At 58.5% G+C, this 125,334-nt stretch overlaps 11 protein-coding genes and 1 non-coding gene across 13 annotated transcripts; 4 read left to right on the top strand and 8 right to left on the bottom strand.

The window, feature by feature from the left end:
• Nucleotides 1-11,063: 11,063 nt before the first annotated feature.
• Nucleotides 11,064-16,588, bottom strand: NACC1 (nucleus accumbens associated 1). Of its 2 annotated transcripts, none has more exons than XM_086478863.1 (5): nt 15,724-16,588; nt 14,677-14,853; nt 14,485-14,590; nt 14,269-14,366; nt 11,064-11,323 (listed from the first exon to the last, which is right to left on the bottom strand). In XM_086478863.1, exons 1-5 carry the CDS (start codon nt 16,586-16,588, stop codon nt 11,064-11,066), a joined length of 1,506 nt encoding a protein of 501 aa, XP_086334989.1. The 2 variants fall into 2 exon arrangements, with proteins under 2 accessions (XP_086334989.1, XP_086334990.1); XM_086478864.1 differs by having other exon boundaries at nt 14,677-14,845; nt 15,719-16,588.
• A 2,637-nt stretch (nt 16,589-19,225) lies between these two features.
• On the top strand, nt 19,226-23,342 carry TRMT1 (tRNA methyltransferase 1). The gene is made up of 16 exons (XM_086478843.1): nt 19,226-19,395; nt 19,634-19,689; nt 19,790-19,920; nt 20,032-20,219; nt 20,603-20,718; nt 20,826-20,938; nt 21,038-21,186; nt 21,270-21,353; nt 21,463-21,532; nt 21,616-21,750; nt 21,878-21,963; nt 22,276-22,384; nt 22,477-22,553; nt 22,645-22,764; nt 23,014-23,128; nt 23,271-23,342. The coding sequence occupies exons 1-16, from the start codon at nt 19,226-19,228 to the stop codon at nt 23,340-23,342; spliced, it is 1,791 nt and encodes a 596-aa protein (XP_086334969.1).
• A 35-nt stretch (nt 23,343-23,377) lies between these two features.
• Nucleotides 23,378-30,619, bottom strand: MAN2B1 (mannosidase alpha class 2B member 1). Its single transcript, XM_086478926.1, has 24 exons — nt 30,542-30,619; nt 29,769-29,871; nt 28,974-29,147; nt 28,285-28,478; nt 28,073-28,205; nt 27,476-27,618; nt 27,265-27,381; nt 27,091-27,173; nt 26,889-27,009; nt 26,712-26,790; nt 26,523-26,632; nt 26,128-26,235; nt 25,934-26,050; nt 25,665-25,859; nt 25,359-25,456; nt 25,151-25,274; nt 24,953-25,071; nt 24,772-24,873; nt 24,601-24,688; nt 24,437-24,517; nt 24,126-24,362; nt 23,903-24,052; nt 23,654-23,756; nt 23,378-23,581 (listed from the first exon to the last, which is right to left on the bottom strand). Exons 1-24 carry the CDS (start codon nt 30,617-30,619, stop codon nt 23,454-23,456), a joined length of 2,985 nt encoding a protein of 994 aa, XP_086335052.1. The 3' UTR covers nt 23,378-23,453.
• Nucleotides 30,620-31,711: 1,092 nt separating this feature from the next.
• Nucleotides 31,712-32,875, bottom strand: WDR83OS (WD repeat domain 83 opposite strand). The gene is made up of 4 exons (XM_086478903.1): nt 32,841-32,875; nt 32,518-32,623; nt 31,997-32,094; nt 31,712-31,869 (listed from the first exon to the last, which is right to left on the bottom strand). Exons 1-4 carry the CDS (start codon nt 32,873-32,875, stop codon nt 31,803-31,805), a joined length of 306 nt encoding a protein of 101 aa, XP_086335029.1. The 3' UTR covers nt 31,712-31,802.
• A 78-nt stretch (nt 32,876-32,953) lies between these two features.
• WDR83 (WD repeat domain 83) lies at nt 32,954-34,873 on the top strand. Its single transcript, XM_086478844.1, has 9 exons — nt 32,954-33,056; nt 33,381-33,501; nt 33,587-33,692; nt 33,781-33,829; nt 33,954-34,080; nt 34,171-34,238; nt 34,338-34,446; nt 34,524-34,638; nt 34,712-34,873. The coding sequence occupies exons 1-9, from the start codon at nt 32,954-32,956 to the stop codon at nt 34,871-34,873; spliced, it is 960 nt and encodes a 319-aa protein (XP_086334970.1).
• Nucleotides 34,874-34,950: 77 nt separating this feature from the next.
• On the bottom strand, nt 34,951-37,385 carry DHPS (deoxyhypusine synthase). Its single transcript, XM_086478856.1, has 9 exons — nt 37,185-37,385; nt 36,926-37,087; nt 36,496-36,617; nt 36,329-36,425; nt 36,132-36,218; nt 35,933-36,038; nt 35,735-35,838; nt 35,491-35,616; nt 34,951-35,406 (listed from the first exon to the last, which is right to left on the bottom strand). Exons 1-9 carry the CDS (start codon nt 37,383-37,385, stop codon nt 35,311-35,313), a joined length of 1,101 nt encoding a protein of 366 aa, XP_086334982.1. The 3' UTR covers nt 34,951-35,310.
• A 2,465-nt stretch (nt 37,386-39,850) lies between these two features.
• On the bottom strand, nt 39,851-42,558 carry FBXW9 (F-box and WD repeat domain containing 9). The gene is made up of 10 exons (XM_086478845.1): nt 42,168-42,558; nt 41,611-41,750; nt 41,402-41,530; nt 41,185-41,297; nt 41,021-41,112; nt 40,794-40,942; nt 40,531-40,644; nt 40,353-40,442; nt 40,147-40,212; nt 39,851-39,938 (listed from the first exon to the last, which is right to left on the bottom strand). Exons 1-10 carry the CDS (start codon nt 42,556-42,558, stop codon nt 39,864-39,866), a joined length of 1,359 nt encoding a protein of 452 aa, XP_086334971.1. The 3' UTR covers nt 39,851-39,863.
• A 1,425-nt stretch (nt 42,559-43,983) lies between these two features.
• Nucleotides 43,984-50,316, bottom strand: TNPO2 (transportin 2). The gene is made up of 24 exons (XM_086478911.1): nt 50,218-50,316; nt 49,892-49,967; nt 49,480-49,629; nt 49,263-49,369; nt 49,059-49,192; nt 48,475-48,556; nt 48,253-48,375; nt 48,036-48,154; nt 47,884-47,944; nt 47,457-47,622; nt 47,180-47,332; nt 46,855-47,080; nt 46,462-46,633; nt 46,106-46,192; nt 45,913-46,020; nt 45,663-45,821; nt 45,498-45,585; nt 45,271-45,369; nt 45,086-45,181; nt 44,900-44,975; nt 44,694-44,793; nt 44,373-44,447; nt 44,127-44,260; nt 43,984-44,020 (listed from the first exon to the last, which is right to left on the bottom strand). Exons 1-23 carry the CDS (start codon nt 50,314-50,316, stop codon nt 44,153-44,155), a joined length of 2,664 nt encoding a protein of 887 aa, XP_086335037.1. The 3' UTR covers nt 43,984-44,020; nt 44,127-44,152.
• On the bottom strand, nt 47,698-47,764 carry LOC147413422 (small nucleolar RNA SNORD41). Its single transcript, XR_015184045.1, has one exon. It is a non-coding gene; the product is annotated as a small nucleolar RNA SNORD41 (small nucleolar RNA).
• Nucleotides 50,317-52,503: 2,187 nt separating the features above from the next.
• Nucleotides 52,504-54,828, bottom strand: TRIR (telomerase RNA component interacting RNase). Its single transcript, XM_086478904.1, has 3 exons — nt 54,589-54,828; nt 53,924-54,001; nt 52,504-52,788 (listed from the first exon to the last, which is right to left on the bottom strand). The coding sequence occupies exons 1-3, from the start codon at nt 54,826-54,828 to the stop codon at nt 52,681-52,683; spliced, it is 426 nt and encodes a 141-aa protein (XP_086335030.1). The 3' UTR covers nt 52,504-52,680.
• Nucleotides 54,829-55,074: 246 nt separating this feature from the next.
• On the top strand, nt 55,075-57,754 carry GET3 (guided entry of tail-anchored proteins factor 3, ATPase). Its single transcript, XM_086478859.1, has 7 exons — nt 55,075-55,247; nt 55,770-55,917; nt 56,007-56,155; nt 56,233-56,383; nt 56,482-56,589; nt 57,159-57,356; nt 57,621-57,754. Exons 1-7 carry the CDS (start codon nt 55,075-55,077, stop codon nt 57,750-57,752), a joined length of 1,059 nt encoding a protein of 352 aa, XP_086334985.1. The 3' UTR covers nt 57,753-57,754.
• A 1,923-nt stretch (nt 57,755-59,677) lies between these two features.
• Nucleotides 59,678-64,065, top strand: BEST2 (bestrophin 2). Its single transcript, XM_086478847.1, has 11 exons — nt 59,678-59,829; nt 60,104-60,198; nt 60,671-60,690; nt 60,774-61,017; nt 61,546-61,700; nt 61,788-61,865; nt 62,708-62,860; nt 62,950-63,030; nt 63,135-63,286; nt 63,756-63,806; nt 63,933-64,065. The coding sequence occupies exons 1-11, from the start codon at nt 59,678-59,680 to the stop codon at nt 64,063-64,065; spliced, it is 1,314 nt and encodes a 437-aa protein (XP_086334973.1).
• Nucleotides 64,066-125,334: the final 61,269 nt, after the last annotated feature.

Genomic DNA, 125,334 nt, shown 5'->3' on the forward strand with positions numbered 1-125,334 from the left:
TTCTTCCCGTCTGTCTGTCCATCCATCCCCAGTCCCTGTCTCCATCCCCCCACTCCTCTGCCCCCCCCCCCTCCCCCCCCCCGTGACCCCCTCTCATCCCTTCGTTCTGTGTCCCATCCCCTGGACCACCTCGGGCCACCTCAGGCCACCCAGCCCCTGGGTTCCAGCACCAGCGAGGCCAGCAACGAGCAGCGTCCCTGTCCCCCTCTCCCTGTCCCCATCCCTGTCCCCCTGTACTTGTCCCCCAGTCCACATCCTCCCCCCCCCCCCGGTGGCCGGCGACGCTCAGGGGTCCCCAGCAGCGGTGGCGCAGCTCAATGGTTAGAGCAGCAAGCAGGGGGTTGTGAGTGTCCCAGGGGGGGGCTGCACCAGAGCGTGTCTGTCCCCAGGGCCGTGTGGACACCGTGACACGGGGTGCCGTGTCCCTCCCAGCCCAGCTGTGGGACCCCCAGCACAGGCACCCACCGAGGCTGGGGGCTGTGGGGACAGCAGGTTGCCCGGCAGGGCACAACTCGGAGGGGAGGCGTGGGGACACGGTGCCGGTGGCGGGAGCAACTCCTGCACCCCGGGACGAGTGGAGAGGGGCCGGGGGGGGATGGAGCTGGGGGGGGGGGGGGGCGGTGGATGGGGGTTGGGGCAGGATGGGAGGGAGGGGAGGATGGAGGGAGGCTGGGATAGATGGAGGGAGGGAGGGAGGGAGGGAGGGAGGGAGGGAGGGAGGGAGGAGGGAGGGAGGGAGGGAGGGAGGGAGGGAGGGAGGGAGGGAGGGAGGGAAGGACAGGCAGATGGGTGCATGGATGGATGGACGGGTGGAGGGATAGATGAAGGATGGATGGCTGGAGAAGTGGAGGGATGGAGGGATGGATGGGCAGGCAGATGGGTGCATAGATGGATGGACAGCTGGAGAAGTGGATGGATGGATGGATGGAGGAGTGGATGGATGGAAGGAGGGATGGGTGAATGGAGGGATGAAGACCTACAAGTGGCTCAGCGCAGGCAGGTAACTTCCCTCGAGCCCCCCCTGCCCACCACAGGAGCCGGCCCCTGGCCCCCCCCGGCCCATCCCCACTCTGCTCTTTCCCGCAGACCATCTCGGACGCCAGCCCCATGAAGCGCTCAGCCTCCATGCTGGGCCACCCGCGCGCCCGCGGCATCCGCCTGGACGACTACTCGCTGGAGCGCGTCATCCCCGAGGACAGCCAGCGGCACCACCAGCGCCGGCGGGAACGGAGCCACCGCGCCTCCGAGCGCTCCCTCAGCCGCTACACCGACGTGGACACAGGTGGGACCCCCCCCCAGAGCGTGGGTGTGTGTGTCCCCCGCCTCTGCCATCCCCTGGGCCACCCCGCGCTTCCTACCTGGGCATCCTGTGGGTCTCCACCATCTCCTCCTGCCCCAGGTGTCCCCCAGGGCCACTCCATCCCTCTGGTGGGTCCCCTTCGCTCCTGACCCAGCTGTCCCAAGGCCATCACCTCTTCTCCTACCCTCGGTGTCCCCTGGGTGTCCCAGCTCCTCCACTGGGTCCCCACCTTTCTCCTGCCCTTGGTGTCCCCTGGGTCACCCCATCTTGGCCACCAGGTCCCCATTTCCCCCTGCACCCTGCGTCCCATCTCCTCCACTGGGTCCCCACATTCCCCTACACCCCACGTCCCCTGGGCCACCCCACCTTGGCCACCAGGTCCCCATTTCCCCCTACGTCCCATCTCCTCCACTGGGTCCCCACCTCTTCTCCTGCCCTGGGTGTCCCCTGGGCCACCCCATCTCGGCCACTGGGTCCCCACCTCCCCCCCCACCCTGGCTGCCCCCCGTCACCCCCTGTCCCCTGCAGGGCTGGGCACGGACCTCAGCGTCACGACGCAGTCGGGCGACCTCCCGCCCAAGGAGCGGGACCCGGAGCGAGGTCGCGCCAAGGACCGCAAGCACCGGCACCACCACCACCACCACCACCACCACCACCACGGCCCTGGGGACAAGGACCGTTGTCCCCCCGAGCGCCATGACTACGGGCGGCCCCGCTCCCGCGACCGACGCTGGTCCCGCTCCCCCAGCGAGGGCCGGGAGCACGCGGCCCCCCGGCAGGTGGGTGCCACCCTCCGCTCCCCCCTCCGCCTCTAGACACCTCCCAAACCCATGGGGGGGACAAGGGCTTCTTCCCCCCCTCCCCCCCAACCAGGTGCCCGGCGGCCTGTGGCTTGGGGTTCAACCAAAGACCCCCGCCTGAAAATCCCCAGGATGCCACCAGTGCTGGCCAGGCTGCTGGGAGCATTGGGACACCCCCCCTCCCCCCCCTCCCCCCCTCCCCAGGATCCATGGCTGCTTGGGTGGGGTCCCCCCAGCTCCCACCCGCCTCCATTCTGCCCACCCGATTTTATACTGGTGGCAGCCAGCATTCCAGTTACACCAGTGCAGCCCTCCCAATACCCTGCTTGGGTGTGAAGGGGTGTGTGTGTGTCTAGCCCCCCCCCCCCTCCTTCCCCCAGGAGGGGCAGCATCCAGAGGGAGGGCGATGGAGGACACACACACACACACACACACACAACGGCCACCCCTTGAGGGGGAGGGGGGGGGGGGAATCTGGGGGTGCAAGGGGGGTGGGGGTGGGGGTGGTCGGCTGTGGCAACTCTTCGACCCCCTCCGGCTGCCCCCCCCCCCCCCCCCTCCCTTTCCGCTCTTGGCCCCCCCCGCCCATCCCTGCCCGCACAGAGCCACCTCGCTTGCCCCCCCCCCCCCCCCCGGTGCCCCCCCAGCTGCTTTTTTTGGGGGGGGGCCCTGCCTTGATTCACCTCTCTGTTTCCCCATCGCTGTGCTTTGGCTGCGCTGTCACGGCGAGGGTGGCCCAGGTAAGCGGTTTGGGGGCCCCCCACCGTCTGCTCCGGCCCCCCCCCCCCCAGGCTCCAGCGACCCCTCCCCAGCCACACTGGAAAGTTTGGAATGAAGCTGCCCACCCCCCCCCCCACCCCCCCCTCCCCAAACCCCCAACCGGACCCAGCTGGTCCTTGCGTGGGGACATGGCCCCAAAAGGAGCCTCTTTGCTGCCCCGGGCTGTTTTGGGGTGACTCCCCCCCCCATCTCCAGCCCCGCTGCACCCCCTTAGTCCTGGAGGGGACGTGCCTCCAGATGGGGCAGGAGCATGACCACAGAGCTCCCCCCCCTCCCCAGCCCAGGGTTGGGTTGCTGGGACACCCCCAGTGCTGCTTTGGGGTGCGCAGCCCCACATGCCCAGGGTTGGGGTGTTGGGAACCCCCCCCCCTTCCAGCCCTGCTTTGGGGTTCACAGCTGCATTAACTGCATCAGGGGGATCTCAGCCCTCCCAGCTGGGTTTGGGGGCACCACACTAGTCGGCGGGGGGGGGGCTATGCTGAGGTTTGGGGGTGCACAGGCCCCCCCCCTCCAGGCCTGGCTTGGGGCATGCAGCCCTGCACCCCGGGATAGGTGCTGGGGCCCTCACCACCTCCGACTGGGGTGCACAGACACGACACGCCCCAGCACCCCTTGATAGACAGGGGGTGCCCAGACCCCAAGGGCCTGATTTGGGGTAACCATCCCTTGCACCCTCTGGTTGGGTGTTGGGGTGCACTGTCCCTGCAGCCCCGGATCGGGGTGCAGAGTCCTTGCAGCGTCGGGTCCCCACACTCCAGGATTGGGGTGCAGGGTCCCTACTGGTCCCAGACTGGAACCCCGAACCCCGAGTCCTGCAGGTAACGGATCAGGGTTCACGGCGTGTGTGTCCCCCCACCCAGGACCCCCCCCCCCAGATAACAGGCTGGCACGGTGCCCACCCCGCAGGTCCCACGTTGGGGTGCACGGTCCCCAAACTCCAGGTCCCCCTCCGGTTCCAGTTTGGGGTGCAGGGTCCCCACCCACGGGCCGACTCTTCCAAACTTCTCCAGCCCTTGCTCGCCGCCCCCCCCCCATCTCTCCCGGCTGAACCCCGACACCCCCTCCCTCGAGCTTTGGTTTCTTTTGCCTTGCGAGTGGCTTTGGGGGGACCCGGCAGCTCCCCCCCCCCCCCGCCCCTCTCCCTCCCTTCCTGCACCCCTGGCCCCCTCAGCCCGCAGCCGTCTCCGGCCCGCCCCCCCCGCCTTTTCTCACTTTTCTTCCCCTCTGCTCTCTCGTTTTTCTCCCCCCCCTCCCGCCCGCTCCTCGCTGCTTTTCTCTGGCCCGTCCCCCCCCAATACCCTCCTGGACACCCCCCGTGTCTGCATGGCCCGTGGCTGTGACACCCTCCTCCCCGTGGCTGCGACCCCCCCCCCCCCCCCCCCCCCGTCTGTGACCCCTTATGGCTGTGACACACCCCCCCCATGTTTCTGCTTGTCCTTCACCCTCATGTCTGTGACGCCCCCATGTCCATGATGCCCCCCCCGTGTCCATGTCCGTGTCCTTTCCACTGTATCCCCCACATCCACGCCCCTCCCCGTGTCCCCTGTGTCGCCCCCCCGTCCATGCCCCCCATGTCCACGTCCACCTCATGTCCGTGTCCCCCCCGTGTCCCCCCCCGTCCATGAATCCCCGTCCCTGCCCCCCGTGTCCCTACCCCCCCATGTCCATGTCCCCCCACGTCCGCCGCCGTGTCCCCCACGTCCATTTCCCCCGTCCACGCCCTCCGTGTCCCTGCCCCCCCATGTCCCCACTCCCCATCCTCCGCCGTGCCCCCCATATCCATTTCCCCCGTGTCCCCCCCGCCGTGTCGTTCCCCATGTCCCCCCACGGCCGTGCCTCCCGTGTCCCCCATGCCTCCCTTCCCCCACGCCGTGCCCCCCGCCCCCCCTTTGCCCCCCCCCCCCGCCGTGATCCCCGGTGTCTCGGTGTTGCTGTAGGGCAGTAGTTCGGTGAGCGGCAGCCCGGTGCTCTCCACCTCGGGGACCAGCACGCCGCGCCGCGCCCGCCGCCAGCTCCCGCCGACCCCCGCCACGCCGCGGCCGCACGTCTCCTACTCCCCCGCCGCCCGCCGCCCCCCGCCCGCCGCACCGCCCCCCGCCCGTGGGCCCCGCCGCCCGCCACCGCCCGCTGCCGCCGCCCCCGCCTCGCCCCGCACCGCCCGCCCCGCCGCCCGCTGGACCGACGCCCCCCGCGGACCCCGCGACCCGGAGCCGCCGCTCGACGGACGCCCCCCGCGGGCCCCCCGACCCGGTGCCGGTGGCGGCGGCGGGGGGGTCCAGGGCCCGTCCCCGCCCCGGCCCGGCCGGCGGTTGCCCAACGGCTACTACCCGGGGCACGGCGCCGGGAAGGGGCGACCCGGCCTCCGCGACCCCTACAGCGAGACGGACGATGACTGCTGCTAGCGCCGCCTCCGACCGACTATCGCGACAGGGCGCCGTCGCGACCGGCGCCGCGACATACCGCGGCGGGAGGGGAGGGACACGCCACACGCAACCCCCCCCCACCCCCCACCCCCCGCCCGCTCCCGGGGCTATGGATGAGTTTTATCATCTGGAGGAGCCGCCGCCGCGGGGGGCGGTCCCGGGGACACCCCCCCACCCCCCCCCCAGCCCCGCACGGGCGCGGAGCCCCGGGCCGGGAGGAGCCGCCGGGGCGGGAACGGGCCGTGGGCAGCGGGAAGCGGAGCCCGGGGAGGCTCCGGGGCGGGCACCGGGCACCGGAGCCGCCGGACACCCCCCTATCCACCCCGCCCGAGGCACGGAGGCGGCGGGGCCGGGGCTGCCGCCATTGCATGAACCGAGTTACCGAAACCAGAAATAAAGATAAAAAAAAGATTAAAAAAAAAACCCAACCAAACAAAAAAACAACCCCAAAAACCCCCAGAACAAACGAAACCATTAAAAAAAGAGGATTTTGGATCGAGCCCTTCTCACTCCTTCTCGGGATCGGGCACCGGAGGGGGTTGGGGGGGGGGGTGGGCACCGAGTGGGTCCCAGCACAGCTCGCCCGGCCCTCCCAGCCCCCGGTGGTCCCCGCCGTGCCGGCGCCCGACCCCCCTCCCCCCGCCGCAGGAACGAGGAAGCAGCGGAGCCAGGAAACGGCGCAGCCCCGCCCGGAGCACCGGAGGACACAGCGGGGCGGGACACACACACACACAGAGACACGGGGCCCCCCGGGAGCCAGCAGCACCCCTGTCCCTGCGCCGCCCCCCATCCCATCCCAGCTCAGCCCCGACGCCCCGGGGATAGGCGGTGGCACCGCCCCGCTAAGCAGGAAGGCGGGCGGGGGCGGGCGGGGGCGGGCCCCCCCCGGGAACCGGAAGGCATCCGGGGGCCCACCCTGCCCCCCCCCCCACCCCCGGCTCAACCCCCGCGCGGGCACCACGTGAAGCTTCCCGGAACTGGGGGGGAGGGGGTTTCCCCCGCCCGTGTCCGCTCCCCGCGGGGTTGAGGTCCCCCCGCTCCCGTATCCTGGCGCTTGGGGAGGGGGGGGGGGAAAGAGGGGCCCAAATCCCCTCGAAACCCCCGTGTTCCGTCCCCCCCCCCGCCAAGTTTGGGCCAAGCCCGGGGACAGACACCCCGAGGGGCTGCGACCCCCCCCGAGACATCAAAAAACTCCCCGGAAGCTTCCCCAAATTGAGGTGGGGGGGGGGGGGCAGCGAGGTTGATGGCACAGGGACACAGAGCGTTCCCCCCCCCCTATGACACACACACCCCCCCCCCCGACACCTCGACGCAGCAGCTGCACAAAACGCACTTTTATTTCATTAACAAAATCATAATTAAACAAAATTGGGGGGGAAGGGGGGGGCAGGGCCAGCCTGGAGCCCCCCCAGCACGACACAAAGTGACCGAGGAGAGTCCACCAGTCCACCATGGCGGAGGGGGGGGGGCCCACCGGGGGCCCCCAGAGTCTGTATGTCCCGGAGGGGTCCCCGTACCCACTCCGCGTGTCCCAGGGTGGCGGGGGGACTGTCCCCGTGTCCCCCGCCCCGTACCAGTTCCACGTGTCCCGGGGGGGTGTCTCCGTGCCCCGACCCGTGTCCCGAGGGGGTCTCCGTGTGCCCGGGGGTCTCGGGTGGCTCAGCACGCCCCGACGGCGCGGACAAGGAAGGCGAAGGCGGCGGCGGGCGGCCCCGAGCAGCGACCGGGCGGCCCCGGGGCCAGCGGTGGCTCCTCAGCCTCCAGCCGCGCCCGTTTGCTCGGTACCGGCACCGATCCGGGCCTGGCCGAGGCCGCTGCTCCGCCGCTTGCGCCCGGCCCGTGCTGCCGGGGGGGCTCCGACGGCTCGCCGCTCAGGCGGCAGCGCTGCGAGGGGAGCTCCCGGGGGGTCCTGGGGGGGCGGCAGCCTCGGAGGATCGCGGCACCGGCTCGGGGCGTCCTGGGGGCAGTCCCGGTTCGCGGGGTCCGGGGTCGGTGGGTCCCCACGGTCCGGGGCGCTGCGGGGGTCCGGGGTCGGTCGGCTGCTGGAGTCCCCGGTCGGGGGGGTCCCCCGGTCCTGGGCGCTCGGTGTGTCCGGTGTCGGCTGGCTTCGGGGGTCCCCTCGGTCCTGAGCGCTGCGGGGGTCCGGGGTCGGTGGGTTCCGAGGGTCCCCAGTCGGGTCGCTCGAGGGGTGCCCCCGGTCTGGGGTCGGTGCGCACGGCGGGTCCCCGGGTGCCGGCGCCGGGGGGCTCCCCGCGTCCGGTCCCGGCTCGGCGGCGGCGCGGGCGGTCAAGTACCTGTGCCGGGCGGCGCGAACGAGCAGCGAGAGCTGGAGGCTCCGGTGGAGGCGGAGGCCGCCCCGCTGCAACCGGCAGTGGTAGAGCTTCCACACCGACACGGTCAACAGCCGCTGCGCCTCCTCCATGGCAGCACGAGCAGCGGAGTGCGGCGGGGCCGCCCCCAGCGCGGGACTCTTATACCGCCGCTCCCCGTCCCCCACCCCCCACCCCCGGTCCGCCCCCGCCCTCGGACACCCCTCCCCGCCGCATCCGGCCTCGGGGGAGCTCGGCCTGGCTCAGCGGCGCCGGGGGGGGCGGAAATGCCGCGGGAGGGGGGGGGGCTCTGTCACCCGGGGTGGGGGGTCCCTCGGTCCCCATGGGGTGGGGGTCCCCGTGCCCCTCCCGGGATCGGGTCCCTGTGCCCCCATGGCGTGGCAGGTACCAGTAGCCCCTGATGGGGGTCCCTGTGCCCCCATGGGCTGGGGGTCCCTGTGACCCCCCGGGATCGGGTTCCTGTGCCCCCCCCAGGGTGTCGTGCCACGCGGGCAGCACGGGGGGGGGGGCGAGGATGTGTGTGGGTTCCACGCCCCCCTCCTCCCGCCCCCCCCCGTGAGGTCACGCCGCGCCGTTTCCATGACTAAATAAGGGCCCCGTGACGACAGGAAGGGGAAGGGGGCGGGGCCCCCCGCGGGGTGGGGGGAGCCGCTTCCGCCTGCCCAAATAAGGGCAAGGGGCGGGGCGGGAGGCGCCTCCGTGGCTGCGCGTGCAGCGGCCTTGCACGGGCCTTGCACGAGCACCGGGCCTTGCACGAGTGCCAGCCCCGCGCGTGCGCCGGCCTTGCACGAGCCCTGTGCATTGCACGAGCTCCATCCCTGCACGCGTGCCGGCCTTGCTCAAGCCTTGTGCCTTGTACAAGAGCCAGCCCTGCGCACACACTGGCCTTGCACAACCACTGGGCCTTGCACAAGCATCAGGCCTTGCACGAGCCCTGGGCCTTGCACAAGCGCCACGCCGCACATGTGCCGAGCCTTGCACGAGCACTGGGCCTTGCACGAGCCCTGTGCATTGCATGAGCACCATCCCTGGACGTGTGCTGGCCTTGCACGAGCACCGGGCCTCGCATGAGCCCTGCGCCTTGCACAAGAGCCAGCCCTGCGCGCACCAGCCTTGCACAACCACCATCCCTACGCCCCCCCAACCCCCTTTTGACGCCCCCCCCGTTGCACACGCGTGTGCAAGCCCCCCCCCGCAGGCGGAGGCGGGGGCTGTTACAAACCTCTGTTTATTTATCACTATTCACATCTCCACCCCCGCCCCTACAGCAGTTCATGTGCAAGTCTCCAGCGATGGGGGGGCGGGGGGGCACTGGGAACGGGCGTCTTGGCACTTCATAACACAGGACAGACAATGGCGGCCCCGGGGGGGGGGGGGGGGCATGTGGGAGGGGGTCGCGCAAGCCCGGGGGGATGGGGTGGGGGTCCATGCTGCCGAGATGACGCCGCGCGCTCCCCTCTTCTGTACAGCTTTTGGGTGGGGAAAGAAGAAAAAAAGGGGGAAAGAAACAGCCCGACCCCCCCCCCCCCCACCGGGGTGAAGGAGGGTGGGGTGGGGCACAGCTGACACCTCCTCGCAGGGCTGAGACCGGTGCAACTCATCACACAGGGAAAGCAGAGGGAAAACTGAGGCACAGGGAAAAGAAGAGGGAAAGGGTGGGCAGGGAGAGAACCCAGGCATCCGGGGTGGGGTGGGGGTGGGTGAGAGGAGGTGGAGGGGGGGGGGGGTGTCCCCATCCTGTCGCCCCCCCTTTCCCCAAGCTGGGGGGGCCGGGTGAAGGGGGGGTGGCCAGGGGGGTTTTGGCACGGAGTGGTGAGATAGTGGAGACGCGATCGGAGCCCGGGGGGCCCGGGCAGCGGGTAAGGCACTTGACCGAACGTCAGGAGACCTGTTGGGGGGCTGCCGGGGTGGGGGGTCGGGGGGGGGGGGGGGGGTTGATGCCTGGGTTGCCTCCCAGCCCTCCCCCAAAGTCGGGGGGGGGGGGGGGCGGGGGAGCCGCCAAACTGTGCCTCAGTTTCCCCCTTCGGGGCCTGAAATCGGTGCAAAGCCCTGGTGCGGGGGGGGGGGGGGGGGCGGGAACAGAGAGCCGGGGGTCCCTGTGTCGCGTGTGTGTGTGTCCCCCCCGACCCACCCTGTGCCCCCCATTCCATACTGCACACCCCTCCCCCCTCCCCAAATCACCCTGGCCAGGACTCTGGGGGGACCCCTGCCCCCTGCTCGAGGGGTGTCCCTGTGTGTGTGTGTCTCCGCCCCGGGGTAGCACGTGTCCACATCGCCCCCCCCCCCCCTCCCCCAGCGACCGCACAAGGAAGCGCTCCTGGAAGGGGAGGTTTGACCTTTAACCCGGGGGGGGGGAGGTCCCAGCTCTGCCACCCCCTGCCCACGTCAGGGGACACACGACACACAGACAGGGGTCACCCCACTTTCTGCCAGGGTGGGGGGAGCCAGGGACAAGGGGAGGGGGGCACCTGGGACACATGCCATGGCCTGGGGACAAACACAGACCCCCGGGGAGATGCCACCCCTGGGGGGGGGGGGGGGGGGAAGGGACGGGAAGGGGAAGGGGGGGACACAACCCGGAGACACACGTGGTCACCTGGAGAGGCTCTGGCCCCAGAGGGGGGGACACAGGGGACCTGGGGGACACATGCAGGCGCCTAGGGAGACGCTGGGATGGGGGGGGACACTGGGGCGAACGCGGGGGGTTGCCCAAAAAGATGTCGGTCCCCAGCGAGGGGGGGACACGGGAGGGGACATAGGAGGGGACACACACACACACATGCGGTTGCCTGCAGAGACAGTGGCCCCCGGGGAGGGGACATGGGGGGACCCACGCAGGTGCCTGGAGAAACGTCAGCCCTGGGGAGGGGACCTGCGGGGAGAACTGGGAGGGGGGCCCCCAGAGGCGACACGGGGCACCCAGGGTGGGTGGGGCTCCAGGAGAGACGCTGGCCCCGGGGAGGGGGACACGGGACCTCGTCAACTCGTGCGGAGCAGGAGGCGGCGCGGAGGGAAAGCCTGAGCTGAGCAGTGCCCTGCCCCCCCTGCCCCGGGCTCCCCAAAACCACTGCGGGGGGGCAGCCAGGCTGAGCTGAGCCCAGCCCCTACCAGCCCCCCCAAACCCCATGGGAAGGGATTGGACCCCATGCCCGGGGGCCCCACAGTGGCACGGGGCCCTCTGCCATGTGTGTGGGGGGGGGCCCTGCCCTATGGGGGTGCACACCTCGGGGTTGGGGGGGGGTGTCCCTACACCCACACGGGGTCCCTTCACCATCCCAGGGCCCTACCCAGTGCAGGTGCCCACCACGCGGGGGGGGTGTCCTTCCCCCAACGGGCATCCCCACCTGGCCGCAGGGCTCTACTGGAGGGGGGTCCCAACCCAGCGGGGGTCCCCACACCATCGGGGGTCCCCAGGGGGGGCCGGGGGGGGTCACTGCAGGCCCTCCCCCGGGGTGCCTGCCTCGCCCTCATGGCCGCCGGCCTCAAAGGGGGGCTCGGGGCCCATGATGTCGGGCTCCAGCTTGCCGGCGTCATTGATGAAGGAGGTGTAAGAGTCGCCCTCGGCCGTCAGCAGCTTCAGTTTCGGCATCCAGCTCTTGCGCACGACGCGCCGGGCGTTGGTGCACATGTCGGCGGCGATGGCGTTCATCTCGCTCTCCTTGAAGTTGGGGGCGAAGTTCTGGCAGTAAACTGGGGGCACGGGGTCACAACACCGTCACACGCAGCCTTTGGGGTCCTGCCCCCCCCCCCCCCCCCAAGCCCTACGGGGTGTCTCACAGCAACATTTTGCTCAGAAACCCAAATCTGAGTCTCTCAGGCCCGGTTTACCAACGGGTCGCTGAGCCCCACAGGCCCCCCCAGCCCCAGGGTCTGCCCTGCCCCCTCTCTGTGCAGTCCCCCTGCCAGAAATACGGACGTTTATGTCCGTACAAACAGAGTGGGCACGACTTTATTCCCTCAGATGTTGGAGCTGTGCCTCGAGCTGCAACTCCTTTTGGCACAGAAGAAACCAGGAGCCCACCAGAGAACCTGGAAGAACCCACCAGGCTCTGGAAAAACGGAGAATTCAACCAAACTGCCCAAGTTTGTGGCAAAAGCAAGGATAGTCTGAACTTTGGGAAGGACCACGGAGGCTTAACAGGCGCGTGGATATTAAGTTCTCCGCCCTGGGTGGTGTAAAGTTAGGGGTAACGGCAGAGGTGAGGGGCACTGCGGGGGGTGCATGTTAAGGGGAAGGTGTAACAGCGGGTGGGGAAGTCTGGACCCCCGTCGTGCCTCAGCCGGTGGGGAGGGGAGAGGGTCTGCGGGTGGGAAATGGGGCTGTGAGGGGCTGCATCCCCTTTAATTAGAGTGATCAAGATGGTGGTTCTCCCAACTACCACTGTGTCAAAGGCTGATTTTGGGCCAGGAAGACGACGCAAGTCCTTCCCCCCGCCCCCTGGCTGGAAAGGACCGGGGATGCCTCAAGAAAACAAGGAGGGTTGGACCTGAAGGACCAGCCCTTGAGACGTGGATGAAGGCACTTTTTTTGTCACCAAATCCTGGCCCCGCCATGAAGAGGACACAAAAAGGGGAGGAGGGGCAGAACTGAGCCCTGGAGGAGTTGGTTGGGATGGCGCAGGCCGTGTGTGCGAGGAAGGCTGAGGAAAAGGCGAGAGCAAAGGTGACGGCACCATTCTTACAGCCCCCTGAGGGAAAGAGGGGGACCCCCAGGGCCAAAAGGGAGAGGGGGACCCCTGGGATTTAACCAAAACACGTCCTCCTGAGCAGGATGGGGCCAACTGGGAAGGGATCGGCGTGCCAGCTGCAAGAAAGAAGGGCACTGGAAGAGGGGCCAACTGGGAAGAGATCCCAGCTGCAAAAAAGAAGGGTACTGGAAGAAGAAATGTCCACAGAAACAGCTCGGTCCTCGTGAGGAAAAAGTCCACCAGCCGATGGAAAGGGACTGTTGGGGTGTTGGGGGCTCCCGTTACAGCAGGGACCCACCCCCTGGAGCCTTGATAACCTGTAGGGTGGGTCCAAACTTCTGCAGAGGTACCGGAGCCTCTTGATGCCCTCTGAGGGGGACAGTTGTCGAAAGGATCTTTAATTATTCAAGGGGTAGGTGGAAAAGATGAGCGAGGACGTCTCACCCAGCCACTAGTAATAGATGGGGGCGAGAAATCTGAAAGGCATCGATTTGGATTTGTCCCCAGTTGCAACCATAACCTAAGGACTGAACGGCTCAAATGGGAGTGCAAATTAACATCACAAAGGGTGAAGGAGCAGGTGAGCGCCCAAATCCTGTGACAAAAGCTTGTGCCAGAGGGCGGGCGGTCCAGGGAGGGAGGGAAGGCTCGAGCCCCGTACCGTGAACCAGATGGGTCAAACATCTCAAAAAGCAGCCCCCCAGTTCAAGAGGGGGGGAAAACGGACCACAGCCCGTTATTGAGCCTCCACTAGACACCTGTGTCTCCCTGTAATGCTCTGATCCCACCAGTCCAGAAACCCAGCGGGACCTACAGGACGGCACGAGGCTTAAGAACAATAAATGATGTTGTCAAACCCAGGCATCCCACGGTCCCAGGTCCTTATCCCCTCTCAAACCAAATTCCTTCCTCTCACCGCTATTCAGAGGATGCTTTCTGGGGTGCCCACTCAGAGGGCAGCAAATAATATCCTGGGAAGGAGAGGAAAAAAGGGGAAACAGTAAAAGAACAATTGATGTGGATGGTCCTTCCTCAGGGAGACGTACCGGTCCTGTCGGGGCAAGCTTTACGTGAGATATCAAAGAATTTATTCCGTCCCGGGAGAATAAGGTTCCTGCAAGATGTGGATGATTTGCTCCTGAGAGGAGAACAAGAGGAGGTGGCAGAAGAAACCACTGTGGAACTGCTTCATTTTCGAGTTAAAAAAGGGCTTAGAGTATCTGAAAAGGCGGCACAAATGGTGGAAAAGAAGGTAAAATATTTGGGATGTATTTTAACTGAAGGCTTACGATACATTGATGCAGAGAGGGTCCAAGCAGTTTTAGAAATACCACTACCTAAACCTAAAGAGAGAGCTACGACAATATTTAGGACTAACAGGGTATGGCAGGAGCTGGGTTAGGATTTTTCCAGACCTCCACAGGATCTCCCAGCACCAGCTTGCCCTAACGCTGCCCTTCCCAGAAGGGAAACAAAGCTCCAAGGTGTTAAAAAACCCAAATTAGCCTTCACTCTGGCCCTCCTAAAGCGGGAAAAAGAACTGGGATTACACGGGGATGTCAAGTAGGGCTGCGCTAAAGGTGTTCGAACGCAAGAACACGGGGGCAGTCGAGGACCAGTTTGCTAAACTGGTCATTCCAGCAGCCAGAGGGCAGCCCCACTGCCTGCAAAGTTGGGCAGCCACGGCCTCAGGGGTAGCTGAGACCCCAAAACCGCAGCAGGAGGGTCTCTCGCTGCTACAGGTCTGCGTTTAATTAAGGCTTTGTTAACGGAGGATCGTTAACATGACTTTCCGTACACCCCCAGGGTCTGCCCTGTTCCCTCTTCTCTGGGTCCCTCCCAGCCCCGGGGTCTGCCCTATCCCTACAGTTCCTCTGATCCTCTTTCCCTGGCATTTCCCCCCCTCCCTCTGCCCCGGGGTGCCCCCTCGTGTCCTCCCCCACTCACACTTGACGGCGTGCAGGACCCGGCTGTCCAGCGGCTTCCGTCGGGGGTCATTGGTGGACGAGCGGATGCCGGTGCCGCAGCTGTTGGCCAAGGTGTTGCTGGCGGGGTGTGGGGGGGAAACGGGGTGAGCACCTGCATGTCTGACCCCCACCCACACCCCGTGGGACCCCAAAACCAGGTCAGGGGAGAAGCTGGGTGCCCCAGCCCCCCACTCACCGGTCAAAGAAGGAGGCGAGGAGCCGCCGGAGGAGGACTTTGTGCCGTGTCCCTGCGCTGACATGGCAGTTCATGAGCTGCGCCCGCGTGATGTAGACGTTGGTGCCTGGGGATGACATGAGGGGGGCGGTGAGCGGGGCCAGGTGTCCCGCAGGGACCCCCCCCCACGGACCCCCCCCCCCCAGGGCGTACCCGTGACGAGCTCCAGCTTCTCAGCGGGGTCCCCCTCGTCGTAGAGCTTGGGGTGGCAGCGGTTGCCTATCTGGTTGATGAGCTCAGCTGGCAGCGAAGCCAGGTCCTGCCGCACCCGCACCCGGTTGCGGGACTCCGAGGTGGCCTGGTCCGGCAGCGCCTCCACCTTCTCTGCAGCTGGGGGGCAATACACAGGGGGGTCAGTGGGGTGGGGGACACACAGGGGTTCCCCCCCCCTCCTGTCCTGCCTCTGGAGGAGCCCCCAAGGGGACATGGGGCAGAGCAGGGGGCATTTGGAGGGGGGACGGGGACACGGGGATAGCTCAGTGCATGGCTGTGTAGCCCCCATAGCTGTTGCCTGGGGGGTGGAGCCCTGACAGGCCATGCCCCTACACAAAAGCCCCACCCACGGGGGGGTGGAGCACAGCCAGGCCACACCCAACAGCCTTCCCAGTGGTGGAGCTTCATCTGGCTCATCCCCACTTGCAGCCCCACCCAGAGGTGGGAGAGAAACCACACCCACGTGTAGACACACCCAGGGGTGGAGCCTCCTCCACCACCCCCATCCCCCCCCAGCATGGGAGCCCCCACCGGCTTCCAGCCATGCCCACAAGGAGGTGGAGCCTCAGGTGACCCCACACACTTGCCCCAAACCACACCCCAGAGATGGAGCCTCCTGTGGCCACACACTCTCCTAGACCACAGACCACCCCCCCCCGACCACACCCCCTCCTAGACCACACCCCGACATCTCAGCTGGCCATGCCCCTGTGGGTGGAGCCTTGTCTGACCACACCCCTCTCCCAGCCACGCCTGAGGTTGTGCATTGGTTGCCTGTCCCCCCACATGGGCAGAGCCCCGGTTGACCACACCCCCTCAGGGGTAAGGCCTTATCTGACCACACCCCTGCAGGCAGAGACCCCCTTCCTCAAACCCCACCCTGGGCTGGAGCCTCATTTGACCACACCCCATGGGTGGGGCCTCATTATGCTACACCCGGGGGGGCAATGCCCTACAGACCACACCCCCTGGTGGGCAAAGCCTCACCTGCCTGCCCTACATTCATCATGCTGTACATGGTGTACATGTTGCAGATCTGGCGGTACTGCTCGTCGGAGCCTTCCTCGCCCCCGTCCTCCTCCTCGTCTTCCTCATTGTGGAAGGAACCGGGGCTGTCGCTCGTGTAGGCGCTGGACGTGCCCCCGGGGCTGGTCTGGTCGGCCGTGCTTGGGCCCGGCCCCGCCGCTGCTGCCGCGGTGGCGGGGGGTTGCGGCTGGCGGCCCGTTTCCGGTGCCGAGAACTTGGCCATCTTCCGGCTCCCGTTGCCGCCGCCGCTGGCACCGCCATCCCAGAGGCGCTTGACCACGAAGGTGCACTGCACCCCGTCGGGCTCGCCCTGCTCCGTCTTCACTCGCGAGACCAAGGGCAGGGCAGCGGCGGCGCCCCCCGAGGGCCACCCCGAGGTTTGGGCCACGGGGCTCTGGGGCTCGGAGGAAGGCGCCTCCTCGCCGTGCAGCCCTTGTGAGTCGCAGCTGGGCGAGCTGACCTTGAGGAAGAACTCAGTCCCTTTCTCCATGATCTCCTGGATCTGCAGGAAGCCGGCGGTGTACATCAGCAGGAACTGGTCGCCCACATTCATGCTGAGCCGCCCTGTGTAGCAGAAGCTGAGGATCTGCTGGAAGGACTGGGGCTGGACGGCGGCCGGTAGCTCCACCACCGCGCTCTTGCTGCTGTTGAAAAGGTCCCGGAAGTAGGAGCTGCTTGCGGCCAGCACGGCCCGGTGAGCCTTGAACGCATGGCCCTTCACCACCACCGAAACGTCGCAGTACAGCCCCTGCAGCCGCTGCTCGTTCAGGCACTCCAGGATGCTGTTCCCGAAGTTGGGGATCTCCATCTGCAGCGTCTGAGCCATGGTGGGAGCCAACGGGGGCCTGCGGGGACAGCGAATGGGGGGGGGGACACACAGGCAGGACACAGAGGAGGGGGGCCCAGGGAGCAGGATGGATGTGTAGGGAGGAGGGGGACACAGGGATGATGGATGAGGATTTGTGAGGAGCGAGGCAGATATGGGGGACACATGGGGACAGGGATACAGGGTGTGGGGATGACATGGGGGACACATGGGGGTGGGAAGCAGTGTAGGAGCACATGGGACGTGGGTGGGGGGATGCAGTGGTGACAGGGAACAGAGCGGGGACAGACAGACAGCAAGATGTAAACAGGACAGGGACAGACAGACAGCAAGACACAGGGGGAAGGGCAGAGACATGAGGGGGACAGGGATGGGGTGGGGGCAGGACACAGGGGGGACGAGGACAGATGGAGAGGTACAGGGAGGGGGAGGGACAGAGGAGGGACGAGGAACAGACCAGGCACAGGAGTCAGACACGGCCCCACAGGCATCCAGCGACCCCCAGCAGAGCCCACCCAAGCACCCACCCAGTGTGGGGGGGAACCCCAGATCCACCCCCCCAGTCTGGGGCTGCTCCAGAGCCCCAGAAACAGCACCCCGGGCTGGGGAGGGGCTGAAAAATGGGGCTGGTGAAACCCTCAAATGGGGTATTAAGGGGTGGGGGTGCCCCAAGAGTTGGGGGGGTCCCGGGGTGGGTGGTCTGAACCCCCCAAGATTGGGGAAGTGGGACCCCGGCTGGGAGAGGGGAGTGGCGAGGCCAGACGGACACACAGACACAGGGTGGGCAAAGTTGTGGTTTTCCTCTTTAGGGGTGGTATTTGGGGGGGGTCCCTGCCTTGGTCTTGGGGACTCTCAGGTGTCCCCAAGCCTGAGGACACGGTGGTGCTCAAGCCAATGGGCTCCCCAGGCCCAGCAGTGTCCCAGCCCAGGGTGGGGGCAGGCCCAGTAAATATGGGGGACCCCCACTCCCGGGGTTGCTGATAGGGCAGGGTGATCCCCTGGCCTGGGGGTAACGACAGGGTCCCCAACATTTGGGGGTGGCGGGGCGGGGGGGACACACGACATCACAGTTTAAACAGGTGCTTAAGGGAACCCTATTCCTTGAAGGGGGTGAGGGGTCGCCAGCACACGGGGGGGGGGGGCACAGCGAGACCCCCATTGCGGGGAGAACGAGGCTTCCCCATCTCCTGGCGGGGGGGGTATTGGGCAGGGGGGACCCCACTCCCAGAATTGGGGTCAGGGGGGACGCGCAGTCCTCGGGGGTGGGAGGGAGCGGGGAAACCCAGAAGCCCTCAGAAAGGGCAGCGTGGGGATCCCCCAGCCTCGGGGAGGCAACGGGGAGACCCCAGACTTCGGGGAGGGGGCGGGAATCAGGAAATCCCGAGCGGGGAGCGGGAGGACCCCAAACCACGGGGCAGGAGGGGACAGAGGAAATCCCCCGGTACTGCGAGGGGGTGGGAAACCGCATTCCCTCGGGAATGGTGCGGGGCACAGGGGGGTCCCTCAGCCCGGAGGGCGAGAAGATACCGCAGGCCCGGGGAAACGGGAGGAGGCGAGGGGGAGGGGGGGCAGGCCCAGGGCGGGGGGCGAAGGCCTGGGGGGGGGTGGGGGGGGTGTCCAGGCCCGAGAAAGCGGGAGGCGGAGCAGCGGCGGGGGCGGAGATGGGGGGGGGAGGTCCCCGCCTTACCGGAGGCCGGGGGGGCGCTGCGCTGCGGCTCCGGCCGCTCCCGGTACCGCTGCCGGTACCCGTCCCCGTCCCCGCCGCGCTCAGCGGCCATTCATTGTGCGGCAGGCACGATCAGCCGAGCGCCGAACCGCCCGGCGCGCCACCCGCGCACGCGCACCCGCCGCAGGCGCGGCCAGCCGAGCGCCGAGCGCCCGTTCACCTCCCCCCCCCCCCCCCCCGAGACCCCCTCAGGGACAGGGCTTGGAGAGGGGACACGCGGAGCTACGGGTATCCCTGACTCGCCCTAAGGGATCAGCTGGGCCCCCCGCGGGCGGATCCCTGAGGGATCACTCTCCTGGGATCCCACCCCCGGGGTCAGGTTTCGCGGCCGCGTTTCGGGGAGGGCGGAGCTTTCCTGACCCTCGCGGTGCGCCGTCCGCCGCGGGTCACATGACAGCGCCCCGCCGGCCGCAACATGGCCGCGCCCATGTGAGGGGCGGCGCGGAGGATGCGCGCGGCGGCGCGGGCGGGTGAGCGGGAGGGGAGGCGGGATACCGGCGGCGGCGGGGGGGGTGTGCACGGCGGCGTGGGCGGGGCCTGAAGGGGCGTGGCACGGAGGGGGCAGGGCCGGGCGGGGCGCGTGCAGCGTTTCGGGGCGCCCGGCCTTGTCCTGCGCCACGTGTTGGGGGGAGAGTGGGGTTTCCTCCCCCTCCTCGGTGCCGCCTGCCCTCGCGAACCCCGCTGCTCCCCCCTTCCCCCGGCGGAGGGGGGGGGCTTGTCCCCTCCCGCACTCCCCGCTTCTTGCTCCCGCTATTCGGGCCTCCCCGCCCTCCCCAAAAGCACTCCGTGTCTCCCAAGGCCGCTCCGGTGCAGTCTTAACACCCCACACACACACACTCCCCACCCCCGCAGCGGCCGCCTTCAGGACTCTTCGCCGAGCCAGACCAGGACCCCCCTGCCGTCCCCTTGCCATGGACGGGGCCTCCCCTAACGGCTCCGGGTCCCCCCTCACCCCCCCGGCCGCGGGGGAGCCCCCCGGGGCCGGCGAGACGCTGATCTCCGAGGGCCGAGCCACCATCCTCTTCCCCAGCGCCAACGAGGTCTTCTACAACCCCGTGCAGGGCTTCAACCGTGACCTGACGTGAGCGGGGCTGGGAGGGCCGGGAGGATCGGGGCGGGGAGGCTACGGGGTGTTGTAGGAGGATTGTGGCAGCTCTGGGGTGTCCCACGGGGGCTCCAGAGTGTCCTGGAAGGATCTTGGGGGGGGGACGACGACACTCTGGCATGTCCCAGGGGGACTACAGGGGGCTTGGGGTCATCCCCATCCCCCCAGCAGGGTCCCTGACACCCCATCCCGTCGTGTGTGTCCCCCTCCCCAGCTGCGCTGTCGTGACGGAGTTCGCTCGGCTCCAGCTGCGGCCAAAGGGGATCCAGGGTAGGTACCATCTTGGGGTCCCCTGGGCTCCCCCACAGCCCCATCCTCAGTGTCCCTGTACCCGGCTCTGCCACCAGCCCTCCCCTCCCCCCTTTTCCAGTTGTCCTCCCCGGGGAGGAAAAGATGGACACAGGCAGCCCTCAACCACCGGAGAACGGGGACGGTGACACCGTGCTGGCACCTGACGGCCCCGAGGCCCTACGGACGGCGAAGCCGGGAGAAGTGTGCGAGGTGCTGGGGGTGGCTGTGGGGAGGATGGGGGGGGGGGCTGCCATGACCCTTCTGTCCCCAGTTGGGGTCCCCCCAGTCCCCCTCCCTGTCGGTATTGCCCTCTCCCTGCAGGGAGGGCTGCGGGTGCTGGAGGCGCTGGCAGCCTCGGGGCTCCGCTCCATCCGTTTCGCCAAGGAGGTGCCGGGGCTTCGGGCCGTGGTGGCCAACGACTTCTCGGTCCGGGCGGTGGAGCTGATGAACCGCAACGTGGCCTTCAACGGGGTGGGGGACCTAGTGGCCCCCCGCATGGCCGACGCCAGGTACCCGCTCGTTTTTGCTGCACCCCACCCCAAAACCCGCCGGGGAGCGGGACGCTGCAGTTCACCCCCACCAGCACTGTCAGGACACCCCGTGCCCAGCCCCAGTGGTCTTGCTGGGGTGTTTCCCCTGTACTAGGGGGCCCTAAACTGGTCCCAACGTCCCCACAGGGGCGGCGGGGCTTAGAGAGGACATCCCCTCCCCCTGCCCCAAGGGACACAGTCCCCCAACGTGGCACTGGTTTGGGGGAACACCACCAGTCGCCCCCCAGCACATGCTGGGCAGAGGCATTGGTTCCTATGGGGTTTTCTAAGGTCTAGGGAGGGGGGTCTGGGACCCCAAGGGAGCTGACTGGGGTCCCCATTGCCCTGGGACCCCCCCCCAGGATGCTGATGTACCAGTGCAAGGCGGACAGAGAGCCCTTCGATGTGATCGACCTGGACCCCTACGGCAGCCCCGCGCCATTTCTGGACGCCACTGTGCAGGCTGTGAGTGAAGGAGGTGAGCAGTGACAGTGGGGGAGGGGGCAGGGGGGTGTCCTGGATGGGTCCTCCTCACAGCACCCCCTGACTCCCCCCCCCCTCCTCCCCCCCCCCCCCCCCCCCCAGGTCTGCTCTGTGTCACCTGCACAGACATGGGTGTGATGGCGGGGAACAGCGCCGAGACGTGCTACAGCAAATACGGGGCCGTGTCCCTCAAGGGCAAGTTCTGCCATGAGATGGTGAGTGCTCAGGGGCGGGATCCCAGAGACCCTCCACGCTCCTGCTGGCAGTGGGGGGGCAGGGGGTCAGGGCTGTGTGTGTCCCTCCCCCTGCCCCAGGCCCTCCGGATCATCCTGCACAGCTTGGACAGCCGCGCCAACTGCTACCAGCGCTTCGTCGTGCCGCTGCTCTCAGTCAGCGCTGACTTCTACGTCCGCGTCTTCGTGCGGGTCTTCACGGGGCAGGCAAAGGTGAAAGCCTCAGCCAGGTGAGGGACACCACCCCCCCCCCGGGTCTGCACCCTCCTGCTGCCCCTGATAACCCCTGCCAACCACCACCTTCTCCCGGCAGCAAGCAAGCCCTGGTGTACCACTGTGTGGGCTGCGGCACCCACCACCTCCAGCGCCTGGGCAAAGTGATGAGCCATGGCACAGGGTACGGTGGGGCTGGGGAGGACCCTGGGATGGTGGGGGGCTCTGGGATGGCAGAGGGAGGGGCTCTGGGATGGTGGGGGGCTGCTCACACTTCAGCCTTCCCCTTCCAGCTTTAAGTATGGGGCGGCCACAGGGCCGCCCGTGGGTCCCACCTGCGAGTTCTGCCAGCAGCGGCACCAGGTGGGTGCACGTTCCCCCAGCCCCTCTGCACTCCCCTGCTACCCCCAGCGCTGATGTGTGTGTGTGTGTGTGTGTGTCCCCAGCTGGGTGGCCCCATGTGGGCTGAGCCCCTGCATGACCCGGCCTTCGTGGAGCGGGTGCTGGCAGCGCTGGAGAGCAGCCCCGGGCGTTTCCAGACGGAGGAGCGGATGCGGGGAATGCTCAGCGTCATCACTGAGGTACCAGGGAGGGGATAGGGAAGGGGACAAGGAGGGGAACAGCAGCACCCTGAGCTCCAGGCCAGAGCCCCCCCTCAAATATCGGGGCTAGAGCTGACTCTGCCGCTCCCCCCTGGGCCGAGAGCAGGAGCTCAGCGATGTCCCCCTCTACTACACCCTCGACGGCCTCAGCAGCACCATCCACTGCAACACCCCCTCGCTGCTGCAGTTCAGGTAGGGGCACCCCAAATCCCCTGGGGCTGGGGCACCCCAAATCCCCTGGGGCTGGGGCACCCCCAACCCTACACAGCCCCCGGTGCACCCCAAATCCCCCATCCTTGCTGCTTGAGCACGTGAAGCCCTCTGCAGCCCCCAGGGCACCCCAAAAATCCTCTGGGGCTGGGGCACCCCAAACCCCCCACAACACTTGGGGCACCTCAAGTCCCACATCCTTGCTGCTTGAGCACCCTAAACATCCCTTTCCTTTCTCTCAAACCCTGTGAATCCCCCTCCCCCCCCCCCCCCACCTGCCCCGCTGCACCCCAGATCCGCCCTCCTCCACGCCGGGTACCGCGTGTCGCTCTCCCACGCCTGCAAGAACGCCGTCAAGACAGACGCGCCGCCCACTGTGCTCTGGGATATCATGCGCTGCTGGGTGAGGAGGGGGGCTCAGGGACACCCACCAGCCGCCCCTAAAGTCCCCCCACACTGGGCTGACCTGAGCATCCCCCTACTTGTCTCCCCCAGGCCAAGATCCACCCGGTGAAGCGCGAGCGGCTCGCAGAGACGAGCCCGGCTTCCCGCATCCTCTCCGTGGAGCCCACGTATGCCCCCAGCACCAGCTCAGGGATGGGGAAGGGGGGGGCCCACGCTGACCCCCCCAAATACCCCTGACCCCCACCCCCTGCACCACAGGCTCCAGGCCTCCTTCACCCTCCGTGACGACGCCAACCCCAGCTCCAGAAAACGGGGTTTGAAGCGGTTCCCGGAAAACCCTGAAGCCTTTTGGGGCCCCAAAGCCAGGGCCAAGGCTGGGTAAGGGCCTGGGGGGGGGGGGGTAGGTGTGCTTCTGGGGTGCCTGATGTTGGGGGCTGGGCTTCCAGCAGCCACCCTCACCCCTTCTCAAACGAGCAAGACCAAAACACTTTCCCCCACCTTTTGCCAGGAAGGAGAACAAGAACCCCCTAAAAAGAGGGGAGAAGGGTCCTTTTCTGTCCTTTTAGGGGTGGGGGAATCTCTCTGCCCCTTACACCCCAATCCTCAGCTCATGGCCTCCCCCCTCAGGGGCGGCATCTCTCCCTCCCTCCAGGAGAAGCGGAAGCGACACCAGAACAAACGGACGGAGCGGACGGACGACGGCACCAGCCTGAAAAATTTCCCCTGCAAACGCTTCAAGGAGGTAGGTGGGGGGTGTGAGAACAAAGGGGAGACCCTGGGAACAAGGTAGGGGGGCTGAGGAGAAGCAGGGGGACCCTGGGGACAAGGAGGGGGTGGGTGTGACTGGGGAGGGCACAGTTCCTCACCTTCCTCCTCTCCCACAGGGAACCTGCTCCCTGGGTGCTGAGTGCTGCTACTCGCACGAGGGGGGGTCTCCAGCCGCCCCCCTGCCCTGACGCCGCCTCTTGCCCCGATTAAACCTGTGCCTGAGAAGAGTCTCATGGGTTTTAATGCACTTGTTGGGGAGGGGGGTCAGGGGCAGAGCCCCCCAGTCGAGCTAGGGCCACTCACACCCGCCCCGTGCCGTCTTCAGGCACCTTGTACTGCACCCTGGCCAGGAAGGTCCTGATCTCCATAGGCTGCAGCGTGACGCGGCTCGGGTCCAGTTTGGGGATGGGGCTGGGCCGGGCCAGACCTGGGAGAAGAGGAAAGGGGTGAGGGGAGGCTGGCAGCCCCCCGCAGCGCCCCCCCAGCCCCTCTCCGGTACCTGTGGCTGGGGTCCAGACCAGGCGGGAGACAGCTTCGAGCGGCAGGTCGGCCCCCAGGCTCATCTCCTGCACCGAGGTGATGGTGAAAGCCGAGAAGAGGTTCTGGGAGAGGGGTCAAACCCATCAGCGCCCACCCAGCACCTGTCCCCCACCCCCTGCAGGGAGCAGGGAGGCCCTCGAGCCTGGGGCAGGCTGGCTGCAGGGTGGGCTAGTGGCCAGGCTCGCCCCCACGGCGCTAGGCGGCTCACCAGAAGGTTGACAGTGACAGACTGGGAGCCATTGGTGCTCTCGCCCCTCTCGAACTGGTGCTCCAGCCGCAGCAGGAGGGTGCCGGCATCCCAGGGCATCAGTGTCAGGAGATGGATGTTGGGGGGCAGCTCCCGCTGCAGCGCCGAGAACTGCGGGGAGAGGGTGAGGGGGGGCCATGGCGGCAGCTCCCCCCACACCCCAGCAACCCCCTCCCCACCTCACCTGCCGCAGGCCAGGCTGGCCGTGGTGGTAGGAGGGTCCCCCGCCGGGTGCCAGCACTGGGTAAGGAGCCATGAACTGCTCCTGCGCCAGGAGCCGGTGCCGATCGGCCGCCGATTCCACTGTGTCGAGGAGAACGAGGTGGCGGCCGCGGACCATCAGCCCCCGTTTGTCGGCTCCCAGCTCGACCAGTGGCTCCCCTACGCCCCGGTTGTCATCGTACAGGAGCCGTCGATGGACCTGGAAGGGGTGGTAGTTACGTCCCAGCGCATCCCCCCATGCTGGGGAACCGCCTGCGCGCCGCAGCCCCTCACCATGAGCTCCAGGGAGCCGTCGAAGATGCTGCTGCCACCCTGCGAGCGATCGGTCAGCACCGTCAGCTGGAACTTCTTGTCCTGCGGGCGAGGAGGGCCACAGGTGCGATGAGCTCTGCCCCGGGCTCAGCCCCGTTTTCCCGCTACCGCCCCAAAGCTGGTACCTTGATGAAGATCCGGCTGTTAACAGGGTAGTAATTCCCTGCCACGGGCTCCGTCTGGCTCAGGTTCCACATAGGTCGGTAGTCACGCCTGGAGATGAGGCAACGACCAGTTATGGGTGGGGGGGATGGGGGTCTTGGGGGGTGTGCGTGGGGGCTATGGCCAGCCCAAACCTGCGCTCCAGGATCTGGCGCCCGTTGGAGTCGGTGTAGAAGCGAGCGTCCGTCCGCAGTGTCGTCTCGAAGCGGCTGATGATCTCCTTGCCCCAGCCGTCCCTGGGAGAGGTTTGGGGGTGAGCTCGGGGGGGGCTTTGGGGTGCCCCCCACTCCTTCCCCCAGGGGGGCCCTAACTCACTCCACAGGGATGGGCCCCACAGTCCACTCCAGCTCAACGTAGGGCAGCCCTGTGTGGAGCCGTACCACCTGGGAGCACCACGAGGAGAAGTTCTGGTGGACCTCCTGCACCAGTGCGTTCTGCGAGGGACGGGACAGGGCTCAGCACCCTGGGGAAAACCCTGGGGACGCCCCCAGGGACACCGTCCCCACCACCCACCTTCACCAGGGACGTGGGGACCCGCTTGGAGTCAGAGACGGGGATGGGCTCAGAGTTGTTGGGGCGGAAGATGTAGGCGCCCGAGGCCTGGGGGCTCTCGTCGTTGCCAATGCTGGCGTTGTACCTGGAATGCAAAGAGGAGGAGAAGAGGCGGTGGAGGAAGGTCCCGCATGAGGGACCTGGGTGTCTGTGCCCCACCAGTGCTCACCAGTAGAAGCTCTGGAAGACGGGCAGTGAGATGTTCTTGTCCAGGTTCTGGATCTCCTTCAGGTGCCCGGTCAGGGGGTCGAAGAGCACCCGGACATGCTGTGGGGGCAGACGGCGGCAGGTCAAGCATCTACCCCACCTCTGCTCGGCCCCCAGCTCCTCCCATCCACCCAGGACTGGTTTAACTGGGCTAACGGAGGTGCGACTCCACCGGGGGCTTCCCCCCACCCAGGGATCAGCTCCAGGACCCCGTGGGGAAGACCCCAAACTGTGCTCGGGGGAACACGCCCCCCCGACAGGACTGTACCTCGTTCTGGATCTCCTGAGGCTGCGATGACACTGGGGTCGGGGCGGGGGGCGCATGGGGGTCCCTGCGGCTCAGCTGGGTGACAGTGAAGGTGCCAAAGCCCAGGGCGGGCGCGGAGGCCTGGAAGAGGAGCTCCCAGGGGGCACCGCCACCGTCCCCCCGCAGCCGGCGGGTGACGTTGGAGACTGGGATGACCTGGAGACGGGCAGGGAAGGTCAGGGGAGGGCTGTGGGCGGGTGGGGGGGATGCAGTGGCCAACCTGGGCTCACCTCGCTGGGCACAGGCTGGCCCTGGGGGTCTGTCACTGCGTAGGACACCCCATTGACTGGCAGCCGGAGCGGCCAGAACATGCGGCGGCCCAGGGGGTTGTAGAGGATAACGGTGAACTGGGGGGACAGGAATGTGGCGTTAGCCCTGCTGGGACCCTGTGGCCCCCTCCCCAGACCCCCAGCGAGGTGCTCACGTGGGCAGCTGCCTCTGTCAGGGGACAGATGCTGACATTGAGGGCATTGCAGAAGACGAAGCTTTCCTTGCTGCCGCCGAGGCTGGCCAGGGCATTGGCGACCAGCAGCTGCCGGGAAAAGGGAATGGTCACAGTGACAAGGGCTGTTCATGGGCTCATCGCCCCGGGCAGCAGCCGCCAGCTCCCACCCTCTGGCCACCCAGACCCCAGTTTGTCCCCAAAACGCTGGCCAGGGTCAGGGGCTCGTCCCCAAGCTGGCTCCTGTCACCCAGTTCACCTCCCCACGCACCAGTTTGCCCCACGGACACGATGCTGGTTCACCCCCAGCCACTTGCCCTGGCCCTGCACCCCCTGGACCCCATCTGTCCCCCCAAAAACAGGCAGCGCGGCCCTACCTGGCAGCTCTCCCACCCCGCCGCCAGCTGCCTGGCGTAGTCGTCAGCCACATGCTGCTTCTCGGTGCCGGTCACGGCGTCGTGGTGCTGAGCCACGGCCACAGCTTCACCTGCCGGGGTGGGGGGCAGCAAGGGACATCATGGGGGTGTCCAGGGTGGGGGTCCCAGGGGTCCCACGCCAGCACTTACGGAGCACAGAGCTGTCTCCAAGCCCATAGGGACCCTTCCGCGCCGCCGGCCCTGCCAAAGCCTCCAGCTGGCTGCAGATCTGCCGGGAGGGAAGGGAGGGTGAGGGAGGGGGACCCCAGCACTCGGGAGAGGGGGGACCCCAGCACCCAGGAGAGGGGGGACACTCCAACATCCCACCTGGAGGAAATTGTTGCTGAGACGCTCATACCGCTTGAAAGCGGGTCGGCTGGTGAAATAACCAGTCCAGAACTGGTGGGGACCGTCTGCATAGGGGAAGAAGTCGTCCGTCTTCAGTGACCTAGGGGAAAACTGGGCTCTGTCCGTCCATCTGTCCGTCCCACCTGAACGCCTGAGCTCGCCCTCTCACCCCCCACCTCACCAGGAGAGGTTGGCCTGGTGCAGCTCCCAGAGGTAGCAGGACGGGGTGGAGTAGAGAACATGGACACGGCTGCCGTTGGCTTGCTGGGAAAGCCGGGGAGGGGATGAGCCGGGGCTGGGGGTCGGCAGCAGAGAGCGGGGACACGCTGGGGACACAGAGGGGGACCCCACTCACCCGGGCGTTGACGTGGGTGATGAGTTTGTCCATGTTCTTGAACCACAGGTTGGCATTTTCGTACTGGAAGTCAGAGCCCATCGTCATGATGATGTGGTTGGTGCGGTAACGCTCTGCCTGGTGAGAAGACGACACGTGGGTCAGCACCCCCACATCTGGGGGGAAAACCTGGTGTTGGGGACACCCCCCCCGCCCACCCCAAGGCACCCACCTGGCTGGCGGCGACCTGCAGGAAAGCGGAGACGATGGTGTCCACGTTGTTCTCCACGCTGTCCTCGTCCACCACGGGGCGGTCAGAGCACAGCTGGTCCCAGCAGAACCCCGACGGTGGGTTGTAGACATTGGGGAGGACGCCTGGGGACAGTCACCGCCCACCCACACAGCCCCCTCGTCAGTCTGGGGATGGGGCGGCTGGGCTGTGGACTGGATTGGGGATGGGGACAGGAAAACTGGGCTGGGGACAGGGGTGGGATGTTTCTGGGGGGTTAAAAGGGGGTGCACAGGGGCATGGGGGGGAATGGGGTGTCTCTGCGGGAATACAGGGGGTGCACAGGGGCATGGGGGGGACCAGGGTGTCTCTGTGGGAATCCAGGGGGATAGAGAATGGGGTCAGCCCTGGCGACAAGGAAAAACCCCAGAGAAGAGTGACAGCCCCAGGAGGGGACAGTGGACCCAGGAAGGGAGAGGGGAACAGGTCACCCTCAGGAGGGGTGAGCAAGGGGATGGGCCCAAGGGATGGGCAACACCCAGTGGGGCACCCTGGCAAGGGGGATCGGGGACCCGAGGGACCCTCCCAGCCCCATCCCACCGGTGAAGATGTCGGCGGCGGGAGGCGTCAAGCTGCTGCTCGCCCGCCACAGCAGCTCCATCTCCCGCCGCTGCTCCCGCGCTGCCTTGTCCTGGTGGTCCACACGCCCCACAAAGAGCCCGTCGTAGCCCATCTGTGGGGAGAAAGGGGGTCAGCCCAGGCACCAGCACCCCCCTGCCATGGGGCTGGGGAGGGTGGTGGTGGGTCCCTACCTGGGCGAAGATGGCAGCGACCTGGCGGGAGTGCCCGAAGGGGTCGATCTGCCAGGCGATGCGGGGGGTCCCGCAGGCCCCAAACTCCCGGCGCAGGAACCAGCGTCCCAGGGCCAGCTGCTCCATGGCTGGGCTGTAGTGGGTGGTCGCCTCGTCGCTCATGCACCAGCCCCCTCCCACAAACTCCAGGCGGCCTGTTGGGGGGACAGGGCGTCCAGGGGCGTGCGGCACCTCACGCCGGCAGGACTCTCGAGGCCCTCAGGGGCACCCCATGCTCCTCAGCCTCCCCCCCCGCCAGCCTCTGTGCCCCCTTAGAGGCACAAGCCCCTGCACCCATGTCACCCCAGACCCCCCCCCCCATATCCCTGTGCATCCCCTGTAAACCCCCAGTCCCCTGCCATGTCTCTCTGCACCCCCTGTAACCCCCCAGTCCCCCCCATGTCCCTGTGCACCCCCTGTAACCCCCCAGTCCACCCCCATGTCCCTATGCAACCCCTGTAATTCCCCAGGCCCCCGTGCACCCCCAATGACACCCCAACCTCCCCCCCCATCCCTGCGCACTCCCCATGACCCTCAGGGACACCCCAGTCACCCCCCCTCCCCATCCCTGAACACCCCCATGCCCACATCCCCCTCCAGGGACACCCAGAGGACATCGCTGCCATTGTCCCCCTCGTGTCCCCCTGCACCTTCCTCGACGAGCTGGCGCACGGTGCGGCGCGTGGCCTCATCCTGCTGCCGCCACCAGCGTGCCAGGAAGGCCACCTCGGCGTAGATGAAGCGGCGGGAAGGGTCGGCCACCAGCTGAGCCACCACCGAGTCCAGGATGTACTGCACCCCCGCGTGCTGCACCTCGTTCCGCACTGAGGGGGTCACCCAGAAACATGGTGACAGGTTTTTGGGGGGGTGGGGGGGGGTGTGGCATGCGGTCACGGCACGGTACAAGGCGACGGCACACCCGTGGAGACACAGGTGACACGGGGGGATGGTGGGGGTCACGGTCACAGCAACGACCAGGAGATGCGAGTGGAGGACATGGGGATACAGAAAAACCCAGGGGACACAGAGGGGGACACACCAAAACACCCAGGGTTCCCCGCACTGTCCCGAGGGGTGAAAACAAGCGGCAAACTGGTGTCACAACACTGCACTGGGGACAAAAAGCGGGGTCTTGTGTCCATCCCAAGGGTAGGGTTTGTCCCTCTGGCCCCCCACCCCATGAGTCCACAGGCTCCAGCACAGGCAGCAAACTGGTGTCACAACGCTGCACTGGGGACAAAAAGCGGGGTCTTGTATCCGTCCCAAGGGCAGGGTTTGTCCCTCTGCCCGCTCCAGCACTCGGCGTCCCTTCACCCCCACGCTGGCCTTGCTGAGTGTCACCTCCACCCCCACAGCAGCCTTGGAGGTGTCACCTCCACTGCGGGTGGCCTTGGGGACGTCACCAGCTCCCCCCAACTCGCCCCATGGTGGCAGGGGCCCCCCACCTCCGTAGAAGTACTGCTCCACCGTCTTGAGCCACCCCACGTCATCATGCGTGTGGGGCACCAGGTGCACGTTGAGGAAGTCAGGGCGCGTGGGGGGACACGACTGTGGGGACAAGTGGTGTCTCACGAGGCCCCCCCGTGTGGCCCCCGCCCCCCCCCGGTTCTGGAGGAAGTTGTTGGGGTGAGGGCGAGGACGCCAACGGCTGCTGAAACCTGGTGGCCAGGATGGTTGGGGGGGGAAGGGCAGGCCAGGACACCTCGGGTGTCCCCCCGCCAGTGAAAGCCCCCACCTCTCCAGGCCCCCCAGTCCCCCAAATCCTCCTATTCCTCCCCCAGGGTCCCCAACCCAGCCTCTCCCCTGTGTTCCCAGCCTCAGCCCATGCCAAACCCCAATCCCACCCCAGGCCCCAAGTTCTCCCAGTTTCCCTGTCCCAGTCCCCCACTGCTCCCCACATCTGATCCCTCCCAGTTCCCCCAGTCCCAACCCGGCTGCTCTATCTACGTTTCCCCAGTTCCCTTCAGTCTCTCCCTGCCCCAGCTCCTCCCAGTCGCCCACCAGTCCCTCCTCTGTTCCCATCTCCCCCACCACGATCTCTCCCAGCTTCCCAGTCTCTCCCAGTCCCCGTTTCCTCAGTGCTCCCAGTCTCTCCCGATTCCCCCCATCAATCCCAGTGGCTCCAGTGCCTCCTAGTTCCTCACGTCCCTCCCAGTTCCCATTTCCCCAGGACGCCCCAGTGCCCCCCCCCAGCCTCTCCCGGTGCCCCCGGGCCCACCTGGTACCCGCAGCCCGCGGCCGCCGCCGCCGCCCCGAGGAGTAGCAGCGGCAGCGCCCCCGCCCCGGACACCGCCATACCGCTCGCCTGCGGGCGCGGTCATGTGACCGCCCGTTCACATGACCCGGGGGGGGGCGGTGTCTCTCCAAGTCGTCCCTCCCTCTTGGCGAGCGGGAACCAATGCACGGGGAGCGGAGCCACTTCGGCCTCGCCCCCCTCTCTGATTAGCTGCTGAGCGGAGGCGGAGCGTAACGGAAAAGCCGCAAAGATTCCCACAGGCGGGGCGGTGACATGAGCTGGCGCCAATGAGCAGTAGAGGCGCCCATGATTGACACGGCAAGTCCCACCTCCCGGGGAGGGCGTTTGACAGCAGCTCCTCCCACCGCGGGAAAACGCCCAGTAGCCAATAACGTGTGGCAGCTCCCGAAACCCCGCCCCCGCCGAACCGTGGTCAGCGGAGAGCGAGAGACGGGCAGCTCTCCTCCAATGGGGCGTCGGGCAGCCGGACACCCACAGACGCACACATGCACCCCCCACCCTTCACAGCGGCCATGGCGATGGTGTGCTCAGGGGGGCCCCGGGGGCAGCCAGAGCAGGTGGCTCCCCTCGGCCCCCCTGGGCTCCCCTCGGATGCCCCCAGGCTCCCCTCTGCCCCCCGCCAAGGCTCCCCTCAGACACCCCCCCTAGGGCTCCCCTCAGCCCCCCGCCAAAGCTCCCCTCAGACACCCCCCCCAGGGCTCCCCTCAGCCCCCCAAGGCTCCCCTCAGCCCCTCAGAGCTCCCCTTGGACCCTCAGGGCTCCCCTCAGCCCCCTCCTCAGGGCTTCTGTCAGCCCCTCAGTGCTCCCCTTGGACCCCTAAGGCTCCCCTAAGCCCCTGAGTGCTCCCCTTGAACCCCCAAGGCTCTCCTCAGCCCCCCCCCCCAGGCTCCCCTTGGACTCCCCCAGACACCCCGCAGCCCCCTGGGTCTCCCCCAGCCCTCATATCCTGTCACTCCCTCTGACTCTGCCACCTTCACCTCCCATTCCCCCCGCCAGCCACCCCACCCCCCCCCAGATCCCCCAAGCGGGTTCCTACACCCCTGGGGGTCCCCCCAGGTCCAGGGGTCCATCCCCTTCATCTGCCTATCTACCAGCCCACGCTGGTACGTCCAAACCACGACAGCCACGGGCTCTGCCCTAGCGGCCCCTTTATTGTCCCCAACCCAACCCATTGCCCCCCCCCCCATGGTGACACGCCGTCCCCAGGGCACGACACCGGCCGTCACCAGGGTGGGGACATGGGCTGGGGGTTCTGCAGGTAGGACATCACCACAGCGGAGATGGAGAGCCTAGAATGGGGGGAAAGACACTGGTGTGAGCTTCAGAGACCCCTGCGAAACCATGACGGTGTCCCCGCTGTCCCCTCTGCAGGGGACGTGGCACCCTGGGGACGGATCCGGGGCCACCAGGACTCACATGAAGCTGCTCATCATCTGCTTGGTGTCCTCAGAGCTGCGGGAGTTGGCAAAGCTGATGAAGGAGCAGTAGACAGCGATCCAGGCACACCACTTCAGCTGTGGGCAGGGGGGGTACGGCATGGGGACCCCTGGGGACGGTCCCTGTCCCCTTGAACCCCTCTGGGGATGGTCCCTGTCCCCCCTGAGCCCCCTGGGGACGTCCTCTGTCCCCTTGACCTCCCCAGGAGATGGTCCCTGCCCCCTTGAACCCCCCTAGGGATGGCCCTTGCTCCCCCCTCAACCAACCCTGACCCCTGCCGGGAACATCCCCTGTCCCCCCTTGACCCTCAGCCACCCCAGACATCCCCAGGGATGGTCCCCGTGCCCCCTCAGCCACCCCAACCCCCCCAGGGACAGACCTTATCCCCCAAAATACCATCCCACCGCCCACCCGGTCCCGGTCCCGGTGCTTCCCCAGGCCAGCTCCAGAGCCCCCCCGCCCCGTCCAGTGCCAGTGCCCCCCGGTGCCGGTGCCCCCACCTTAAGCATGAGCCCGCACATGCTGAACACCATCCCCAGCAGGTTCATGTAGTCGGGCGTGGGGTCCTCCAGCGCCGGGTTGGTCTCGGTGGCCGGTGGCTTGTACCTGGGGGTGGCACCGTCAGACGGGCCGGGGACCCCCTCTGTGCTCCCAGTCCCCCTCCGGTCTCCCCCCGGTGCTCCTGGTCCCTCCCCCGTGCTCCCAGTCCCCTTCCGGTTCCCTCTCTGGAGCTCCTGGTCGCCTCCCGTTCTCCCCGGTCCCTGCCCGGTGCTCCCAGTCCCCCTCCCGGTTCTTCCCCCCGCCTCGGTCCACCTCTCCCCACCTGGCCACCCGCGCCGGTCGCCGCGGGTCCGCCATTGCCGCCCAGCGGCCCGCTTCCGCCGCCGCTACCGGAAGACGCCCCTGCCCCGATCCCGATCTCGGTCCCGTCCCGCCATGGCCTTCCCGCAGCCCCGGCCCGCCCGCCCCGAGCTGCCGCGGCGGCGGGTGCGGACGCTGGAGTGCGGGCAGGGGGCGGTGCGGGCCGTCCGCTTCAACGGTGGGACCGGCGGGGGGGAGGCGGGGACCCCATCCCCATCCCGGGGGGCGTGTGTGGGGGGAACGGGGACCCGCAGCCCCTCCTGGGACCCCAACTCCGGGGGGGGGGGGGAAGGGGGATGCGCAGCCCCTCCCGGGACCCCAACTCCGACCCCATCCCGGGTGGGGGGCACTCCCCATCCGCATCCCAGGGGGAGGAAAGGGGGAACCGGGGGTCCTGCCTCTAAGTGGGAGGGGATGGGGGGGTGTTGTTACCCTAGCTCCTGAGGAGGGGGTGCCCGTTTGGGCTGCTGGGGGGTCACTTCGACCCCCAACCCCCCCCCAGTGGATGGGAACTACTGCCTGACCTGCGGCAGCGACAAGACCCTGAAGCTCTGGAACCCGCACAAGGGCACGGCGCTGCGCACCTACCAGGGGCACGGCTACGAGGTGCTGGACGCTGCTGGGTAAGGGGCTGGGGCTGCGGGGACCCCCACCCCCTGGGGACCCCTCCCAGCCCTTCTGACGGGACTCCTTGTTCCCCCTCTGCAGCTCCTTCGACAACAGCCAGATCTGCTCCTGCGGGGCCGACAAGACCGTGGCGCTTTGGGACGTGGCCACTGGGCAAGTGGTCCGCAAGTACCGGGGACACGCTGGGGTGAGGCCACGGGGGGGGGCACCGGGGGGGTCCCTGCAGGGGGATTCGGAGGTCCCTGCGGGGCGCTGACTCCCTGCTCCTCCCGCAGAAGGTGAACTGCGTCCAGTTCAACGAGGAGGCCACCATCATTGTGTCTGGTGAGGGAGAGGTCTCAGGGGGGAGGGTCCTGCCAGCACCCTCTGTGGACCCCCCCTCAGTGGACTCGTGATGCGCCCCCCAAACCCCCCCTGACCCCCACCCCCCCCTTTTCTCCCCTCCCAGGCTCCATCGACTCCACCATCCGGTGCTGGGACTGCCGCTCCCGCCGCCCCGACCCCGTCCAGGTCCTGGATGAGGCCAAGGACGGAGTCTCCAGCGTGAAGGTCTCTGACCACGAGATCCTCTCAGGGTGAGGGATGGGGGGACACACTCGGGGGGGGATGGGGACACGCTCAGGGGGACGGGGACCCCCAGCACTAACTCCCCCCCCTCTCCGCAGCTCCGTGGACGGTCGCGTCCGGCGTTATGACTTGCGTGCTGGCCAGCTCTACTCTGACTACATCGGGAGTGAGTGAGGGGCTGCAGGACAGTGACATGGAGGAGATCCCAAGGGGGAAGGCAGGGGGGGGCTCCCCAGGACACCCCCAAACTCCCACCCGCTTCCAGGCCCCATCACCAGCGTCTGCTTCAGCAAGGACGGGCAGTGCGCCCTGTCTGCCAGCCTTGACTCCACCCTGCGCCTGCTGGACAAGGAGACGGGGGAGCTGCTGGGCGAGTACGAGCCCCCTCCCTGCAGCCCCATGCACCCTTGGGGGGGAGGACACCCCCGCCTCACACGTGTCCACCCTGCAGGTACACGGGCCACTGCAGCACAGCATACCGGCTGGACTGCGTGCTAAGCGAGCAGGACACTCACGTCGGCAGCGCCTCCGAGGACGGCAACGTCTACTTCTGGGACCTGGTGGAGGTGAGTGGGGAAGGGGGTGGGGGTCCTGGGGGAGCCCCCCACCCTTCTCACACCCCACTTCTGCCCCCCTCAGGGCTCACTGGCCGTCAGCCTGGCCGTGGGCCATGGCGTGGTGCAGTCGCTCACCTTCCACCCCACCCTGCCCTGCCTGCTCGCCGCCACCCAGGGCCAGGTCCAGCTCTGGCGTGAGGAGACCTTCCAGCCCGAGGCGGGGGACACCGCTGCCGCCATGTGACATGGGGTTTTTGGGGGCGGGAGGCAGCTGGGGTGCCCATCTGTCCCCTCCTGGTACCAAGGAATAAACCCACAGTGTGGAGGAGCTGCAGTGCTTTATTGGGAGCCACAAGGACCCCGAGAGCTCAAATAAATACAGGCACTGGGGAGGGGGGAACAGGCAGCCAGTGGGGCAGGCACTGGGGACAGACGGAAGGTGACAGACGGACGGGTGGACGGTGGTGCAGGGGTCCCAGCTCCCCCATTGCCCGGTCGGGGGGAATCACCCCGCTCTCTCCTGCTCTGTTCACACCGGTGCCGAGGGCGTGAGGTGCGGAGACTGGGGACGCTGAGGTGGGAGTCCCTGTAGAGGTACCGGGGGCTCAGCCCTCCCCAAACTGGGGGCTCTGCCCTCCCGAGGTGGGGGACTCACCCCCCCAGGGACACCCCGCCATCATCTCAGTCTCCCGGTGTCTCCGAGGGAAAGGCGTCAGCTCTCTGGGCGAATGTCTCCGCCACCAGCAGCGGAAAGACCAGGGAGGCGTCGGCATAGACCTGGGCACAGGAGAAGTGTAAGGGTGGGGGAGCCCCCCAGGCACCCCAAACTTCCCCCCCCTGCCCCCAGGACCCCTGTCCCACCTTGACAGGAGTGGCATCCATCCGGATCTTGCCCCAGGACACGGCCTCATCCGGCCGCGCCCCCGAATCGGAGCCGTCGAACTCCTGCGCCGTGTTGACGTAGACGGAGAAGTCAGCGCCGTTCCTCTGCGGGGCAAGGAGCAGGCTAAGCCCCCACGCCCCCTCCCCATCCCTGGGGGGTGCCCCGCACCCCCTCCCCATCCCCCAGGACACCGCAGGGGAGCCCCTTTGTCCCCTCGCTCACCATGAGGTTGGCGTTGGCGATGTGGTGCTTCACCAGCCCCCCGCCCAGGATGATCATCCCCGTCTTCCTCGCGAAGATGGCCTGGGTGTTGATGAGGCGCAGGTCTGCGGGCAGAGATGGCTGTCAGGGACCTCGCCGTCCCGGATGGGACCCCGGTGTCCATGGTGGGGGGACCCCGGCGCAGGGGAACACGCTCACCCTCCACGATATCCAGCACCAGCCCCGGGCGCTTGTAGGAGTGGAAGAAGATCATGTCCCCCAGGGAGCCGTCGGTGAGCGCCGGGCTCAGCACCGGGATGTTATTCTAGAAAGGGGACACGGTGCCAGACAGTGACACCCCCACGGCGGAGCAGCGATGCCCACAGTGATCGCGTCCCTCCTCCCCGTCCCCACCTACCTTCTGCGCCCAGTAGCAAACCGACTCAGGGTTGTTGATCTCCTTGCCCAACCGTGCGATCATCCTGGAGGGGGTCCACCTCGCACCCTGCCAGACCACCGAGCTCAGCCCCAGCCAGGGAGGACCCAGGTGTCTGAACCACCCCCCCGTCCATGGAACTGAGGAGCACCCAGGGGTCCGGGCCGGCCACCCCCCACCTGCGTTTCTTGCTCGTCCACCATCTGCTCCAGGATGGGCATCAGCCAGTCCTCGAACTTGCAGTAGTTGTCGTTGGGCACCAACAAGTTCCCGATCCTGGGGAGGGGAGAGGCTCAGCCCAGGAGGGGACCCCCGGGGATGGGGAGGGGACCCCAGCGCCCTGTACCTGTTGATGCCGCTCTGGCGCAGGTCCCGGCCTCGCAGGCTGAAGTCCCCGATGTAGGTGGGCGCCAGGCACTTGATGAGATCCTCCTCCACGCCCCCTGCCGTGGTCACCAGCACATCCACCTGCCCCCCGGCACAGAGATGGGCGTCAGGAACTCGGGGACCCCCTGGGACACCCCAGGGGACCCTACGGCAACCTGAGGGACACCTTGGGGACAGTGCTGGGCCCCTGGGAACTTCCAGGACACCCCAGAGAGCGAACTGGGAATACTGGGGACCCTAAAGGTCCCTCAGGGACCAAGCTGGGATCCCCCTGGCTCTCACCCGAGGGACACCTTAGGGACACCCGAAGGACCCGAGGGCTCCCCTCAGGGACTCTGGCAATGGCCGCGGGGCAGGGGGGGACCCCAGACTCTCCGTCCACCACGCACCATGTTGTGCTGCACCAGGTAGCGGATGCTCTCACGGACGCCGGAGCTGATGAGGTTGGAGGTGAAGCCCAGGAAGATGGTGCAGCCCGAGGGCGGCCGCGGCCCCCCCAGCCCGGCCCGGCCCCGCTCCTCCTCGCTCAGCGGCTCCAGCTTCGCCGCGATCTGTGGACGCGGAGCGGGGGGGGGGAGGCGTCAGGACCGACCCCGGCCCCCTCCCATGACACGCCCCCCCCTCGACCCCGGACCCGCCGTCCCCCACCATCCGCTGGATCTCGGCGACGGCCTGGGCGAAGCTGGTGGCCTGGAAGCCGGTGGTGAGGAAGGAGCGCAGCAGCGCGGCGTGGTCCGGACCGCCGGCGAAGTCGTACCCGCGTACCGGGAGGCTCTCGGTGGGGAGGGGCCCGCTCGGTTTCAGCACGGCCCGCAGGGCCGCGGCGGGGACCTGCCCCGGTGTCGCCATGGGGCTCCGGCCGCCTCACTCCGCCGCGCCGCCGCTGCGCGCCGCCATCTTGGCCCGCCTCCTCCTCCCTCCACCCCAGTGCTGCGGCTGCGCGCCGCCATCTTGCTCGCCCCACCCACGCCGCCGCGGAGCTACAGCGCCGCTCGCTCTCTGCCATACAGCTGCACGCCGCCATCTTGAAGAAGGGACGGTGGCCGCAGAGGGACAAGACACTTCCGGACGCGAAAGGCCTCTGGGGATGGCCCTGGACCGTGGTTACCTCGAAACCTCCTGGGCTCGTTCGGGATGGTCTTAGTTCCTGAATTCTGATTCGATCTAGGAAGGGCGCCCCCACCATACGGTGGCTCCTGATCGGATCGGGACTAACGCCATCTTGAACCTAAATGGGGCAAGCAAAGATTTTTTTTATGAGCTCCCTTGCTGGCTGCAGCAGTTTATTTTGCCCCTAATTCTGTGCGCGAAGATCCGAACGAAGATGACGGGGTCGTAAGTATTTAAGGCGTATACCGTTCGGTTGGGTGGGATTTGGTTGCCTGCGTGTGAGAGTGTGATTGAGATGGAACCTGGTTCCGAAGCGATTGTGGAGGTCTTCTAACCGTGGTTCCAATCTCCCGCGAGGGACTTGGCCGGTGAAGGACTGAAGCGATTCCTATAGGATTCGTGGGTGGGTGATAGGTCCTAAACCCCCTGCAAGACACTCTTACCGGCAACCAAGGGCTGTAGGAATTGCCACAATAAAATTCCTAGATGGGTCAGAAAAAAATCGAAGACCCAGGACCAGAAGAAAGGGAGCAAATTACCAGACATACCATTAGAAAGTCCATTGGGAATAATGATTAGGAATTGGAATGAAAGGGGCCCCAGAAAAGAAAAAAGTAAATTAAAATTGATTCAATATTGTATGGTTGAATGGCCGAAGGAACCTTTAAAACCACATGTCTTTTGGCCTGGTTTTGGATCTTTTGAGGACTGGATTTGCCAGACCTTAAATATATATGTTAATTTAAAGGAACCTTTTAGTCAGGAGGAAAGTGATTATGCAGGATTATGGATCAGGACTCCACATCCTTTTCCGGCCTCAATACTTACATTAAAAACAGATGAGAAGTTCGAGGGAAAAGAAGAACATAAAAATGAAAAAGAAGAAGAAAGAGATGATAAATGGGAGCTACTAGATAACTTACCACCTCCATATCTTAACAATCCACCTCCTGCGGTGGCCCTCCCCCCGGTGTCCGTAGTACCTCCCCCACCAACAGCACCAGAATTAGACCGACCTCTAAGAAATGAAGAAAATTGCACATGTCCCAGTTCAAACTTGGAATGGAATCAATCTGGAAGGATTGTGGGGAGATTTTACGGGCGGTGATTGGCTTACTAAAATTGGAATAGTTGTATTGGGAATATGTGGAGGATTGTTAATAATTCCATGTTTAATACCGTGTTTTACTAGATTAATACACTCGGTTATACAGGGGATGCAAATATCTATGGTATCTGTTGACCCAGAACCAGGGAAAGAGAAAACCCATTCTCTGATGATAATAAAAACAAAAGAAAATCCAAAATTGATACCAATTCAGCAAGCGTTGACTCAACTGGAAACGAACACACGAATCAACACCATGAAAAAGCAGATGGGGGATTGTGAAATGTGTTCATCTGATTCGTGTCAATATGAGACAATGCTACAGTCAATATGAGACAATGCTAGGGTCGCATGATGAAATGTGACTTTCTGTTCTACATGCCCTTGTATAACCACAAGCCTACAAGTGGTTAATGTATATAGCTCCTGCATCCTGTAAAGATTGCCTAACAAACATTCCGTTGTATTTCGTTGTTGAACTTGCTTAAGTTTTAATAACCGCAGATTGTATTGCGCAAAATGCCGGCCACTGCATAAGATGTCTGTTACTGCGCATGAGTAGTAAGGGGCTTAGTGGGAGGTACACTGCCTAGAAGACCCCTCAACCACTGAGGAGAGTTTGAGAAGTTTCTAGAAGAACTACGATGCCTGCGCAGCCCGGAGGTGGAGAATTTTTGGAAGAACACGTCTATTATGAATATGTAATTTTGCTAGGCTATAAAAGAAGTTGGTTTGTTTTTCACAGTGTGCGTCTTGGTTGAGCAGAGACTCCCGACGCACCCAGCGCTGTTTACTCGCCTCTACTCGCCTAATAAGTTATAAACTTTTATTGGAATCCTATTTGGGACAAAATCATTTATCACAGCCCCAAAACCACGGATGCCTCTGCGGGGGGACGCAACCTCGGCTCCAGTCAAAACCTTTTAATACCCATGAACAAGCGGCAGCTTCCAGCCCCACCGAGGGCCCAGGACCAGGCCCGTCTCCTCCATGTCAGGGGGCACTGAGGGGACCCCACTGGGAGTGGGGACAGACCCCCCCCCCCGCTGGCAGGGAGTCCCCCGGCCCCCCCTTCCCGGGCAGTGCGAGCGCGGGACCACGGCGGGGTGTCAGGTCCGGAGTCTCCACACCTCGACCGAGAGGCCTCCCGAGGCAGCTGCCACCACGTCACCCTCCACGCTGATCTGGGGGGGATAGGAGGAGCATTGGGGGGGTGCGGGGGGCACCCCCTGCACAGGGTGGGGGCACAGGGGGGAGAAGTTCCACACCCCAGGGACTCCCTGGTGCAAGGCCCAGCATGGCAAGGCTGAGATAGGGGGGAGCCAGGCTGCTCGCACACACGTGTGCAAGGTGGGGGCACACGCGTGCGCAAAGGGGCAAGCGCCTCCTTACCCCGTTCAGCACGTCATCGTGCGTCCAGGAGCAGATGGTGCGGGGAGGGTCCGTGGGGACGTGTATCTAGAAGAGCAAGAGCCGTTTGCAGCCCCACAGCACCCAGCACCCCATAACAGGGTCAGCAGATACCCCCCCCCCCCCCCCAGCCCAGCGAGGGGCTCCCCCAGCCCAGTGCCTCATGACAGGGATGGAGGGACCCTCACCCGCAGTGTCTTGTCGGTGGACGTGGTGTAGAGGGACCCCAGCGAGTGCCAGAGCCCCGTGATCTGCAGCCGGTGCCCCACGTCGAAGTACTGTGGGAGGTCACCAAAACGTACCGTGAGGCATAAAGGGGGTACCCGACCCCCTCCCTGTAACCCCCAACCCCCTCATGGTCCCTACCCGGGCAGGCTGGAAGCTGCCAGCGCTGTTCCCAAAGACATACACCCGGCCCTGGTTGTCCCCGGCCCAGAGCTGCGTCCCCCGGTACGACATGGAGAGCAGGTAGTTTTCCAGCTGGAGTGGGGAGGGTGGCATTAGGGGGTGGGCAGATCCTGCTGCACCCCAGATCTCAGAGCTGTAATTGCAGCAGGTGATGGGGGGCAGAAAGCCCCCAGCCCTATCCTGGCCCCCCCGCCATAGTTTTGGGGGGCAGCAGGACCCACCTGCAGGCGCTGCAGGACCCCGTCGGCTCGGCGGTCGAAGACAACGAGGGTCCGGTCCTCGCTGCCTGACACGATGAGCCGGTCATCAGCAGCCAGGGACAGGACAGCGCTGGCATGGGGCTTGTAGCTGCGCACCAGGGCCTGGCCGGCTGCCGGAGGACGGGTGTTGAGCTGGGTTCACACCCCACCCCCCACCTCAGGGACCCCCCATCCCAGGCAGGACCAACCTCGTGGGTCATAGACAGTCACCGTCTTGTCGTAAGTCCCGGTGACGAGGACGTCGGGGCGGTAGGAGAGGCACAGCACGGCCGCCTTCTCCCTGGGGGTGAGGGGAGGCTTGGGGTCAGCTGGACCCCCCCCTGGAACCCCCCTTAAACCCCCCAAGCATTACCTGATCTCCCCAAACTGCTGCCCCTCGGCCTCCAGGTCCCACAGCTTCACGGTGCTGTCCCAGGAGCCCGAGCACACCTTGTTGTCTCGGGAGGCCAAACACCAGACCCAGCCCTACGAGACAACCCACACCTGCCACCACCCCCAAAACCGCTCTGGGACCCCCCCAGCGGCTCCCCCAAGATGGGGGAATCAAGGATCACGGTCGTGCCCCCCACCTTGTGCGTCCCGTTGCGCTCGCTGCCCAGTGCCTTCACCAGCACCTTGCCAGGGGCCCGGCCCAGCTGCCGCAGGTCCCACAGATTGACGTTGCGGTCGCGGGCACCCGAAATGCAGAGGGTCCCTCCCTGCCAAATAAGGGGGGAGTAGAAGTGAGGTGGGATCCCCCCAAAAGAACTAGAGGACCCCGGGCCCAGCACATCCCCACCTGCAGCAAGAGGACGGAGTCGACAGAGGCGAAGTGTCCCTCATCCAGGGAGAAGTGCTCCATGGGGGCCCCGCCACCCCCCCAGCGGTGCAGGTGCTCTTCCAGGTCCACGCATGCAGCTGACCAGTCGAACCCCTCCTCTGCGGAGAAACGGGGGAGAACACGACACACCCCAAAATGATGGGGGAACCCTGAGGGACTGTGGGGAGTCCCCAACCCGCCCCCTTCACCCTGTGAGATGCCCCGTAGCCACCTCAGGATTGGCGGAGTGGGGGACGTGGGGTGCTGGGGTGGGAGCTCCAACCTGCTGCGGGGAAATGGGGGGGGTCACGAGGGGTCCCCAATTTGCCACAGGGAAACAGGGGGCAGAGGAGGTCCCCAACTCAACCCTTTCACCCTCTGCAGCCCCCCTCGGGGTCAGCAGAGCCGGGGAAATGGAATATTAGGGACGTCTCCAACCCGCCACAGGGAAACATTTTGTGGTCCCCAACCCACCGCGGGGAAACAGAGCACCAGGGGTCCCCCCCACCCGCCCCGTTCCCCCCCCTCAAACCCACCTTCCAGGACGGGGAAGGGGCCGCGGGCACTGCGCTGTAGCCGGAGCCGCCAGGCCACGGCGTCCCGGGCCACCTCCCGCAGCGCCCGGCAGACGCGGGGCAGGACCCCCCGCACCTCCCGCGCCCCCAGGTACCCGCAGATCTCCAGCAGCAGCTCCAGCGGCAGCGCCAGCAGCCCCCCCGCCGCGCCCCCCACCCCGCCCGGGGGCGGCCGCTTCAGCCCCGGGGGGGGTCGAGGGGTGGGCACGGCGGGGCTGGGGCCCGGGGTCGGTGCGGCGGCGGCGACGGGGAGCGGCGGGGGAGGGCCTGGGGCGGTCACCGGGCCCCGCAGACGGGTGATGTACTCCTGCGCCTGCCGGTCGGGGTCGTCGGGCGCGGGGGCCCCCTCCATGGCTGGGGGCGGGGGTGTCAGCGCCTCCTGCGGCCCCACAGCGGGAGTCCCTGTCACTGACCCCCCTCCCCGGCCCCTAACACCGGGATTTGCCCCAAATCTGGGAACCCCAGAGCCCCGGGACGGCCGCTCCCACCCTGCTCCCGGGGACCCCTCCAACCGCCTCCGCACCTAGATCCCCCCCAAGGACCCCCGGTACCGGGACTTCCCCCCCCAGTGGGATCCCCCACCACCCAGGAACTCCCTGAACGCCCGGTATCGGGACCCGCCCTAACACCCGACTCCCTCCAGCCCCGATACCGAGAACCCCCGGCACCTCCTCAGATTCCACCCCCGTGACCGCTCCGCCCCCCTCCCGGTTTAGGGTTTCCCCCGAACCCCCCTCCCCCACACGGTACCGGGGCGCAGCCCGGCCCGGCCCGGCCCGGCCCGGCCCCGCCGCGTCCCGTCGCCACGGCCACGGTGGGATCCGCTTCCGCCGCGCCGGGAGCGCCGCACCCAATCAGAGAAAACGGCACGTCATTACGTCATCCAGCAGCGCCAGAAGTGCCTCCTCTGCGTCGGCCAGGCTACCGGGAAGGGCCGCAGCGACCCTCCCCCTCCTGGGAGGGTCCGCCCCCCCCTCCCCCCTCCCGGCGGCGGGAACAAACGGCACCGAGACGGAGGACGGTCAACAACGGACTCTCTTTGCCGAGCAGGAACGGGGGGGCGCGGCCAAACCGGGCCCCCCGCCCCACCCCCACCCCCCACCCCCCCGCCGCAGCCGGTCCCTGCGGGGCGGCTCCTCCCCCGCCCTGTAAACGGTAAAAAACGGAACAAAACGGGGAGGGGAAAAAAAAAAAAAGGAAAAAACACAAGAAACGTGGCACCAACTCGCTCACGATGAAGCACAACGGCGGCGGCTCAGCCCCCCACGGCCCCCCCTCCCCTGGGCCCTCCCGCGCCCCCCCTCCCCGGGGCCACCCCCCCCGCGCCCCCCCCCATCCCCCGGGGCTGCTCTATCTGTTCTAGGGGTTTATCGCCATCAACCTGTGCACGGGGACGGGGTGGGGGGGCACCATGCGGGGGAGGGGGACGGGAACATCCTACAGCGGTAAAGGGGGGGGTGTATTGCCCCGCCTACCCCATTTTTGGACCCTTTTGCCCCTATTTTTGCTCCCCCCCCCCCCCCCCCGCCCAGGTTTTTGGGGCATCCCCACCGCGCGTCCATCCCTCCCCCGCGGCTGGCGGGGACCCCCCCCCACCCCCAGTTCCCTGTCCTCCCCCCTCCCTTCTACCCCTGGGGGTGAAACCGATGTCGGGGCACGGCGGTTGAGGGATGGGGTGGGGGGGCGTGCGGGCGGGGCACCGCGCCGTGGCCCCCTCCCCCCCCACGGCTCCTCCCGCCCCCCCCGAACCCCCCGGGCACGGCGCGGGGGTCGCCCGCTCATGGTCGCCATCCCGACGGCCTCCCGGCGCCGACCTGCGTGAGAGGGGAGAGGGGTTCAGGGGGGGGGGGCCTGTCTGCTCGGGTGGGTGGTCTATGGTTTGTCCCCACCCTTTTCTGGAGTGCTGCCCCTCACCCCGACCTGGTGTTCCGGTGTCTCCGCCTGGCCTAAACCCCATAAAACGCCGCCAGCCGGTCCTTGAGCAGCGGTGGGAACTGCTCCGAAAACTGCTGCCAGTTCTCCTCGCCCACCTGGTCCTTGAAGCCGTGGAGAATCTGGGGGGGGGGGGAAGGACGGACACAGAGGGGTTAAAAAAAATGAGGGGGTGTCTTCTGAGCCCCCCCCAGGTGTGTATGGGGGTCCCTAACAACCTCCTCCGGTGCTGACCTTATAAAACATGTCCCGTAGGTCGTCCTTGGGGCTCACCCAGGACGCGACGGCGTCGCAGAAGAAGATGAAGTCCTGGAGGGGTAGCGACAAAAAGGGGGGTAGGAACAAAATGGGGGGGGTGATGGGGGAGAGGAACACCCCCTCCTCCCCATTTTGGATAGGTTTACAGCTGAGTCCTCCTGTTCCCCCCCCAAATCTCCCCCTCTGGGGGGCTGCTGGAGCTTCCGCCGGAGCTCCCCCCGCAGCTCAGTGGCAACCACCAGCCCCCCCCCTCCCCCGAATCTTGCTGGGTGTGTCCCCTGCTCCCCCCCCCAATACCTGCACGACCCCTCCGGGGTTCACCCCGATCATCACGCAGATACCACGGAAAGCCGAATCCTTCTCCTCGTTGTCCCGGATGTTACGGAGCGACGTGCACCTGGAGGGGTGGAAATTAGGGTTCAGCGCCCCCCTCCAGCTTCCTGGGGGGCACAGGGACCCCCAGAACAGCCCCCCCTCCCCACTCCCTTCCCCCCAAAACTCACCAGGGCCGGATGAATTGCTGCAGCATGGGGGCCACCTCCTGCGGGCAGACGAAGCCCAGGCGGCCGATGGTGATGGCTGTGGGCAGAGCGAGGGGGTTTTGGGGAGGGGGCTGCAGAACAGAGCGCCCCCCGCCCCCAACCCTAAATCCCCACCTGGGGGTCCCGCTGCACCCACCCTGGCCTCACCCGTGTTTTCCAGGAGGGTTTTGGGAGTGTTGGGACGGTTGATGATCTCCACCAAGTTGTTCAGCACCATCTGGACGTAGGGCTGCATCTCGGCCCCTGCCGGGAGGGGACGGCAAGGGGCTTGTCAGAGCTGGGGGGGGGGCGGGGCTGCGGGGGGGGCTGAGGTGGGGTCCCACAGTGCTCACCCATCTGCATGCAGATCTCCCCAATAGCCCAGGTCGCATTGTTGCAAACGGAGATGAACTCGGGGTTGAGGTTGGTGCCCAGGATGGGCATGAACTCGGCTGGGGGGAAGTCAGGGTCAGCACCAGTGCACCCCCCCAACCAACCCAGCATGTTTTTTTGGGGGGTCCTCCCCTGCTTCATCCCCCTCTCCCCCCCCAGGGGTACCCCCTACAGCCCCGGCACCCACCAATGCAGGGCTTGACGTGCACGAAGCAGGCCTTGGTGAGGTCACCCAGGAGGGCAAAGGAGCTCTGTCGTACCTCAGGCATGGTGTCCTGGGGGGAAAAGGCAGGGGGTGAGCGCTAGGGGGAGGTCCCCAGTGGCCCCCCAGTTGGAGTAGGGGGGTCCTTACCTGCATGCATTGGAAGAGCAGCGTCATGATGTTGCTGCGAGCCACCAGCTGCTCCACGTGGCAGCCGAGACCCTCAGCCAAACCACTCAGCAGGTCCAGGGCCACAATCATGAAATCCTTGTCAGGGGCCTCATACTGCTCAGGGTGCTGGTTATACATCTGCAGGGAGGGGTGTGAGGGGGTCACACTCCATGAAAGGGGGGGTGTCACACCCCACGGTGATGGGGAAAGGGTGGGAATCGCGGCTCACCATGGCCTGAGCCAGCGTCTTCTGGACCAAGGTGACGCAGCGCTGGTAGACGGGCTCGCAGTAGGGCAAGAAGCCGCTCTGCAGGGCGGTGGCCACCGAGGACAGGCACTGCGACACAGCAGGGGGGTGGGAGGGGGTTTGAGGGGATGGAGACACCCCCCCCCACGGGTGCCCCCTGCGCCCCACAGCTCACCTCCAGCAGCGGGAAGAGGTCCTTGTCCTCGTCCTTCAGCTCGTTCCACTTCTGGATGAGCGGAGGCATCAGCTTCTGGATGTACTCCTGCGCCCCGGGGAGAGACCCATCACGGGGGGACACACACACACAACAAGGACAGGGGGGACACGGCCATGGAGGGGTGTGGGGCTGCTCCCCCTCCACCCAGGGACCATCAGACCAGAGAGATCCACACTGGGAGTTCGGGATTCGAATGTCTGTTGTCACTTGTCATCACTGGTCCTGGGTTGGGGTGTGGGGGAGGGACACACCATGGGGGTGGTGGGGAGGCGAGGGGACCCCTGGGAGGGGGCCAGGACCCACTGACATCGTACCGGCTGGTTGAGGTGGTGCCCCACAGAGTCGGCAAGGGTCCCGATGGCGTCGTAGAGGATCAGCAGGTTCTTGTGCTGGTACTTGCCGAAGGCGAAAACCAGCGTGTCCAGGATGAAGCTGAGGTACGGCACTAGTTCGGTGCAGGCCTCCTCCTCCAGCGTGGCGAAGGCGCTGCGGGGAGGCAGGGGGGAAAGGGTCAGCGGCACCCCCCAGCCAGGGCTGAGCCCTCCACACACCCCCTCTCTGGGTCAGACAGTACGAATACGCCATCATCACTGCGACTCAACACATCGATTTCCTCATCCCGCCCAGAGAAATGCTGGGGTCCAGCAGATCCTGCCCCCCCAAAAACCACCACAGGCGGCCCCAAACGACCCCCCCCAGCCCCTCACCTGCACGCTGCCTCCTGCACCCGCTTGTTGCTGTCAAGGATGCGCTTGAGCAGCTCAGTCATGAGGGGCTTGAGGTACATGTCGGGGGGCTGGCTGACCACCCAGTGGGCGTAGCGGCTCAGGGTCCAGCAGGCGATGGAGCGCACCAGCGCCTTCTTGTCCGACAGGCATTGGATGAGGTGGGGGATCAGCTCCGGCAGGTAGGGCACCATGCCCTGCATGCAGCCTGGGGGGGCGGCGGGGGCACAGGGAGGCTCAGAGACCCCCCGGCGCCGGCATGGCGGTGGCTCGGGGACGGGCCTGTTGCAGGCACCGTGGCACCCACCTTCCGCGATGGCCCCCAGGACAAGGATGCCCGATTCCTTGATGACCCACTCGGGGTGGAAGAGGAGCTCCTTGAGCAGCGGGAGGAGGTGGGGGAGCAGCTCTTCCCGAAAAACGTTGGCCAGGACGTCCAGCGCGGCCGCCGAGCACTTCCCTGCCGGGCAGGCAAGAGGGGATGGGGTTTATCCCTCCTGAACCATCTCACCTCGGGGTTTAATCAACCCCCAGAACCCCCCCAGTGTTCACCCAGGGCTGTCTTCCCCTCCCCAAGCCCGTACTCAGGTTCCAGTCTGAGAGCGTGTCGTCGTCGTCCTCATCCTCTGCATCATCGGGGTCCTGTGGCCGCTCCTCCTCATGCTGCAGCGTCACCGTGCGGGACTTGTGGAAGCGGGGCTTGATGTCCTGCTCGCTGTCGGGAATGGCCTCGTCCTCCTCCACGTCACCCTTGCGGGGACAAGGAGACATCACGCTGTGCCACGGGGACCTGCAACCACCCGTCCCAGGGACCCCCCGGCCCCCATGGATCAGACAGTACGAACACAACAGCCATCACCGGCATCAGCTTCAAATCTGTCATCACATCCAGGTGCTCTCGGAGCAGCTCCTGCCTTGCCCCAGGCCCTCCAGTTTAACCAGTACCAGCCCCATAGGGCTGGAGGAGGGATGGGAGCTGGGCGCTCTTGTGTTCTCACCGTGACCTCGTACCTTGAGCAGGATAATGTCAATCTCCGAGTATTTCATGCCGTTCACCAGGATGGGGATGAGCCTGGGGGGGGGGCAAAAGGGGGGTGGTTAAGGGGCTGGGGAGAGTCTGGGGGGGGGCTGGGGGACGAGGAGGGGCCGTCCTGAGCACTCACTGCACCAGGTGGGAGGTCAGCACCTCCTTGCAGATGGGCTGCTCGGCCAGTGTCAGCCAGAACTCACAGGCCTCCAGCGCCACGTTCTCGTCGCTGTCCTGCGTCCGCTGCAGCATGTACTACGGAAGGGGCAAGGGGGAGGGGCACATCAGCCCCCCAACTTGCCCACTTGGGGGTCCCACAGATGCCCACCTGCCCCCCTGCCACCCCGTCTGACCTGGATGATGCTGTGCATGTGGGGGATGAGGCGGTCGATGCGGACCTCCAGCAGCATCACCAGCGCCCGGCACACATTCTTCCGCACCTCGGGGTCCTCATCCACCGCCAGAGCGAAGAGGTGCTGGGGAGGGGGACACACATGGGAGCCCACTCACCACTGTCACCCACAGGGCCTCTCCTGGGGGTCTCCGGAGGGGGTTCCCCCCACCCAGCCACTCACCTCGATGAAGGTGTCGATGTTCTCCATCAGCGCCTGAGCCCGGTCCATGATGAACTGGTTGACGCAGGCAATGGCGTGGGACCTGGGGGCAGATGGATCAGGGTGGGGGGTGGGGGGGTGTCCAGCAGGCTCATTAGCTAATGAGGCAGAGCCGGGAGGGGGAATCAGCCCAGCCACCTGCCCCTCCTGGACCCCACAACGCTGAGATAACTCGTGAGAGGGAAATGTCTGAAACAACCCCCTGCCCCAGTCCAGACTTGGGGACACACACACAGGGTCACCACGGGATGATTTGGGGATCTGGAGACTGGAACTACCAACTCTGGGGGGGCCCAAATCCCCACATCACCCCAACGGGGGCATAGATGGAGCTGGCCCACCCATGGAGGGGAAGGATGGGGACAAGGGGACCCCAGGGCAAATGACAACCAGTGGCAGGGGGCACAGAAACAGCTCCTTTCCCACCCCATGAACGGCCACTGGGCACGGCCTCCCAACATTCCCATCACAGCTGGGACCCCAAACCCCCTCGTGGGGCTGCAGGGGGATGTGTGTGTGCGTTCCCCCCCCCAGCACCCCCATACCTGATTTTGGGGCTGCAGTGCTTGAAAAATTGGAGGAACTTGGGGATCATGACATTGAGGGGCCGGTTGAGAGCATCGCTATCGAGGAGCTCGGAGGAGTCCTCGCAGATCTTCTGCAGGGCCCCAAAAGCCCCCTGCATGCCACAGGGGGGGGTCAGCGCTGGCCGCAGGGCCCCCCCCTCCACCCCCCCCAGCCCCACGCACCTCGCATGTGTTGTAGTCCTCTGAGTTGAGCAGGTTGCAAAGCTGGGGCAGCAGCTCCGGCCACATCTGTAGCTCACCCTTGGAGGCGATGGTGGTGATGAGGATGCCTGTGGGAGACGGGGGGGTGGGGTGCGTGTGTGTGTCAGCAGGGAGTTGCGGGGGGGGGGGGGGGGGGGGGGGGATCCCCGTGGCGCAGCCCCCCTGCACTGCATCTCACCGATGGTGGCCCGGATGAGGGAGGAGGCGTCACCGATGTTGTTGAGACACTCCTGCTTGATGAACTCGGCCACTGGCTGGGGGAAGCTCTGGTAGTGCGCCTTGACATTGTTCTTCAGGATCAGGCCGCTCAGTGACCGCGTCGGCTCATCTGAGGGGGGGGGGGGCGAGGCGTTGGGGAGGGGGTCACACCACACATCCCCTCCACTTCCACCTCCTCACCTCCTCAAACCGAAAGCAGGAGGGCTCAGCTCCTGCATTCCCCTCTGCCGCCCCTCAAATGCCTCTGTGGCCCCACAAGTGCCTCTGCTGCTCCCCAAACACCTCTGCTGCCCCTCAAACGCCTCTGCCCGCCCCTCCTGGGACCCAGGAGACCCTGATCCCCACTGCCTCCCAGGCACAAAGTCACCCACCTTCGGATTTGAGCCGCGTCAGCACAAAGATCAGGTAGTTGTTGAAGTCGGGGAATTGGTTCAGCTGCTTCAGCTTCTGCCCCGGGCGGTTAAGGACGAGGACGGGGACGCTGTCCCGGATTACCGTGGCCAAAACTGCGCCCCCTCCCCCCCCGCCTCGGTCCCCCATGGCTGCTGACCCCGTTAACAGATGAAATCCCCAAATTCCCTTTCCCCAGCTCAAACAGGGGTGGGTGTGTGTCCCGTGCCCCCCCCCGCGGGGGTCCTGTGTCCCCCCCACCCTAGGGGTCCCGTGTCTGTGTGTGGTCCCCCCACGAGCAGGATACGTCCTGGACGACTCGCTGGGTGGCTGTGTTGGGGGACTGCGAGTCCTTCAACAGCTGCAGGACCTGCTGCAGGCCCTGCTCGTCTGGCTGCCAGTCCATGGCGGCTGGGGGAGGGGGTCTGGAGGGGTCCCGGGGGTCACCGGCCAGAGGGTGGGAGTGCAGACCCCGGATCCCTGCGGGCAAGGGGGGGAAGAGGGACAGGGATCTACCCTGCGTCCCGCCAGCGGGGGGACGCGGAGGGGACACCCCAGGGATGAGCACGGTTCCCGGGGCGGGGGGGTGAAGGACAGCGGGACCCCTCCACCGCGGACGGGGGCGCAGCGGGGCTCGTCCACGCGGCAGCTGCGCGGGGCGGGGAGGGCGGCGGGGACGCGCCGCGCACGTGGGGACGGGGATGTCCCGTTAAAGGCGGGGAGGGACGCGGGGGGCCCAGGGGAACATGGCGGGAGGGGGGGGGGCAGATCTCCCCCCATTGCTCCCCCCCGCCCCGAGGCTACAAACGCCCCGGGCCGTGCCAGCACCCCCTCCCCACCGTGCCCCCCAGCTCAGCATCCCCCGCCTCCAGTTTGATCCTCTCGCTCCCGTAACCCCCCCTCCCCGCCCCGCCATCGCACCCCTGTCCCGCCGCACGGCCCCTTCCCCCCCCACAGCGCCCGCCGCACCTCCAATGACCACCCCCAGCCCCAAATTATCCGCCCCCGGCCCCCAACTCTCCCTTCAGCCCGGCGTCGGCCTTCCCCTCTCCTCCCCCCGGTCCCGGCCGGGCCTCCCCTGCCCGTCAGGCCCCGCGCCGCGTCGGTACCTGCCGGGGGAGGGTCCCGGGAATCGGGAGGGGAGGTCGGGGAGATGGGGGGCGGGCGTGGGGGGGGGGGGGGGGGGGGGGGGGCGGGCTCGGTGCGGCCTCGCGCAGCGGCGCGGCCCCGGCGCTGCCCGGAGGGAGCGAGCGCGGCACGCGGGCGCTGACCCCCGCCGGCCACCGTCCGCCCCGCCGCGGGCACCACGTGAGTGCGCGGGAAGCACGGCGCCGCGTCACGTGGGGCGGGGCCACGTGGGGGAAGGGGCGGGGCGGTCCGGTCATGCACATGCGCCCCGCCCCAGCGGCGGTCGGCGTCTCCCAGGGTGCCTGGTCTGGGAGCACTGGGGAGGCTGGGAGGGGCATCAGCGTGTGCTGGGGCGAGTGGGAGAACTGGGAGGGGGAAATCAGGGTATGCTGGGGGGACTGGGAGCACTGGGAGGGTGAATCAGGGTGCGCTGGGCGGACCGGGAGCACTGGGAGGGTGAATCAGGGTGCGCTGGGCGGACTGGGAGGGGGAATCGGGGTGTGCGGGGGGAACTGGGAGCACTGGGAGGGGGAATCGGGGTGTGCGAGGGGAACTGGGAGCACTGGGAGGGGGAATCGGGGTGTGCGAGGGGAACTGGGAGCACTGGGAGGGGGAATCGGGGTGTGCGAGGGGGACTGGGAGCACTGGGAGGGGGAATTGGGGTGTGCGAGGCGGACTGGGAGCACGGGGAGGGGGAATTGGGGTGTGCAGGGGGGACTGGGAGCACGGGGAGGGGGAATTGGGGTGTGCTGGGAGAGGGATCAAGGTGCAATGGGAGGATATACTGGGGAACAGGGGATGGAGAAACTGGGGTGATGACAGTGCACGGGGGGGGAGGGCAGATGTACTGGGAGGAACTGGGATGGCAAAACTGCTGGGGTCCTCTGCTGGAGCTCCCAGCCCTGCCTGCTCTTCACATCCTCCCTGAGACACCCCCCCCAGGGGCACACAGGTTGTAATGTGTCTGTCCCCCCCCCCCCCGTCCCCGTCCCCCCCCGCCCCCAGTCCCGGGGCACAGCCACCTCCCTCCCCAGCTGTTCTGGGGGGAAAAAAAAGCCCCAAATGGTGAAAGTTCACCAGGGGGAGGGGCGACAAATAAAGGGTTGGAGGCTGGAAGACTGGGAGCCAGTTGGTGCCATGGCCAGGGGGCACCGTACCCCCGCAGTGGGCACTGGGACACATCACCCCATCGCAGCGGTGCCCTGAGGGGACTCAACCTCTCACCCCCAAACTCCACCCCTCGAGACCTCAAACGCAGGTACCAGCAGGGGGCAGGTGGGGAGGCTGCACCCCCCCCTCCCCAAAAACACCCACAAGCCACTCACCACCTCCGAAATCTCCGAGGTCTTTAATGCCACCACAGCCGCCCCTGCGCCCCCTCCCCATCCCTCTGCTTTCTACCCCAAAAACCACCCCCACACCCCCCCAGGGGTGGGGGAGAAGCAGCGGCGGGGCCCTGGCCGGGGGCAACGGCAGCGGTTTTACCGGCCGGCGTTAAGTCCTGGTTTGCCGGCAGGGCGGGAGCGGCGGCGGCCCCGGGCGTGCGCGATGGGTTATTCATAGATATAAAAGGGGCGGGGCCGGCACCTCCCCCCCCGCCCTTAAATAAGCGGGTCTGTCTGTACAGGGGCGAGTCCGGGCGTTATTTCACCAGGGGCCGGGTTTTGTCATCGTCGCTGCACTGGTGGGCCTTGTACTTCTTCACCTCCGCCATGTACTTGGCCCAGGCGTCGCCTTTACTCGTCAACACCTATAGAAAAACAGGGGGAAAAGGGGGCTGCAGAGCCTGAACACCCCTCCAACTCAAGGGCAGTGTTTTATAGTAAATCTGCCTAGAAAAAACACTGCTGAGCACGACACAGCAAACTGCAAAAGCCTAAACTGGCCATAAAGGGAGTGTGGCACAGATCAAATAAAATACTATTGAAATCAGATAAATCAATACTGTGACCAGCTGTTTTGAACAGATACAATAATTTAAAATTCCTTCTAATATGCTCTGTTTAAACTTATTGTTGTCTCAAACCCTGGGATCCCCAGGCTGGGGGTGCTGTTGTGGGGGTGGGAAAGAATCAGAAGGGTGAAAGTGAGAAAAACTTGTGCTTTAAGGTAAAACCAGTTTAATAATTAACAAGAAATTAAAACCCCAAAGTCATGGAAAACAAAATCAAAAAAAATTTGGATTTTGAATAGATAATTACTTTTCATTGATAACTAATTGCTTTTAATGAACGACCTAAATTGTTTTAGGGAATAACTAACTCTATGTATTAATGATATTAGTTTACATTATAGTAAGAAACACCCAAAACCTCACTGATGCTCAGAAACAACAGCTGCTGCCTTACGAAGATGGTCAAAGCTAAAGCTGCTGCTAATTGTGAAATTGTCCAAAACCCAGAACAGGGAGGCAGGGAGACAGGGACAGGGAGGGAAAGTGCCCATTCTTGGCGTGTCTTCTTATGGGATGAAACCAGAGAAACGGAGGGATGTTGAGGTGAAGACCCTCCCCTCCTCCCCACCCTAATCTGTACACCAGAGATCTTGATCAGTAAGATAACCCGTGATTATATCAGTATAGGAACACTAATGAAGTTAGTTAATAAGACTGACCAATCAGTGTAAATGTCAAAATTAATAGCAGGCATAACATGCACGCTTATGTTGAAACATGTTAAAGACCATGACTTTGCAGAGAAAGGATATAAAATGCTGAATTTTTTGATGTAACTTTAAGCCTGTCAGGAGGAGCCACCCCCCGTGCTTCCCAGCGCTACCATAACAAAGTGCTGGCTTCTCTGCCACGGTGGAGAGAAGTTTGTCGCGACGGCGACTTTTTGTCAACACCACCAGCTCAGTGTCACCCCCACCCCCCCAGGACTCACCTCCTCATCCGTCTTTTGCTTCTTGGCCACCACGCCCGTCTTCAGGGCCAGCTTGTTGCCCCCTCGCCGCCTGCCCACCTGGGGGGAAGGGACAGAACTGCCACCGTTACGCGCCGCCGCCGCCGCCCCCCCTGCACAACGGAACAGGAAGGACAGCCGTCAGGCCCTGGCCGTCTGTCCGTCCGTCCTTCCGCGGCGGGTGGCATCACAGGGACACCCCCCCCCCCCCACTCCTGCCCCCGGCAGCCGCTACCGTCCCTGAAGGCGGGGGTGACGCCCCCCCCTTCCCCCCCAGGGAACGGCGGTGCTGGAGCAGCCGAAGCTGCCCCCCTTCCCCAAGAACAGAGGATTTTGGTGCGGCTCGATGCGGCTTAAGGGGAGGCAAACCGAACGGGAGCAGGTAGGGAGCCCCGACCAGCGCGGCCCGTCCCCGGGACGTGCCCCCACCCCCCTCCCGGGTGCCTGCCAGCAAAACCGGGGCCCCGCATTCGCGTCTGGGAACCCGGTCCGCGCGGGGAAGCTCTCCCGCAGCCGCTACCGGGGGGAAGCCGCCGCCACCGCCACCCCCGGTGCCGGCCCGAGGGCCCCGCTACGCCCGCAAGCCCTCAGCCGGGACACCGGGCAGCGGCCGGACCAGGAGGAGGTCGCGGGCCCCGCGTCCTTACGAAGGTGAGGGCGCCGCCGCTCCTCTTCGAGCCGTCGGACGGGCGGTGCGGGCCGGGCCCGGCACCACCGGGGGCCTCGGCGGCCGCCGCCGCCGCCGCCTCGCGCTCCCGCTGCTGCTCCGCCTCCATCTTCCGCTTGAAGAGCTCCAGGAAGCTGCCGTCGTTAGCGAAGACGTTCACGCCGCCGCCGGGCCCGGGCGGCGGCGACGGGGCCTCCCCCTCTTCGCCGTGCGCCTCCATCTTGTCCGCCGCGAACGCCGCGCCGCGGGGGATGCCGGGAAGCGCGCGGCGCCGCGAGATGACATTAGCGCGACGGCCGTCGGGGCGGCGTTGCCGGGCAACGCTCGGGGCGCCCACCGCACTGTCCCGCCCCGCGCCAGATCGCCAGGCGCGACGACCAATCAGCTGAAAGGGGAGGGACGGAGCGGTGGCGCGGTGGCCAATCAGGGAGCGGGCGGGCCGGCGGAGCGGTGGTGCGGGGGGAAGATGGCGGCGGCGGCGGCGGCGGCGGCGGGCGGGTGGGGGCCGGAGGCGGAGGAGTTCGAGGACGCGCCCGACGTGGAGCCGCTGGAGCCGACGCTGGCGAATATCATCGAGCAGCGGAGCCTCAAGTGGATCTTCGTGGGCGGAAAGGGCGGCGTGGGCAAGACCACCTGCAGGTGCGGCGGGGCCCGGCCGGGCCCGGACCGGAGTGGCATCAGGCCCCCGGGGGGGATCGGGACGGGCTGGGGCATCGGGCCACCGGGAGGGGATCGGGCCCCCGGGGGCGATAGGGCCGGGTCGCGGGCGGGGGGTGGGATCGACCCCCTGGCGGGGATCGGGCCGCCGGGGGGGGGATCGGGCCGAGCTGGGTGATCGGCCCCCCAGAGGCGATCGGGCGCGGCCACCTCGGGGTGGGGGAACCACACCAGACCACCTGGCAACAGGGCGGGTCGGGGGGGCACAACTGGCCCACCCCGGGGTGGGTGGGGGGACTGAGGGAGTCCCTCAGTGTGGAGGGATGGGCTGGATCCCCAGGTGGGGAAGCAGAACTAGTCCCCCGTGGGGTCACTGCTGCGCAAGGAGCAGGAGGGGGCGGGGGAAGGGGCTGTGGGGGGCAGTTCCCCACCCTGGGAGGCCACCGGGACCCCCTCCCCACCGGCAGCAGCCCCCCCCCCCGCCGTCACTGCTGTCCCCCCTAGCTGCAGCCTGGCCGTGCAGCTCTCGAAGGTGCGGGAGAGCGTCCTCATCATCTCCACTGACCCCGCGCACAACATCTCCGATGCCTTCGACCAGAAATTCTCCAAAGTCCCCACCAAAGTCAAGGGCTACGACAACCTCTTCGCCATGGTGAGTCCAGAAGGCACCCAGGAGCCCAGACACCCCCCTGACCCCCCCCCACCACAGGCCCTCTCTCACCCTCCGGACCCCCCTGGCAGGAGATCGACCCCAGCCTGGGGGTGGCAGAGCTGCCTGACGAGTTCTTCGAGGAGGACAACATGCTGAGCATGGGCAAGAAGATGATGCAGGAAGCCATGAGCGCCTTCCCCGGCATTGATGAGGCCATGAGCTACGCCGAGGTGATGAGGTGAGCAGGGAGCATTTTGGGGGCTGAGCTGCGGGGGTTGTGGCCCCGCTGACCCCCCCCCCCCCCCGACCTCACAGGCTGGTGAAAGGGATGAACTTCTCGGTGGTGGTCTTTGACACGGCGCCCACTGGCCACACGCTGCGGCTGCTCAATTTCCCCACCATTGTGGAGCGGGGCCTGGGCCGCCTCATGCAGATCAAGAACCAGATCAGCCCCTTCATCTCACAGGTGAAGACAGGGGGGGGCTGCAGGGATGGGACCCCTCTCCCGTGGCGGGGGGGACAAACAGCTCAGGGGGTTGTGGATCTCACTGCTGCCTCCCCCAGATGTGCAACATGCTGGGGTTGGGGGACATGAACGCCGACCAGTTGGCCTCCAAACTGGAGGAGACGCTCCCCGTCATCCGCTCCGTCAGTGAGCAGTTCAAGGACCCGGTAAGACCACCGAGGGGGCAGGGGGGGGCTCTTCTGGGGGGACACAGGGATGCCAGGGAGGGGAGTGGGGTTGCTGGGAGGGGGACTGGGACGTGGCCAAGATGGTCGGGGGGGGGGGCTCTTCTGGGGGACACAGGGATGCCAAGGAGGGGAGTGGGGATGCTGGGAGGGGGACTGGGATGTGTGGCCAAGCTGGTCGGTGCGGGGGGGCTCTTCTGGGGGGACACGAGGATGCCGAGGAGGGGAGTGGGGATGCTGGGAGGGGGACTGGGACGTGTAGCCAAGCTGGTCGGTGCGGGGGGGCTCTTCTGGGGGACACGGAGATGCTGGGAGGGGGACTGGGACATGTGGCCAAGCTAGTCCGTGCGGGGGGGCTCTTCTGGGGGGACACAAGGATGCCAAGGAGGGGAGTGGGGATGCTGGGACCTGTGGCCGAGCTGGTCGGTGCGCATTCCTGCGGGGAATCCTCCGCCGCGGGGCCAGGCAGGGATCCCTCCGAGGGAAACACGGAGGGGACACTGAGCACGATGTCACCATGGTGTGGGGAACACGGGGGGGGGTGGTGGCAGGAGCAGACGACGTTCATCTGCGTGTGCATTGCCGAGTTCCTCTCGCTCTACGAGACCGAGCGGCTGATCCAGGAATTGGCCAAGTGCCGCATCGACACCCACAACATCGTGGTCAACCAGCTCGTCTTCCCCGACCCCCAGCGACCCTGCAAGATGTGCGAGGCCCGGCACAAAATCCAGGCCAAGTACCTCGACCAGGTGCGGGGGGGGGGGGGGGGGGGAGGGCACAGTGTGGCTGGGGGCGGCGCTGAGTTTGGGGAGCCTGCAGGGGCATCAAGGGGAACGTTGGCATTTGGGGAGCACAGATGCCCAGGACCCTGCTTGGCTCTGGTAGGGGGGTGCTTAGTGGGGAGGGGAATTTGGAAAGCCTGGATGCCCAGACCCCTCCTGAAAGCTGGGGGGGGGTTGTGGGGGGGTCCCTGGACGCCTGGATCCCTGCCCCCCACCCCGCTCTCCCCGCAGATGGAGGACCTGTACGAGGATTTCCACATCGTGAAGCTGCCGTTGCTGCCCCATGAGGTGCGGGGGGCCGACAAAGTGAACACCTTCTCCTCCCTCCTCCTGGACCCCTACCAGCCTCCCAGCCCCAAATAGCGCCCCCCCCCCCCCACGCCCCCCCCCACCGGGGCTGGGAGGGGTGGGGAGTTGATATTTATTCCCCACTGGCAGGAAGGGGCAGGATGGCTCTGCCCACCCCCCCACACCCCCCCCAACACACACACACAGCCCCCACCCCCGGGCTGCAGCAACCAGCACCGTGGCCCCCCCCCGGGGCTGCTTTGTCCCCCCCCTTCCTCTCCATCCGTCCCTGTCCCCCCCCAGGCTGGGGGGGCGCAGAGATGGGACCCCCTTCCCAGGGGACTTTGTGTAAATAATAAACTCGGGAAGCGGAGCGGCGGCTCTTGGGGGGTTTGGGGGGGGGGGGGGGGGGGGGGGCGCCCGGACACCTGGATCCCTTTGAGGGGGGGAGGCCGCAGGGCTCAGCCTGGCACTGGGGGGATGACGTCAGCACCGGCTGGCCCCGGGCCCGGTGGGACGCAGGGACCCTCATTAGCGCTCGGGGCGGATTAACGGGGCACGGGGAGGGGAAAGGGCGGGGGGGGGGGGGGGCGCACAGCCCGGACACTGGTATCCCCAGCATGGAGGGGGGGGGGGATCAGCAGCGGGATCCTGGGGGACAGCGGAGGGGTAATGGCGCCGCAGCACCCGGGCTCCAGCGGATGTTTGGGGGAGGCGGTGTGTGTTTGTGCCCCCCCCTCACGGGCATGTCCCCGTGTCCCACGTCCCGCTGCGATCTGTCCCCGCGACCCCGCTGCTGGCATCAGGCCGTGGGGACAGAGCCAGCGCTGCCCGGGGGGACCCAGGCGTCCGGGACACCGGCACCCACCCCCAAACACCCACCCCCCAGCCCTGCCTCAGTTTCCCCACCTGGGGAGGGCTCAGGACCTGCCACGCTGGAGCAGCCGCTCCCCTGGGGGTCACGGGGGAAGGACCCAGCGTCCGGCCTCCCCATCCCCCCCCCCGGGGGGACACGGGGTGGGGGTGGGGGGGTGTGTCCCCCGCCAGCCCCGGGGCAGGGCCAGCCCCGGGACGGTATTTAAGGCCCCGGGACGGTATTTAAGGCCCCAGGACGGGGACGGTGGCCCCAGACCGGCGGTGGACACTCCACGCTCGGGTCTCCTGCAGGTGAGGTGGGGCGAGGGGGTTGTCCCTGTCCAGCCTGGGGGGGTGGCGGTGCCCTGTGGTGTGTCCCCAGAGTGTCCCCAGGGTGCTGGTGTTCCCTGGATGTTGGTTCAGTGGCCCCAGAGTGTGTCCTTGCATCGTGTCTCCCACGGCTTTCAGTGTCCCCAGTGTCCCATTTTGCCACCCTCAGGGTCCCATTTTTCTGTCCCCAGCCTGTGCCTGGTGTCCCCAGGATGTGGGTGCCCTCCGGCTACCAGTTCAGTGGCCCCCCCACCAGGTCCCCTCCCCGAGGCTGTGTGTCCCCAGGGTCCCATTTCTCCATCCCCAGGGTCCCATTTTGCCATCCTCAGGATCCCAGTTTTCTGTCCCCAGGCTGTGCCGGATGTCCTCAGGGTGTGGGTGCTCCCTGGCTACCATTCCAGTGACACCCCCCCGCCCCCAGGTCCCCTCCCCCAGGTTGGGTGTCCCCTGGGTCCCATTTCACCATCCCCAGGGTTTGGATGTCCCCAGGGTCCCATTCTTGCTGTCCCCAGGTCCCATTTTTCTGTCCCCAGGCTGTGTCGGGTGTCCCCAGGGTGTGGGTGCCCCCTGGCTACCTCCCCCCCCAGGTCCCCTCCCCCAGGTTAGGTTTCCCCAGCGTCCTGTTTCGCCATCCCCAGGGTCTGGATGTCCCCAGGGTCCCATTTTTCCATCCCCAGGGTTTGGATGTCCCCAGGGTCCTGTTCTGCTATTCCCAGGGTCTCCCTAGGGTCTGCGGGGTGCCCCCCCGATACCGTTTCACCATCCCCAGTGTTTTGCTGTCCCCAAGGTGCCGCCTGGGTGTGATCTCGGGCGTGATGACAGTGACCTACACCTCTCGGGTGGCCACCGCTCGTTTCGGGGGCTTCTCCCAGCTCCTGCTGCTCTGGCGCGGGAGCATTTACAAGCTGCTCTACCGGGAGCTTCTCCTCTTCCTCGCCGCCTACCTGGGGCTCAGCCTGGCCTACCGGTGCGGAGGAACAACGGGGGGACACATGGGGACAGGAGGTGCACGGGGGGGACACGTGGGGGGTGCACAGGAACAGGGACATAGTGGGACACGTGGGGGGCACAGGGACGTGGGATGCATGGGGACACGTGGGGGTGCGTTGGGGTGACACACAGAACTCATGGGGGTGCACGGGGACACAAGGGGAATGCAGGGGGGGGACGTGCAGCTGGAGGGAGAGGCTGGGACAGTGACACCCCCTGTGTGTGTGTGTGTGTGTGTGTGTGTGTCCCAGGTTCCTGCTGTCGGAGGCGCAGAAGCGGCTCTTCGAGAAGCTGGTGCTCTACTGTGACAAGTCGGCCAACCTCATCCCAGTCTCCTTTGTCCTTGGTGAGCCCCCTGGCCCCCCGGGACCCTCAGACACCCTCGAACCCCGAGCCCCCCCCCAAGCCACCAGTGTCCCCACAGCGACTCCCCAGTCCCACCAACCTCATCTCCATCACCTTTGTCCTCAGTGAGCACCCCCAGTCCCCTGGGACCCCCCCGTTCCCCCTCCCAGTGTCCCCAGCTCCCCCCCAGTGCCTTCTCCCAGTGTCCCCAGCACCTCCTTCCAGTGCTTCCACTCTCCCCAGCGCCCCGGCTCCACCCACCATGCCCTTTCCCAGCCTTCCCAGTATCACCAATTTCCCCCAGCACCTCCTCCCAGTGCTCCCACTGTCCCCAGCACCCCAGCTCCACCCCTCAGCCCACATCCCCAGTGCTCCCACTGTCCCCAGTGCCCCGGCTCTGCCTCTCAGCCCACGTCTCCAGTGCTCCCACCATTCCCAGCACCCCAGCTCCACCCCTCAGCCCACATCCCCAGTACTCCCACTGTCCCCAGCTGTCCCCAGCACCCCCGCCCAGTGCTCCTACCATCCCCAGCTCCCCCCACCACTCCCTCCCAGCACCCCCAGCACATATCCCAGTGTCCCGCAGGTTTCTACGTGGCGCTGGTGCTGGAGCGCTGGTGGGGGCAGTTCCGCACCGTCCCAGCACCGGACGGGCTGATGGTGGCCGTGGCAGGGAATGTCCACGGGGCCGATGCGCGGGGCCGCATCCTGCGCCGCACCCTGATGCGCTACGGCAGCCTGGCTGCCCTGCTGGTGCTGCGCGCTGTCAGCACCGCCGTCTACAAGCGCTTCCCCACCACCGACCACCTCGTCGAGGCCGGTGAGGCCCCGCCGGCCTCATCGGGGTGTGGCAATGTCATCAGAGGGAGGGGGTGACGTCAGCACCGGGCAGCAATGGGCCAGTGGGGGCCAGCGGGGAGGGTGGGGGAGCCCCTGGGGATGGCGTTGCTGGCAGTGACAGCTCTGCGGGGCATTGCACTGGGGATGGGAATGGCATCACGGCAGTGACGTCACTGTGGGGCATCGCACTGGGGATGGGAATGGCGTCGTGGCAGTGATGTCACTGTGGGCCACCGCACTGGCGACGGGAATGGTGTCACAGTGACATCACCGTGGGGCATTGCACTGAGGATGGGAATGGTGTCACGGTGATGTCACTGTGGGACATTGCACTGGGGATGGGAATAGCATCACGGCAGTGACATCACTGTGGGTCACCGCACTAGGGACGGGAATGGTGTCACAGTGGTGTCACTGTGGGGCACCGCACTGGGGATGGGAATGGCGTCACGGCGGTGACGTCACTGTCGGGGGGTGGTGACGTCATCGTGGGGCACCATCACTACAGGGTTCCTGACGCGGGAGGAGCGGCGGCGGCTGGAGGGGCTGCGCTCGCCCTACAACAAGTTCTGGGTGCCCTGCGCCTGGTTCGGGGCGCTGGTGGGGCAGGCGCGGCGGGAGGGGCGCGTGCGTGATGACTGCGCCCTCAAGCTCATCATGGAGGTGCCCCCCCCGTCCCCCAAAACCCCCCTGACCCCATCCCGAACCAACTGAGGCCCTTCCTAACCCTCCCGTGCCCCCCACCCCCAGGAGCTGAACCGCTTTCGGGGTCACTGCAGCCTCCTCTTCCACTACGACTGGATCAGCGTCCCACTGGTGTACACCCAGGTGGGCACTGGGAGCACTGGGAAAGGGGGAGGTGGTAGGAATGGGGAGGTGGGGGGGGACACGGGGGGGGAGATGGAGGCACATGGGGGGGACACAGGAAGGGATGGGGGGACACAGAGAGGACCCAGGAAGGATGGAGGGACATGGGGGACATGGATGGAGGGAGGGGAGGGGCCTGGATGGGGATGGAGGGACAGGAGGGGACATGGGGGGGACCTGGAGGGACAGGGGGAGACACGAGGGGACCTGGAGGGAGAGGGGGGGAGCACATGGGTGAGGATGGAGGGACATGTGGGTACACTGACAGGGATGGAGGGACACAGGGACACAGAAGGGGATGTAAGGATACAAAGGGACACGGAGGGGACATGGGGGGACAGGGATGGAGGGGACATGGGGGGCCTCGATGGGGATGGATGGACAGAAGGGGACATGGGGGGGACCTGAAGGGACAGGAGGGGACATGGGGGGACCTGGAGGGATGGTAGGGGCACATGGGTGAGAATGGAGGGACATGTGGGTACACTGATGGAGATGGACACAGGGACACAGGAGGGAATGTAAGAATATGAAGGGACATGGGGGGACAGGGATGGAGGGGACCTGGGGGGCCTCAGTGGGGATGGAGGGACAGGAGGGGACATGAAGGGACGTTGGGGGATAGGGACAGGGATGGAGGAACATGGGAGGGGACCTGGAGGGACACAGGGGGACACGGACGAGGATGGAGGGACACGTGGGTACATCGACAGGGATGGAGGCACTCGAGGACACACACGGGGATGTGAGGACACGAAGGGGACACGGAGGGGGACACACGGGTGACCGTCCCCTCACCGCAGGTGGTGACCATCGCCGTCTACACCTTCTTTGTCACCTGCCTGATTGGGCGGCAGTTCTTGGACCCGGCCCAGGGCTACGCAGGGCACGAGCTGGACCTGGGTGTCCCCGTCTTCACCCTCCTCCAGTTCTTCTTCTACGTGGGATGGCTCAAGGTGGGGGGGGGACACACGACACAGACACGACAGGGGACAGGGAACACAGGGCAGGCAGACCCAGGGGACACATGGTGACCTCGCCGCAGGTGGCCGAGCAGCTCATCAACCCCTTTGGGGAGGACGATGACGACTTCGAGACCAACACACTCATCGACCGCAACTTCCAGGTACCCCTGTCCCGCTCCCGGGGGGCACCCAGAGTGTGGGGGTACCCAGGGGTCCAGGAGGGGACCTAAGTGTCCGGGAGGGGACCTAGGTGTTCGTCCTGCAGGTGTCGATGCTGGCGGTGGATGAACTTTATGGGGAGGTGCCGGAGCTGGAACGGGACCGGTACTGGGACGCCGCCAGCCCCCAAGCGCCCTACACGGCGGCGGCCGCCCCGCTGCGCCAACCGGCCTTCCGCGGCTCCGCTTTCGATGTGGCGTGAGTGGGGACCCCTCACCCCAGCACCCCCAAACCCACCGGGACACCCTCACCTCAGAACTTACACCCCCCCAACCCCCACCACGAGTGGCTTTGGGGGACCAAAACTCCCCCACCTGACCCCCCCAAACTGCCCCCTGGACCCCCTCCAGTTACTCCAAAACCTCCTCAGTGTCCCCCCCAACCTGCTCCAGAGCCCCCCCAAAACCACCCAAGGACCTCCAACTCCTTTCAGGGGCCTCTGCCTCCCCCCCCGCCCCCAGGACCCCAAAACACCCCCACAGCCCCCACAGCCCAGCCCGAGACACACCCAAAAGCCAGTCCTGGGGGCTAGGGAGGAGCCTGGGGGGGGGTCCCTGACATCCGGGAGGGTGTTGGGGGTGACAGCAGGTTCCCAGGCGGTCGTTGGGGTGACCCTGATGTCTGGGGCGGGGGGCGGGGTGTTCAGGGTGACCCCTGCGTCCTGCAGGCTGGCCAAGGAGGAGATGCAGTTCCAGCCACTGGAGGACATTGGGGAGACCCTCGGGGACACCCTGGAGCCTCCCCCCCGGCCCCCCCCCGGCGCCTTCACCCAGCGTTTCTCCCTGCTCCGCCGCAAGAACAGCGCCGGTTCCGAGGGGGGGCTTGGCCACGACCCCCACCCGGTGCCCCCCCTCACCCCAGGGGACGGGGACAGCCTGGGGGGTGACACAGCTGTGCTCCTGGGGGACACCCCTGGGGGGAACAGCAGCCCCCAGGATGGCTGGCTCCTGCACCGCAGCGTTGATGACATGGTTTAAGGGGGGGGGGAACACCAAAACATGCCCCCTCCCTCCTCACCAGCTCAGACCCGTACGACCCCCCCCAAAAATAAATCCCAAGCCCTGAGTCCTGCAGCTTTATTGAAAGGATCCGGGGGGGGGGGGGGGGGGGGGGGCAAAGGACCCCCCACCCCACAGAAAAGGGTTACAAAAATAGAAGTGCTAAAAGCCCCCCCCCCCCCAAAGGGGGGGTGCAGGGTCTGGCCCCCCCCAAAAGACCAGGGGGTGACACTGAGCCAGTCTAAAATGGGACCAGCCCAGAGCAGTGCCCCCCTGCCCTGGGTCAGCAGTTGGGGGGGGGGGGGGAGGGGCGGCCCAGCCCCCTCGTCAGTGGTTGGGGGGGCGGCCGGGGGGGGGGCCGGGCGCGGCGGGCGGCCATGGCCAAGCGCTGCTGGGCCAGGAAGGACTGAGCCCCCCCGGGGAGCCCTGCAGACCCCCCGCCTTGCTCGCTTGCTGCTGCACTGCCAGGCCCTGGGGTTGGGGGAGGGGGCACGGGTAGTGCGTTGGACCCCCCAAACCCCCAGTGTCTGGACCGAGGGGGGGTGTGTGTGTAGGGTGAGATTACATCGCAGGGGTTAGGGTGCTTGGGGTGGGATTTCCAGAAGCCTGCTCGGCACACTGATGTCTTCCAAGTGGACCAAGGCACCACGGGGTTCTGGGAAAGCCCAACAGAAGCCACGAGCACTCAGCAAGGCAGCAAAGGGCACAGAGGGTTTGGGATAGCCTGCCGAAAGCCCTGGAACAATTGGAAAGTAGCAGGGCCAGGGTCAGGCTTCACGAAAGGGTGGTTGAAGCCTGGTCGCACATGAGAAGTATTCAGGGAAATCAATGTACATTGGGAAATGGTGATGAAAGACCCAGAGTACTCGGTAAGGCAGCAGGTCCCCTGGTGGGCTTCTAGAAAGCCCAGCTAAAGCCCCAGTGTACTCGCAGAGGTAGTAGGGAGCTCGGTGTGCTTTGGGAAAGCCCGGTGGAAGCTCCAGTGCACTTGGGAATGGCGCAAGGGTGATGGCGGTCTTCAGGAAGGAGCAGTGGAAGCCCTGGCTCCCTTGGAAAGTCAATGGGGGCCCCATCGAACTTTGTGAATGCCCGGTGGAAGCCCTGGGGCTTTTGGGAAGGCAGCAGGGTCACAGTGGGCTTTGGAAAAGCCTGGCAGAAACCCTGGTGCACTCGGTGAGGCAGCAGGTCCCCCGGCGGTCTTTGGGGGACTCACCCCCACCGCGGCAGTGACGCCGGCATTCTGTACGGCAGTGCTGGGAGCACGGCGGGTGGCGCCTCCTGATGGGCCTCAGGGTTACATCAAAAGTCAACATTTTTTATATTTTTGCGGTCGGGGGGCCGCCTGAGCCTGGGTGGCTCCGGCCAACCTGTACTTTTGGGTTGTGTTTTCCAGGCATGAAGCGCCGTGCTGAGGAGCGGCCTGGGAAGGTGAGGGGGTGGCCATTGGTGGCTGCGGGGGCTCCCAACGGGGTGAAAAACTGTGACGGGGATGATGTGAGCGTGGAACAGCCCCGCGGGGAGTGTGGGCGGGGACCGGGGGTCTCCTGTGGCGGTCCCAGGGAGCAGCCCCGCGCCGCGGAGACCACGCTGAAGCAGGAGATGAGCTCGAGGAGGAACAATGGCAGAGACGGCACGTGATTGACCGACTGCACCCCCTGCGTGGCTTGCAGGGGGAAGATGCACCCGGGAAAAGAGAGGGATTGGGGGCAGGTGTCTGGGTTCGTTCTGGTTTCTCAATAGCCTGCTCTGAGGTTGGCTGACAATAAATTCAAGCAGTTTCCCCAAGCGGAGTCTGTTTTGTCTGGGGCAGCAGCTGCCGAGCGACCTCCTTTACCCTCGATCCACCCACTCTGCAGTCGCGTTCTCGCCCCTGGCCTGGCTGAGGAAGGGGAGCGCTGGGCACCCACCAGCCTGCCAAGATCAGCCCCCCACTGGTTGCTTCTCTCGGGCTCCCTGTTCCTGCTGTTTCATTCTTGCTTCTCGTACCACATCGCTTCTGAAAGGCTCCTTCTCCCTCTCCATCCCTGGCTTTTAATTTTTTGCAGAAGTTTCATGAACACAGTCACTTTTAAATTTTTCTTGCTGCCTTTCTCCTGCCGTTCCCCCCCCTCACCTAATTTGAATTTCTTGCCTGTTTCTTGTATCCTCTTGCTTTTCAGACTTTTTTCCTACATCTCCCTCTACGCAGCTCCAGACACCGATTCCTTTAGTTCCCGCCTGTGATTCCTGTATCCTGTCACATTCAACGTTTCCTTTCTACGTTTCCCCCGTCTCGAGCTCTTCATTCTTCCCTCTGTGTCCTATGCCTAATTGTTTCTTCAGTTTTCCTTCCTCCACCTTCGTCTCCTCGTTCCGCTGCGTTAGTTCTTGCCCACGTTTCTTGTGCCCAGTCACTCTGAAAGAATCCTTCTGCGTCTGCTGCCCTCTGGCTCCCTGATCTGTTTTTTATTTCTTGCCTGTGTTTCTTTCCCCCTGTTGCTTTGTCCCTGGCCCTCAGCTTGTCTCTGTCTCGCCAGACCCTCCCGCCTCGCTCCCTGTTCCTCCCACGTGTCCCTGCACCTCCCTGTCCTTCTTGTTCCGTGCAAGCTCGTCGCTCCCCTCCCTCTGCACCACTGCTCCTCTCCTATTCACAGGAACTCCCGTTCTCTCCCTTCCTCTCCCAATTTCTTAAGGTTTCCCTGTGTTTCTTGTACCTCGTGACGTGTCGGAGAGGCAGTGGGGAACCCGGGGTGCTCAGGGAAAGCCCGGCAGAATCCGTGGGAAAGCAGCGATGGTGACGGCAGTGTTTGGGAACGACCAGCAGGCGCCCTGGTGCTCTCGGCAAGTCACTAGGGGCCCTGTCGGGTTTTGCAGGGGAAAAAATAAAAATAAATAAGAAATGGGTGAAGTGCTGTGGGGCTCTGGCCAGGCCCCTGTTCCTGCTGGGCTCCAGGTGTGGCCAGTGGGGCTAATGACAGGGCTGGCCCAGCTGCAGGCTATAAAGGGGCTGTCTGAGGGAGCTGGTAGAGGGGAACGGGGGTGTGTTTGTTTGTTTGTTTGTGCGCGTGTGTGCGTGCCTCCAGCATAGAATGGCTGGTCCCTGTGGTGAGGAAGGATTGCCCCTGAGGGAGAACAGCGCTGGCACGTGGTGCCTGGAGCTCGGTGCCCACATTGGCCGTGCACGTGAGCCGCTGGCCGGCCTGGCGGAGGAGGGGAGTTGAGAGAAAAGCATTGGGGTGGTGAAGGTCTGACCTAGTGCTGGGGTGAGTTGAGCGTTCTCCCATGTGTGTCCTGGTCCCCATCTCTGCTGCCCTGCCTGTCACTCCTTCTGCTGCCTGGGAAAGGGCTGCCCAGGGATGGGGAGGGCCAGCAATGGCTTTCTGTCTTTGCCCCTTTGCTGTGGGAGCCTGCTGGGCACCCTGCTGCCATTCCGAGGGCACTGGGGCTTCCCCTCAAGCCAAGGGGGAGTGGCAGGGCTGGAAGAAAGTGGAGGATGAGATGGGGTGCGAAGTCAGGGAAAATGCGGAAGTCAAGAGGGGGTGGGAGGATGGAGAAGTGCTGTCTCTCTTTTTTCCATTTTCTTTGTAAGGCTCCCTCTTTCTGTCTTCCTGACCCTATGTATCAGTTCTTGCCTCTGTTTCTTTTCCCTTATCACTTTAGAGTTTTCCTTTGTCCCTCATCTTGTCCCTACCTTGTTGTCCTGCTGGTCCCTTTGGTCTCTCTCCTGCTCCCCCTCTCTCTTATGTATTCCTCCATCTTTCCCTGGGTTTTTTGCTCAGGTTCTGAGGTCTCCTCTCTCTATACTGTTGCCCCACTGCCCGTCCCTCTCCCATTTGCAGCATCTGCTTTCCTGGCTGCCTGTCCCCCACCTCTTCTTTACCTTCCTCCTGCTTTTTCCCTTCCCTTGTCTCCTGCTGTGTTTGGGCACTGAGCTTCGTAGCTAGCTCAGTGCCAGGATTTGTTCTGGGTAGGAGTGAGTAAAATTTTCCTGGCTCCTCTGTGCCCCTGGATGGTTTTCAAGCCCCTGTGGGCAGGTGCCAGGGAGGGGGCCATGTGCTGTGGGGCTCTGGCCAGGCCCCTGTTCCTGATGGGCTCCAGGTGTGGCCAGTGAGGCTAATGATGGGGCTGGCCCTGCTTTGGGCTATGAAGGGGGCTGCCTGGGCATGCCTGCCTGCAGGAGCTGGCTGAGGAGTCAAACCAAGGGCTTTCCACAGGCAGCTGTCTCCAGCCAGTCCCTGTGGCAAGGAAGGATCCCTCCCAGCCGTTCCCAACAGAGCCACCAGCACATGGCACCAGGACCTTGGTGGCTCTGTTGGCCACATGTGTGAGCTGCTGCATGTCCAGGAAACCTCGTGGGAGAGGTGCATTGGGTACCCACCGCCTACACCTAAGGTCAGGCAGCCAGCACTGTGGAGGAGGAAGGGGCAGAGACAGAGAGAAAAGCCTTGGGGCGGTGAAGGTCTGCCGTTGGCACCAGGAGCCATGTGTCCCCTTGTGTGTGTCCGGGCCCATCCCTGCCCTGGTTCTCCAGATCTCTGCCTGCCTCCTTACCTGTCCCTGCCTCTGTCTGCCTTTCAGGCTGTCTGGTTCCCCAAAGGTTTTTGCTCTTCTGCTACCATTGCCCTGTAAAGTGTCACCTTCTACCTTTCCTTTCTATGTCTTTTCCTTTCTGGCACCCCACCAGCTCTGATTTCATTCTTCCCCGTTGCTTGTGAAAATCGCATTTCTAGGTCTCCCTCTCTCCATATCTCCATTGATCCAGTTCCCTGTGATTGTGGGAAGGGCAGTGGTTGGTGTCTGGGTTTTTTGAGCCCTGGCTTCTGCTCAGGGAGATCATTCTGCTCTGGGGCTGCTGCGGTGTGGGTGCTCTGCTGGTACTCTGGCAGTGGCAGCTTGTGAGCTGGCTGGGCTGTTTGGGGTTTGGTCATGGAGAGAAGCAGAGGCATCTGTGTGAGGTAAGAGCTGTGGGGCTGGGCAAGATCGAGCAGCACATAGAGAGTGTCATTGGATGCTGGTTATTTTTTTTGATGTCAGCATTTTTATACTGAGTGTTCAGGGGTGGCAAGATGCTTTAAAAACTCTGAATTTTTTTTGTTTTATTCTATCTGCACTGGATTTTCCTGGAGCTCTGGACTTCATGCAGGATGGAACCTTGGTTTTTTTTACTAGTTTGGCTGACAGCTTTTCCCTTAATATGACTGAAGGTGAGATTATTAGGTATTAGAATGTGCAACATGTATGCACCTGTACATGGCCCTCCCTATCCACCTGTCCATGCCTCCATGAGAGGTTTTTGCCCCTGTGAGCCTTTTCCCGTGCCTGGTCTTCTTGCCGCTGGCCGGGCAACCTGACCAAGAGGTTCCTGTTCTGCCGCCTCTTCCCAGTGTCACCTTCCAGGTCCTGTGAGGGAATTCCTGCGCAAGCGGCTGCGGTCATTGCTTGGGCGATGGCCTATGTGGGGCTGGAAGAGTGTGGAGGGACTGGGGCGAGTGGAAGGGTCCCCCCACCCCTCCCCACCCAAGCCTGGAAAACAGCCCATCTGCTGCCAGGGCAGAAAAGCTGGTGACAAAGTGCCATTAACAGAGCACAGCTTGTTCCCCAAGGAGGCCTTTGGGAGTTTGAAATGTTTTCATTCCAGGTAAAGGAAGAGACTCATCTGTGATAAAGTAAGAGCTGCCTGCTACCTTGACTGTTTCTCTTCTGTTGGTTCACCCTAATTTTATGGATGAGATGGAGATGGCCTTTTATTTTTAGATGCCCGAGTACATTGTCAGTAGCCTGTGGTGTCAGGACAGTGAACTTTTAAGCACCTAGATGCCGGTAGAAATGTGACCAAAGAAACAGGGTGGAAAGTGATGTTTAAACTTGGTTTATAGTTGATTTGTGTTTTTCATTAGAGCATTGATGACTGCTTGTCCTGTGGTTCAGTCCACATTCTGTTCTGTGGAGTCCTTAGTCTAGGACTTTTACGTAAAAAAAAAAAAAGCTTGTTTTTCCAAAAAAGGACTAGTCCTTCGTAGGACTGAGGTGTAGACTTGGAGAGTCTCTTAAAGACGTGATCAGAATTAAAGCTGGATTTCACTTAACATTGCTGCTGTTTGTCTTCGCTTTTGCTGCTTTCCCCACTGCTCTGTCATGACTGCATAAATAAAATAATGTCTATCCTGGAGCATGTTAGGCCTATGAAAAACGTACTTCCCTCTGTTTATTTTCTCTTCCTGAGAGCGTGTGTACTCTTCTGATTCTGTGCGCTTACTAAGAAATGATTCTGTGAGAATTGTATTGTACTCAAAGAGGAAAGAAACTGTGTGTAAGAGTTTGAGTGTTCTGAAGAAACAGACTGTTTTCACAATAAAAGCTTTATGCTTTTTCAGTCTGTAAGCTTTTAAAATATCTTTTAGGGGTATGTGAAAACCTGACTGAGATACTCACACCTGTACTAAGAGTGATCAAGGTTATTTTTTCTTTTCTTTTTTCTTTTTTTTTTTCCTGGCACATCTGTCAGTCCTGTTTGGTAGCCCTAGGTATTGCAGCACTGGGGATTTGTTATTAGGGTGAGGAAAAGGCTGAGGTACTTAATGCCTTCTTTGCCTCAGTCTTTAATAGTCAGACTAGTTACCCTCAAGGCAATCATCCCCCTGAGCTGGAGGATTCTGTCATAATCCAGGAAGTAGTAGTTAATGACCTGCTCTGCCAATTGGACACTCACAAGTCTATGGGGCCGGATGAAATACACCGGAGAGTGCTGAGGGAGCTGGTGGAGGAACTTGGTCAGCATTGAGCTGGTCTTGTTTAGTATCTTTATCAACAACCTAGATTAGGGGATCAAGTGCACCCTCAGCAACTTTGCAGATGACACGAAATTAAGTGGGGCTGTTGATCTGCTTGAGGGCAGAGAGGCTCTGCAGAGGGATCTGGACAGGCTGGATTGATGGGCTGAGGTCAATTGTATGAAGTTTAACAAGTCCAAGTGCCGGGTCCTGCGCTTCAGTCACAACAGCCCCATGCAGCGCTACAGGCTTTGGAAAGTGTGGCTGGAAAGCTGCCCGGCAGAAAAGGACCCAGGGGTGCTAGTTGACAGTCGGCTGAACGTCAGCTGTCAGTGTGCCCGGATGGCCAAGAAGGCCAACAGCATCCTGGCCTGTATCAGCAATGGTGTGGCCAGCAGGAGCAGGGGAGTGATCATGCCCCTGTACTCAGCACTGGTGAGACCCCACCTTGAGTGCTATGTGCAATTTTGGGCACCACAGTGTAGGAAAGACATTGAGGTCCTGGATCAGGTCCAGAGAAGCAGAATGAAGCTGAGGGTTCATGAAAACATGTCTTATGAGGAGCTCCTGAGGGAACTGGGATTGATTAGCCTAGAGGAGGCTGAGAGGAGACCCTGTTGCTCTCTACAGTTACCTAAAAGGAAGTTGTAGTGAGGCTGGTGTTGGTCTCTTCTCCCAGGTAACTAATGACAGGACCAGAGGTAACGGCCTCAAGCTGCACCAGGGGAGATTTAGATGGGATATTAGGAAGAATTTCTTTACCAAAAGAGTGGTTAGATATGGGAACAGGCTGCCCAGGGAGATGGTGGAGTCACCATCCCTGGAGGTGTTCAAAAGACTTATAGGTGTGGTGCTGAGGGACATGGTTTAGTGGTAGGCTTGGCAGTGTTAGGATGACAGTTGGACCTGATGACCTTAAAGGACCTGATGACCATAAAGGTCTTTTCCAACCAAAATGATTCTATCATTCTATTTTTTTCTTCCCCAAAAAAGTGAAATCATATGGGGGATCTCTTATCTCACTGACTTTTTATGAGTTTGATTTACGACAGGAAAAAAAAAAGTTAAAATTGTGTAACTTACAAATGGACTTGCATTGTTTAAACTGTAACTGCCAAATAGCCGCAGAGTGTGGCTTATGAGGGGTTTTTAAGCAGTTCAGTATTTGTTCTAAATGTTTAAAAAGAGAGGCCGCTGAATGTTATGGGTGTTCTTCCACATGTTTGGACACAGTGCTTCCAAGTACTTTGTTTCTGTCTGGCTTTTGATGGTGCCTTTCCCTGGCCATTTGGTGTCATCTCTCCTGGGCAGTGCAGCTGGCTAAACGTCCCTCCTAATGGTGTAATGCACAGGAAACCCCCTAGTCGGATGGGAATGGTGTATTTTGGAGCCAGGTAATTTAATGGTATCCATTCACAGCTAGGCAAGTTCAGTTAATGCAGATGGAAAATCAAATAATTTTGTCGTGTAAGCATTTTTATTGGACGTGCATAAACACCCACGTGCCTTTTGTAGTATAAAGCGAATTACTGAGATTTGTTCTTTCTTTAAAGAAAGTTTTAAACTTGACTTTATTATTTTTATTTAAAGTTTTACACTTCACTTTTCAGATTTATCGACAGAGCAAACGAGACGACAGTACTCCTGGCAGCATCAAGTGTGAGAGCTGTGGTGAGTCCTGGGCCCTGGGGGGCCCTGTCACCCCTTGTGCATCCCAGTCCACCCCCACCCCTCCTCTGGCCCTTTCTCTTTCCCATGCTGTTGTGATGGTTTTGCTTCCCTATACTTCTCTTCTATCCTGCTCCCTTTTCCTCTCTCCCTCCCTCTCTCCTGTTCTACTACTCCCTTTTCTTTTTCTCTGCACTTCTTCCTGCTCCCTCTCCTTTTTTTTTTTCATCCTGTTTCTGCCCTGTAGCCCACTGCTGTTTTTCCTTTTTTTTGTCTCTCTTTGGCCTGATTTGCATCTGTCTTCCCCCCCTCCCCCCCCCTCAATTTCTCTGGCCTGTCTCCTGGCACTCTTTTCTTCTCTGCACCTGTATGTGCTGCTCCATGTCCTTGTCCTGCTCTGGTTAAGATTTTCCTGTATTAATGTTGCGAGGCCTGGTTGTTTTAAGCTATGTAGTTTAGTTTTTGAGAACCATTTGACCTTATGCCCTGTGTTTGTAACTTACATTGCTTGTCTGTCAGAGATCAGTCAAAGAGACAGGGAACTTATCATGTGTTTGTGCCAAGGAAGAAGAATGACCTTTGGTGATTGGAAGATATAGGTATACCACCATACGTAAATAACAGGAACTTGGAATGATACACAAGTAAACCATGAGGTCAGGGGTAACGAAAAATATGTTCCAAGATCATCAACATGTAGTAATGAATTCTAGGAAAGTACTGAATATGTCATGAATATGGATGGATTAAACTGTATTTAAACTGCTCTGTGAAACCACTCTGGTGGAGCGATCCCCAGTGCTGCCCAGTGCTGCAATAAAGAATGCCTGCTTAATAACACTGTAGTATTTGAGTTTTCATCTCAAAATCCTTACCCAGGCGCACGTAGCCTCCCACCTCTGTGAGGCGTGTTAGAAAGCAAGGGGGTTTGGAAGCTCCGAATTTTGTTTCAGTCCTCTGGTAGCTTTCCTTCCTTTTTCCTTCTCTCTCAATGCCCCTCTGGCCTTGCCTACTGTTGCTGTGTTTTTCATTCTGTATCTCACTGTCCTGGTCCTCCTTGCTGTTCATCTCTTCCTTTCTCTGATCTTTTGTGCTTCTCCCTGTTCCTGCTATTTATTACTTCACTTCTCTGTCCCTGTCATTCTCTGTTGCTCTCGTCATCTCTCTATTGGGGTATCTGGCTCCCTGCCCCTGTCTCTTTTGAGTATCCGTCTTTCTGGCTCCCTGTCAGTCACCTGTTTTCTATATTGCTCTGTCCTTCCTCCTGTCTTTCCTTGTCCCTCTGGCCTGCTCCCTGTCACTGTCTTTTTTTTTTTTGTCCTTCCTTATCTCTCAGTGGCGGCGGGCCAAGTGGTCAGTGATCAAGGCTAAAAGGTTATGGTGTCAGAGGTCAGGGTCAAACTGTCATGGGGTCAAAGGTCAGAAGGTAAAGGTCTAAAGGGCACAGGGAATGTTAAGGACCAAGGGTCAAAGGTCAAAAGGTCATGGAGTCAAAGGTCAAGGTTAAAAGGGTCACAGGATCAGTCTAAAGATATCGGAGACAAAGGTCAAAATATCACGGGGTCAAGGTCGAAAGGCTAAAAGGTCACCGTGTCAAGGTCAAAAGGTCATCAGATCAAGGTGAAAAGGTCATGGGGTCAAGCTCAAAAGGTCAGAGGGTCTAGGTCAAAAGGTAATCAGATCAAGGTCAAAAGGTCCCGGGGTCAAGGTCAAAAGAGCAAGGGGTCAAAAGTTAGTAGCGGTGAAAGGTGAGGGTCAAAGTAGGGGATCAAAGGTGAAAAGGTCATGGGGGTCAATGGTCAGGAGGTTATGGGGTCAATGGTCAGGAGGTTATGAGGTCAACGGTAAATCCAAGTGTCATGGGGTCAAAGGTCGAGGTAAAAATTACACATGTCAAATATCAACAGTCACGTGGTCAAGGGTCAAAAGGTCAGTTGCCAAGAGTTACGGGTCAAGGGTCAAAAGGTCAAGTTCAAAATGCCAGAGGTAAAGAGTTGGAGTCAAAAAGTCAAAGGCCAAGGAAAAAGTCACAAGGTCAAAGTTGAATTTTAAAAGGTCAAGTACCACGATCAAAAGGTCACAGGGTCAAAGGGGCACGGGTCAAGGTCAAAAGGCCATGCTGTCAAAGGTCAAGGTCAAAAGGCCAGGGGTCACATGGTCAAAGGTCAAGGGGAAATGGACACAGGATCAAGGTCAAAAAGTCACAGGTTCAAAGACCACAGGGTCAAGGTCAAAAGTTTATGGCTCAAGGCTTTGGCCTTGGGTGCTCGGCCGGTGCTGCCGGCGATGTCAGCTCCGGAGCTGGATGGATGTGCGGGCACTGGGCTTTGGTCATGAAGAGAAGCGGAGATGTCTGTCCGAGGTAAGCGCTGCGGGACAAGGCAAGGTCCAGCAGCACATAGAGTAGGAACTACCGTTGTACGCAGGTTTTGGTTGTTTTTCAGGTTGGTAATTTTCTGCTGAGGGTTTGGGGGTGGCAAGATGGTTTGATAGTGTGCAATTTTTTTCTTTTATTTTAGATGTGTGGGAGACTGTCTAGCAGAGAGAGAGCATACCTAATATGGACATAGAGGAAATAAGGGATCAATAGTAGGTACTAACAGACACTGTTGCATAGAACTTGTAACCAATCGCATAAGTAAGGTAACTGCATGCTGGGCAGGTGGACAAAGCGAGATAGCCAATCTGAAAATGCATGATCACATGTACGGAAATAAAACAGTATATAAGACGCAGCCAAAAGTTCGATAAATGGCTTTTGCTTGAAACCATATTGGTTGGTATGCAGAGTCCGTCCTCGCATGACCACAAGATGCATTGTGTTTTCCTGGAATTCCTGACTATGAAAGATAGAACCTTGTTTTTTTTTCCACTGGTTTTGCTGTAGGCTCTGGAAGTTGCTGATATCTCGACCTATGCTGATTTTCTCTCTTAACAGTACTGATGGTCACATTGTCTAGCAGGGGTTAGGGTGAGCAACTTGTATGCATGTGTATACAGAGTTTGAGCATTTTTCAAAATAGCAGCAGCAACATAAAGCATAGTGTCTTTCAGGGTCTGAGACGGCCCATTGCCTTTCCTGGTCACCTGCAGAGCACCACATTGTCCCTAAAAACTGCACCTTGCAGCAAGCTCTTCCAAGTATATTAGCATCAAGACTGTGCTTATTTTGTGGGCCTGTAGCCCACGTGGGTGTACCTGTCACCCCTGACTCATGCAGCCCCGCCTCCCGTGGGCGTGCCTCGTGCCCCTCCCACTTACCCACCCCATGGGTGTGCCTTACCCCCCTAAGTGTCCCAGCACTTTCCCAGTGGATTGTGGGAAGGGAATTTTCTGGAATTTCCTGGAATCCTGGACTTCATGCAGGATGGAACCTGTTTTTTTATCATGAGTTTTTCTGACACCATTTCTCTTAATAGGACTGAAGGTGAAACTATTTAGTAGGTGTCAGGATGTGCATCACGTATGCACCTGTATATGCCCCCCCCCCATCCCCGTGTCTGTGCCTCCAGGTGAGGTTTTTCCCCATGCCACTCCCCTTCCCACCGCCTTGCCTCCCATGGGCGTGCCTTGGCCCCCCTTCCCATGGCCCCACCTCTCATGCGTGTGCCTTGCCTGCTTTTTGTACCCACTTTGTGGGTGTGCACACCTCACCCCCTTGTCCTCGCCCTGTGCACCTGCCTTGCACCTCCCTCATGTGGGCATGCTTTGTCTCCCCCTTTGTCCCCACCCCATGTGCCTGCCTTGCCCCCACCTCTCCAAGTACTGCTGCTCCAGATGCACACCACCAATAATCTGTTTGCATTCCGAACTTTGTTCTGGCATCTCCTTGGGCCCAAAATCCCTGGGACTGCACCAAAACTACCCCATGGTGTGTCAGCACCACCCTCAATCCCTTTGCCATCCTGCCCCTCGTGGGCATGCTGGTGCTGCCCCTGACCCTCTTGTGGTACCCACCCTTGTGGGTGTCCTGGTCCCACTCCCAACCTGCCTCCCTTGGGTGCGCCTTGCCTGTGCCCCTGCCCCATGGCATGTCTTGCCCCCACCCCTCCAAGTATTGCTGCTCCAAACACACACCACAAATAAACTGTCTGCACCTCAAACTTTGCTCTGGCAACTCCTCAGGCCCCAAATCCCTGGGATTACCCCCAAAATGCCATCACCAGTGATGCCAGGGGGAAAGAGGGGGGGTACCCAGCAGGGACATCCTCAAACCCCACGGCTTCCATCGGGCTTTCCCAAGGTTGGGAGGGTGGAAAAGTGGTGTCACTTTTTACATTTTCTTCCTACATCTCCCTCTTCTGAGCTCCTTGTCCCTGAGTGTTTGTTATTGCCTGTGGCCCCTGTTCCCGATGGGCTCCAGGTGTGGCCAGTGGGGCTAGTGACAGGGCTGGCCCTGCTTTGGGCTATGAAGGGGGCTGCCTGGGCATGCCTGCCTGCAGGTGCTGGCTGAGGAGTCAAACCAAGGGCTTTCCACAGGCAGCTGTCTCCAGCCAGTCCCTGTGGCAAGGAAGGATCCCTCCCAGCCGTTCCCAACAGAGCCACCAGCACATGGCACCAGGACCTTGGTGGCTCTGTTGGCCACACGTGTGAGCTGCTGCATGTCCAGGAAACCTCGTGGGAGAGGTGCATTGGGTACCCACCGCCTACACCTAAGGTCAGGCAGCCAGCACTGTGGAGGAGGAAGGGGCAGAGACAGAGAGAAAAGCCTTGGGGCGGTGAAGGTCTGCCGTTGGCACCAGGAGCCACATGTCCCCTCGTGTGTGTCTGGGCCCATCCCTGCCCTGGTTCTCCAGATCTCTGCCTGCCTCCTTACCTGTCCCTGCCTCTGTCTGCCTTTCAGGCTGTCTGGTTCCCCAAAGGTTTTTGCTCTTCTGCTACCATTGCCCTGTAAAGTGTCACCTCCTACCTTTCCTTTCTATGTCTTTTCCTTTCTGGCACCCCACCAGTTCTGATTTCTTTCTTCCCCATTGCTTGTGACAATGGCATTTCTAGGTCTCCCTCTCCCCATGTCTCCATTGATCCAGTTCCCTGTGATTGTGGGAAGGGCAGTGGTTGGTGTCTGGGCTTTTTGAGCCCCGGCTTCTGCTCAGGGAGATCATTCTGCTCTGAGGTTGCTGTGGTGTGGGTGTTCTGTTGGCGCTGCCAGCGGCGGCAGCTTGTGAGCTGGCTGGGCTGTGTGGGCACTGGGGATTGGTCATGGAGAGAATTGGAATGAAACCTTGTTTTTTTCCCTAGTTTGGCTGACAGCTTTTCCCTTAATATGACTGAAGGTGAGATTATTAGGTATTAGAATGTGCAACATGTATGCACCTGTATATGGCCCTCCCTATCCACCTGTCCGTGCCTACATGAGAGGTTTTTGCCCCTGTGAGCCTTTTCCCGTGCCTGGTCTTCTCGCCGCTGGCCGGGCAACCTGACCAAGAGATTCCTGTTCCACACCCTCTTCCCCGGCGGCGCTTTTCCGCGCTCCCTGCTGCCTCCCTGTGACCAAAAGGCGGTACTGCAGCCCCGGCGGCGCTTTCCGCGCTCCCTGCTGCCACCCTGTGACCAAAAAGCGGTACTGCAGCCCCGGCTGCACGCTGCCGCCCTCTCCGCGGCCACCGTGTGACCAAAAAGCGGTACAGCAGCCCTGGCGGCACGCTGCCACGCGCTCTGCTGCTACCGCCTACAGTGGGTGTGCTGTGCACTGCACGCGCTCCTCCGTGTGCCTTGTGCTCGCCCCTTTCCTTTGGGATGGTGGGAAGAGCGGTGGGCGGGGCCTGGAGTAGATGAGCCCCGGGCTCTGCCCAGGGAGCTCCTTCTGTGCGAGGCGAGAGCTGTGGGACTGGGTAGGGTCCAGCAGCACCCACAGGAGAGAGTGCCCTGGGATACAGCTTGGGCTTTTTTTTTTTTTTTTTTTCTTTTTATGTCAGCAGTTTCCTACGAGGTGTTCAGGGATGACAAGAGGGTTTTAAAACACACAGCGTTTCTAACTGATAGTTTTGCTGTTGTTTTGTTCTAGGTGCACTGGATTGTCCTGGAATTCTGAACTTCCTGCAGGATGGCAACTTGGTTTTTGTGAGGAGTGTTTGTGACCCCATTTCCCTTCCTAGGACTTGAAGGTGAGATTGTCGAGCAGCCGTGAGGATGTGCACCGCGTCTGCACCTGTCTGTGCACTGCGTCTGCACCTGTCTATGCTCCCCCATCCCACTGTCCGTGACTGCAGGTGGGGTTTTTCCCATGCCACCCCCAGCTCGGTGGCCTTGCCAACGGTGGGTGTGCCTAGCCCTACTTCCCGTGTCCCTGTCTCCCATGGGTGTGACTTGCCTGCTTTTTGTACCCACTTTATGAGTGTGCATAGCTAACACCCTTGTCCTCGCCCTGTACATCTGCCTTGCACCCCCCCCCCCCCCCCCCCGCCATGGGTGTGCCTTGCACCTGCCTCCCATGGGCATGCTTTGTCCTCCCCCTTGTCCCTGCTCCATGCACCTGCCTTGCCCCCACCTCTCCAAGTACTGCTGCTCCAGATGCACAGCACCAAAAAGCTGTTTGCATTCCAAACTTTGCTCTAGCACTTCCTTGGACCCCAAATCCCTAAGATTACCCCAAAATGCCATCACCAGTAGATGTCAGGGGGAATGAGGGACACCCAGCAGGGACACCCTGAAGTCTCATTGTTTCCATCAGCCTTTCCCAAGGGCAGGGGTGGGTGGGAGAGTGGAAAAGCGGTGTCACATTTTAAATTTTCTTCCTACATCTCCCTCTTCTGAGCTCCTTGTCCCTGAGTGTTTGTTATTGCCTGTGGCCCCTGTTCCCGATGGGCTCCAGGTGTGGCCAGTGGGGCTAGTGACAGGGCTGGCCCTGCTGTGGGCTGTAAAGGGGCTGCCTGAGAGAGCTGGTAAAGGGGAATTGGCTGAGGAGGGAGTGGAGGTGTGTCCAGCATGGAATGGTATAGTGAGGAAGGATCCCCCTGAGCTGTTCATGATGGAGCAGATCACCAGCACACCTTGCCGGGATCTTGGTGCCTGCATCGGCTGTGTGAGCTGCTGGCCAGCCTGGCGGTGGAGGGGAGTTGAGAGAAAAGTGTTGGGGCACTGAAGGTCTGAGCTGGAGCTAGGAGCTGGGGTGAGTCACACGTTCTCCCACGCACATCCTGGTCCATCTCTGCTGCCCTGCCTGTTGCTCCTTCCGCTGCCTGGGAAAGGGCTGCCCAGGGATGGGGAGGGCCAACAATGGCTTTCTGTCCTGGCCCCTTTGCTATGGGAGCTTGCTGGACAGCCTACCACCTTCCTGGTTGCACTGGGGCTTCCCCTCAAGCCGGGTGGGGTGGGGGTGGGGGTGGGGGGGGTAGGGCTGGAAGAAAGTGGAGGCTGCGGTGGGGTGCGAAGTCAGGGAAAATGTGGAAGTCAAGAGGGGGTGGAAATGGTGTCACTTTTTACATTGTCTTTGTAAGGCTCCCTCTTTCTGTCTTCCTGACCCTATGTGTTAGTTCTTGCCTCTGTTTCTTTTCCCCTATTACTTTAGAATATTTCGCTTGTCCCTCGTCTTGTCCCTGCCTTGTGGTCCTGCTGGTCCCTTTGGCCTCTCTCTCCTGCTCCCCCTCTCTCTTATGTATTCCTCCATCTCTCCCTGGGTTTTTTGCTCAGTGTCCCAGTACTCCTCTCTCTATGCTACTGTCCTGCTCCCTGTCCCTCTGCTGTTTGCAGCATCCCGTTTGCTGGCTGCCTGTCCCCCACCTCTTCTCTACCTTCCTCCTGCTTTTTCCCTTCTCTCCTGCTGCCCTGCTGCGTTTGGGCACCGAGCCTTGTAGCCAGCTCAGTGCCAGGATTTGTTCTGGGCAGGAGTGAGTAAACTTTTCCTGCCTCCTCTGTGCCCCTGGATGGTATTCAAGCCCCTGGGTGCAGAGCTCGTGGCTGTGGGCAGGTGCCAAGGAGGGGGCCATGTGCTGTGGGGCTCTGGCCAGGCCCCTGTTCCTGACGGGCTCCAGCTGGGGTAGGTTTCGCCAGTGAGGCTAATGATGGGGCTGGCCCTGCTTTGGCCTATGAAGGGGGCTGCCTGGGCATGCCCAACTGCAGGAGCTGGCTGAGGAGTCAAACCAAGGGGCTTCCACAGGCAGCTGTCTCCAGATGGTCCCTGTGGCAAGGAAGGATCCCTCCCAGCCGTCCCCAACAGAGCACACCACCAGCACATGGCACCAGGACCTTGGCGCCTCTGTTGGCTGCACACATGTGAGCTGCTGAATGTCCAGGAAACCTTGTGGGAGAAGTGTGTTGAGTCACCCACCGCCTACTCCTAAGGTCAGGCAGCCAGTACTGTGGAGGAGAAAGGGGCAGAGACAGAGAGAAAAGCCTCAGGGTGGTGAAGGTCTGCCGTTGGCACCAGGAGCCACATGTCCCCTCATGCTTGTCCGGGCCTATCCCTGCCCTGGTTCTCCAGATCTCTGCCTCCTTGCCTGTCCCTGGCTCTGTCTGCCTTTCAGGCTGTCTGGTTCCACAAAGCTTTTCTGTCTTCTGCTAGCGTTGCCCTGTAAAGTGTCACCTTCTACCTTTCCTTTCTATGTCTTTTCCTTTCTGGTACCCCACCAGTTCTGATTTCATTCTTCCTCGTTGTTTGTGACAATGGCATTTCTAGGTCTCCCCCTCCCCGTGTCTCTGTTTAACCAGTTCCCTGTGATTGTGGGAAGGGTGGTGGTCGGGGTCTGGGTTATTTGTGTCCTGGGCTCTGCTCAGGGAGCTCATTCTGCTCTGAGGTTGCTGTGGTGTGGGTGTTCTGTTGGTGCTGCCAGCGGTGGCAGCTCGCGAGCTGGCTGGGCTATGTGGGCATTGGGGTTTAGTCATGGAGAGAAGCGGAATGGAACCTTGTTTTTTTCTCTAGTTTGGCTGACAGCTTTTCCCTTAATATGACTGAAGGTGAGATTATTAGGTATTAGAAGGTGCAACATGTATGCACCTGTATATGCCCCTCCCTATCCACCTGTCCATGCCTCCGTGAGAGGTTTTTGCCCATGTGAGGCTTTTCCCGTGCCTGGTCTTCTGGCCGCTGGCCGGGCAACCTGACCAAGAGGTTCCTGTTCTACAGCCTCTTCCCCGGCGGCGCTTTCCGCGCTCTCTGCTGCCACCCTGTGACCAGAAAGCGGTACTTCAGCCCCGAAGACGCTTTCCGCGCTCTCTGCTACCACCCTGTGACCAAAAGCCGTTACTGCAGCCCCGGCTGCACGCTGCCGCCCTCTCCGCGGCCACCGTGTGACCAAAAAGCGGTACTGCAGCCCTGGCGGCACGCTGCCACGCGCTCTGCTGCTACCGCCTACAGTGGGTGTGCTGCGCACTGCTCGCGCTCCCCCCGTGTGCCCTGTGCTCGCCCCTTTGCTTTGGGATGGTGGGAAGGGCGTTGGGCGGGGCCTGGGGTAGATGAGCCCCGGGCTGTGCCCAGGGAGCTCCTTCTGTGCGAGGCGGGAGCTGTGGGACTGGGTAGGGTCCAGCAGCACCCGCAGGAGCGAATGCTCTGGGATGCAGCTTGGGCTTTTTTTTTTTTTTTTTTTTTATTTTTATTTTCCGTCAGCAGTTTCCTAGGGAGTGTCCAGGGGTGACAAGAGGGTTTTAAAACACACAGCTTTAACTGTTTTTTTTTTTGCTGCTGTTTTTGTTTTGTTCTAGGTGCACTGGATTTTCCTGGAATTCTGAACTTCCTGCAGGATGGCAACTTGTTTTTTGTGAGGAGTGTTTCTGACCCTATTTCCCTTCCTAGGACTGAAGGTTAGATTATTGAGCAGCCATGAGGATGCGCACCATGTCTGCATCTGTCTATGCCCGCCCATCCCCCTGTCCGTGCCTGCAGGTGGGGTTTTTCCCATGCCACCCCCAACTTGGTGGCCTTGACAAGGGTGGGTGTGCCTGGCCCTACTTCTCGTGTCCCTGCCTCCCATGGGTGTGCCTTGCCTGCTTTTTGTACCCACTTTATGGGTGTGCATAGCTAACACCCTATCCTCCCCCTGTGCACCTGTCTTGCCCCCCCCCCCCCCCCGCCATGGGTGTGCCTTGTACCTGCCTCTCATGGGCATGCTTTGTCCCCCCCCTTGTCCCTGCTCCATGCACCTGCTTTGCCCCCACCTCTACAAGAACTGCTGCTCCAGATGTACAGCACCAATAAACTGTTTGCATTCCAAACTTTGCTCTGGCAGTTCCTTGGGCCCCAAATCCCTAAGCTTACCCCCAAAATGCCATCACCAGTAGACGTCAGGGGAAATGGGGGGCACCCAGCAGGGGCACCCCGAAGCCTCATGGTTTCCAACAGGCTTTGCCAAGGGCAGGGGTGGGTGGGAGAGTTGAAAAGCAGCATTACTTTCTACATTTTCTTCCTACATCTCCCTCTTCTGAGCTCCTTGTCCCTGGGTGTTTGTTCTTGCCTGTGGCCCCTGTTCCCGAAGGGCTCCAGGTTTGGCCAATGGGGCTAATGAGAGGGCTGGCCCTGCTGTGGACTATAAAGGGGCTGCCTGAGGGAGCTGGTAAAGGGGAATTGGCTGAGGAGGGAGCTGGAGGTGCCTCCAGCATGGAATGGCTGGTCCCTGTGGTGAGGAAGATTGGAGCAGACCATGACGGAGCAGACCACCAGCACACGTTGCTGGGAGCTTGGTGCCTGCATCGGCTGTGTGTGTGAGCCGCTGGCCAGCCTGGTGGTGGAGGGGTGTTGAGAGAAAAGTGTTGGGGTGCTGAAGGCCTGAGCCAGTGCCAGGAGCTGGGGTGAGTCACGCGTTCTCCCATGCACATCCCGGTCCATCTCTGCTGCCCTGCCTGCTGCTCCTTCCGCTGCCTGGGAAAGGGCTGCCCAGGGATGGGGAGGGCTGACAATGGCTTTCTGTCCTGGCCCCTTTGCTGTGGAAGCCTGCCAGGCACCCTGCTGCCATTCCGAGGGCACTGGGGCTTCCCCTCAAGCTGCGGGGGGGTGGGGGGGGGGGGTGGGGGGGGGGGCGGGCAGGCCGGCCGGGTGTGGCAGGGCTGGAAGAAAGTGGAGGCTGAGATGGGGTGCGAAGGCAGGGAAACTGTGGAAGTCAAGAGGGGGTGGAAATGGTGTCACTTTTTACATTGTCCTTGTAAGGCTCCCTCTTTCTGTCTTCCTGACCCTATGTGTTAGTTCTTGTCTCTGTTTCTTTTCCCCTATTGCTTTAGAATATTTCCCTGTCCGTCGTCTTGTCCCTGCCTTGTGGTCCTGCTGGTCCCTTTGGCCTCTCTCTCCTGCTCCCCCTCTCTCTTATGTATTCCCCCATCTCTCCCTGGGTTTTTTGCTCAGTGTCCCAGTACTCTTCTCTTTACTCTACTGTCCTGCTCCCTGTCCCTCTCCTGTTTGCAGCATCCTGTTTGCTGGCTGCCTGTCCCCCATCTCTTCTCTACCTTCCTCCTGCTTTTCTCTTTCCTGCTGTCCTGCTGCGTTTGGGCACTGAGCCTTGTAGCCAGCTCAATGCCAGGGTTTGTTCTGGGCAGAGGTGAGTAAATTCTGTTCTGTGGAGTCCTCAGTCTAGGAGTTTTATGTTTAAAATAAATAAATAAATAAATAAAAAGCTTGTCCTTCCAAAAAAGAGCTTGTCCTTCGTAGGACTGAGGTGTAGACTTGGAGAGTCTCTTAAAGACGTGATCAAAATTAAAGCTGGATTTCACTTAACATTGCTGCTGTTTGTCTTCGCTTTTGCCGCTTTCCCCACTGCTCTGTCATGACTGCATAAATAAAATAATGTCTATCCTGGAGCAGGTTAGGCCTATGAAAAACGTACTTCCCTCTGTTTATTTTCTCTTCCTGAGAGCGTGTGTATTCTTCTGTTTCTGTGCGCTTACTAAGAAATGATTCTGTGAGAATTGTATTGTACTCAAAGAGGAAAGAAACTGTGCATAAGAGTTCGGGTGTTCTGAAGAAACAGACTGTTTTCACAATAAAAGCTTTATGCTTTTTCAGTCTGTAAGCTTTTAAAATATCTTTTAGGGGTATGTGAAAACCTGACTGAGACACTGACATCTGTACTAAGAGTGATCAAGGTTATTTTTTTCTTTTTTTTCTTTTTTTTTTTTTTTTCCAGCACATCTGCCAGTCCTGATTGGTAGCCTTAGGTATTGCAGCACTGGGGATTTGTTATTAGGATGAGGAAAAGGCTGAGGTACTTAATGCCGCCTTTGCCTCAATCCTAAATAGTCAGACTAGTTACCCTCAAGGTAATCAGCCCCCTGAGCAGGAGGACAGGGATGGAGACCAGGAGAATGCCATCATAATCCAGGAAGTGGTACTTAATGACCTGCTCTGCCAATTGGAAACTCACAAGTCTATGGGGCTGGATGAAACACACCCGAGAGCGCTGAGGAAGCTGGTGGAGGAACTTGCTAAGCCACTGTCCATCATTTATCAGCAATCCTGGTCAACAGGAGAAGTCCCGGAAGACCGGAGGCTTACCAATGTGACGCTGTCCTAGGTTACAGTGTAAAATGTGCTAAAAGAAAAAAAAAAAGTATTCTATTACCATGCTAAATAAAAACTGAGATCTTGAACACCCTAGCAGCCTTCTTCCACTGGATTCCCAGAGGAGTTTTTTCCCCCCACTGGAGTTCCAGAGGACAAGAGCTACCTACCTACCACTGGACCTTCGGAGGAAGACCAGACCCTTTTACAAGATCGCTGCTTCAACAGAACTACATCCATCGCTTCAGGAGGACTGCAGCCAGCATCTTATCGGACTGCTACTGCCACCCTGACAGGGTGTCAGGTTGTATTTCTGACTCTGTCAGTGTAAACCAGTGGGTTGTTTTTTTTTCCCTGCCTTGTGTTATATATATATATATATTAGTAAAGAACTGTTATTCCTATTCCCCATATCTTTGCCTGAAGGCCCGTTAACTTCAAAATTATAATAATTTGGAGGGAAGGGGGTTGCATTTTCCATTTCAAGGGAGGCTCCTGCCTTCCTCCGCAGACACCTGTCTTTCAAACCAAGACAGACGCTTGTCTTCAAGAAGGGCTAGAAGGAGGATCTGGGGAACTACAGGCCCGTCAGCCTGACCTAGGTACCGAGCGAGATTATGGAGCGGTTCATCTTGGGTGTGCTCGCAAGGTAAGTGCAGGATATCCAGGGAATCAGGCCCAGCCAGCATGGGTTCATGAAAGGCAGGTCCTGTTTGACCAACCTGATCTCCTTGTATGATCAGGTGACCTGCCTAGTGGATGAGAGAAAAGCTGTGGATGTTGTCTCTCTGGACTCCAGTAAAGCATTTGATGCAGTTTCCCACAACATCCTATTGGACAAGCTGGTGGTTCATGGCTGAGACAGGTGTACTCTTCGCTGGGTTAGAAACTGGATGCATGGCCGAGCTCAGAAAGATTTGGTAAATGAAGTTAAATCCAGTTGGCGACCGGTCACAAGCGGTGTTCCCCAGGGCTCAGTATTGGGGCTGGTTTTGTTTAATACATTTATCAACGACCTGGATGAGGGGATCGAGTGCACCCTCAGCAAGCTTGCAGATGACACGAAATTAAGCGGGACGGTTGACCTGTTTGAGGGTAGAGAGGCTCTGCAGAGGGATCTGGACAGGCTGGATCGATGGGCTGAGGACAATTGCATGAAGTTTAACAAGTCCAAGTGCCGGGTCCTGCGCTTCGGTCACAACAACCCCCAGCAGCGCTACAGGCTTTGGAAAGTGTGGCTGGAAAGCTGCCCGGCAGAAAAGGACCCAGGGGTGCTAGTTGACAGTCGGCTGAACATGAGCTGTCAGTGTGCCCGGGTGGCCGAGAAGGCCAACGGCATCCTGGCCTGTATCAGCAATGGTGTGGCCAGCAGGAGCAGGGGAGTGATCGTGCCCCTGTACTCAGCACTGGTGAGACCCCACCTTGAGTGCTGTGTGCAATTTTGGGCACCACCGTGTAGGAAAGACATTGAGGTCCTGGAGCAGGCCCAGAGAAGGGGAATGAAGCAGAGGGGTCATGAAAAAATGTCTTATGAGGGGCTCCTGAGGGAATTAGGAATGATTAGCCGAGAGAAGAGGAGGCTGAGAGGAGACCCTATTGCTCTCTACAGCTACCTAAAAGGAAGTTGTAGTGAGGCTGGTGTTGGTCTCTTCTCCCAAGTAACTAATGACAGGACAAGAGGTAATGGCCTCAAGCTGCACCAGGAGAGATTTAGATTGGATATTAGGAAGAATTTCTTTACCGAAAGAGTGGTTAGACATGGGAACAGGCTGCCCAGGGAGGTGGTGGAGTCACCATCCCTGGAGGTGTTCAAAAGACTTATAGGTGTGGTGCTGAGGGACATGGTTTAGTAGTAGGCTTGGCAGTGTTAGGATAATGGTTGGACGTGATGATCTTAAAGGTCTCTTCCAACCACAATGATTCCACGATTCTATATTTTTTTTCCAAAAAAAGTGAAACCATATGGAGGATCTCTTATCTCATTGACTTTTTATAAGTTTGATTTATGACAGGAAAAAAAAAAAGTTAAAATTGTGTAACTTACAAATGGGCTTGCATGGTTTAAACTGTAACTGCCAAATAGTCGCAGTGTGTGATTTATGAGGGGTATTTAAGCAGCTCAGTATTTGTTCTAAACATTTAAAAAGAGAGGCTGCTGAATTTTAGGGGTGTTTTTCCCATGTTTGGATGGAGTGTTCTGAAGTACTTTATTTCTCTCTGGTTTTCAATGGTGTGTTTCGGTGGCATCTCTCCTGGGCGGTGCAGCTGGCTAGACGTCCCTCCTAATTTGTCTGTCAGAGATCAGTCAAAGAGATAGGGAACTTATCATGTGTTTTTGCCAAGGAAGAAAAATGACCTTTGGTGATTGGAAGATATAGGTATACCACCATATGTAAACAACAGGAACTTGGAAATATGCACAAGTAAACCATGAGATCGGGGTAACGAAAAATATGTTCCAAGATCATCAACATGTAGTAATCAATTCTAGGAAAGTACTGAGTACGTATTGAATATGGATGGATTAAACTGTACTTAAACTGCCTTGTGAAACCCCTCCGGTGGAGCAATCCACAGTGCTGCAATAAAGAATGCCTGTTTAATAACACTCTTGTTATTGAGTTTTCATCTCAGAATCCTTACCCGGCCGCACCTAGCCTCCCACCTCTGTGAGAAGTGTTAGAAAGCAAGGGGGTTTGGAAACTCCGAATTTTTTTTTTTCAGTCCTCTGGTAGCTCTCCTTCTTTTTTCCTTGTGTCTCTATGCCCCTTTGTCTTGCTTACTGTCGCTGTGTTTTTCATTCTGTATCTCACTGTCCCGTTCCTCCTTGCTGTTCATCTCTTCCTTTCTCTGACCCTTTGTGCTTCTCCCTGTTCCTGTTATTTTTACTTCACCTCTGTCCCTGTCATGCTCTGTTGCTCTCATCTCTCTATCTCGATGTCCAGCTCCCTGCGCCCCTGACTCTTTCAGAGTTTCCTGCTTTCTGGCTCCCTGTCAGTCACCTGTTTTCTATGTTGCTCTGTCCTTCCTCCTGTCTTTCCTTGTCCCTCTGGCCTGCCACCTGTCACCGTCTTTTTTTGGGCCAAGTGGTGGCAGGCCAAGTGGATATTAGGAAGAAATGCTATGAGGGTGGTGAGGCACTGGAGCAGGCTGTCCAGAGAAGCTGTGGCTGCCCTCTCCCATGGAATTGTTCAAGCCCGGATTGGATGGGGCTTGGAGCAACCCGGTCTAGTGGAAGGTGTCCCTGCCCATGGCAGGGGGGTTGAAACTAGATGGTCTTTAAGGTCCTTTCCAACACAAACCATTCGATGATTCTAGTCTTAATACTGCTTTTAAGTGTTCAAATGGCTTTTAAAGGATGTGTTGTGTTTTGAGCTGCCCTGTTTACCTAGAATCCTCCTCTAGCTTGACTACTATCCTATCCCTTATTCTGAACTAATTCCTCTGCTTTCTTCTGTACTATTTTTTTAATATGCTGCAATATATTTGGGGTTTTTGTTTTCTGGATGTGTGTCTGTAAGCATCTTGTGGTGCTCAATCGATCACCCTCCAAGCCTGGGTTTGACCATTGCACAGCAGAGCCTGAGCAAGAAAAGTGGCACCATCCTCTGGCACGCTCCCTGCCCCACCATGGGGCAGCCGCCAGCCTGTGGGATAGGGGCTGGGAGGGACCTGCAGCCATCTGGGGGGGCTATCCCCCTTTATTTTTCTAGCAGAGCTCCCCTTTTATGGGGTGGAGGTTTGTACGTGTGTAAATAGTGTTCTCAGAGTTAATGAGCTGCTGGTTGGGGCAGTTTCCCTCATTTTGTGACTGTTTTTTTTCTGAGTGAATAAAAAGGGGTTTGTGTGTGTGATGTCACTTGGGCTTCTAAGTATCACAGGGAGTGATGATGCAGCAGAGTAGTGGGTGAGTGGGGGATGAGGGGGGTTGTGGGGTTCCCCTGAAAGGGGGGGGGATCATAGCCAAAAAACACCTGAAAATTCATGAGGGGGGATTAAAAAAATATTAAAACATGTAAATATGGGTGTGAGGTGTTGAAATAGCGAAAAATGTCTCATATATATGTATAGAGGCAATAATACCCATTTATATGTATAAAATGAAATGGAAATGAAAGCCATGTATCTACTACATGCACTAGTGCAGTTCACTGTCCTAAATCTCCCTCTTTCTTTCTTCCTGATCCTATGTGTTAGTTCTTGCTTCTGCTTCTTTTCCCTTATCACTTTAGATTTTTCCTTTGTCCCTTGTCTTGTCTCTACTTTGTTGTCCTGCTGGTCCCTTTGGCCTCTCTCTCCTGCTCCCCCCCCCCACCCCCCCCACCCCACCCCCCCCTTATGTATTCCTCCGTCTCTCCCTGGTTTTTTTTTTTTGCTCAATCTCTCAGCTCTCCTCTCTCTCTACTGTTGCCCCGCTTCCCGTCCCTCTCCCATCTGCAGCATCTGGTTTCCCTGCTGCCTGTCCCCCACCTCTTCTCTATCTTCCTCCTGCTTTTTCTCTTCTCTTGTCTCCTACTGTCCTGCTGCCTTTGGGCACCAAGCCTTGTAGCTGACTCAGTGCCAGGATTTGTTCTGAGCAGGAATGAGTAAATTTTTCCTGTGCCCCTGGATGGCTTTCAAGCCCCTGGGTGCAGAGCCTGGGGCTGTGGGCAGGTGCCAGGGAGGGGCCACTGTGCTTTTGCCAGGCCCTTGTTCCTAATGGACTCCAGCTGGAGCTTGGGCAGGTGTGGCCAGTGAGGCTGACGGTAGGGCTGGCCCTGCTGTGGGCTATGAAGGGGACTGCCTGGGCATGCCCAGCTGCAGGAACTGGCTGAGGAGGCAAACAAAGGGGCTTCCACAAGGAGCTGCCTCCAGCAAGGAGCAGCCAGTCCTGGTGTGTGGTGGGTTAACCCTGGCCAAAATGCCAGGTGCCCACTAAAGCCACTCTATCACTGCCCCTCCTTAACTGGACAGGAGAGAGAAGAGGGGAAAAAAAAAAAACAAACAAAAACAGGCTCATGGGGTTGAGATAAGGACAGGGAGATTATTCAGCATTTACCGTCACGGGCAAAACAGACTCAACTGAAAGGAAATGTAATTTATTATCACTTAACTCAGAGAGGAGTAATGAGAAATAAAACCAAATCTTAAAACACCTTCCCCCCACCCCTCCCTCCTTTCCCGGGCATAACTTTGATCCTGATTTTCCTCCTTCCTCCCCTCCAGTGGCACAGGGGGGAAAACAGGGGATGGGGGTTAGGGTCAGTTCATCACACTGTTGCTTTCTGCTGCTTCTTCCTCCTCAGGGGGCGGATTTCTCACTCTTTTTCCCCTGCTCTAATGTGGGGTCCCCCTCACAGGAGAAGGTCCTCTGTGACTTCTCCAGCCTGAGCCTTCCACGGGTTCAGTCCTTCATGAACTGCCTCATTGTGGGTCTCCTTCATGGTGTGCAGTCTTTCAGGAACCAACTGCTCTAGCGTGAGCCCCCCTCATGGGGTCTCTAGTAGCAAACCTGCTCCAGCGTGGACTTCTCTCTCTCCACAGGCCACAGGTCCTGCCAGGAGCCTGCTCCGGTGCAGGCTTCCCACAGGGTCACAGCTTCCTTCAGGGATCCACCTACTCTGACGTGGGGGCCCTCCACGGGGTGTAGGCAGTCTTCTGCTCCACCGCCCATGGGCTGCAGGGGGACAACCTGCTTCACCATGGTCTTCACCACACGTTGCAGGGGAATCGCTGCTCCGGCACCTGGAGCATCTCCTCACCCCTTCTTCACTGACTTTGGTGTCTGCAGGATGTTTCTTTCACATATTCTCACTCCTCTCACTCGCTGCAATTACTGCTGCACAACAACTTTTTCACTCTCTTAAATATGTTACCACAGAGGCGAAAAACACTGTTGCTGATTGGCTTGGCCTTGGACAGCGGCGGGTCCGTCTTAAAGCCAGCTGGCATTGGCTATATCCGACATAGGGGAAACTTCTAGCAACTTCATACAGAAGCCACCCCTGTAACCCCCCTGCTACCAAAACCTTGCCACACAGACCAGTTACACTGTGGCAAGGAAAGAGCCATCCCCAACAGAGCACCCGACCAGCACACGACACCAGGACGTTGCTGCCTCCATCGGCCACACACTTGAGCTGCTGCGTGTCCAGGAAACATCATGGGAGAGGTGCATTGAGTCACCCACTGCCTACTCCTAAGGTCAGGCAGCTGGCACTGTGGAGGAGGAAGGGGCAGAGACAGAGAGATAAGCTTTGGGGTGGTAGAGGTCTGCTGTTGGTGCCGGGAGCCATGTGTCACCTCACATGGGTCCCGGCCCATCCCTCTCATGGTTTTCCAGATCTCTGCTTGCCTCCTTGCCTGTCCCGGCCTCTGTCTGCCTTTCAGGCTTTCTGGTTCCCCAAAGCTTTTCTGTCTTCTGCTAGCATTGCTCTGTAAACTGTCACCTTGTACCTTTCCTTTCTGTCTCCCCACCAGCTTACTTCATTCTTCCTCATTGCTTGTGAAAATGGCATTTCCAAGTCTCCCTCTAAATTTTCTCTTTGTGTTTCCATTTATCCGGGTCCGTGTTCGTGTGGCTTATGTCTTCCCGCACATCTGCACCTTCGTCACCTTTATTTAATATCTTCACTTACTTAGTTTGCTGACCCTATTTCTCTCCCCTGCCATGCTCTGTTCTTAATCCTTCCTTCAAAATTTCCTTTTTATCTGCCTATTTTAATTTGCTATTGCTTCCATTTTGTTTGTTTTATAGATAAAGGAAAGCACATAATTTTTGATAATAATCTTGCTGTTGTATTTAATGAGCTACTTCCCTACACAGCTTGTTAGGGCATCTATCTTTTTTCCTACCTACACCACAGAAAATTTTTTTTTTTTTCTTTAGAATTCCCTATCCAGTCACATTGCTGATGCAATTAATGTAGCTGCAGTAAAAGAGCAGGAATATATGTTTCTGGTACAGGTGGCTTTCTCCATTTGACAATTTGCACCCCATAAACTGAAGGCAGCTGAGAAAACTCCCTGCTGCTCCTCCAGTCACCTTTATGTGTTGTGGTGGTTGGCCCTGCCCCTTTCCCAGGGGATTGCGGGAAGGGTGGTGGGCGGGTCCTGGAGTATATGAGCCCCTGGGCTCTGCTCAGGGAGGTCATTCTGCTCTGGGCCTTCTCTGATGTCAGTGCTCTGCTGGGCCTTCAGGTAATGGCAGGTTTTGACCTCTCTAAAATATTTGGGCAGATATGTTTTGATGTTTAGAGAAGCAGAGAGCTCTGTCTGAGGTAAGAGCTTCAGGATTGGTCAAGGTTCAGCTGCATTTAGCTCAGAAAGTATGCTTGTATACAGCTTTTTTTTTTTTTAGGTCAATAATTTTGTTTTGAGTCTTCTGGGCTGGCAAGAGGGCTTAATAGTGTGCTTTTTTTTTTATTTAATCTAGGTGTATCATGCTTTTTTGGAACTCCTGACTTTATTGAAGATGGAACTATCGAGCTATACAACTATTTGTTGTATATTGTGTTAATCGTTGTTACCTTCTCTCTATAATAGGACTGATGGTGAGGTTAGCTAACAGGGGTTAGGGTGAACATCTTGTATGCATCTGTGAGATGACAAATTATGCGATTTCTCAGAAGCACAATGGTAGTTTTCCGTCTTCTGGCATTTTAGGTGCTGCAAGCGATGATGGCTACAGCATCCGAGGCTAAAATTGGAGCAGACGAGAGGAAGGCCACGTTCCTTTTGAGCAGGAGAATGTTGTGGACAAAGTCTGTGTTGATGCTTACTGCTGATACCAGTTCTGTGCAGATGAAGAGGAACCTGGTAACTGAGGAACATCCTGGATGGCTGATGTGGTATTTTGTTGAGGATGGATTCAGTGCCTCGGCCCTCTGAAAGCTAAGTGGAGGGACTGATGTTTGGGAGGAGGGAACAAGGTTGGGAGCTGTAAGGAGGGGTTTCAAAATTGGCGTGGGGAGAGGGCTGTCCAGGAACCATCCCCTTTGGGCAGGTAAAGGGAGCGGGTTGCTCTTGGCACAATACTAGCTTGTGCCAGGCAGGACTCTTCCAGCCTGTAGCTGCGTAGCTTGTGTAGCGTGTCTTCTGTGTATCGGACCTTTCTCGGGTCTCGATGTCCTTGTTGCTCTTTGTGCTCAAGGAGCACTTCACGTGCCTCGGGTGCCATTCCTAGGGTCTTGCATCACACACTATGGCTCTGTGTCGTGCTGGATCTTTACTGTAAACTAAGACTGTGTTGCACCGTACAGCTCCTTATGGCACTGGGTGTTGCATCACACACTATGGCTATGTGTCACGCCAGGTCTTGACTGTGACATAAGACTGCGTCACGCCGTACGGCTCCATGTTGCACTGGGTCTTGCATTGCACCGTACGGCTTTGTGTTGCACCGGGTCTTGACTGTACTCTAAGACTGCGTTACACCGTACAGCTATGTATTGCACTGGGTCTTGCATCACACTCTATGACTCCGTATTGCGCCGGGTCTTGACTGTTGTCTAAGACTGGGTTACACTGTACGGTTCTGGGTCTTGCGTTGCACCACATGGCTTTGTGTTGCGCTGGGTCTTGACTGTGATCTAAGACTGCATTGCACCTTACGGTGCCGGGTCTCTTTTTTTTTTTTTTTTTTTTTCTTTTGCCCTGTCTGTGTGGGTCTTTTTCTTTCCCCAGTCCCTATCGCTCTGTGTGGCACTGTTAATGGTAAATGTTTGGACTGCGGAGGGTCTCGGGCTGGGGTTTTCAAAGGCAGGGCGATTTTGGAGGCCAGCGGGAACCCTGTTCCTGAGGAGAGCCGCAGACCTGTGGTGGCAGGCAGTGGGCGAAGGGCAGAGCGGAGAGGGAGGGGTGGTTTGCAGGGTAGGTGAAGTGAGCGTTGTGCATATGTGTGGCTTTGGTTGTGTGGTAGTATGTAAGTGTTGTTAACATGTTATAGCTGGAGTCGAGGTATTTTTCTTTTCCAGGCCTTGTATAAAAAAAGCAACAAACCACAACCCCAAAACAAACACACCACCCAAACCCAAGATATTCTAATAAGAAAAAAAACCCAGTCAGGGGATTTTTTTTTTCCACTTGCTGGTTTTTTGTTTTTTTGTTTTTTCTTTTTAACCTAATGGGTCCTAATTGGTCTGCACAGAGATGATTTCTGCCAAAGTTTGGATGGTGGAAGGCAGCAGGGTACTTGGTGGGCTTTTGAAAAGTCCAGCAGGATCCCTGGCACACTCAGAGAAGTGGCATGTCCCCTGCTGGGCCTCGGGAAAGCCGGGAAAAGACACAGCACACTCGGCGATTTAGTAAGGAGCTTGGTGTGCTTTGGGAAAGTCCGGCAGAAGCCATAGTGCACTTGGGAATGGAGCAAGGGTGGCGGCGGGGTTAAGGAAAGACCAATGGACGCTGTGGAGCTCTTGGTAAGGGAGCTCATTCTGCTCTGGGGTGGGTGCTCCACTGGTGGTGGCAGCTCCGCAGCTGGCCGGATGTGCGGGCATTGGGCTTTAGTCACAGAGAGAACCGGAGTCGTCTTTTCCAGGTAAGAGCTGTGAGAAAGGCCCAGGTTCAGCACCACATAGACTGGACAGGGGGGAAATGGGGGGAAAACAGAGATAAAAAGGAGAAGGGAGGGGGACCAGGGGTGACGGAGGCAAAGATGGGGAAACGAGGGAGAACTGGGGCAAATGAGGCAAAAGAAATGGAGAGTAGCAGTGATTATACCCTTTGCTGTTTTTTTAATTATTTCTTAGTTTTCCTTAGTGCTGATGTTATTCACATTTTCTTTCTACTTGTTGGTTTGCTGTCCCTATTTAATAATTTTTTCATTTCCCTAGTAACCATACCTTTTTTATTCTTTTTTTTATGCCTACTTTTATTATTTCCTTTCTTTCCTTAGTGCTCTTTCATTTAGTTTTTTTAATCCATTTTAGTTCTCCATCATTGTGTTTAAATTTCTTGTCTTAATTCCTTTTAAAATTTTGTCTCCTTAGATCCCATTTACTGTCTTAATTTTGAGACATTTTAAAATTATTTTGTGCATTCCTCTGCGCCCTCACTATTTAGATATTCTTTCTACCTTGGCATTTTCTTTTGCTGTGGCTCTTTCCTCTCTTGTTATTTTGGCTATTGTTCCATTCTTTCCTGTCTTAGTCTCTTGGCTTTAAAAAATTTGTTTCTGTGTCTGCTTTTATCTAGTTTGCTGGTGGTGTTTTTAAGTTTTTTGTTTGTCCTCTACCTAGTCACTTTTTTTTTTCTCCTTTGACCCAGCTCTCTATCCTTATTTTTAATAGTTTCCAGTTTCTTGAGTACCCGTTCACTTTTTGAATTTACTTTTGACGTGCGTCTCTTTTTCAGCCTTTATTTTTTAGGTTTGCTTGTCTTGCCTCGTATGGCTTTTTATGTTTTCTGTGCTTAATTTTATCCCAGCTAACATGTTTCTTTGTTATTTCCTTCCCATGTGTCCTGCAGCCTGTGCTTCTTTTATGATTTTTTTTTCCACAAGTCTATTCATTTAGATTGTTGTCTCTGTTTTTGAATTCTTTTCCTCTCTCAATCTCTTGGCTTTAAAAAGCGTTTCTACATCTGTACAGGTAATTTAGTTTGCCGTCTCTTATTTTCAGTTCTCTGATGACCATACCGTAGCTTTTTGCATTTTCAGGTTTCCTTCTCTGTCTCCTTTTGGTAAGCTGACTATCCCTGTGTTTTAATCCTTTCTTGTCTGTTACATACCCAGTCACATTTGACTCTCTTGTCCTTTATTCAGTTTGCGCTCCCTATTTCTTTTTAAATTTTCCTTACTCTGGCTATTTAAATTTTATTTTAATGTCTCCATTTATCTAGTTCCCTTTCCCTTGTTTTAGTTTTTTCCTGTCCTGTACCATATTGCTTTAAAAATTTTATTTCTGTTATCATTTACCGAGTTTCCTGTCCTAGAAACTTTAGCCCATGGCTTTTTATGTTCCGCTTTGAATCTCCCCCTAACAAGTTTTTGAATTTGCTACCTTTCGGGAGCAGTGCCAACGATATGGAGGATTGATTGAGACTAAAATAGAAGTGTGAAGTTAGTGTTCAACATGTAAGAATAAACACACTAAAAGACCAGGTGTTCCAAACAAGCCACATGGCAAAATGAATCTTGAGCATACAAAAAAGCCAAGCTGGAAAGCGCCTGGGACGGTGCGTGAGAGAGGACGTAACTGCAAACAGTCACGAGCGTGGGCGCACCAGAGAAGAATGTTAAAACATCCCCCTTGGCTTTTTAGTTCAGGAATCAGCACGCTCTGTATAATTGCTTGAAAGAGAGAAGCAAGAGAGCTTCCTTTGCTATTCCACACATTCGTGCTGATTAAAGAATATACCTAGAAAAAGGCTACAAAGTCTGCATCTCCTTCATCACTGCAGATAGGTGCCCCGTGTGAGGAAAACCTCTGGGCGAGTTTGCTTTTTATAGTTATACTAAGGTTTTTGTGGCTACATTCCTTAAATAGGACCACCTGCACCCATTGAACAGGAAAACTACAGGATCATTGTAATGGGACAGATGGCTTGGCAAGAGCTAAATTACATTAAAAAGCACCGCAACAGGTATTGCGTGCTGCTGGTTACCGTGTAACTAAAACCCATCTAATGTGATCGCTGCTGTTGGTAAAAAAAATTGTAATTGGTTCCCAGTAGATGGCGCACTTGATAGCGCTATGCGGGAGGGTGTAGGGGAATGCTTACAGAAACCTAAAGGGCTAGGTTTTGAGATTCCTGATGCTGTTATTGTGACACGGCAGTTTTTATACTCCATGTTGGCGCAGCTCAAACCTTTAGAGGCTATTGTTAGAAAAAGGGAAAAAAAAGAAAAAAGATAGAAACGGGGGCCAAAGGGCCAAAATATATATGATCGAGCTAAAGATGTCCCAAATAATTCTGAGACTGAAGACCCTTTTGACCCTGGGCCGCTTAGTGCAGAGGGGGAACCAGATTTATACCCTCTATTACCATTACCTCCTCAGCCATTAGAGACACCGCCCCCACCCCCCCTACCCCCCCCTGAAATTTTCACTTCCACCGCTGTTACGTTCTATATTGTCTACGGTACCTGCTAATCCCTTTCTGAAGGAGTTATCCAAGATCAAGTCGGTAGCGCAGAAATGTAAAGAAGCATCTATAAAACGGGCTAATTTTACTTTTGCTTTCTGTTATAAAGAAATAAAACCGGTCCCCAACTAATGATGGCTTGCCTTACCAGGTTTCTAAAGAGCTTAAAAAAAAAACTATTACAGAAAATGAATTACAAAATACGTTCACCGTAGGATTAACAGAGGCAGTGCGGGTGGCATACATAATGACACCACGGGATTGGAAAATATTAACGAAAACAACATTATTTTCGGCACGCCGTGAGGTTTGGCAATTGGAATATTACGACTTAGTAACAGAGCAGGCGATGGATAATTTGAGTGCAGGAATACCAATTCATCCGGGTCTGCGTACAGGCACAGGACAACATATAAGCACACAGGCACAAATAGCCCTGGATAGATGGGCTTTTGAACAAGCCCGGCTGGGTCAGTGAGGAGGAACAAGGAGAGAAGGGATGGAAAGAGTTAACAGGATTCAGGCACGTCCCGCCCTGAGCCTTGAATAAGAGTAAAGAAAGATAACAGGGAAGTAAACAGGTGCAGACCATCAGGTCCGAGAGGAGCACAAGCCTGCAGGATAGCAGCCAAGGGAGTTAGCAGTAGCGACGCGTGAACCATGCCTGTACACCAATCATAGCTTACGTAGTGGTGCGTGCGCTAATAGAGAAAAGTATATAATGATGGTGGTAAGAAACAATAAAGGTCTTCGGTTCATCCCCAATCGGAGTCCATGCCCTTCATCCGCCACAAGTCGGGACATCGTACGGGATCTTTTCTGACAATAAGACGAGGTTCTCGGGAGCCCTCTGACATTTGAAGACATACTGCAGGGGGCAAAGGCAAGTAGATAATCCTGAAGCCGCTAAAGCTTTGTTATTCCAGTTGGCTTTTGAAAACGCTAACAGTGACTGTCAATCAGCGCTACTACTATTGAAAGGAAAGGCAATGGACGTAGGGGAATATATTAAAGTACGTCAAAACATCGAAACTGAGACTCACAGAGTATCAGTTCTCGCCGCCACATTATCTCAATTGCAAAGTTATCGGAACACTGTTAAATGTTTTAATTGTGGTAAACAAGGACATACAAGCCAGGAGCGTCCTGAAAAGCGGCAGATGCGCAAGAGTAAAAATTTGACAAAACCCATGAAAAGATATTGCCGGACAGTATTAACACTGAAGCCGAGAAACCTCCGTCACAACCAAGTGTTATTAAGCAGGTATTCTTTATTGCGGCGCCAGGCAGCACAGGGGATAGCTCCTTCCGTACGTGTACGCTCAAGCGTTAGGATTCTTGCCTTATGTTTACAGCTTTCATGTTTATTCATTACATTTCTAAGAAAAGGTTGGGTTATTCTAATTATTTCCAGGAATTCGTTACCATAAGTTCCTCCCATAGTCCCACCCCAGTCCGCCCAATTTACGCCCCCCCGTCAGGGGTCGTTGGTGGTCATTGGGGATGAAGGTCCGAGTCTTCCTCACAGTTGAACTTTTGAACTTGTCCTGTGGCGCATGCCCTGTACCATCCTGGGTCTTTTCCAAACCGCAGGACCAGCTCTTGCTAGCTGCTCTCCCTATCTCTCCTGCTTAGTCTTCTGTGTTCCTTGAGCCCCACAGTCTGATTGGAGGATTGCACCTGGTGTCCTTCACTTGGCGGATTCTGCTTCGTTCTTATCTTTAAAGTGTTTGTTAGTTAGTCCACAATGGATATACGCATAACGATTAGCACAAATCGGCCTCCGTCCCTATCTCTAAAGGCTGGTCAGCAGCACTTTTCTAAAAGCCAGTTAGCCATTCTTTATTACACCGCAAGGCACAACGAACAGCTCAACCATCTGTCGGACTGCGGTCGCGACCGCTCCGCAATCGACGAGACAAAATTTCCCGTCCGGTACGATATATCGTTACACCGATGACATTCTTGTCTGTGTAAAAAACCAAAGGATACTTGAAAAATATCCTGCATCATATGCCAGATGAAATAAAGTCTCATGGATTGCAAATCGCTGATTAAAAAGTACGAACTGCCACTGTGGAAATAGCCGGCGTGTATTTTATCAGAACAATGTACTAAAACTTACAAGACAAAGTAGACCTTGAATGACTTACAGAAGTTATTAGGAACCACCAATTGGTTACGCCCTCGGCCGGGTATTTCTAATTGGGAAGTGTCATTCATTTGCACCTTTGAAAGGGGATAGCAACTTTACCTCAGGATGCTGCTTATCAGCAGAAACAAAGAAAGAATTGGACCCTGTAGCACAAAAATTATCTGAGCTTCAAGCCGACAGAATTTGACCAGAATTACCCGTGGGTCTTTTCATCCTCAGAACCGAACGTCAACCCATCGGGTCAGTGGGTCAGTTGTCGGTAGACAATAAGCGAGTTTTTTTACCTAGAACAGTTGTTTTTTACCAAATGCGCTTAACAAAATCATAACCCCTTATTTAGAACTGGTCACATGGTTAATTACAAAAGGGCGTCATCGTATTCGGACGCAGACAGGATACGATCCCAAAATCCTTTATCTGCCTTTACGAGCGCAAGAATATTGCTGGCAGAAACACGACCGCCGCAGAAAGGCATTTTTCAATTTCAGAGAAACAATCGCATCGTCCAGAGGTTACATACAGGGGCCCCAGCGCCAGCGACCGACAGAACCGTCCCGCCGAATCGATCACGTGGGGGAGAGGGGTACGCGCACGTTCTTCTTCCGTCAGGACCGCAACGGTTTCCGGCACGATATATCAAGCCTTATCGCAAGCTGCAAAGATGTGACCCGGAATCCAGTGCCTCAGATGGAGAAGTTGAACCCAAATGAAAATAAGAGACCACGGAAATGAAAGAGAACAACAAAAGATGATCCTGTCGCCCGGGGAAAACTGAAGCAACTACAACATAGCACAAGTACAACGACAGCATCTGCGGGTGCATCGCCTACCCCAGCAAACACCTTTTTTGGCGTACTTAGCCGTCATCGCCAGGAACAGTACGGTAAGGACGTATACTTATTCTTTACGCGATACATCATCCTACTCGAGCTTGACATTTGTATCGGGCACGTGTGTCGGACCCCTCGCCGCCATTTAAACGAAATACCTGGTGGGATCCGGAAATTCCCATTTCAGATAACGATTCAAAATGGACGGAGGGAACCCGAATTCCCCCTTCAGGGCCTTTAATGGAAGGCAAGGACGGGGTACGAAGTAACGACACCCATCAGTATCATACCGAGTTATCACCCATTTGCACGTCAAACGAGCCAATACCGAATTGCCTTAATACGGGAGAAAAATTTCATCTATCAACATGGGAAAATAGACAAGGAGCAACCAGCCATTTAACATTCAGCTCTGCTCCCGGAATAGCCGACGCGGTCGTCAGTCAAAATGCAACCACGATTCCCCCTGTTAACTTACCTTTATGTAAGATCCCCAGAGATATGACAAAGGATGTAACAAATCTTAATCGGACACCTCATAGCCTACCAAAAACCTGTGCTACAAAACACAACCCATTTAATATTTTGGGACCTGGGTCCCCACGGACACCTCATAACTAATTCCTCGAAGGACGCAAATTTTTTATGCACTAACTAATGAGTCGAAGCGGTCAGAAGGAGGTCTTTCAGGACCCGTGCTACAGGCTCAGTTTAAGGAGAGTTTTAGTTCATATTTTGCAAAGCTTTGCCGATCGGCCTCGCCGTTTAGACTCAGACACGTAGCACGTGGAGTCTATTCAAAAAATAATAATTAATATTCTTTACAGTTGACCAATTTTCATAATGACTCTTATTATTTGTACCTCGCATCCTTACGCTTTTGTGGCCGCATCTGAGATTAATATTTCCAAAAAGAAGTCATACCTTTGAACTCACCTTACAGAACTCATATCATTTCAGTTGCATTACACACACAAAAATCTCTAAATTAAATGTATCTGCCACAATACCAATGAGACGAGAAGCCGAGATACGTCTTCTCGTAAATGCGACTCGACAACGGGTAGGGGATTCTGGCCTAAGTCGGTTAGCAAAGGCACTGAAACAACCTCCACAACGAAGAAAACTCTGTATAGGACGGGTCATCGCTTTTATAATATCTGCAATCCATATCTTAGCTACCGCAGCTATTACCGCTACAGCTTTAGCAGAGTCTGTACACACCGCACGCAAAGTAGCGGGAACATTGAGTAACATAAGCCAAGAATTAACTACGCAAGCAAATATCGATCGGCAAATATTAACGCACTTAGACGCATCGGAAGCGGCAGCGATACGGTTAGGCGATAGGCAAAATGCAACGGCTAATCGAATGAAATTACAAATGCGACTGGGAATGTAAAGAAAAAAGTTATGCATTACTCCATTAGTATGGAACGATAGCGTATATACGTGGGATCATATTAAACAGCACATTCAAGATGCTTTTTCAACTAACATAGATGGCACGGTTCAAGATTTGACCCTCGCTTTGCAAGGGCAAGTGGCAGCGCTTACAAGTTTTAGCACATAAAAGCATAACGGATGACATCTCTGATAGCATGACGCGGCCAAAGCCCCCCCGAAAAATCGGTTTACCGGATTAAATTTACAAATTCGGGCAATTGTTGGTCTCGGCCACACTTGTGTCCTTTTTATACTTGTAGCGCTCAGAATTGTCTGGGGAACCATACAAGATCCCAGAAGAACGGAAGTCGAGGTTCCTTGCCGCTCTTGCCGTGAACCCGACGTTCCAAAACAAAGAGGGGGAGATGTGGGAGCGGTGCCATACGGACGAACGACCAAGACTAAAAGAGAAGCACGAGGCTAATACTCAATACGTAAGAATAAACATAAAAGACCAGGTGTTCTCAATAACTCTCCACACAGGAGAACGAGACTTGAGCGCATGAAAAGGCCAGGCTGGAAACCCCCCTGGGATCGTGCATGAGAAAAGACATGGCTGAAAAGAGTGACGAGCGTGGGTGTGCCAGAGCAGAATATAAAACATCCTGCTTGGCTTTATAGTTCGGGCATGAGAGACCTCTATGTAGTTGCTTGAAAAAGAGAAGCGAGAGAGCTTCCTTTGCTATGCCGCACGCCCGTGCCAATTAAAGAATATACCTAGAAAAAGGCTACGAAGTTGGAGTCTCCCTCATCGCCGCTCTGCCCCAATTCCGCTCCCTTTCTGTTTGTTACTCCAGTCATCTTACGTTCTCTAGTTTTGAACTCTTTACCAGGTTTGTCGCTTTTCAATTTGTCTATGCCGGTATGCAGCTGTCTTTTTTAAAAAGAATTCTTTCTGCTTTCTTCCTCTTTTATAGTTTTCTCTCCATCTCCCTCTATCCGGTTCCCTATTGTAGTAAAATCCACAACCCCCCCGTCCACTCTCTTCTTCTCCTGGCTGCGGGCACCTCGCTCTCTCCATCCCTCTCTATCGCACCTCTCCGTCCTCCTCCTTGCCGAGCTCCGTTTCTCTCTCGACACCCTCGTGCAGTTCCCCGTCCCCGTCTCGTTCCCGGTATCCCATTTCCCAGCTCCCCGTCCCACACCTCTACCTTTCCTCTGGCCTGCCTCCTGCTTTCCTCATTCCTCTTTTCCTGCTGCCTGCAGACATCGATCCTCGTAGCGAACTCACTGCCGGGACTTCCGAAGGGCACGAAGGCACAAACCGTCACCGCCTTGTTTGCAATCCCGGATGCGTTTCCGGCCGCCGGGCCGCAGAGGAGGGGGCGATGTGCCGTGGGCCCAGGGTGTTCTGTTCCCTACGGGCTCTAGCCGGGGTCCATCCCCGCCGCAGTTCTCTAGATCTCTGCCTGCCTCCTTGCCTGTCCTTGCCTTCCTCTCCTTTTCAGGCTGTCTGTTTCCCCAAAGCTTTTTCCTCTTCTGCTAACATTGCCCTGTCAACTGTCACCTTCTACCTTTTCTTTCTATGTCTTTCCTTTTCTATCTGCCCACCGGCTCTTATTTCATTCTTCCTTGTTGATTGTGAAAACAGCATTTCTAGGTCTCTCTCTAAATTTTCTTTTCGTGTCTCTATTTATCCAAGTCCCTGCTGGGTTTTTTTTGTCTTCCTGCCTATCCTCATCTTCATCACCTTTTACGTTTTGTTTCAATATCTTCATTCATGTGGTTTGATGACCCTATTTCCCTCCTTCCTTTTTAACATTTCCTTCTTATCGACCTATTTTGGTTTCCCTTTGTTACCATTATGGAATTTTTTAAACTGGTAAAGTAAAAGGACATAATTTTTGATAATAATATTGCTGTTATAATCAACGAGTGACTTCTCTCCATAGCTTAGTAAGGCATCTATGTTTTTCTACCTACACCCCAGAAAAATGAAGTTGAATTCCCTACCTGGTCACGTTGCTGATGTAATGGATATAGCCACAGTAAAAGAGCTGGAAGAGTAACTTCTAGTCCAGGTGGCTTTCTCTATTCAGTGCTTTGTATCCTGTAAACTGAAAGCAGATGAGAAAAGTCCCTGCTGCTCCTCTGGGTGCCTTTATGTGTTATGGTGGTAGACCCTGCCTCTTTCCCAGGGGATTGTGGGAAGGGTGGTGGGCGGGTCCTGGAGTATATGAGCCTCAGGCTCTGCTCAGGGAGCTCATTCTGCTCTGGGGCTTCTTTGGTGTCAGTGTTCTGCCGAGCCTTCAGTTATTAGTAGTTTTTGAACAGCCTAAGCTATTTTTGGCAGATATGCCTTGACGCTTAAAGAAACAGAGGGCTCTCTTTGAGGTAGGAGTTTCTGGAGTGGTTGAAGTTCAGCTGCATTTATCTTACAAAGTATGCTTATATACAAATTTTCTTTTTTTAGGTCAAAAATTTTGTTCTGGGCCGGTAAAAGTAGCATGCTTTTTCTTTTAATCTATGTCTATTGTGTTTGTTCGGAACTCCTAGCTATTGAAATGGAACTAGTTTTAGTGTATACCGAGTTAATTGTTACTATTTCTCTAAATAGGACCAATGGTGAGGTTAACTAGCAGGGGCTAGGGCAAATATCTGGCACGCAGTCACAAGATCGTGAATGACCTGATTTCTCACAAGAGCAACAGCAATCTTTTGTCTTTCGGTATTTTAGGTGCCGCAAGCAACGATGTCTCTGGCATCCAACGCTGGAATTGCTGCAGGTGAGCAGAAGGCCACATTCTATTTGAGTAGGAGGGTGTAGTAGAAGAGGTCTGTATCGATGCTTGCTGCTGGTACTGGTTCTGTGCAGATGAAGATGAGCCTGGCAGCTGCAGGAACATCCTGGCTAGCCGATGCGGTATTTTGTCGAGGATGGATTCAGAGCCTCGGCCGTCTGAAAGCTAAGTGGAGCGATGGGTGTTTGGGAGGGTGTTCTGGGAGGTGGGGACAAGGTTGGGAGTTGTAGGGAGGGGTTTTAAAAATAGCATAGTGGGGAGAGGGCTGTCCAGGAATAGGTCTCCGGAGCAGCACGGGCAGGGTAGTTCTAACCTGTCTCTGTGGTGTTATGTAGTCTGTCTAGTCTGTTCACTGTGTATTGCAGATTTCTCGGGTCTCCATGTTCTCGTTCCATTTTGCGCTCGAAGAGCAAGCCAGACATCTCGGGCGCCATCCCTGTGGTCTCGAATACCTGTACCGGTTGGCGTAGCGCCGGTCAGGCGTTTTGTTGTCTTGCGTGACGAACTTGAAGCGTGGATCGGTCTTGCATCCCGAAAGTTCCGGGCGTTTACTCATTTGCGGCGTCCCTCCGGGCCGCGTCGGCGGCTCTGCTCGCTAGCTGTCCGTTTTCACGGACTGAGACTTCTTCCTTGTATCCCTATGTTCATAAGTCTTGAAGCCAGCCTTCTTGCCCATCAGTCATCTCAGTTTTGACCGTAACTTCTCGAAACAGGCCATTACATTCAAGCTTTTTTTGTGGGGCTGCCGTAGAACCTCCTCGCCTTGCGTCGCGACTCCGTAGGTCTTCTTGCCCGACAGTTTGTCTCATTCGGGTGTCATCCTTCTCGCCGGGAGTTTTCTCTCCTCTTTGAGTCGCCTTGTTCGCAGTGTTCTGTGTAGCATTGCTCACTGGGTGTGTGCGTGTGGCATGGAGCTGCTCTGCCCGGGGCTGTAGGGTCAGGGGTAGGTGGTATAGCGATAAGCATTTCTGGTTAATGTGTTGACGATATGCCTAGACCATTTAGGCAACGGTTGTACAGTCTTCTCGGGTTGAGTAGCCATTGGCAGGCTGTGCGGCCAGTCGTTTTGGGAGTGTTTCATGGAGAGGATGGGAGCCTTCTGGGAGGGGCTGTTCAGCAGTAGTGAAGCAGAGTGCATCTCACAGGTGTTAAGGCCTCTAGGCGGTATTCTGAAACGGAGACAAGAGTTCTGGAATTGTAAAGCTATCGATCAGCACCTGGGTGGCTCTTGTTACTATTTTTTTTTCAGATGCAGAGGGACAAGGTGTGCTTTGAAGAGCGACAGAGGAGGCGAGCGAAGCACTATAAGAAGGTGAGACGGTGCATGGTTTGGGAGGGAAGTTGTGACCAGTGGCTGTTTGACTACATTATCTTTTGGTCATTTTTTGTATTTTAAAGGCACGATACGATGAGCAAAGCGGGATACAGGCACCAGTCGTGACTCGGGCAAGGTGTTGTATTGCCGGTGAAGTTTTAAGCATCCCTTGTTTGTTTTACAGGTGGTACCTGAGTCTCAATGCAGCTATCTGAAATGACAGAAGCAGGACCGGGGAGCGGGTAAGGTAAAGCAGAAGGAGCTAGGTATTGCTGTGGGCACGAGTTGGTCTCTGGCAGTATCTCAGCAGATGTCTTTTGCCTTGCGTTTGGCAGGTGCCCCACACAGGCTCGGAGGAACGAAGCCTCATGCTGACGAGCCGTCCGAGAAGGTGAGGTGTTAGCGTGCCGGGTCAGCGTCTAAGAGCCAAGTATTCCATGGCCACTTGGTTAAGCGCTTACCTTTGTTTTTGCAGGTGCCGTGCAGGCTGCCTTTGGAGTCGGACGAGCATTTGAGGTGAGCTGGGGATTAGCGAGGAGGATCCTGGGGCCGGTGACCTCTCACAAGCAGAACAGTAATTTTGTTTCTTGGTATCTCAGGTGGGGTGAGCGATGATGGCCGTAGCCCATCGCTTTGGAACTGATGAGGAGCAGATGAGGAGTAGGATGACATGGCCCTTCTGGGGCTGTGTGTGTGTTGTGGCAGAAGCTGGCATCGACCGGTGCGTTGCTGTCTACCAACACTGTTTTCTTGTTCAGATTTTGTAGACGGTGAAGAGGAGTTTGGAGACAGTGGGAGCATCCCATTTGGCCGACGTGTTTCTTTTGCTGAGGGTGAATTTGTCCCCCCGGCCCCCTGCAAGCTAAGTTGTGGAACAGGTGTTGGAGGGAGGGGGGTGGGACTGGGGGAAGATAACTTTGGGAATTTCAGGGAGGGCATTTTAAAGTTAGCTTAGGGGAGAGGGATATCCAGGGTCAGTTCTCCTTGGGCGGGTAAAGGAGCGGGTTACTTTTGGCACCAGTGTAGCACGGGCAGGGCAGTTCCAGCCTGTCTCTGTGGTGTTATGTAGTCTGTCTAGTCTGTTTACTGTGTCTTGGAGATTTCTTGGGTCTCGATGTCCTCATTCCTCTTTGCGCTCGAGAGCAAGGCAGACATCTCGGGCGCCATTCCTGTGGTATTGAATGCCTGTACTGGTTGGCGTAGTGCCAGTCGGGCGTTTCTTTGTCTTGCATGCCAAGCTTCAAGCGTGGATCCATCTTGCATCTCGGAAGTTCCCAGGCAGTCCTCATTCGCGGCGTCACTCTGGGATGCGACGGTGTCTCTACTCACTAGCTGTCCGTTTCCACGGACTGAGTCTTCTTCCCTGCATCCGTACGGTCATAGGTCTTGAGACCAGGCTTCTTGCGCATTAGTCATCTTGGTTTTGACCGTACCTTCTCATAACAGGCCATTACTTTCGAGGCTTTTTTGTGGGGCTGCCATATATCCACTCGGCCTTGCGTTGCGGCTCTGTCGGTCTTTTGGCCCGACACCTTGTGTGGTTCGGGTGTCATCCTTCTCGCCGGGAGTTTTCTCTCCTCTTTGAGTCGCCTTGTTTGCAGTGTTCTGTGTAGCATTGCTCACTGAGTGTGTGCGTGTGGCTTGGAGCTGCTCTGCCCGGGGCTGTAGAGTCAGGGGTAGGTGGTATAGCGATAAGCATTTCTGGTTAATGTGTTGAAGATACGCCTAGACCATTCAGGCAACGGTTGTACAGTCTTCTCTGGTTGAGTAGCTGTTGGCAGGCTGTGCGGCCAGTCATTTTGGGAGTGTTTCATGGAGAGGCTGGGAGACTTTTGGGAGGGGCTGTTCAGCAGTAGTGAAGCAGAGTGCATCTCACAGGTGTAAAGGATTGTGTCTGTGGGCCGCGAAGCTCGGTGTGTTGTTTTGAATGGCAGGCTCCCCTTGGCCTCTGGGCGGTACTCCGCAATGGAGGCGAGAGCTCTGGAATTGTGAAGCTATTGATCAGCCTCTGAGTGACTCATGTAACAAGATTTGTTTGGGTTTTTTTTTTTTTCAGAAGCAGAGGGACAAGATGCGCTTTGGAGAGCAACAGAGGAGGTGAGCGGAGCTCTGTAAGAAGGTCAGTGCAGGGTGTTGGACGGAAGTTGCGACTGGTGGCTACATGACTACATCATGGCTTGGTGTTTTTTTTTTTTCTGATTTGAAGGTGCCCAGTGATGCGCAAAGCGGGATGGTGCTGCCGGTGCTGACTCTGGCAAGGTGAGCCATGGCTAGCGGGCTGAAGTAGCGGTTATTTTTCAGTTGTCGTATTGTCAATGAAGATTTAAGCATGCCTTCTTGTTTGTGTTTTACAGGTGGTACGCAAGCCTCATTGCAGCAGCCTAAAATGACAGAGACTGGACAGGGGAGCAGGCAAGGTATAGGAGGCGGGATGTACGCATCGCTGCGGGCAGGCATTGGTTTTGGGCTCTAACTCAACATGTGTCTTCTGCTTTGTTTTTCACAGGTGCCACACAGGGGCTGGGAGTGACGAAGCCTCATGTTGATGAGCAATTGGAGAAGGTGAGGCTGTTGTGGGCTGCCTCGGTGGCTATGAGCCAAGTGTTACATGGCAGCTTATTTAAGCACTTACCTTTTCTTTTGCAGGTGAAGTGCAGGCTGCTTCTGGAATAGGATGAAAGTTTGAGGTGAGCCGGGGGGAGGAGGATCACGGAGCCGGTGACTTCTCACAAGCGCAACAGTGATTTTTGTTTCTTGGTATCTCAGGTGCGGCGAGCGCTGAGGGCCACAGCACCCAACTCTGGAACCGGTGCAGGGCAGGTGAGGAGTGGAACGCCTCGGCCCTTCTTGGGGGTGGTTGGGTGCGTGTGTTGTGGCAGAGGTTGGAACTGAGCGGTGCGGTGCTGTCTGCCAGCAATATTTAGTTATTTTCTTTGGATTTTTCAGACAACACGGAGGAGTTTGGAGACAGTGGGAGCATCCCGTTTGGCCGACGTGTTTCTTTTGCTGAGGATGGATTTGCGCCCCCGGCCCTCTGCAAGCTAAGTTTTGGGACGTGCGTTTGGAGGGAGGGGGTAGGGACTAGGGGGAGATAACTTTGGGAACGTCAGGGAGGGAATTTTAAATTTAGCTTAGGGGAGAGGGATATCCAGGGTCAGTTCTCCTTGAGCGGATAAAGGAGTGGGTTACTTTTTGGCACGAGAGTAGCACGGGCAGGGCAGTTCCAGCCTGTCTCTGTGGTATGTAGTCTATCTAGTGTGTTTACTGTGTCTTGCGGATTTCTGAGGTCTCGATGTCCTCATTCCTCTTGGCACTCGAGAGGAAGCCAGACGTCTCGGGCGCCATCCCTGCAGTCTCGAACGCCCGTACTGGTTGGCGTAGTGCCAGTGGGGCGTTTCTTCTTTCTGCAGGAGGAGCTTAAAGCGTGGATTGGTCTCGCATCTTGCCAGTTCTGGCCATTACTCGTTAGTGGCGTCACTCCGTGCTGTGTCAACAGCTCTGCTTGCTAGCTGTCCGCTTTCAGGGACTGAGACTTCTTCCCCACATCCTTATGTTCATAGGTCTTGAGGCCAGCCTTCTTGTGCGTTAGTCATCTTGGTTTTGACCATAACTTCTTGAAACGGGCCGTTACGTTCGAGGTTTTTTTTTTTGTGGGGCTGCCCTATAGAACCTCTTCGCTTTGTGTTGCGGCTCTGCACGTCTTTTAGCCCGACACCTTGTGTCGTTCGGGTGTCATCCTTCTCGCCGAGAGTTTTCTCTCCTTTTTGAGTCACCTTGTTTGCACAGTTATGTGTAGCGTTGCTCTCTGAGTGTGTATGTGTGGCTTGGAGCTGCTCTGCCCGGGGCTGTAGAGTCAGAGGTAGGTGGTATAGCAATAAGCATCTCCGGTTAATGTCTCGATGATATGCATAGACCATTTAGGCAATGGTTTTCCAGTCATCTCTGGTCGAGTAGCCATTGGGAGGCTGTGCAGCCAGTTGTTTTGGGAGTGTTTCATGGAGAGGCTGGGAGCCTTCTGGGAGGAGCTGTTCAGCAGTAGTGAAGCAGAATGAATCTCAACGGTCTTAAGGGATGTTTGTTTGAGCTGCAAAGCTCGGTGTGTTGTTTTGAATGGCAGGCTGCCCTTGGCCTCTAGGTTGTACTGTGAAATGGGGATGACATCTCTGGAATTGTGAAGCTACTTAAACAAGTCACCCAGGTGCTGATAATTTTTTTTTTCAGATGCAGAAGGACAAGATGTGCTTTGAAGAGCAATAGAGGAGGCGGGTGGAGCCCTGTAAGAAGGTGAGACGGTGCAGGGTGTCGGAGGGAAGTTGTGACCGGTGGCTACATGTCTACATCATGGCTTGTTTTCTTTTTTTTTATTTGAAGGGTCGCAGCAATGTGCAAAGTGGGATGTTGGTGCCGGTGCTGACTCTGGCAAGGCGAGCCATGGCTAGCGGGCTGAAGTAGCAGTTATTTTTTCAGTTGTCGTATTGTCGGTGAAGTTTTAAGCATCCCTTCTTTTTTGTGTTTTACAGGTGGTACCTGAGCCTCATTGCGGCAGCCCAAGATGACAGAGGCCGCACTGGGCAGTGGGCAAGGTAAAGAAGTGGGGCGTAGACATAGGTGCAAGCAGTCTTTGGTTTTGGACAGTATCTCAGCACGCGTTTTTTTGCCTGGTTCTTTGCAAGTACCACACACAGACTTGGAGGAAAAAAGCTGCACGCTGATGAGACATCCGAAAAGGTGAAGCTGTTGAATGTTGGGTCAGTGGCTAAGAGCCAAGTATTAAATGGCAGCTTGGTTAAGCGCTTACCTTTTTGTTTCGCAGGTGACATGCAGGCTACTTCTGGAATAGGATGAAAGTTTGAGGTGAGCTGGGTATTAGCGAGGAGGATCACGGAGCCAGTGACTTCTCACAAGCATAATAGTAACTTTGTTTCTTGGTATCTCAGGTGTGGTGAGCGATGATGGCTGCAGCGCCTAGCTTTTGAACCGGTGCAGGGCAGGTGAGGAGTGGAATGGCACGGCCCTTCTTGGGGGTGGGGGTGGTTTGGTGGGGGTGGGGATGTTGCGGCAGAGGTTGGAATTGAGCGGTGCGGTGCTGTTTGCCAGTAATAATTTGGTTTTTGGAGACCATGGGAGCGTCCCGTTTGGCCATCATGATTCTTTTGCTGAGGATGGATTTGCACCCCCGGCCCTCTGTAAAGTAAGTTTTGGGATGTGTGTTTGAAGGGAGGGGGGCGGGACTGAGGGGGAGAGAAATTCGGGAATTTTGGGGAGGGGATTTTAAATTTAGCTTAGGAGAGAGGGCTGTCCAGAGTCAGTCCTCCTTGGGCAGATAAAGGAGCGGGTTACTTTTTGGTACCGGAGTAGCACGGGCAGGGCAGTTCCAGCCTGTCTCTGTGTTGTTCTATAGTTTGTCTAGTCCGTTCAGTGTCTTACAGATTTCTGAGGTCTCAATGTCGTCGTTCCTCTTTGCGCTCGAGAGCAAGCCAGACATCTCAGGCACCATCCTTGTGGTCTCAAATGCCTGTACTGGTTGGCATAGTGCCACGCGGGCATTTCTTTTTTTCTTTGCGTGACGAGCTTCTAGCGTGGATCGGTCTTGCATCTCGGAAGTTTCCGGGCCGTCCTCATTTGTGGTGTGGTTCTGGGCTGCACCAGCAGCTCTGCTTGCTAGCTGTCCATTTCCATATACTGAGAATTCTTCCCTGCATCCTTGCGTTCATAGGTCTTGAAGGCAGGCTTCCTGCGCATCAGTCATCTCGGTTTTGACCGTAACTTCTCAGAACGGGCCATTAGGTTCGTGCCATTTTTTTTTTCTGAGCCTGCCATAGAACCCCTCGCCTTGCATTACGGCTCTGTATGTCATGTTGTCCGACAGCGCAACTCAATCGGGAGTCATCCTTCTTGCTGAGAGTTTTCCCTCCTCTTTGAGTCGCCTTGTTTGCCCAAACTCTCTTGGTTGCAGAGTTGTGTAGCGTTGCTCTTTGAGTGTGTGTGTGTGTGTGGCTTGGAGCTGCTCTGCCCAGGGCTGTAGAGTCAGGGGTAGGTGTTATAGCGATAAGCATCTCTGGTTAATGTCTTGATGATCTGCATAGACTGTTTAGGCAATGTTTGTACAGTCATCTCTGGTTGAGTAGCTGTTGGCAGGCTGTGCGGCCAGTCATTTTGGGAGTGTTTCATGGAGAGGCTGGGATCCTTCTGGGCAGGGGCTGTTGAGCGGGAGTGAAGCAGATCGCATCTCAAAGGTGCAAAGGACTGTGTCTGCGGGCCGCGAAGCTCTGTGTGTTGTTTTGAATGGCAGGCTGCCCTTTGCCTCTAGGTGCTACTCCGCAATGGAGGTGAGAGTTCTGGAATTGTGAAGCTATCGATCAGCACCTGGGTGTCCCATGTAACAAGTTTTGGTTGGGGTTTTTGTTTTCTCAGATGCAGAGGGACAATATGCACTTCGAAGAGCAACAGAGGAGGTGAGCAGACCATAGTGAAGGGCTGAGCAGAGCCTTGTAAGAAGGTGAGTCAGTGCAGGGTGTCGGAGAGATGTGACCGGTGGCGATGTGACTACATCATGGGTTGTGTGGGGTTTTTTTCTGATTTGAAGATGCCCAGTGATGTGCAAAGCGGGATGGTGCTGCCGGTGCTGACTCTGGCAAGGTGAGCCATGGCTAGCGGGCTGAAGTAGCGGTTATTTTTCAGTTGTCGTATTGTCAATGAAGATTTAAGCATGCCTTCTTGTTTGTGTTTTACAGGTGGTACGCAAGCCTCATTGCAGCAGCCTAAAATGACAGAGGCCGGACAGGGGAGCAGGCAAGGTGTAGGAGGCGGGATGTACGCATCGCTGCGGGCAGGCATTGGTTTTGGGCAGTAACTCAAACTGTGTCTTCCACTTTGTTTTTCACAGGTGCCACACAGGGGCTGGTAGTGACGAAGCCTCATGTTGATGAGCAATTGGAGAAGGTGAGGCTGTTGTGGGCTGCCTCGGTGGCTATGAGCCAAGTGTTACATGGCAGCTTATTTAAGCACTTACCTTTTCTTTTGCAGGTGAAGTGCAGGCTGCTTCTGGAATAGGATGAAAGTTTGAGGTGAGCCGGGGGGAGGAGGATCACGGAGCCGGTGACTTCTCACAAGCGCAACAGTGATTTTTGTTTCTTGGTATCTCAGGTGCGGCGAGCGCTGAGGGCCACAGCACCCAACTCTGGAACCGGTGCAGGGCAGGTGAGGAGCGGAACGCCTCGGCCCTTCTTGGGGGTGGTTGGGTGCGTGTGTTGTGGCAGAGGTTGGAACTGAGCGGTGCGGTGCTGTCTGCCAGCAATATTTAGTTGTTTTCTTTGGATTTTCCAGACAACAAGGAGGAGTTTAGAGACAGTGGGAGCATCCCGTTTGGCCGACGTGTTTCTCTTGCTGAGGATGGATTTGCGCCCCCGGCCCTCTGCAAGCTAAGTTTTGGGATGTGTATTTGAAGGGAGGGGGGTGGGACTGAGGGGGAGATAAATTTGGGAATATTGGGGAGGGGATTTTAAAGTTAGCTTAGGGGAGAGGGCTGTCCAGAGTCAGTTCTGCTTGGCCAGGCAAAGGAACGAGTCTCAACCGTGATCTAAGATTGTGTAGCATTCTATGGCTCTGTATCACGCTGTCTTGACTGTGATTCAAGACTGCATCGCAATGTTTGGTTCTGTATTGCGTTGAGTCTTGGGTCGCCCTCTATGGCTCTGCATTGCGCCGGTTCTCGACTGTGATGTGAGACTGCGTCGCACTCTATGGCTCCGCGTTGCCCTGGGTCTCAAGCGTGGTGTGAGACTGCGTCACACCATACGGCTCAGCATTATGCTGGGTCTTGTGTTGCACCGTACAGCTTCATATTGTGCTGGGTCTCGACTGTGATGTAAGACTGCGTAGTATTCTGTGGCTCTGTATTGCCCTGTGTCTTGACTGTGATTCAAGACTGCTCGCACTGTTTGACTCCTTATTGCGTTGGGTCTTGCGTCGCACTGTTGCTCCGTATTGCTCTGGGTCTGGAGTGTGATGCGAGACTGCATCGCACCGTATAGCTCTGTATTGCGCTGGGTCTTGCGTCACACTGTATGGGTCTGTATTATGCTTGGTCTCAACTGTGATCTATGACTGCCTAGTATTCTATAGCTCTGTATTGCGCTGGGTCTTGCGTCGCACTGTATGGGTTTGTATTATGCTTGGTCTCAACTGTGATCTATGACTGCCTAGTATTCTATGGCTCTGTATTGCATTGGGTCTTGCGTCACACTGTATGGCTCTGCATTGCCCCGGGTCTGGAGCGTGAAGTGAGACTGTGTCACACGATATGGCTCTGCATTGCCCCGGGTCTCAAGCGTGATGTGACGTTTTCCTGTGCTTCCCATTATGAAGGCTGACCTTTTGGCCTCGAGTGGAGCGGTGATGTTGTTTGGAGGATCCTAGTGACTCAATTTGTGGGCTGCTTCTGGAATTGGGGGAAATATGCTATTCTAGAAGGTCACTGGTGAAGCAGAGATGTTTGGAGGAGGGGAGCAATGAATGGGAGTTGGATGGATGAATGGGAGTTGGATGGATGGATGGATGGATGAATGGGAGTTGAATGGATGGATGGATGGATGAATGGGAGTTGAATGGATGGATGGATGGATGAATGGGAGTTGAATGGATGGACGGATGGACGGATGAATGGGAGTTGAATGGATGGACGGACGGACGGATGAATGGGAGTTGAATGGATGGACGGACGGACGGATGAATGGGAGTTGAATGGATGGACGGACGGACGGATGAATGGGAGTTGAATGGATGGACGGACGGATGGATGAATGGGAGTTGAATGGATGGACGGACGGATGGGAGTTGGACGACTGACTGACTGACTGGGAGTCGACTGACTGACTGACTGACTGGGAGTCGACTGACTGACTGACTGACTGGGAGTTGGATGAGTGGGAGTTATTGTGTGTAAACTTATGGGTGTGTGAATGTGGTTGGTTTGTTTGTTTGTTTTTATTTCAGGTAGGATATAATGTTGACAGTAAGGTATTGATTTGAGAGTACCGCAACGTAAAAAACCAAACCAGCTGGGGGTTTTTTGTTTTGTTTTGTTTTTCTTTCCCTGGCTGGGTGTGGGTTTGTTTTTTTTTTTTTCCCCAGGTCCTCATTGCTCTGTGGGGTGCCTTCAATTGCCAAAGTTTGGGCGGCGAGGGGTCTAGGGCCAGGGTTTTCACACAAAAGGCCATTTTGTAGTCTCCTGGCAACGCCATTCTCAGTGAGCCGCAGAGACGGGATGATGGCCCATGGTGCTGGGCGAAGGGATTAGCAGAGAGGGGAGGGTTGGTTTGTCGGGTAGGTGAGCGAGTGTTGTGCTTGTGCATGGCTTTGTATTGTTGTGTGTTAGTATGTAATAGGTGTTAGCATGTTGCATATGGAGTTGAGATTTTTTCTTTTCCAGGCATTGTATTAAAAAAAAAAATCAACCAACCACAACTTAGAATAAAAAAAACCCCAGTCGGGGGATTTTTTTTTTTTTCCCCCGGCTGGGTTTTTTTTTCCCCCGGTCCCGGTCGGTCCGCACGGCGACAATCATCGCCAAAGTTTGGGAGGCGGAGGGCCTAGGGCCGGGGTTTTTGCAGGCAGGGCGATTTTGGAGGCCCCCGGGAACCCCGTTCCCGAGGAGAGCCACGGAGATGGGGCGGCGGGCAGCAGAGAGAGGGAGGGTTGGTTTGTTGGGTAGGTGGGCGAGTGTTGTGCCTGTGTGTGGGTTTGTATGGTTGTGTGTTAGTATGTAATAGTTGTTAGTGTGCTGCATATGGAGTTGAGATTATTTTTTTTTCTTTTCCAGGCATTATTTTTTTTTTTATATTAACCAACCACAACTTAGAATAAAAAAAACCCCAGTCGGGGGATTTTTTTTTTTTTCCCCCGGCTGGGTTTTTTTTTCCCCCGGTCCCGGTCGGTCCGCACGGCGACAATCATCGCCAAAGTTTGGGCGGCGGAGGGCCTAGGGCCGGGGTTTTCGCAGGCAGGGCGATTTTGGAGGCCCCCGGGAACCCCGTTCCCGAGGAGAGCCACGGAGATGGGGCGGCGGGCAGCAGAGAGAGGGAGGGTTGGCTTGTTGGGTAGGTGAGCGAGTGTTGTGCCTGGGTGTGGGTTTGTATGGTTGTGTGTTAGTATGTAATAGTTGTTAGTGTGCTGCATATGGAGTTGAGATTTTTTTCTTTTCCAGGCATTATATTTTTTTTAAAAAAAAAATATTAACCAATCACAACTTAGAATAAAAAAAAACCCAGTCGGGGGAATTTTTTTTTTTCCCCCGGCTGGGTTTTTTTTTCCCCCGGTCCCGGTCGGCCCGCATGGCGACAATCATCGCCAAAGTTTGGGCGGCGGAGGGCCTAGGGCCGGGGTTTTCGCAGGCAGGGCGATTTTGGAGGCCCCTGGGAACGCTGTTCCTGAGGAGAGCCGGTCTGGAATGTGGCTATTTCTGTGTTATTGTAAGGTGCTATGTTTAGATGAGTGTCTAAGGAAGGCAATTGAGGATCCTGCAATAAAAAGGTAAAGTGAGAGGGGCTAGATAGTCTGTTTTGAGGAAGGCAGGGTTGTGAAGCGGGCCTCTCTGTATTTTAAATGGCTAGGCTTTTAACTGTGGCTGTGTGTTTTTTGCTGTAATGGTATTGTTAAAAATTGTTTGTTTGCATGCAGGTGCCAAAGGCCAGGTCCCGTCAGGAGGAGCAGAGCCGGCTGACTCTTTGCCCGGGCATCGTAGTTTTTGGAGAAGCAGTCACTCTAAAGAGGAAAAGGGACGGACGCCAAGCGAGGGATGCGAGCCCTGTGTACGTGACAGCGTCCGATGGGAAAGATGGTGGGTACAGTTTGTACTCAGTGTTGTAAAGCTGTGCCCTTGAGTGTGTAAACTGTAAGCTTGGTGCTCTGTCATTGAAATCTGTGCTGTTTGTGCTGTGTGGTTTAAATCTGTAAGCTCTGTGTCTTCAGCATGCTCTGGGCATGACTTAGTTGCCTACACTTTGTACCTGCTGTAGGCTCTGGGCCTGAGCTATGTACGTGTTGTAGCTGTTGTAGGCTGTGCGCCTGAGCTCTGTACACTTTGCGCCTGAGCTCTGTACACTTTGCACCTGAGCTCTGTACACTTTGTGCCTGCTGTAGGCTCTGCGCCTGAGTTATGTATGTGTTGTAGCTGTTGTGAGCTCAGTACTTTGCAGAGCTACAGTCATTGAGTTCAAGTTTGACAGAAATAAAGAAAATAAGCAGCAAAGGAATAAAGATTAATAAAGAGTTTTTACTCCTTGGTGTTTGTCTTTTTTTTTGTGTGTCTCTTTCTTTTTTTGTGAACTGGTGCAGCAGCAGGGCTTGGCTTGCTCCTGGGGCATAGTTGTTACAAGTTTTAAAGAAAATTAATAATTTATTAAGGAGCGACTACGCCCCAGGAGCAAGCCAAGCCCTGCTGCTGCATGCATTTCTTATTATTTTAATTCTTTTTATTTACTATCCCATACCTCATCAAATATTCCCCACCTGACACATAGAGTACCTACACAATTAATTACATACTTAACCCATTAATTATGCAAATGACATGCAAATTTTTCTTCCACCACCCAGATAGCCAAATGCCCCCACCCAACAATTACAACCACAACACACCTACACAACTCCAATCAGACTAACAGGTTTAGGGGGTGGGGGTGTAGGGTTAGTCATTAGGGTTAGGGTTAGTCATTGGAGTTAGGGTTAGTCGTTGGGGTTAGTCATTAGGGTTAGTCATTAGGGTTAGGGTTAGTGGTTAGGGTTAGTGGTTAGGGTTAATGGTTAGGGTTAGGGTTAGTCGTTAGGGTTAGTCGTTGGAGTTAGGGTTAGTCGTTAGGGTTAGTCGTTGGAGTTAGGGTTAGTCGTTAGGGTTAGGGTTAGTCGTTGGAGTTAGTCGTTGGAGTTAGTCGTTGGAGTTAGTCGTTGGGGTTAGTCGTTGGGGTTAGGGTTAGGGTTAGGGTTAGGGTTAGTCATTGGGGTTGGGGTTAGGGTTGGGGTTGGGGTTGGGGTTAGGGTTGGGGTTGGGGTTGGGGTTAGGGTTAGGGTTGGGGTTAGGGTTAGGGTTAGGGTTAGGGTTAGGGTTAGGGTTAGGGTTAGGGTTAGGGTTAGGGTTAGGGTTAGGGTTAGGGTTAGGGTTAGGGTTAGGGTTAGGGTTAGGGTTAGGGTTAGGGTTAGGGTTAGGGTTAGGGTTAGGGTTAGGGTTAGGGTTAGGGTTAGGGTTAGGGTTAGGGTTAGGGTTAGGGTTAGGGTTAGGGTTAGGGTTAGGGTTAGGGTTAGGGTTAGGGTTAGGGTTAGGGTTAGGGTTAGGGTTAGGGTTAGGGTTAGGGTTAGGGTTAGGGTTAGGGTTAGGGTTAGGGTTAGGGTTAGGGTTAGGGTTAGGGTTAGGGTTAGGGTTAGGGTTAGGGTTAGGGTTAGGGTTAGGGTTAGGGTTAGGGTTAGGGTTAGGGTTAGGGTTAGGGTTAGGGTTAGGGTTAGGGTTAGGGTTAGGGTTAGGGTTAGGGTTAGGGTTAGGGTTAGGGTTAGGGTTAGGGTTAGGGTTAGGGTTAGGGTTAGGGTTAGGGTTAGGGTTAGGGTTAGGGTTAGGGTTAGGGTTAGGGTTAGGGTTAGGGTTAGGGTTAGGGTTAGGGTTAGGGTTAGGGTTAGGGTTAGGGTTAGGGTTAGGGTTAGGGTTAGGGTTAGGGTTAGGGTTAGGGTTAGGGTTAGGGTTAGGGTTAGGGTTAGGGTTAGGGTTAGGGTTAGGGTTAGGGTTAGGGTTAGGGTTAGGGTTAGGGTTAGGGTTAGGGTTAGGGTTAGGGTTAGGGTTAGGGTTAGGGTTAGGGTTAGGGTTAGGGTTAGGGTTAGGGTTAGGGTTAGGGTTAGGGTTAGGGTTAGGGTTAGGGTTAGGGTTAGGGTTAGGGTTAGGGTTAGGGTTAGGGTTAGGGTTAGGGTTAGGGTTAGGGTTAGGGTTAGGGTTAGGGTTAGGGTTAGGGTTAGGGTTAGGGTTAGGGTTAGGGTTAGGGTTAGGGTTAGGGTTAGGGTTAGGGTTAGGGTTAGGGTTAGGGTTAGGGTTAGGGTTAGGGTTAGGGTTAGGGTTAGGGTTAGGGTTAGGGTTAGGGTTAGGGTTAGGGTTAGGGTTAGGGTTAGGGTTAGGGTTAGGGTTAGGGTTAGGGTTAGGGTTAGGGTTAGGGTTAGGGTTAGGGTTAGGGTTAGGGTTAGGGTTAGGGTTAGGGTTAGGGTTAGGGTTAGGGTTAGGGTTAGGGTTAGGGTTAGGGTTAGGGTTAGGGTTAGGGTTAGGGTTAGGGTTAGGGTTAGGGTTAGGGTTAGGGTTAGGGTTAGGGTTAGGGTTAGGGTTAGGGTTAGGGTTAGGGTTAGGGTTAGGGTTAGGGTTAGGGTTAGGGTTAGGGTTAGGGTTAGGGTTAGGGTTAGGGTTAGGGTTAGGGTTAGGGTTAGGGTTAGGGTTAGGGTTAGGGTTAGGGTTAGGGTTAGGGTTAGGGTTAGGGTTAGGGTTAGGGTTAGGGTTAGGGTTAGGGTTAGGGTTAGGGTTAGGGTTAGGGTTAGGGTTAGGGTTAGGGTTAGGGTTAGGGTTAGGGTTAGGGTTAGGGTTAGGGTTAGGGTTAGGGTTAGGGTTAGGGTTAGGGTTAGGGTTAGGGTTAGGGTTAGGGTTAGGGTTAGGGTTAGGGTTAGGGTTAGGGTTAGGGTTAGGGTTAGGGTTAGGGTTAGGGTTAGGGTTAGGGTTAGGGTTAGGGTTAGGGTTAGGGTTAGGGTTAGGGTTAGGGTTAGGGTTAGGGTTAGGGTTAGGGTTAGGGTTAGGGTTAGGGTTAGGGTTAGGGTTAGGGTTAGGGTTAGGGTTAGGGTTAGGGTTAGGGTTAGGGTTAGGGTTAGGGTTAGGGTTAGGGTTAGGGTTAGGGTTAGGGTTAGGGTTAGGGTTAGGGTTAGGGTTAGGGTTAGGGTTAGGGTTAGGGTTAGGGTTAGGGTTAGGGTTAGGGTTAGGGTTAGGGTTAGGGTTAGGGTTAGGGTTAGGGTTAGGGTTAGGGTTAGGGTTAGGGTTAGGGTTAGGGTTAGGGTTAGGGTTAGGGTTAGGGTTAGGGTTAGGGTTAGGGTTAGGGTTAGGGTTAGGGTTAGGGTTAGGGTTAGGGTTAGGGTTAGGGTTAGGGTTAGGGTTAGGGTTAGGGTTAGGGTTAGGGTTAGGGTTAGGGTTAGGGTTAGGGTTAGGGTTAGGGTTAGGGTTAGGGTTAGGGTTAGGGTTAGGGTTAGGGTTAGGGTTAGGGTTAGGGTTAGGGTTAGGGTTAGGGTTAGGGTTAGGGTTAGGGTTAGGGTTAGGGTTAGGGTTAGGGTTAGGGTTAGGGTTAGGGTTAGGGTTAGGGTTAGGGTTAGGGTTAGGGTTAGGGTTAGGGTTAGGGTTAGGGTTAGGGTTAGGGTTAGGGTTAGGGTTAGGGTTAGGGTTAGGGTTAGGGTTAGGGTTAGGGTTAGGGTTAGGGTTAGGGTTAGGGTTAGGGTTAGGGTTAGGGTTAGGGTTAGGGTTAGGGTTAGGGTTAGGGTTAGGGTTAGGGTTAGGGTTAGGGTTAGGGTTAGGGTTAGGGTTAGGGTTAGGGTTAGGGTTAGGGTTAGGGTTAGGGTTAGGGTTAGGGTTAGGGTTAGGGTTAGGGTTAGGGTTAGGGTTAGGGTTAGGGTTAGGGTTAGGGTTAGGGTTAGGGTTAGGGTTAGGGTTAGGGTTAGGGTTAGGGTTAGGGTTAGGGTTAGGGTTAGGGTTAGGGTTAGGGTTAGGGTTAGGGTTAGGGTTAGGGTTAGGGTTAGGGTTAGGGTTAGGGTTAGGGTTAGGGTTAGGGTTAGGGTTAGGGTTAGGGTTAGGGTTAGGGTTAGGGTTAGGGTTAGGGTTAGGGTTAGGGTTAGGGTTAGGGTTAGGGTTAGGGTTAGGGTTAGGGTTAGGGTTAGGGTTAGGGTTAGGGTTAGGGTTAGGGTTAGGGTTAGGGTTAGGGTTAGGGTTAGGGTTAGGGTTAGGGTTAGGGTTAGGGTTAGGGTTAGGGTTAGGGTTAGGGTTAGGGTTAGGGTTAGGGTTAGGGTTAGGGTTAGGGTTAGGGTTAGGGTTAGGGTTAGGGTTAGGGTTAGGGTTAGGGTTAGGGTTAGGGTTAGGGTTAGGGTTAGGGTTAGGGTTAGGGTTAGGGTTAGGGTTAGGGTTAGGGTTAGGGTTAGGGTTAGGGTTAGGGTTAGGGTTAGGGTTAGGGTTAGGGTTAGGGTTAGGGTTAGGGTTAGGGTTAGGGTTAGGGTTAGGGTTAGGGTTAGGGTTAGGGTTAGGGTTAGGGTTAGGGTTAGGGTTAGGGTTAGGGTTAGGGTTAGGGTTAGGGTTAGGGTTAGGGTTAGGGTTAGGGTTAGGGTTAGGGTTAGGGTTAGGGTTAGGGTTAGGGTTAGGGTTAGGGTTAGGGTTAGGGTTAGGGTTAGGGTTAGGGTTAGGGTTAGGGTTAGGGTTAGGGTTAGGGTTAGGGTTAGGGTTAGGGTTAGGGTTAGGGTTAGGGTTAGGGTTAGGGTTAGGGTTAGGGTTAGGGTTAGGGTTAGGGTTAGGGTTAGGGTTAGGGTTAGGGTTAGGGTTAGGGTTAGGGTTAGGGTTAGGGTTAGGGTTAGGGTTAGGGTTAGGGTTAGGGTTAGGGTTAGGGTTAGGGTTAGGGTTAGGGTTAGGGTTAGGGTTAGGGTTAGGGTTAGGGTTAGGGTTAGGGTTAGGGTTAGGGTTAGGGTTAGGGTTAGGGTTAGGGTTAGGGTTAGGGTTAGGGTTAGGGTTAGGGTTAGGGTTAGGGTTAGGGTTAGGGTTAGGGTTAGGGTTAGGGTTAGGGTTAGGGTTAGGGTTAGGGTTAGGGTTAGGGTTAGGGTTAGGGTTAGGGTTAGGGTTAGGGTTAGGGTTAGGGTTAGGGTTAGGGTTAGGGTTAGGGTTAGGGTTAGGGTTAGGGTTAGGGTTAGGGTTAGGGTTAGGGTTAGGGTTAGGGTTAGGGTTAGGGTTAGGGTTAGGGTTAGGGTTAGGGTTAGGGTTAGGGTTAGGGTTAGGGTTAGGGTTAGGGTTAGGGTTAGGGTTAGGGTTAGGGTTAGGGTTAGGGTTAGGGTTAGGGTTAGGGTTAGGGTTAGGGTTAGGGTTAGGGTTAGGGTTAGGGTTAGGGTTAGGGTTAGGGTTAGGGTTAGGGTTAGGGTTAGGGTTAGGGTTAGGGTTAGGGTTAGGGTTAGGGTTAGGGTTAGGGTTAGGGTTAGGGTTAGGGTTAGGGTTAGGGTTAGGGTTAGGGTTAGGGTTAGGGTTAGGGTTAGGGTTAGGGTTAGGGTTAGGGTTAGGGTTAGGGTTAGGGTTAGGGTTAGGGTTAGGGTTAGGGTTAGGGTTAGGGTTAGGGTTAGGGTTAGGGTTAGGGTTAGGGTTAGGGTTAGGGTTAGGGTTAGGGTTAGGGTTAGGGTTAGGGTTAGGGTTAGGGTTAGGGTTAGGGTTAGGGTTAGGGTTAGGGTTAGGGTTAGGGTTAGGGTTAGGGTTAGGGTTAGGGTTAGGGTTAGGGTTAGGGTTAGGGTTAGGGTTAGGGTTAGGGTTAGGGTTAGGGTTAGGGTTAGGGTTAGGGTTAGGGTTAGGGTTAGGGTTAGGGTTAGGGTTAGGGTTAGGGTTAGGGTTAGGGTTAGGGTTAGGGTTAGGGTTAGGGTTAGGGTTAGGGTTAGGGTTAGGGTTAGGGTTAGGGTTAGGGTTAGGGTTAGGGTTAGGGTTAGGGTTAGGGTTAGGGTTAGGGTTAGGGTTAGGGTTAGGGTTAGGGTTAGGGTTAGGGTTAGGGTTAGGGTTAGGGTTAGGGTTAGGGTTAGGGTTAGGGTTAGGGTTAGGGTTAGGGTTAGGGTTAGGGTTAGGGTTAGGGTTAGGGTTAGGGTTAGGGTTAGGGTTAGGGTTAGGGTTAGGGTTAGGGTTAGGGTTAGGGTTAGGGTTAGGGTTAGGGTTAGGGTTAGGGTTAGGGTTAGGGTTAGGGTTAGGGTTAGGGTTAGGGTTAGGGTTAGGGTTAGGGTTAGGGTTAGGGTTAGGGTTAGGGTTAGGGTTAGGGTTAGGGTTAGGGTTAGGGTTAGGGTTAGGGTTAGGGTTAGGGTTAGGGTTAGGGTTAGGGTTAGGGTTAGGGTTAGGGTTAGGGTTAGGGTTAGGGTTAGGGTTAGGGTTAGGGTTAGGGTTAGGGTTAGGGTTAGGGTTAGGGTTAGGGTTAGGGTTAGGGTTAGGGTTAGGGTTAGGGTTAGGGTTAGGGTTAGGGTTAGGGTTAGGGTTAGGGTTAGGGTTAGGGTTAGGGTTAGGGTTAGGGTTAGGGTTAGGGTTAGGGTTAGGGTTAGGGTTAGGGTTAGGGTTAGGGTTAGGGTTAGGGTTAGGGTTAGGGTTAGGGTTAGGGTTAGGGTTAGGGTTAGGGTTAGGGTTAGGGTTAGGGTTAGGGTTAGGGTTAGGGTTAGGGTTAGGGTTAGGGTTAGGGTTAGGGTTAGGGTTAGGGTTAGGGTTAGGGTTAGGGTTAGGGTTAGGGTTAGGGTTAGGGTTAGGGTTAGGGTTAGGGTTAGGGTTAGGGTTAGGGTTAGGGTTAGGGTTAGGGTTAGGGTTAGGGTTAGGGTTAGGGTTAGGGTTAGGGTTAGGGTTAGGGTTAGGGTTAGGGTTAGGGTTAGGGTTAGGGTTAGGGTTAGGGTTAGGGTTAGGGTTAGGGTTAGGGTTAGGGTTAGGGTTAGGGTTAGGGTTAGGGTTAGGGTTAGGGTTAGGGTTAGGGTTAGGGTTAGGGTTAGGGTTAGGGTTAGGGTTAGGGTTAGGGTTAGGGTTAGGGTTAGGGTTAGGGTTAGGGTTAGGGTTAGGGTTAGGGTTAGGGTTAGGGTTAGGGTTAGGGTTAGGGTTAGGGTTAGGGTTAGGGTTAGGGTTAGGGTTAGGGTTAGGGTTAGGGTTAGGGTTAGGGTTAGGGTTAGGGTTAGGGTTAGGGTTAGGGTTAGGGTTAGGGTTAGGGTTAGGGTTAGGGTTAGGGTTAGGGTTAGGGTTAGGGTTAGGGTTAGGGTTAGGGTTAGGGTTAGGGTTAGGGTTAGGGTTAGGGTTAGGGTTAGGGTTAGGGTTAGGGTTAGGGTTAGGGTTAGGGTTAGGGTTAGGGTTAGGGTTAGGGTTAGGGTTAGGGTTAGGGTTAGGGTTAGGGTTAGGGTTAGGGTTAGGGTTAGGGTTAGGGTTAGGGTTAGGGTTAGGGTTAGGGTTAGGGTTAGGGTTAGGGTTAGGGTTAGGGTTAGGGTTAGGGTTAGGGTTAGGGTTAGGGTTAGGGTTAGGGTTAGGGTTAGGGTTAGGGTTAGGGTTAGGGTTAGGGTTAGGGTTAGGGTTAGGGTTAGGGTTAGGGTTAGGGTTAGGGTTAGGGTTAGGGTTAGGGTTAGGGTTAGGGTTAGGGTTAGGGTTAGGGTTAGGGTTAGGGTTAGGGTTAGGGTTAGGGTTAGGGTTAGGGTTAGGGTTAGGGTTAGGGTTAGGGTTAGGGTTAGGGTTAGGGTTAGGGTTAGGGTTAGGGTTAGGGTTAGGGTTAGGGTTAGGGTTAGGGTTAGGGTTAGGGTTAGGGTTAGGGTTAGGGTTAGGGTTAGGGTTAGGGTTAGGGTTAGGGTTAGGGTTAGGGTTAGGGTTAGGGTTAGGGTTAGGGTTAGGGTTAGGGTTAGGGTTAGGGTTAGGGTTAGGGTTAGGGTTAGGGTTAGGGTTAGGGTTAGGGTTAGGGTTAGGGTTAGGGTTAGGGTTAGGGTTAGGGTTAGGGTTAGGGTTAGGGTTAGGGTTAGGGTTAGGGTTAGGGTTAGGGTTAGGGTTAGGGTTAGGGTTAGGGTTAGGGTTAGGGTTAGGGTTAGGGTTAGGGTTAGGGTTAGGGTTAGGGTTAGGGTTAGGGTTAGGGTTAGGGTTAGGGTTAGGGTTAGGGTTAGGGTTAGGGTTAGGGTTAGGGTTAGGGTTAGGGTTAGGGTTAGGGTTAGGGTTAGGGTTAGGGTTAGGGTTAGGGTTAGGGTTAGGGTTAGGGTTAGGGTTAGGGTTAGGGTTAGGGTTAGGGTTAGGGTTAGGGTTAGGGTTAGGGTTAGGGTTAGGGTTAGGGTTAGGGTTAGGGTTAGGGTTAGGGTTAGGGTTAGGGTTAGGGTTAGGGTTAGGGTTAGGGTTAGGGTTAGGGTTAGGGTTAGGGTTAGGGTTAGGGTTAGGGTTAGGGTTAGGGTTAGGGTTAGGGTTAGGGTTAGGGTTAGGGTTAGGGTTAGGGTTAGGGTTAGGGTTAGGGTTAGGGTTAGGGTTAGGGTTAGGGTTAGGGTTAGGGTTAGGGTTAGGGTTAGGGTTAGGGTTAGGGTTAGGGTTAGGGTTAGGGTTAGGGTTAGGGTTAGGGTTAGGGTTAGGGTTAGGGTTAGGGTTAGGGTTAGGGTTAGGGTTAGGGTTAGGGTTAGGGTTAGGGTTAGGTTAGGGTTAGGGTTAGGGTTAGGGTTAGGGTTAGGGTTAGGGTTAGGGTTAGGGTTAGGGTTAGGGTTAGGGTTAGGGTTAGGGTTAGGGTTAGGGTTAGGGTTAGGGTTAGGGTTAGGGTTAGGGTTAGGGTTAGGGTTAGGGTTAGGGTTAGGGTTAGGGTTAGGGTTAGGGTTAGGGTTAGGGTTAGGGTTAGGGTTAGGGTTAGGGTTAGGGTTAGGGTTAGGGTTAGGGTTAGGGTTAGGGTTAGGGTTAGGGTTAGGGTTAGGGTTAGGGTTAGGGTTAGGGTTAGGGTTAGGGTTAGGGTTAGGGTTAGGGTTAGGGTTAGGGTTAGGGTTAGGGTTAGGGTTAGGGTTAGGGTTAGGGTTAGGGTTAGGGTTAGGGTTAGGGTTAGGGTTAGGGTTAGGGTTAGGGTTAGGGTTAGGGTTAGGGTTAGGGTTAGGGTTAGGGTTAGGGTTAGGGTTAGA

The sequence above is a fragment of the Leptosomus discolor genome, chromosome 28 (assembly GCF_034619465.1).
Source record: "Leptosomus discolor isolate bLepDis1 chromosome 28, bLepDis1.hap2, whole genome shotgun sequence".
In the NCBI taxonomy this organism is placed as follows: domain Eukaryota; kingdom Metazoa; phylum Chordata; class Aves; order Leptosomiformes; family Leptosomidae; genus Leptosomus; species Leptosomus discolor.

Bases quoted from the DNA above. Each gene is read 5' to 3' on its own strand.
- MAN2B1 (XM_086478926.1), bottom strand. From the start codon at position 30,619: ATGGCGGTGTCCGGGGCGGGGGCGCTGCCGCTGCTACTCCTCGGGGCG. The intron at 27,619-28,072 runs GTGGGATGGGGC...GACTGTCCCCAG, and splicing joins CGCCGCCGACATCTTCACCG to GCGTCCTCCCCAATGTCTAC. The intron at 26,791-26,888 runs GTGGGATGTTGG...CCCTCCCGGCAG, and splicing joins TCAGCAACAATTTCCTCCAG to ATCTGCAGCCAGCTGGAGGC.
- NACC1 (XM_086478863.1), bottom strand. From the start codon at position 16,588: ATGGCTCAGACGCTGCAGATGGAGATCCCCAACTTCGGGAACAGCATC. The intron at 14,854-15,723 runs GTGAGGCTTTGC...ATTGCCCCCCAG, and splicing joins GATGAATGTAGGGCAGGCAG to CTGCAGAGAAGGTGGAGGCG. The intron at 11,324-14,268 runs GTGAGTGGGGGA...CCGTGCCCCCAG, and splicing joins GGTCCTGCACGCCGTCAAGT to TTTACTGCCAGAACTTCGCC.
- WDR83 (XM_086478844.1), top strand. From the start codon at position 32,954: ATGGCCTTCCCGCAGCCCCGGCCCGCCCGCCCCGAGCTGCCGCGGCGG. The intron at 34,239-34,337 runs GTGAGTGAGGGG...ACCCGCTTCCAG, and splicing joins CTACTCTGACTACATCGGGA to GCCCCATCACCAGCGTCTGC. The intron at 34,447-34,523 runs GTACGAGCCCCC...TCCACCCTGCAG, and splicing joins ACGGGGGAGCTGCTGGGCGA to GTACACGGGCCACTGCAGCA.
- TRIR (XM_086478904.1), bottom strand. From the start codon at position 54,828: ATGGAGGCGCACGGCGAAGAGGGGGAGGCCCCGTCGCCGCCGCCCGGG. The intron at 54,002-54,588 runs GTAAGGACGCGG...CCTTCCCCCCAG, and splicing joins GCGGCGGCGCCCTCACCTTC to GTGGGCAGGCGGCGAGGGGG. The intron at 52,789-53,923 runs GTGAGTCCTGGG...GTTTTTCTATAG, and splicing joins AGCAAAAGACGGATGAGGAG to GTGTTGACGAGTAAAGGCGA.
- DHPS (XM_086478856.1), bottom strand. From the start codon at position 37,385: ATGGCGACACCGGGGCAGGTCCCCGCCGCGGCCCTGCGGGCCGTGCTG. The intron at 37,088-37,184 runs GTGGGGGACGGC...CCGCGTCCACAG, and splicing joins TCGCCGAGATCCAGCGGATG to ATCGCGGCGAAGCTGGAGCC. The intron at 35,407-35,490 runs GTGGGACAGGGG...TCCTGTGCCCAG, and splicing joins TGGATGCCACTCCTGTCAAG to GTCTATGCCGACGCCTCCCT.
- WDR83OS (XM_086478903.1), bottom strand. From the start codon at position 32,875: ATGGCGGACCCGCGGCGACCGGCGCGGGTGGCCAG. The intron at 32,624-32,840 runs GTGGGGAGAGGT...TGCCACCCCCAG, and splicing joins CGACCGGCGCGGGTGGCCAG to GTACAAGCCACCGGCCACCG. The intron at 32,095-32,517 runs GTGGGGGCACCG...CCCTGCCCACAG, and splicing joins TGTGCGGGCTCATGCTTAAG to CTGAAGTGGTGTGCCTGGAT.
- FBXW9 (XM_086478845.1), bottom strand. From the start codon at position 42,558: ATGGAGGGGGCCCCCGCGCCCGACGACCCCGACCGGCAGGCGCAGGAG. The intron at 41,531-41,610 runs GTGGGGATGTGC...CTTATTTGGCAG, and splicing joins ACTCCGTCCTCTTGCTGCAG to GGAGGGACCCTCTGCATTTC. The intron at 40,213-40,352 runs GTGAGGGTCCCT...TTGCTCTTCTAG, and splicing joins CCACCGACAAGACACTGCGG to ATACACGTCCCCACGGACCC.
- TRMT1 (XM_086478843.1), top strand. From the start codon at position 19,226: ATGGACGGGGCCTCCCCTAACGGCTCCGGGTCCCCCCTCACCCCCCCG. The intron at 21,964-22,275 runs GTAGGGGCACCC...GCTGCACCCCAG, and splicing joins CCCTCGCTGCTGCAGTTCAG to ATCCGCCCTCCTCCACGCCG. The intron at 22,385-22,476 runs GTGAGGAGGGGG...TGTCTCCCCCAG, and splicing joins GGGATATCATGCGCTGCTGG to GCCAAGATCCACCCGGTGAA.
- TNPO2 (XM_086478911.1), bottom strand. From the start codon at position 50,316: ATGGACTGGCAGCCAGACGAGCAGGGCCTGCAGCAGGTCCTGCAGCTG. The intron at 49,630-49,891 runs GTGGGTGACTTT...CCCCCCCCTCAG, and splicing joins GACGCGGCTCAAATCCGAAG to ATGAGCCGACGCGGTCACTG. The intron at 47,081-47,179 runs GTGGGTGCCACG...CCGCCCCCCCAG, and splicing joins CCTGGGGGCCATCGCGGAAG to GCTGCATGCAGGGCATGGTG.
- GET3 (XM_086478859.1), top strand. From the start codon at position 55,075: ATGGCGGCGGCGGCGGCGGCGGCGGCGGGCGGGTGGGGGCCGGAGGCG. The intron at 55,918-56,006 runs GTGAGTCCAGAA...CCCCCCTGGCAG, and splicing joins ACGACAACCTCTTCGCCATG to GAGATCGACCCCAGCCTGGG. The intron at 56,590-57,158 runs GTAAGACCACCG...GGGTGGTGGCAG, and splicing joins GTGAGCAGTTCAAGGACCCG to GAGCAGACGACGTTCATCTG.
- BEST2 (XM_086478847.1), top strand. From the start codon at position 59,678: ATGACAGTGACCTACACCTCTCGGGTGGCCACCGCTCGTTTCGGGGGC. The intron at 60,691-60,773 runs GTCCCCAGCACC...CACATATCCCAG, and splicing joins TACTCCCACTGTCCCCAGCT to TGTCCCGCAGGTTTCTACGT. The intron at 61,018-61,545 runs GTGAGGCCCCGC...CCATCACTACAG, and splicing joins CGACCACCTCGTCGAGGCCG to GGTTCCTGACGCGGGAGGAG.